This window comes from Cygnus atratus, chromosome 8 (assembly GCF_013377495.2).
Source record: "Cygnus atratus isolate AKBS03 ecotype Queensland, Australia chromosome 8, CAtr_DNAZoo_HiC_assembly, whole genome shotgun sequence".
Taxonomy (NCBI): domain Eukaryota; kingdom Metazoa; phylum Chordata; class Aves; order Anseriformes; family Anatidae; genus Cygnus; species Cygnus atratus.
Genome location: NC_066369.1, coordinates 3,676,054 through 3,820,232, shown reverse-complemented (window position 1 = coordinate 3,820,232; position 144,179 = coordinate 3,676,054). Strand labels below are relative to the sequence as shown.

At 36.7% G+C, this 144,179-nt stretch overlaps 1 protein-coding gene across 6 annotated transcripts; it reads left to right on the top strand.

The window, feature by feature from the left end:
- Positions 1–64,058: 64,058 nt before the first annotated feature.
- On the top strand, positions 64,059–125,303 carry OLFM3 (olfactomedin 3). 6 transcript variants are annotated; one of them, XM_035538043.2, is made up of 9 exons: positions 93,574–93,650; positions 95,949–96,106; positions 98,287–98,373; positions 98,579–98,800; positions 104,058–104,204; positions 106,947–107,102; positions 110,968–111,187; positions 120,621–120,727; positions 122,243–125,302. In XM_035538043.2, exons 4-9 carry the CDS (start codon positions 98,672–98,674, stop codon positions 122,918–122,920), a joined length of 1,437 nt encoding a protein of 478 aa, XP_035393936.1. In that variant the 5' UTR covers positions 93,574–93,650; positions 95,949–96,106; positions 98,287–98,373; positions 98,579–98,671; the 3' UTR covers positions 122,921–125,302. The 6 variants fall into 6 exon arrangements, with proteins under 6 accessions (XP_035393940.1, XP_035393937.1, XP_050568339.1 ...); XM_050712382.1 differs by lacking the exons at positions 93,574–93,650; positions 95,949–96,106 and adding an exon at positions 64,280–64,305; XM_035538045.2 differs by lacking the exon at positions 106,947–107,102 and having other exon boundaries at positions 122,243–125,303.
- The last annotated feature ends 18,876 nt before the right edge of the window (positions 125,304–144,179 follow it).

Sequence of the window (144,179 nt, the reverse complement as noted above, 5' to 3'; positions counted from 1 at the left end):
CATGCCAGTTTCAAGCTGTCTGTTTGATGGGTGCACTCAATTTGGAGTAAAGAAATCTGGTTTGTAAAAGCTGTTCTTGGATCCTAAAGGCTTCTCTGTAGATTTTAAGGATTCTAGACTAAATGTCACAAGAGAAGTGTGACCTATTTTAGTTCAGTTCTGCATTTTCAGTCAGCACAAATGTAAAGTACAAAATAGGCTTCTTATTTATCCTTGCATCTCAACAACTTAGACTTTGTACCCAGAATACAACAGAAAACTTTGCACTATTTGCCTTTAAATCATTTTTATAAATGTTGTTTCACTTTCACAGAAGATGGACTTGAACTTATACACTTCATGTCATACACCTCTACACTTTGAAATAACATGGCTTTCACTTAAAACTTTCTCCATTTCTCCATTTACTCAAAAGAGTAAATGCCATTTACTGCCATTATTTCTACAAAGCATCCAGCAGGAAAATGAGGCCAAATTCACACGTCTCTATCTCTCTCTATATATTTGCATGTGACCTACATATACAAAGCACTTACCCAGTGAACATGTAAGGTCTAGATCCTGTACACACATGGGCTAGTTGTATTAACAGTAATGTCAACAGAAATGGCATACTTAGGCAGTTCTACATTTAGAAGTCTACAGTGCCTGAAACCGAAATTGTAGTCTTCAATCTTCTGAGAAATCAATTTTGCATTAGACCCTAATTCAGAAATATATGGAATAATGCAGATGTTTCTTCACATGGTAAAAGACTGGTTTTCAATTAACTGTTTTTTCGAGCTCCTAGACAAGACTGCATTCCTTAAAATAAGACAATCAAACTATTACTTGTATCTCCACCTGTCATATGATACTGATTTGGCTTTCTATAATCACAGACTGTTTACTGGTTACTTGTACACCAGCAGTAGCAAACTAAAACAAATATGAATACGTATTTTCAAAATGACAGTTGTATCTGCTAAGTACTTTAAAGCTACATATTCGGCTTTAAATCGTTACTGGATGTCTTGAGATTCCTATTTACATCATGTTTCTCAATTCATGTCTGTTGTGCAAGACTCATCAGAAAGTGCTGCCACAAAGAACATGCCACCTCTCCCTTCTATTATTTATAAAGCAAAGCTTAGCTGCTGTAAATCTACTTAGAGATCTGGGTTCTGTAGATTCTAAAACAGTACCCTTGTACTCTCCTCTCCCCCCTCTTTTGATTTTCAAGTGGGAAGAAAAATCAAATCTGTGAGATCTGGTTTAACTAGCCTGCAATTTACTAACTTTGCCCCTTTGGGAGTCACAGGCAGTAACTTATTTAATACAATCTGGATGACTTCTTTCACCTGGTAGGAGAAATCATCACTGCCTCTTTTCACACCCACATGGTCCTAGTTGTTCCTCATATCAGGAGGAAAGGACTGGAAATGTTCTGTTTTGTTGCTGTGTTCTTCTCCAACTTTAAAATTCTTTTTATCCTATCCTGATTTTGTTTTATCAGAGACCTAGACTTGTGAAATAAATACTTACACTAGATAATTTGTTTCAGGAACAGTACTGCTGTTTCCTCCAAACTCTGTCATTTCTCAAAAAGCTAATTGTATCCTATGGCCATAACATAGCTACTCCCTTGTCATTCTTGAGTAACTTGCATATCAGAAACAATATTTTGTTAAGTAATGGCTTACACGCCTGGACAACTCCCAGTGCTCAGCTAATTCTGATTGCATTTGTGACCAACTAAGATTGTGCCTCATGGCAGTTCTTTCAGATCAGCTGACAGTCCTAACCTGTCACTCCAAAGCAACATGTTTGTATGACTATGCTCTAATTACTGATCTTTTTTGTTCAGATAACCACGACTTCCTGATTTGCTAATATATGGAGCACAGCCAATTTACAGCACTTCAAAAGAAATATTCTACCAATTCATCCTATGTCTACTGAAAGTGCAAAAGGGACATTAGCTGACTCAGAAGATACGTTCTTACATGTTTTTACTGAAGAGGCTAACATACAGATCTCCACAGAAGCTGCCTAATCAAAGGCTCTACCTGTCAAGAGGATGACTACTAAGAAGAACAACCTGCAAAAATTACAGGCTAAATTAGTCTTTGAGAATGTCCACAAAAATGAGAGATTAAAACCATATAAACCAAAATTCATCCACATTCTCACCATACCTCTTCATCCTGCTCAGTACATAAAGATTATCCATGGATTTTATTCCTGTTACCTTCAGTTCCCTGTTGCACAGCTGAACTTTATGAGTTTTCCTTAAAGCCATCCCAGTGTAGCTATTGATGTAACACTGTATACAGCCTCTCCTGGAACTAACCGTATATTATTTCAGAACAAAGGGGAGTGGTCCTTTCACTGTCCTGTTTTTTACAGAAGGAGCACATACAGACTTTTAGCAGCCTGATCAAAGCGTACCTATTGATTAAATTAAAATGAAAACAAAAATGTCTGGGTTTTGTTCAGGAAAGTAAATGCCAGCTTATATGCATATTCTCTTTATGCCTCAAAAATAGCATTCTCCTTCATGAGCAGTGCCATTGATTGTTGCTATTAGGGCAAATGTCTAAGAACATTTTGTTCAGTAATTATTGTGGGCTTGAGCACATAGACTATAGAAGAGAAATCTATTTTAAACTCAAAACCCAGTGTGCCCTTCACTGCAGACACGGCTGTGACTAACAGAGATGTCATGCCTATTATCTTTACCAGATGCAGAAGCTCAAAATGAACTATCGAGCTCATTAGAACACACAAAGCAAGGGACAGCATCCAACAGTCATAGCAACAAATTACTGGGATCCAGGCAAACTAGCTAACTACAAATTGAAGTGGAAAAAAAGGGTGAGCATAAGACCTATAGTAATCATTCACAGCAAACCCAAGACTCAAACAAATAGCCTGATTTTTGATGGCCTTGGAAGCATCAGGAAGGAATACACCAAAATGCTAGCATGTTTCAGTGACTAACAGGTGAAAAAAAAATGTTATCAATAATTAGATAAAAATACAAGCAACAGATGTACAGTAGCCAGGGATTTGATTAGAACTTCTACTAAGGAAAAACTTATAGCTAGAAAACATTTCTATAAGAACAATTCCACATCAGAGGTGCTATGTACCTCCTCATCTCAAGCATGTCTGCTGCATTTCTGTGTGTTTAGCAGAGTTCTAACTCTTCTGGCCAGAGAAGATTAACAGACAGAATTGTAGGGGTTGGAAGGGACCTCAAGAGATCATCGGGTCCAACCCAAATAATTAAATAGAATTTTTCCACAGTTTCCCTAGAGCCACTTAACTTCTCAGAGTGAACTCGCTAGTAAGTAGAGAGATTTGCCCTTATTTTTCATTTGCTTAAAACTGTACCCTTACCATTTTGCTGCCTGCACCTCAAAATACCTTGTGATCTGTTATTTACATTGTAAATAAATGTTCAGTGGAATTACATAGCATATACATTGGAATAACAGAATTGAGAACTGGGCTCAGGAACTGAGCATAGAATTTCTTATCAATTTTGCCTTACTCATAAGTCTATTTTCATTTGGTCTTGCTATCTTTATTTCTCTTTTTGGGTCTTGCATCTCACAAAGGATTGTTTGAGGTTTACTGATATAAGGCCCTACTCTCACCATCCTACGGCCTTCTGAACAAGAAAGGTTTATGTTTTGAATGAGGTTGGGTTTCTATCTCTACATTTCTCTCAGCATTCAGAAGTGATGGGTAGGAGTTTTAAGTGTTATAAACCAAAAATCTCAGGTTTTGGTTATACTTGAAAAATAAGAATTTGCTTTATGTAACATAAATATATGCTAAATACATGTTAAAAAATAACATCAAAAAATGTCATTGTTTATTGTTGAGATCTCTTGATCAAGAAGGGGACATCACTGAGATCAAGGGTTCCATTCCATTCCATTAACCTAGTGTCAGAACACACTGGATACAAGCCAGCACTTGCCTTGGAAGGTTTGGATAATCCTTGGAAAACAGAAGGGGAGAAAACTAGAGTTCAAAGGGGCTTTTAGTATGATTTCAAGTCCTTGCTTACTGCAATGAGAAAAGGATAAGCAAAACAAAATCATAGATACTCAAAGTCCTCCATCTTGACACAGCCAAAGACATCATGAGAGGCTGAGAGGAGTATGGAAGTTTCAGCAGTCCAAGGGATAAACTGGACATTTTATTTCAGCATATTTACCAGACTATGAGACTATTACTAATTGTGGCTGGAACTCAAAAACACCTTGAGAAACTGAACAAAATTCTGCTTACATTCTAGGGGAACTTTCTCTTCAGAAGAGTCCAAAGCAGTCTGGAAATCCTATGGGCCTCATTGCTATCCTTGAACAAACAGTACATAAAGCCTTGGTCTGTTATTTCATAAGAGGCTACTCTCTCTCTAGAAACATTTTCAGCGCCCATTCATTAACTTTATCCATAAAGATGAAAATAAATATGCTCATCAGAGCACCAAATTTCATGTAGGCTTGTGAAATTTTTAGCTACTAAAGAAATAGAATCTTCAGCAAGGAAGAATCTTCAGGTTAAGAGGGCTACCAACAGATACGGAGGGTCATCTTCAATGCACAATCAAGTAAGTATCTGTGTTTTTGCTGAAGGTGTCAAATAAAAAAGGCCACATAAAAATAAAGAAAAAGTGTAATAAAAGAAAAACAATTAGGTCTAAGTACAGAGATTGTGTTTCTATCACTAAAGATTTTAAACCTTAGAGTTAGCTTCCTGAGCATGGTAAGACAAAAAGAAAGAAAGAAACTTTTATAGGTAGATATTCATAATCTCCAAAAGAAGAGGGTAAAGGCTAAAATCAATTCTTCATGGAATCATTTCATTTTAAAGTATGCTACAACAATCTGAAAGAGGTCAGCAACGTACAGAGTATGTCTCATTTTTCATGAAAGTGTCTTAACAATAAAGCAGGGAAGCTCTTTATGAGTTATCTCCCTTTGAAAAGACTTGAAAGACGAGCCTGCAAATTGTTAATATAAGGACATCAAATGAAAAGAAAAAAAATCCCATCCACTTTATAGTAGATCAGATATATTTTTATCAGGTTAGGCTATACACTCCAATGAGGCACACTTCTAAGATGCCAGTATACATAATAAGACATTTTTAAGTCACCTAAATGGACATTACTAACTGTTGACCACTGTGTCAAAGAGTAGAGCATAATTTAAAATTGCTAAGTGAATTTATAAAATTAGATATTCATTAAATTATGATCATTTACATTTTTGACAGTCCATAATAGTTTTCAAATTGCTATGAAGGCCTTTTGCATGCCTTCTTACCCTGAGATGGCTACATCCCTGAGGAATTATTAGAACTTGACAGCTCTATATAAAGTTGAAATAATGGGGTTTGGCATCTGAGAGTTCCTTAATCCTCTTCCATCAATACAGTTGCAATAATTGAAAATGTCAGACTAAAATGATTGTAAGCCTCAAACATCTGTCGCTTATAATTATACCAAAAATTGATTGAATTATTACACTATGTTCCATCACAAAACCACAATACTGAAAGCATAATTACTTCAGCACGTCCAACTTTGTTTCACTATAAAGCAAAAAAAAAATAAATAAATCACCCACTCAAGGCTTTCAAGGAAGCCCTGATCAACTATGAGAGGAAAATTACCCTTTTGCACAGAACAGGACAAACCATGGTTTCTAATCCATCAGTCTGTGAAGAATGGCATTGATGCTGTCTCTAAAAACAACAGTTGTATCAGATATTTGTTAAGTAACAGAAGGTAACAATATTTGTTCAAATGTACATGTGCAATCTCACACAGTCTCTTCAGAGCAGTGTGATGTATATATATACACATATGTAGATGCTACACATAACTGTAGGTAGTTGTTGTTTGCAATTTTAAACAATTTTTTTTACTCATACCTTTCCTTGAGGTAATCTAGCATTCCTATAAATTCTCTGGTAACTTCTAAACATATATATATATATATATATATATACACACATTCAAACACATTATATTCAAACACATTATAAAATTATATTCAAACACATTATATTGCTTATGATTGCTATCACTGGATTATTCTTAATGTAAAGGTAATGACTTGTGAAAATTGATGGCAGAATGTAAGGGAGGTCAGCATTATACAATGTTGAACAGTTAAAATCATTTATGTCATGGACTCTGAGTGGGCATTTGGTAATTTCGTACCCAGTAAACAAGCACTGCATTTGATTTCTGATCTCCTCCACAGCCCTAAAACTCACAGTGAGTTGGATGCCAGTAGTGTCAACACTAAAAATAATAAATAATAATAAAACTCAACCACGTATGTATCATCTAAACTACAGGAGTAACAAACCTCCTGTCTGAGAAAACATGTTCTTTTAAAGGTAATTCTTCTAAATTTCTTTGGCTCCCCTGTTTTGGGTTCATACCTCGTTACTTTACATCCCAGGAATTCAGTGTAAATGTGAAAAACAAATATATGCTTTTGCCATGGTGGTTCATTTATCATCTAATAAATTTTACTGATTAAACAGAAAGAAGCAAGCTCTACATTTGACTAATTGGTGTAACTAACAATTAATCTCTGCTGCTTTGTCTAGTACACTGTTCAAATGACCCTGAGATACCTAGATAAAAGACTGCATCTTGGCTAGACACTAAAATAAGCAAAAGACCAATGCTCCCTGGTTAAAATGCCTTGTCTTTTCTAAAACTGAGTAGTCTTGTACACCATCTTTGGAAGTTCATTTACACTGAATAACACACTTAACTCCTTTGTCACCAAACAGATTAATGTTATCAAGAGAACATGAAAATGTCTGTGCTTTTAAATCTCTTAGATGTTGCTTTATGCTCAAGGGTGGAAATCAATTTCTTGTATAATATCTGTGTTGACATTTATTTCTCTGTGATAGTGACAATACCGAACTTCCACCCTCTTCTTGTTCAGGAGTTAACATTTCTGTTTCAGCACTTCAAACAACTACTTTTTTTTACTTTTTTTTTTTTATCATCTCTTGTCTTTCCTTTCTCACCAGACTTCAAATCCTTCTTTTCCACATTCCTCTAGATCACCCTAACTTACTACATCATTTTTCCATTAAAGTATACCCAAATTCTAGCCTCTCCCTCATCTTCTGTCCCTGAGGCTATTCTGAACTCTAGTACAAATGAAATATCCACTTCGACCCATGAGCATTAGATTAATCTTCCAGCATCAAGTCCATGCTACAGGATAGAGCTGCCAGCAAGTTTAAAATAGAAATATCAGAATAAACAGCAATATCAGGAATATCAGAATAAACAGCAGGCAGCATTAACAGAAATCAACAGATATTTTTCACTGACTTTAGTGACACCAGAAAGCCAGGTTCTCAAAGCTCATTGTCACAATTTTGGCCCTGAGAACTTAACTAAACTGGCCTAACTAATAGCATAGTCATCTATTTAATAAGTATCCTAATATTTGTACTTTATTCATTGGAGTATGGTTCCTGAATCCTCAACACAATCAGACAGAGAAGAACACCGACAAGTTGTCTAGTTGATTTCTGTCACAAATTGTTTGTAGGAGACCAACTCAACTCAAGTAAAAAGTGTCATGCCCCAGTCGATCTTACCATTCTTACCATCTTATCTTGAATTCCATACTGAACTTTTTCTCCTACCCAAGGCATTCCAGTTTATCTGGACTTGTTGCACTGTCAGACTCTCTTTGTTTATTAATGAAATTTCTGCTCTTTTGAACTGACACTCCTCAGCATTTGTGTTATTCCTTTCCTTCCGGTTTATGGAGACTAAAGGTTGCTAGGGATTACATCTATCTTGTGCAGTCTGGTCACATTACGATAGTATAACTGCTTAACATAGAGCACACAAGTAAATTGATTAGCTTTTTTGAATTAGGATGATTTTAGTTTAGTTCTGTAAATATTGTTGCTTTTCATATTGCTTTCATAATTTCCCTTATTTTCTTTTTGATTATTTGGTCTATAAATATGGTTTTATTTTATTTTTTTCCATTAAGAATCTACTTTTGTTTGTTTATCTACACTAAAAATGTGATTGTTTTGCAAAAACAACTTACATTTTCAAATCTCTGCTTAGAATTAGTGCTGTTCTTAAATAATTAAGGTCATAACAGAACCATTTAAAAATCTTTGTATCTGAAAAAAATATCTTTTCATTAATTGTCTAATTACTTTTCCTTTGCATTTGGGTATGAAGGCTGAGACACTGGCAGTCTACCAGACTTCTCTATGGATAATTTCCTCTAAATAATGAACTAGAGCTATTTTTACTTCTCCATTTTTATATGCTCTGCTAGCTTCCTTTTTGTTATTGGTACTAGGAAGTAATTTATTGCATTGTTATGGGATAGTCAGCTTCTTCTCATTCTCCTTCTCACTATATAAATATGTCCCTTTCTCTCTCTCTCTCTCTATATATATATTTGTTTACTCATAAAAGTAATACAACAAACTAGTCTAGATATTAAAACAAAGCAAATCCCAATGCACTCTGCTTTTTCATGCACTTTCACTCAACATTTGAAGTGCTATCAAGAGCGTTCTATCACTCAGCCTTTAGTGTTATTGGTCTAAACGAGTGGGGAACAACAAAATACCTCAAGCAAAAAGTAGTAATAGGATCTTCCTCAGTAATTCCAGAACACCTCAGTTAACACCTCCATCTACTACCTTGTGTACTACCTATGCCCTGAAGCCACAGCACAATACTGCTAATGCAGGTTACATCTCATCTTTAGTCACAAGTGAAATGTGATACCTTGAAATTGATTAACAAGCTAATTTGTCTATCTTCCATACAAGCAACTCCAGCTTTTCTTACATATATATAATCCCCTTCATGTTTACAATGATTTCCCTATAAAGACTTAAAAAAAATTTTTCCCTTTTAAAATCCTTTATGAAAGCCCTGCCTTTCTGAAAAGTTTACAAAACCCTTGACATTGGAATGCCAGAAGGTAATCTATCCTTCTAGCTGGCATTATTTATTGGATTTCTTTACTGTTCTATTTGTCATACCTATCCACCATCTTATGTCTTATACCTAATTCCTAAGTGCCTGGGGCAAGGATCATCTATTAACTCTGTCTGTACAACATCTAGTGCAACAGGGTTATGATCTATACCTGAACTGACAAATTAAATAAATAGCCTGTCTTTCCCCTGAGAATCTCAAACACTGGTTTTCAGAACATTTGTAAAGCATGTACTGGAACTGAATAAAGTGACTTGGCTAGTGAGCACAAAAAATATTTTATAAGGACTTTTTTGTCAAACTTAGGAATGCATTGTTTACAGCTGTGGTGATGCTCCTAAATACTGTTTTCTAGAAATCTTTCACTTTTTTTTTCCTCCTCCTTAAACACAAAACTCTGCAAAAAGTGAATATAAAAGTTTAGGTACAGGAATAAGACAGTAGAAATTATGGATTTATAGATACAGCTATCTATCAGTTATAAGACACACAAGCAACATTTATTCATTACTCTCTGGTTCTCATTAACTTCAGCAAGCACTTATACCTTAAAGATTTCCTTAAATCAGAAGGAAACACATCTGAAAGCCACACACATGCACACACATTGGGTTTTTACATTCATAAATAGCTCCAAAGGGAAACCCTTTATCTACTTAAGTCTTCAAAGAGAATACCTGTTTCATAGGTAACTACATGGGTGGGTTCCCTTCCAACTCAGGATACTTTATGATTCTGTGGTTGTGTGCATGTTAAGCAGGTGTACTTTGGCATTCCACCTGTCTGAATGTGCATTACTCCTAACCCTTGAGAATAATATATATGAGAAATTTATTTTAGAAGTGTTTATGATGAAACTGATGAAATTGTACTGCAGTACACATTGTTCACTAATAAGAGTCAAGCAGATTCAGTCAGAAGCCTTAGACCTTATTTGTCCTATGCTTATTTTTCTGTTTTTACTTCTGGAATAGCAGCTAATGATTGTTCTTGATGGATAATGATTGCTGACGGGGAAAGCTCTGCTGGCCTATAGCAAATTGAAAGTAGTAGGAGAGACCTAGACTGCAATATGTCACAGCAGTTACGATACCTGATGTCAGAGAGGAAGCCCTCTGGCTATGGAACACTAGATACAGCACCTAACATTATATGGCTTGATTGTGAGTACCATGATGTAAGCATATATTATGCTTCTCAGGCAAATTGTCCATAACCATACCTCACATATAGCCATGTATATAACTTATTCTCATATACTTGCCATTCAACTGCACCTATTTGCTCTCTTGTGAATCGTTGTCAGTCTGTGGTCAGCTTACCATCATTGGACTTACTTTACAGTGGGACCACAACTATTACATGGTGAACTAGTAACAGCATTTTGCAATCACTTTATACTGATTTCTCACTCACTGCATGGCCAGATGACTTATGCCATCTTGTGAACAGAGGCTATCCAACCATTTTATAATGTTGTCACAGTCCCAGGAAATTTTGCTATTACAGTCAATGGGCATTGATACAGCACAGCTGGGATAGCTAGTGGACCAGGATTTTTCTAAAGCTAAGGTCCTATTTGGAGTTTTCTAATGCTGTGATCAATCAGTAACTTCAAGAGTATTTACTGATTTTATATGCTTAGTTAATTTGCACAGATTAATGTTAGAAACTATACTTAGTATCAAAGCATATCCAGCTATGAGACCAGACTGGGTTGTTCAGGGCTTTAGCCAATCTGGTCTGGAAAACCTCCAAGGATGGAGACAATACAACTTCTCTGGGCAAATTGCTCCATTACTTGACTGCTCTCATAGAATCACAGAATCATTTAGGTTGGAAAAGACCCACAAGATCATCAAGTCCAACCACCCATTTTACATTACAGACACTGTAGGTTATACTGCTGAGGCTGGTTTCCTTTCATAATTATTAAATCACTTATTTGTGATTTTTTTCTTTAGATTTATGTTATGAGGACTGAACTGTGCAAAATGACTCCCTTGCAGTGAATCAAAACTAAGCAGTGTTTTTGTTTCACTGTCCAAACACAAGAAAGGACACTTGTCTGAAGAACTGCATTTGCATTTAAGTACTTCTACCTTAAAAAAGCACCTTCTAGAAGTATTAATTAGGCTAGTATTAAAATACTGTCAAAAATGTGCTTAGTTTAACAACTGCATGCCATTAGAACTCATTTAATGCAAAAAACAGTATAGTTACAGAATCAGGATTGTTTCGTGTTACTGAACACTCTTCATATATAAACAATGGGATTACATTTCATCTTCGTAAAATTTCTCTTATGCAAGAGTATCACAGAAGGCTTCCATGGAGAATTAGATCATTATCCATTGCTTTTGTTAATGTCATATGCTGCTCAGGTTATCAGTTTGATATCAGTTCATCTGACTGACAGGAGTTAAATCAAGCAAGGCTGCTAAGGGGAAAATCAATAGCAAAGAGTACAATGAAAGAAATATTTAAAGCACATAGCTTCAAGGTAGTTAAGTTAACACTAGCTTGAGCTATTTACCAGGTGGTAGCTAGTGGTCTGGCACCACCCAGGCTGTCTAGGTTTAATCTCCTCTGGCTGATAGCCTCTAATGAAAGGAAATCCCGTACCTCAACACGTTGGCTAAGAAAAGTAGGAAAAGCTGCAGGAACTATCATGAGCTTACAGCTTAAAACCACATGATAGAATCAGCTGGATGCTTAAGGAGCCAACCAATTTCTAAGACAGAGGTAAAAAGATTACACTTCAATGAGAAAAAGAAATAATTTAATATTCAATTCGTTGTTTCACTATTATTGTAAAAGATCCATTCCATCCACCAATTAAGTTTCTGGGTTTTTATGATTAAAAAGGTGAGTTTGACCCATTTTATTCAAGTATTGAGAAGGTACTTAAAATGCCTAAAGTAAAAGGTCTTACTCACTCCAAATACAATTGCAATTATTGGATTGAAATGTTCCTTACCAGAAATGCTGTAGATATGAAATCCAGTATCAGTGTGAATAGACTGGGAACACCATAGACCATGAGGTACCACAAAAAATGAGACAGTACTTCAAACTAGCCAGGCTACTTATCGTATCCCAGAGGGACTTCCAATGCACAGAGGCTAATCCACTATTCTAACAGAAAACTATTGGCTTTGGATACTTCTAAAATATTTTGTATATATTAATTTATTCATTTGAAAATCATTAAATCATTAAAAATCATTAAAATATCTCCAAAAGTTTGTCAAGTACTTACCATGGTGATTAATCCTGGCCTAAGGTTCTACTATTCCTATTCTGTACACATAAAGGAAGGTATCTTATACTCTGTAGAAAGACAAAGGCTGAGGTCGAAGAAGTGAAGCTACGCTGCAAGAAGAAATTGGCTATAAGTAACTAGCTATCAGAACGAAATACATTTTTTAAAAACCTATTCTGCAGTACACAGACATGGAATTTTTGTCTTTAAAATGGCAGCAGCTTTGATATTAAAGCTGTCGTTGATTTTAAGCCTTCAGAATTATAGCTGAAAACCTTGTTGGAAACCTTAGTTGACCAACACAAGCACTATGTAAAAGGGCAAATACAAATACTCTCCAATAAGGCAACATACAAGGAGGAACATCAAGTGATATACTCAAGTCATAAGTGTCCAACTAAGAATTTTACAGTCAATATTATACAGCATTTCTCCTTACGCTTCCATGATCCCTCCATTTTATTTTTTCTATTATCATTCAGTATCCTTTCCATTTTCTTTAAGCAAAAACATACTTCAGATCTATAATTTTGATGCGACTGCAAAAAGACTTCTTACACAGAAGTGTTTGCTACAAAATGTGCAAATTCCACTAAGAAAGCTAAGAAGGACTATAGAAGCACTGTATCTCCCCAATGCCCAAACAGTAGAAAACGCAGAATTAAATTCAAATAATCTTGAGCAAAATTAGAGTGCTGCCACATTCCAGCTTAAAAGAAAGCAATATTCAAAAGACAGGGGTATGAATGGCTTCAAGGAGGGTATGGTCTGTAGGAATATGAGGAGAAAGTGAATGAAATAGTTGAAAACCACAGAAGAATACCAAATTATTACACAGAAGAGTACCAAATTATACCAGGAATGCCCAGTTCAAAGTCTTTTATACAAACTAATTCACAGTTCCAAAAATAGCTTTTTCAAGTGCAGTCCACATTGTGGATTCCACATTTGGGAATCACAATACCAGATCTGCTTCTCTTACATCTCACCAGAGAAAGCACTGCATGTTCAGTAAAAAGATTGATAGGACTGTGTATTACCTGGCAGTGACAGCAAATCACCATTTCATACAGTTTCTATCATAACAGACAGATATCATTCAGACTGTTTCCATGTGATATTGAACGCACAAAATACAAACATATATAAAGCTTTAAAACTTTTTTTCTTTAGGAAAAAAAAAAAAAAAGAAGAAAGAAAAGCTGTTTTCCTCTCACTCACCGAACTATTTATCATACACTGAATGAAATATCTGTTTCATATAAATGTACAAACATTTTACAGCAGCTTGCATGCCACATAAGCATCATCTGAACCCAATTATGAAGATCCCAAATATTCTTTTAATAACTGAACAGATGGAAGGTGTTGTATAGTTGGAGGAGGGGTGGCAGTTGAAATCAAGCTTCATCGTTTCTTTCATGATTAAGCTTGAAGAATACCTGCAACAACTAGTACTTAAAGCTTTTCATAATACAGCACTAACTTACTAATACAGTAGGAATTAAGAAAAGGTTTACAGACCCTTTCATTCCAATGAAATGATCTGTAACCTACAATAGCATGTGCTCACCAAGGAACCAATCTCAGTTTGGTGAGGAAACAAAAATGCGACTCCAGGATAGATGGATTGTTATTCTCTGAGTGGCCCAAGCCTGTCCAGTACATTTGTTACATGAAAGTGTTTCCTAATGATAAATTCCTGTTCCTTACACATCTAAAAAAGAGGCAGTGCAAAACCAAATGCAGCTAATCTTTCCCACTGAGCTGTGTAAATAATGACATTGTCCTTGTACTACTAGTGAAGCTAATGGAGCAGAAAAGAAGCTGATTCTTTGCTTCCAAAATTGAGTACATCACCTGGGCAAAGAACATTGACTCATCTGATATTGCTGTTACCTTTTGAAATACCCAGTGGCTAATATAAAAAGGGCAAAGAATGGTTTTATGTAGGACAAAAATGAAATTTCTTCTCTTGACTTACTACACAGTCTAGACAGTGGTTCACAATATGCTGCTCATCTGCCATCCCTAATTCATGCACAGAACTCAATATGTCATCTCCTTTGCTATTCCTCTGCCTTTCAGAAGTAGGAAAGAAGTTGGGTAAATAGACATAAAGATGATAAAATACCTGTCCTCCTAGTTTGGTCTGATGCCTGTCTGGCAATAGTTCTGTATTTGTGCCAGACTACATTGACTGAATGCCCAGTGTGTCCTGTCCATGTCTCATTCCTTTCCTGTCAAAGCACATATGCATCTTTTACTGAGCTTTCACAATGGGAAAGTTCCGTGTACTTTCCTCATCTATCTGATGAACCATTTCACAGTTGCCTTTTGTGAATTTATACTTTTTTCTGAAGTTGATCCTGAATTTATACAAAATGTGAACAGTTCAGATAATTGCATGTATTGTGCTTGCTACCTGAACACTGTAATTATCCTCATGCAAAATTTTCCATTTCTATGTGCTGCACTAAGTAGGTTCACTGCATCCTAGAAAGTAAAAATAAAAGTACCATTGTGTCTAGTGCCAATTCAGTAGTGGTTTACTGAAAGCCAGAATCTGGCTGTTAAAATGAGAAATCATTGATATAATATGGTTCATTGTTTTTCACCTTCAGCTATTTCCCCCCATTAAAATCCCGAGGATCACACCACTTTCTGACATTTCATTTGAAGGCCCATCCTGCCCTGCAGATGTTGAAAGCTCTCAAGCTTCTTCGTACTCAAGATTCAGTCTAAGCAGTATCAGCAAACATTCACCTTTGTGGCTAAGTTGTCAGTATTCATTTACCAAAAAAAAAAAAAAAAAAGAAAGAACACAGACCACAGATGCAAACAGGCTCATGGCCCACTTCCTGTCAATAAATTATTTCTACTGGAAATGATTTAGAAAGAGAAGTTCCACTGGTGACGTTTTGTGTCAAATACCACAAATATACAGCTCCACTTCTATTAGGCAATTGCCTTTTTTCTCTCTTACAAGCCACAGTCATCTAGAACAGTAATTACAGAACAGGACTCAGGCTTTGGCCTTAACACATCTTTCCACTACATTTTTGTTAAAAGCTCACATACTATCACCAATTTATCTACTGATAAAGCCAGATCCAGCTTCCAGATTTCATCTTATACTAATTAATCTTATGAAGATATCTGAAAACATGTCCAGTGCATTCTACATATACCATGGGACTAGCCTGACAATAAAAAAGATTTATACACATATACACACACCGTATGCTTTCCCACTTCTTTTACATATATAAATTTTTGTATAATACTCTTCTTCAACTACTTCATAACTTACAAAGGCATATAGTTTAGGTGGCTTATTAAAGCACCAAATTTAAGCTCCAAATCATTCCCATCTACACTGGAAACAAATTCAAAAGTCCTGAGGGCTTCTCTTCATACTAATAGTTCGCAACACATTTTTCAAATATATTCTCTGACCCTAGTACACTGTCTCTGTCATCCAAGTACAGCACATACTCACCAGAACACATTGTCTCCTTTTTTTGCACAATGGATTTCTGTCTTTTTTTCTCTCAGTCTTGCCTTTGTCTCTTATCTAACTAATATCTGTTTCCTACTGCACTATCCTTCAATGAAACAGAGAGAAGGTAATATCTCATTGCTGGGTATGCTAGGGGTACAACTCTACTATCACGTTAGCTGACACAAGCCCAAATTCCCCAGTTGCCCATATTGCCTAGCAGCTGACTGATCCTCATGAGGGACAGGCAATAAAACACAAACCATCCTAGGTTTTGGATCAGTAGCTAAGTATGTTTGTAACTAAAGGTCTTATAAACATTAACGACAAATCTCAAATTTTACTATGAACTTTATTTATTATTTTATTTTAATTATTTATTTCTTTATTTATTATGAACTTTTTTATTATTATTATGAACTTTATTATATGAACTCAGATGATTTTCACTTTAAAGTATTGTAAAACCTGTAATGACTAGCAGGCTACTCCTTGGTCATCTAAGAACTATTTCCAAAGAAACTAGAATACTCTATAGTGTCAGCCGTAAACCAGAAAAATATATATATTTTTTTATGTTGCTTTTACATGATACAAGATGAAATTATATGAATGAATCTGACAATTGTTCCTAAAGTTCATAAGTTACACTAATCAAAACATCAAAAGCACAGTGTGAGATATGTGTATCTATAGGAAGAAATACAACCATGAATCCCAGCAGAGTGAAACAAGCAGCTATATATGGCTCATTGTAAACTTTTTTTTTTCCCCAGGAATGTTTTGCAGTTCTGAAAAAAAAAATGTGTGTCAGTGAATCATTTTAACTAGGGCCTTTCAGTCTACAATTCAATTGCATGCCACTCTTTGGCGATGTTATATTGGGGTGTAACAAACCTCAAGTGTAATTGATCGTTTTCCATATGATCATGAGACAGTGGGACCTAAGCAATTATTTAGGTTCAGGGATTTATTGAATTTTGAGTGTGTGTAGTCAAACCTTACAGTCTGAGTACCTGCAAGCACTATTTCAACTTAATCAGTCCAGTCAGCCTCATAGTCACTTCTCCCAGTCTTACTGTGAGGTTTTGCATTATTGGATACACCTCACAGCAGATGCTTCCCAGCCAAAAGAAGTATTCAGCATTATTTATTTGATGTAAACCAATTGTTTGACTAGGATGAATTTCTGTTTTTGAAAGATAGTCTTAAGGAACAGAATCTTTTTTGTATTTTAAGTGAATAACACAGTATATCTTTTCCTACTTTGATAATACTTCAGAGCAACCCCGAAGTGAGAATTCTTCATAACAGAGTTGAACAGAGTTGTTGAAGCAAGTGTGAGGAAGTGCTAGAACTTTCATTAAGTTATAACACCAACATCTCACAGAAGCTGAGAAGCAGGAGGGGAAAAAAAAAAAAAAAAAAAAGAAAAAAAACCTACATCAGTTCCACAAAATGAAGAAATTCAGAAAGCAGAGAAACAGTAACTTCTGAAACTCAGAATGACTCATACCTCATCCTCAAAACTGCCTTTGATAAACTTAACTGTTTAACTCTGGAACTCTGAAAATTATTAGCAATACATTCTCACTACCATAAGTTACTTCTGTATTTCTTACAGGACCAAGATCACAATTCTTAAGTCTATTCTTTACCACCCATGGTACCACGTTGTCATCTAAACACCAAAATTCAATACTGTTCCAATTCTAAACATCCCATATTTAGTACATGCTTGGAAAATAGTGAGTACCTAGCAGATACAAATTATCATAATGTGAATTTATATTGGTTAATAAACTGGCTAAGACCTTATTCAAAAGCACTTTTAAGTGAATTAAATGTATACAACTTGTTTTAAAGTTTCTATTTACACAGAAAAAATATCAAATTGTAATAGCTATTTTATTTTAAAAGCATACAAACAACATACCATGCTGTTATTACGGGAATTCTAATTTACACTAGCAAAGGAAAAGGCATTAATTTCACTGTCCACTGGAATTATTTTACAGACAGTTTTCTTTTGAGATCAGGAATACCAAGAAATAATTTGTTAATATTGATTGCTCTGGAGAAAAAAACACATCTACTGCTTTGCTCATTTCAGGAAAGGTTGAAAGATTTTAAAGAGCGGCTTTAGTTACAGTCAAAGGACGTTCACTTGAAACAATGTTTGGAATTAATCTAGTTTTGGCATACAAAAGTCAAGCATTCATTTAAACTAGATTTTTCTAGGATGCTTCTATAATAAGCTGAGAGATTGTCAATCACCTTTACACTGCAATTAAGTTTATTCTATGCTTGGAAGACCTAAATGTGTATCTTTCTTCATCAACAGCAGGGGAAGCCTAAATGAGCAGCTGAGGTCTAACATCTAACCTTTAGATAACTAAACTGAGACAAATCTCAAACAAAGAGACAGATAAGGGGCTGATAATCTTCTGCCAGTCACAAGCACAACTTGTGGCAGCCACTGATGGGTAACGTCTGCAAACCAAAAAATACATAAACATATGGTTTTACTATACTTTGTGGTTGTTCACCACGGGGTTGGGACTGATTAAATTTTGTTTACCTTCAGCTAACTGCCCCATCACTAACCTGGTAATCACTGTTGTTGCCACATCTGGGAGAACCTTCCAGAAGTGTGCAACAGGTGGCAGCAGGCGACCGTTAGGCACCACACCCACAGGAGGCTGCAAGCGCGCCTCAGGCGCCTCGTGGCACTGTGTCCCCCCCCCCCAGCTTTCCTTCTGGACCCTGCTGTCTTCTGCAAGACAGAGAGATCACGCTATAAGCTGTCTTCTCTCCCGGACTGCACTATCTCTTCAGTGAAGATGTGTCACTGTTTAATATATTTGTGACTAGAAGTGCTTTGGTATCTGCGCTCATTTAGTCTCTACCCTACCAGTTTGGTCTCAAACCACAACATACGTTTTCCCTTTAGTGCTCTTACAATAAAATAACTAATATCCGTTATATGAGTGTTGGCTGGTCATCAGTTAACTTTGTTAACAAAAATTAGTTAATCACTGTCTGTTTGAGAAAAGAGAAATGGGAGTTTTGAACTACCATCAGGACTTGCTAAGGTGATCCCTTAGACGGTACCAAGAGTGCCAAACTCAGGCCTTCTCACAGCCTACTTATCCGCTCCTCTCAGATGACTGTTTCAGAACTCCTTGAAGATAGTTTGGAAGACATGGACTTCACTTCTTAACACTACTGGCCCAGGTCAACGGGGGCGACGTACTGTAGAAGACAGGCTAAAGACCAACAGATGCACTTCCTTCCAAAGGAGTAGTTTTCGCTCACTAACCATACGCCACTGCTATGAACCTACATTTCTGGACAATCTCTACAGAGGTGTTTTGAACGATTAGTCTGATTACATTTCTGTGGTACTCTTTAAAATAGCTCTTTAAAATTAGAATTATATGTACAAGGTATACATGATAGGAACATGTACTAGGTAATAGTTAGTAATGCAAAATGGGCTATCACACCAAAAAGATGATACCAGGACTATTGATAGTCCATGTGAGTACTTTACAGTGACATATAACAGAAAGGAAGTTTTGTGTTTTATAAATCCAATGCAAGCAAACACAAACTTCCTTTATTTAAAGATGCTTTTTTTGCATAAATTTGGCTGCATTCCAGCAACACCTTGTATCGCATACATCAATTTAAGCTGATGATTAGTCGTACTAAAATCAGTGCTTTAGCAAGAATTAGGCATTACAGCACAAAATTAGAAGTGCTACATACTGAACTTTTAAAAACAGTCCTTTGGAACTGAAGTTTAACTAAAAATCTAGTTATTATCTAGATAGATTTTGGTAAAAATACACCAACTATTTAGCCAAAGTCTAGATACCAGTAGAGTGCAAAAAAAACCAAACAGACTAATTGCTGTTATTTACTATTGAATCCCAAAGTCCCATGATACACCTAGTAAGAGCTAGGTTAGTTGACTGTGTGCTACCATCTCCATAGTTAGGCAGAAATATTGTACTCTGAATTTCTGATTACAAAAAGTCTATTCTGATCTCTCTGTTGATTGTCTGAATCAGCCTGCACAAACAGAAGTTGATCTGAAAGATGTTTTCTTAAATAAAAAAATTCTCCCCTGCGGTCTTTATCTCCTTCCTCATTGTTCTCCCTTCCTTGTCTTAGTTCAGTTTTGCCCCCCTTTTCTAGATCAAGAGTTCTGTTTTCCCTTCCCAGACACGTTTACATTTGCTCTAACAAATGCTTTGCTTGGATTTTCTCTTCTAAATATTTCATCTACATCTGACTTTTTCCATGTCTATGACAAAACCACTGTAAAAGTCAGCACACAAAGTGTACTTATAATCTTCCCTAAACAAAGAATACAAATGTAGTATTAAAAAAAGTACATTCTCTAAATGCTACTTTATATCTCTGAATAAAAGCTATCAGTATTTATCCTTGACCTTATTTCTTTATGATTCAATAGCTTCTTGTCTATATCTGAATAACATTTGCAATGGTCATTGGGTTGGCTTTCATCAGCATCCCAGTTAACCATCAAAGAGCAACCTAGGTATATAAACAGTGGCCAACTGTCCAGTCAAAGCAAAATTTCTGGTAGCATATCTGACATCACCACAACCAGTATGTCCACCAACCTGGAGGCAAGGACAATATCCACTTCAGCTGAGTGCAATATTCATAATCATATAGATTTGTTAAATTATAGAATTCATTGTTAAACTTCACAAAAGTAGTGTATAAATATAAGCTAAGGAGACACAATCACTTAATTTGCCTAAAGCACATAGCATGAAAGCCGTACAAACTTCTATTCAAATCTGCAAATGGACGTCACCTTCATCTGCACATGATTTCCACGTCTGGATATTTCTCTCCAGAGTATAGCAGTCATACCAAATAATGTGCTGTTTCATCAAATAAAACAAGACTTTCAGAGCTCAGGTCTTCCAAGGTGAAATTGTTAAAACCCTAAAAATACTAGATATGTCAAGGCAAAGCTTGGGTATCTTTTAATTTTTTTTTCTATCTACACCTCTACTCTGCTGCTGATATGTCTTTTTAATTATTTCTTCTGTATTAGTTAGCTAGAAACACATTTTTATATACCTAGTGAAAAAAAGGCTGTAAGTAGAATTCCCACAATCATTTTCTGTCTAAAGAAATGGTGATGCTAAAATCAGGGTCACTTTGACGACACCTTTGGGTCATCCTAATCATCCAGTTGGTTTAAAAACCTAATTGCTTAGAAACAAGCTCACATCCCCTGGAATTTAACATATTCCACTCAGTGAATGCAGAAATACATAGCATATAAAAGGTAGTTTATCTAGACATGAGCAATAAAGATTCTCAGTTTTGTGGGGTACTGAGGATCTGGATTATGGCTGTACCTAGTCATCTAGGAGCTCTATTCTGCATGAGGAGCACTCAGCTGGCTTGTCACTGTTGCTCCACCATCACCCTATCATTACCTAGCAGGTAACCTATGTGTATAAATGTAAATTAACATGTCCTAGGTAACATACATCTCATTAAAGACCCAAATCCTTTTTCTCTTGGTAAAACATTTCCGTACTCATCTCTTTCCAGTTTCCACTGACTTCCTTAACACAGTGTGGCAACAATGGCAGGGACCCTCAAGCTTAGATTGTGGCAACATGGGAACTAGACACATACACTCCAGCCTCTATCAAGAGGCTCCTCAACAATTTCTTCCTAGCAAAAGCAGCTCAATAGACTTGATATATTCAGAGACAGCTCTTGAGTCCTACTGAAGCAAGGCTGGCTTCTGTTCTGTTAGGTCCACAGGTATTACTCTACGTGCTTTCTGTCCTGTCCTTGGGCTGAATAACTACTGTGCAAGCATATCACCCTATGTCAGAGCTTTGCTTATATGTGCTTGCTAGAACGTTTGCTACTTTCAATCTCAAATATTTCAGTCTCTGTGGGGAGGGAGATGCCAAGCTAAATAGAATTTGTGCCCCTTACTTCCAAATTCATCAAGATGTTAAACAGCTGAATTTCAAACAAAAGGAAAGCTGACAAAGATTTCTGATTAACCCATGAAGCCTAACAGAGCATTTACAAATGATATCGTATCACATGCCAGTGGTAACACCTATACTCATACAAAGAACCATAATCAAAACTAACTAAATTCCCCTTTTGCTGCAATTACCTAGAACTGACCAAATGTTCCTCATTTCTTCCAGCTCTTTAAATATATCTGTGCAGATAATCATCGTATACTCCAGAAGTGAGATGCCTGCTGTTCTTACAGCAATTCTTTAAATGTAAAATTCTGCATTCAGACACACAGGCTATGAGACAGAAAAGCACTTACAAACACACTTTAGTGTAAATGATGAGGCAAATCACTAGTTTTGTGGGAAACAAAGTTCAGAGCCTTTTTTAAATGTAATTCAGGAAGACTGATACTTTCCTGTCCCTGGAAATTAGCATAGATATTTCATTGATAGATAGATTGGGTGGCAAGTCTACCTCTCCTCCGCTTGTAACTGCTGTGCACCTATTCATCTTGTACCCTACCTAGCAAATTGCTACAGTTCAGTACGATACTTGCTGTATTCTTCACAGCTGCTGTCTCAAAGACAAATACACAAAATCATTCAACAGTATGGACTATTTTGACCTGTCTGCTGTACTAACTGACCCAGCTAAAAAAGCAGATATGACTGATGAAACGGTATTCATGTAACACTTACCATGGACATAACACACTTACCCTACTACACAAAAATTAGCTAAGAAGTCATTATAAAACTCCATCTGATGAGTACATCAGGTGTGAGCAATCAACCTATATTACCACCAGAGCAAAAGGTGAACTGTCTACTTGCTAGTCATAACTAAAATAACTGAAAGGTCAGTAGTCATCTGTTGGACTCTGCTAGCAATCATTAATCCCATTAGATACTCAGATCAAAGATCAATTTAGTACTGATGGCCAAGAGATTTCCTCAATCAAAGTAATTAAAGGCCAAGGTTTCTAAAAGTACATTTTCTTACAGCTTGGTACGACTTTAATATGAATTGTAGTCTATCAACTTCTAGTCAACCTCACTCCCAATTTCCAGTGACCTGAACAAAATCTTAAGCACTCGGAAGTTGCTCTGTTTTTTCAGTAGTATTATGGGGGCCAAAAATATACTATTCTTTTTGTATTCTATTGATACAATTCTTACCTTACACATAGACTTTTATGGATATTGCTTTCTCACATGACTGAAAAAAGTGGAAGTCTTAGCAACCACATTCACAGTTCAGAATTACACCGGGTAAAATGAACAAAATTAACTTTCTTGTGAGTGCAGCTGACAGCTCTTGACTTCACTTCTTACAACACTGAACTATGATCTGATATCAGAAAGGAACACAGTCATTTGTAATTGATTCCATCATCTCAGATTTGTATGTTAGCTCCATTTCATGGTCAAATGGTAACATTATATGCAACAAATAATCAAAGAATATCAGCAAAGACATCATTCGTTGGCCAGAATAACATAGTGAACATCAGTTTTTATGTAACAATCCAGTGTTAAATCTGACTACACAGAGACATCATTCCTAGATTTAAGAGAAAAAACAAAATTGTTTACCTTCACACATTCAAGACCAAAACCTTAAAAAAAAAAAAAAAAAGGACATAATTCTGTCTCATTTTTAAACTGATTTTTAAAATCTGAATGGTTTTGTCAAGCATGGAGTTTGAGAATTTAACAACAGATTTATATTTTATTTCAGTGCCAGTTTAGGCTAAATTATGACTTCTTAAATGTACAAACAAGTTAGCAAATAGTTCGTTCACTTTCCTTTCCTGCCTTTTCCATTTCCTCCTCCAAGCTTCTTTCATTCTTAGGCAGAGACAAACGCATATTGAGACATAAAAGGATTAATTGGTTACAACAGTACCTGTTTCACTGCATGCACACGGGTTAGATTTCACAGAACATGGCTGAACATAGAGTTAGGAAAACATTAATATTAATACATGACATATCTTGAATATGTAATATTATGGCAATTGTCTGTTCTGGAGATCTGGCAAGACTGAGCATTTCTGGGAAGAGAAAATTGAAAGAATCTACTTAGCATTAGGATTTATTCCTCTATATAACCCAGATCTATTTATCCTAGGAAAACTCTCAGTGGTAACCGTGGTGATGAAAGATGGCTGCTGATGAGTGTCATGACAGCCAAAAAGCTAATGCTACAGACACATCATTCTTCTTGCATAGATAATGTGAGTTGGCAGCTCTGGAAGAATATCTGTTCAACTGCCAAAGAGACATAGCACAAGACAGCCTCCCGATTCATATGCTGAAGTATGTGTCTATTTATTATTGCTCAAACAGAGAAATATTTTCTTGATCTTAAATCATATGATGAGCCATTAAAACATATATATTTCCTATATGTGTTAACATACAGTATATAACATATATGTTCTTATGTATGATATCTGAGAAACTGACGATGGAAAACCATACTTCTCTGAAGTTGAAATTGGGAAAATTACTGATTCCTTTACATCTTCTTTATACAACGTAAGTTGTACTTACTTAAGACAACAACGTGATGTATAAGTATTAGAAGTTTAAGTAGTTGTTCCAAATATGTTCAGTGTATGCTCTCTAGACTTCTATAAATAGCATCTCAGTTCAAAATTACTGAAGCTCTAGTATGCTCTAATAAATGTAAAAATGTCACTCATAGCAATATGTGACTTGAGAAAAGTTCTCTTGCGTCCCAAGCATTCAGGTGAATCATGGATGAAACGCAAAATCCAGTACTCAGAACAAGAAAGCGTCCCAAACAAGCAAATAAAAGAAATTCTGTCAGTTGAAGAAAATAAGCAAGAAGATAGATGGAAAAGTAACAGAAAAGCAAAGGCAGTGCTATAGCACAGAAAAATTGCACATAAATAATGTAGAGATCATAAACTTATTGCTAATTTGGACACTATCTATACCTCTCTCATGTATACCAACAAGTGAGTTTATTCAGTTTGGGGTGTTTTTTCTGTTTGTGTGTGTGTTTTGTTTTGTTTTTAAATAAAACACAGCCCTACTGCAGGTGGCAGCCCACACAGGCAAATATATGCAAAGTCTTTTCTTGGCTATGTATGTAGCTTTTGCACACTTATCAAGTATATATTAAGTACAACTTAATGTATTTTTGCTTCCATGTGAATTATTTCTAATTAATCTTTATCTTCCCAGTTCACAACTACACAAAACAGGAGGTATTATTCCAGGTACAGTTTTACCGTGCTGTACTGGAAAGGGACTGTGACCTCACTGGTATAACTTCCATTCCTTATTTGTGTATTTGAAAATGTCAGTAAAACATTTTATCTGAACATAAAAATAATAATGCCACTGGTATCACTTCTGCACGTGATTGATTAGATGTCAACCCATCAGTCACTGACCTCCTGGTACACAGGCACTGAAGAACATCTCAAAAAGCTTACAACTTGGTTTCATTTATTACTTCCTAAGCTTACAGGAAGGCTGTTTGATTAATTGTTAATAAGTGCTGAATTGCTATCATCAAAACAACAACAACAAAAGATTACAAGAATCAGCGTTAACTCCAAAATATCAAGTGGAAAAGTAAAATTTGTATTCACTGAGCACCAAAAGACAAGTAAAAGTATGACAATAAATAGAAACCATCTCACAGTATAAGCAACATAATTTCCTCACATTGATGAGAAGGCTCAGCTACATAGTAGAGGCTACAGTTGTCTAAAAAAACACAACTGAGATGAGAAACTGCCGCAGTCATTTCAACCTATAATATAATTAAATTATGAACAGCAATATTTTTGTTTTATTTTTTTCCTGGTTTAAAGCAGACTCCATTACACTTAGAGCAGTTGTATTTATGTAGCTGGATTTTTCAGTGGGATTTGTTTTACTGTCATCAATACAAAAATAAATCAAGATTGTATGAATCAAAACAGAAACATGTAAGACCAGAGTCAAGGAGTTACATGAATCACCTGCAAAACATGGAGCTTCCACTTAACATCCCACAGCATGAAACATGAGAGATCACAAAGAGTGCCAAGCTTTTACACAAAGCAATATGAACAGTGTTTACATGTTCTAACAGTTGTTGCTTAATCCATTCTGAAGGAAAGCCTGCAGGCTTCTCCCTGAATGTTAAAGAAAATTCCGTAATTGAAATGTATCATGCTAATATCCTAAAGATTTTAACTGAACAAGTGGTTTATTGGATTGCATACTAGAGGAGACTTAACAGACTTGAGTTCTTGTCTCTGCCCTTCTGATAAGTCCCATTAAAAAAAAATGGTTTTTCTCACTTACAAAGTAAGAAAATTACGATACGTACCTCCTTCCTCACCTACTAATGAGAAGTGCAATATAAAAACTAAGCACAACTTTCCTGTTTATAAATTGACACCTTAACAAAAAAGGCACAATAAAGTTATTTAACACTACAGTAATTTTGACATTTTGTGTCAAAAGCTTATTTACCAACATTAAAACTTACTCTGAAAGAAACCCGGAATACTATGGGACGGTAACTCTCAGGTACCTAACTCTTTCTTAAGCTCCTTATTTATGATATCTTTGTTAAAACCTTCATAGCTCTTGAGCTTTGGGATTTACATTAGATTATATGGACCATTAACTTGATTTTAAATTCTCCTACTCGTTCAGCTATTGATATATCCCCTTCCTGAACAGTGGTGACACTAGCCAGTATCAGTGCCATGAATCCATCTTTCACTTGTTAATTTAGCATATTTCTGTTAGGAACATTTTGACTGAAGTACTCCAGTTGAAACAGCTTCTTTCTTAGTACCATATACACAGAAAATATGCAACTGCCTTCTAAGGAAGATGAAATATTAGATTTTTTTTTTTAAAATTAACAAGCAAGTTGGAAACCATTATGATACACTCCTACAATGATTACTAGACATGTATAAAGCATGGTCCAGACAGGTGAAACAGTTAAAATGCCAGAAAGTAAGTCAGAATAAAACTCATGCTCAGCATAAATCCAGCTGAATTCCATGGAGTTACACCAAGAATTACGTTTTTAACCTGCATTTCCTAAATGCATGAAAATAAGCATTTAGTCATTAGAAACCCAGGTGACCCTTCCAGGAACTATTAGCCCAATGCAGTAGTTCCCTGTGTCAGTATTACTACCAGGCTACCTTGGAGGATAAAACTCCTTTCAGACCAAATTTTCAATTTACTTTTAGTATACAGAGATTAATTACAGGCTCTGACACTGATTTGTAGGATCCTTAAACTGGTCAGTGCTGCCGCCAACGGCACTGGCTTCAGAGTGTAAAATCAGAACATCTTTCACAACATGTATCTGAACCAATATTTTCCCAATATAACTGCAATTCTTTTTATGGTGAGGATATGAAATATGACCCATATGATCTCCCACAATCCTTTCTCCATAACGCATTGTTTTAACAAGCACAAATGATTTATAGTTTGTCACTGTTCTCTAAGGAACAATTAATTTCTCCTGCATGATGCTAAACCATGTGCCACAGACTTTTGAATTTTGAGAACACTGAATTTGTAATAGCTTTTCTAACATCATACTTTAGCAACATATGGCTATAAGTAAAAGCTGTTAAAGTGCTTTCATTTTCACCTGCTTTGTGGAGACTTCTGCTGGGGGCACAAGAGAAGTTCACAAAACCTACATTATGCATTTTTAGTAATCCAAGCTATTTTGATTTTCTGTGCACAGACAAGGATTTAATGGATATGACAAAAATCTCATTCTGAGGAACTCTCAGCCCTCACTGATATGACCAAATTATGAAATGAAGAAAAAATAAAGCAGAACTTCGCAAGACGAGATCTGACATTCTCGCAGTTTTTTCAGATGATTTTTCATAACTCGAAAAACTATTCAATATGTAAATCATAATATTAATATTAATTATTAATATTAATTTGTGTTTTTTTTTATCTTACGCTTCCACATTTAAATTCTCTGTGGATTCTACTGCGCTTGTAAAAGTGTAACATTCCTCATTGCCACATAAGGAGAATTATTACTACTGGTGTGATAAGACAAAACGTGCAAGAATACCTGTAAATTTTCAGAACATGTCTTCCATTATGATATATTTTCAGCAAGGCCCATAGCATCGGATGAGTCTGTGAGCTGCAAGCAATTTAAAGACCACAGATAAAAAGGTTTGTAAATAAGACTGAAGGGGTTTGTAATTAAGCCTTGAGACCATACATTAACAGGAAAAAGGCCTTTAATAACTAATTTTCCCAAGTTGTGCACAGAGAAGCACACCTGAACAGAGTGCTTCACCTCCGAGACATTCATAGAAAAGATCAGTTAGAAAGCAAAAACTTTTTTTATGCAACATGGTGTGAACTACTAACAGCAGTTAGGCTGCAGATCTCATAATGTCTGTGTTTGTAACTTGTGACTCCTGTGAATTAGCTTTTAGTCTCATAAAGCCTCAGCCTAATCTTAAACCCAGGAAAGAGGATTATTTCTGGAACAATAGCTTTATTATGAAAGACCTATAAAACTTCTATATTCTTATGAAATTGAAATGTAAAGGCAGCAGAATACTGTTAGATTTTATTGCAAACTTTAGTATGAATAGATATAAGTTAAAAACAAAAACAACAACAACAACAAAAAAAAAACCATCACTGTGAAATCTTCACGGAACACAATATTATGCTTTCCACAAAATATGACTTCCTGTAATTCATCCCATGGGAATAGAACTTTGTGTATGATACATATATGATAAAATAGATATGAATCACTAACCAACTTGCATCAATAGATTAATTTTGTCTCAAGAGTTCTAGTGGAATTTAAGTTGCATGTGCAACAGTGACTTAAAATGCTAACAGTATAAATGACATCAAAGAAAACCACCACTCTAGCTTAATGACTGAATATCTGCCAAATTCTTTATCAAATCTTATCAGCATTTTTACAGCAGAATGAAGTAAGTATTGGTCTGTTACTTGAAATCTCTGCTGTTAAAATCATTAAAGCATTTTTTCATCAAGTTCTGTAAAGAAGATATCCTTAAATATTAATCATCCCCTAAGTAAATTAAATTTAAGTATCATATTCTATTTCATAATTACATCTTTATAATAGCCAGGAAAATCAAACCCTTAAGCTTCACAGACAGTGATGTACAGTAACAATCCCCACATTTATTCTGATACTCTGGAGTATGTGAGCTGTATGATTCCAGATTCTGGCCTTTTGCTGAAGTCAACATTTATTCTTCATGTACTACCTCTGTGCAATGAAAGCCAGTAATTTCTAGCCATGCTCCAAAGAGGGTAAAAAAAAAGATAACCTTCCTGAAAACAAATTTCTGCAGAAAGCCATTCCTGCTGCACTGACAGGAATAGGCAGGATAGAAAAGACAACTATCATCATAGATTGAATGAGTTGTATATAAAGAATAGCTGTAGCCTATGAGCCTCATAATTACTTAACAGTGAAATTCAACAGAGGAAAAAATTCCTAACTTTGCATCTGACACAGTAGTAAACAAATGATATACTCATTCCATCACATATTTGTCTTTAGACACTGTCTTTAACAGACACTAGTATTGTTATTACTCAATATCATACTCTCTGCCTATCTTTAGATACTGTTGCTTTTCTCATACTTAAACTGTAAGACATTTTCTTTTTTATTTGTACAATACCCAATACAGGAGCATTTTAATATGTGAACAATAATCTGGTTCATTGTTAACTGTAATGGAACAATAAAAGCTGCAGTGTCCATTTATAGACTAGTTAAAAGTTCAACAAAGCTGAAATTCCCTAGAAATATGAAAAACAACTCTGTAATATCAAGTTCTGATGGTTACTGAAAACAAGGCTTCATTATCTTATTTTAACAAACAGCAGGTTCTTGCATATGTGATAGGTTTGGCAGTTTTCATTTAATTCAAGCACAGAGAAACAAATATGTCAACACATTGTAAAAGTGTGAGGAGCACTGCACTCCACACAGAAAAAGAAATCTAACTGAAGAAAACATTTTTAAATCCAAGAACAAAAAAAGCACAGAGAAAGTTCAAACTAAAAGGCCAATGGTGAAATTTTGGAGATGAACTAGGTTAGAAACCAAAGTGTGACTGGGATATGAAAAAAAATTATTTCAGTCATTTTAGAATTTTAAGATACTATATTATCCCCCTGTCCTGTTGTAAATGTAACCTCTTAAATAAAAAACTTTTTCCTTCCTCAGACTCTTACGGTGTACCTTTTCTGTTCTGTATATTGGTGCTTTGCTGAATTTACCTTGTCACCACATCTGATCTTCTTCAAACTATTTATTTATTATTTTTGGGTTGTTTAACCCACTTTACCTTTCTTCTGACCTTTTCATATTAGAAACTGATTCCAATTTTGAAGGCAATTATCCCTTCTGCACATTGTTCTTTGGATGTTTTTTCTATACTCTTCATTAAATGCTCCCTACTGTTCTTTTTTTTTTTCTTTTTTTTTTTTTAAATCTGACAATAAACCTGTATTTTTTCTGCATTGTCTTTAATATATTTCTCATTATATACCTTCTTAACTTGAGCACTGTTTAGACTTCACACTTTCTGTTAATTACCAATTGATATTTCTCTAGATATTTGATTTCTTCATAGTACTGTTTTCTTTTTGTGAGTATAAAGGTTTTATTTGTTTACCACAGAAATCTATCTCTGGATTGGCTCTGGCTGGGATGGAGTTAACTTTCCCCACAGCAGCCCATACAGTGCTGTGCTCTGCGCTTGGAGCTAGAACAGCACCGGTAACCCACCAGTGTTTTGTCTATTGCTGAGCAGTGCTGGCACAGCATCAAGACCCTCCCCAGACTCCACACAGCCAGTAGGCTGGGGGTAGGCAAGAGGTGGGGAGAAGTCATGGCCAGGGCAGCAGACTCAAACCAACCACGGGGTATTCTGTGACATATGATGTCATGCTCAGCAATAAAATCTGGAAAAGGGGAAGGAGAAAGGGAGGGATCTCATTAAGAGAATGTCCTCCTGACACGCTGCTACACATATTGAGTCCCTGCTTCCCCAAACATGGCTGAACATCACTCATTGATGGAAAGTAGAGAAATGCTTTTTCCTTCTCTTTGCACAGCCTTTGCCTGTTTTTTCCTCTTTCTTTTCCCTTTAGCTAATTATTCTTATCTCAACCCATGAGCCTTTTTTCTTCTGTCCTTTATACTTTCTTCCCTTCCTCTCCTTTTGAGGAGGGGGAGTGAGAGAGCGGTTGTGTTGGAGGTTAGCTGTCCATCATGGGTGAAACCACCACACTCTCTTCTAGTAATGTTCTGGTAAGATACAGGGTTAAACCTCACTCAGCTCCCTCTAAATTTTGATGTTCTGAAGGACTTGCATCTTGAAGCTATAAGAGTGAGGTAAATCTGATTTCATCTTGGAACCTGTGATGTTCTGATGCTCTTCTCCACTATAGATAATGTAAAACTAATCAGTGCTAATTAACAATGGATTCATCTAATTTCATCATTACTTTTATCATGAATATAATGGGTTTTCACATCATCTCCTTCCAGAAGTACTAACATTTTAAGTCAGAAGTTCTCAGTGCTGCCTGCATCTGAAAAGCAATCCTTTGACTTTATGAGCATATTCAGCACCATCCATTAGAAAATTTAGTAAACATATCATTATATTATTATTGCCCTTTTGAGGCCTCATGATGCCCTGTGTCAGGAGTTAGGATTTCTTCATACCATTATGATTACAACTTTAATATTACTGCAGCATTCAAGGGCCCTTATCTTGCATAAGCAGAAAAGGAATAATTTTTATTTTGTGTAGGAAATATATGAATTAACTCCTAGCACTGCTCTAGAAATCTTAGCTCATATTTTCTCTTCTGTCACTTGTCACGACAAAAGCAGATTTATCCTAGAGAAGGTCATGACATATTTAGCTAACAAATTGCACATGGTCCAAGTGAACAGGTTTTCTCATATTCAGGAATGCCAAATCAGGTTATGAGTGTGATAAAATATATTAAAGCCCCACAAATTCAGTTTGCTATAAGTCTTCATGCATTTTGTCATCTGGAGTATTTTCTGTCATTCATGTCCTCTCCAGCACCTTGTCTGTTCGTGCCTGCCTGGTAAATGGTGATGGTCATTCAGTGTGGATTTAGAGACACCAGTTACAGCACAATCATAGCAAAAGGAACTCTAAAGATGGCATACACGTGTAAAGCTTTGATGAACTGTCCAACCTACAGGGTAAACATGGCCTTTATCTAATATGCCTGACAGAGAAGCTCAGAAAAAAAGCTGTTTCTCCTCCATTATAACCAGCGTGGCCTACACTGATTTATACATTGAATTAGGAAACTAAATCAAGATGAGCTTTCTACCTCTCTCTTCAGCTTCTTCAGTAACAATTCAAAGAGGTCAAACCATATCTGCAGGGCATGTAGTAAACAGTCTTCTTGAAACTGCCTCTGAAGTTGAACAAAACCAGAAACAAATAAAAAGGAGAGACTGTGCAAAGGTAGTACTTCTGTCTCTGCTAATCTGCTGTAGGTGAAACCCCTGGCTACCTTGGGCTTGGAGAGGCTAACAGTTCAAACTAGGGCTAGTCTCTCAGGGACAAAAAGAAAAGACAGTAACTAGTAACTATGTAACTAGTAACTAGTAGTAACTAGTAACTAGTAACTAGTAACAGTAACTAGTAACTAGTAACTATGTAACTAGTAACTAGTAACTATGAAAATAAAGTTAAGAGGTCACTAAGAGGTCTCTAAGTTTTGGGTTTGTTTTTTTTGAACATAAAGAATTCTGAAGACTTTTCTTCCATCTCTACTTACTATGCCCATAAACTACTATGTTATCTTTATTTTTAATTTGCTCCCAGCAGGGGGAAAAAATGGAAAAAAAAATCTGTCAATAATTCTCTCTGAGTTGTTTCTAGTGTTCTAACAAGATTCACTTGTCTGAGTAGTATAATTGATGATAACAATTATCATAGGTCCATTCAGCTCCTGGCAATTCTTTCTGCTTTGGGAAGTTTACAGATTGTAATCCAATGGTACCAAATGTATCAAAAACAGCCATATAGCAACTTCCCAAAAAAGTGGAACATTTATATACATAGGTAATAAATATAGTTATTACTAAATATGTGTATGATGCTTAAATATTTCCCTGAAGGCATTTAAAAGACATGTAGATGTGGTGCTTAGGGCCATGGTTTAGCAGTAGGCGGTGGTTGGACTTGGTGATCTCAGAGGTCTTTTCCAACCTAAATGCTACAATACTATAATATACTTGGCAGCCAGGAGGGCCAGCTTTATCCTAGGCTTCATCAAGAACAGCATTGTTAACTGGTCAAGGGAAGTGATTGTCCCACTCTTCTCTGTACTGGTGCAACCTCACCTTGAGCACTGTGTGCAGTTTTGGGCGCCACTGTATAAGAAAGATATAAAACTGTTAGAGAGTGTCCAAAGGAGGGCAACAAAGATGGTAAAGGGTCTAGAGGGGAAGACGTATGAGAAGCAGGTGAAGTCACTTGGATTGTTCATCCTGAAGAAGGGGAGACTGAGGGGAGACGTTGTCATGGTCTACAGCTTCTTCATGAGGGGGAGCGGAGGAGCAGGCACTGATCTCTGCTCTTTGGTGACCAGCAATAAAACCCGAGGGAATGACATGGGGCTGTGACAGGGGCAGTTCAGGCTGGATATCAGGAAAAGGTTTTTCACCAAGAGGGTGGTCAGGCACTGGTCATGGCACCGAGCCTGCCAGCATTCAAGAAGCATTTGGACAACGCTTTCAGATACATGATCTGACTTTTATTTATTGGGGCAGTCCTTTGGGGACCCAGGAGTTGGATTCGATGATCCTTGTGAGTCCCTTCCAACTTGGATATTCTATGATTCTGTAATTTACAAGAACTTCAAAGAATTTGCAAATCATTCATATTCTTTGATAGATACATGTGTTTGTACCAGGAATAAAACTAGGAACATAGTTCACAATTTTATAGAACTCTGAAAGTCAACTACATATCATCAAACGACTAGCTTTATCTGTCTTTTCTTGCAATTTCACTACATAAAATTTTACACATCTCGCTGTCAAAGTCATTGCTGGGCTGTTTTCTGTCATTCATTTCTGCTATCAGGTTAAGCAATATAGTTTGGTTTAAATTTTTCAACTTACTACACATTGATTCTTAGATCAGCGGTTCCCGTTAAACTTTCCAAAAAATGGTTGATCTTCATTACAAACAGAAACACTTTTACTGCAAGACATGAAAAGCTTTTCTTCATACAAAAGGCCTGGAATTAGTTGTGTAGCTGTACATACAGGCCCAAGCAAATTCTCAGTATTGAAATACAGCATCAACATACAACATGCTTTAGAAAATGAAAATTTTTAAGCTTAAAGACAAAGTCATCATTTAATTTCCTTGTGAATATTACTCCAAAAAATATCTTGGAGCCCCGTGGAGCTCAACTTTGGAATGCAAACAGGGAATTGAAGCTAAAACTAAGAACCTAGAAGATAATGTTTGTAGGATTTTGAAATATATGTATATGCATACACAGACCTTGCAATACGCTCTAGTAAACCTAGTTAACTCCATCTACAATGAAGGAATGCTCCTGGATTTCATGCTCACATAATATTTTGCATATTTACAATAACTAATGTCATCCTTTCTAATATTTCTGTTGGTTTGGATATAACCCTGTCCTAGTGACTAATGATCCTTGTTTATTTGTACCTTTGTCATTTTTCATCTGGAGTAGAGAAGTTCAACAAATCAAAATCAGGCATGAATAACCCTTAGGAAATTATATCCAAGAAAACTGTCATCCTCTACTGTCACGCAGGCTGCACAATCATGCCAGACATATCCTGATTCTTTTTATCAACTCTACGGTTTTCATGGAACATCGTTTCAAATTCATAGGCTAGTCATGTCTTCAGGTTATTCAGCAGCCTGGAGCATCAATGAATCTGCTGCTTCTGGCTGAAGACTGTGAGAGATCTATCTAACCCTCAGTCACAATAAACACAGCAGGAGACTAAACTTTCTCAGGTGTCACATTAGGATTGTGGTACCAGCTGCTACAAAGCCACATATGATATTGATGATTAGAAAACTCCCCCTCAAACACTGTCTCATATAACACAAAACAGTATGGATACATACAAAAAATCCCTTGCTCCCAAAAGATGAACCAAAATTCAAAACCCCATAAAAACAAACTTTATGTTACAGAAGCTGTTCTCCCCTGGAGAAATACAGTGAGAAAATAAACTACCTGTGGCAGATCTTTATTCCATTGTTTCATCAGTGACTTATGGAAGTGATCCCAAACGTTATAGAGATGAAGCGGCTGGAACTTGAGAAAGAGAAAAATTTGTAAGGAAAGACTCACCTAAGGCAGTGTTCTGTTTCAGATGCCTTGCTCAAAATAGGAAATTATTAACAGAAAATATTAATCTAACTAACCTTTCAGTACGTACAAAAATGAAGTCTGAGTACACAAGAAGTAAATGAATGAATTCAAAAGTGCTTATCAAACTTAATGCAGTGTTTTCTGGTTTCAGACATGAACCTTCTCAGTTTTGTGACTTATCCAGAGATGTTCCTCTCATGCTTCATTCCATCTCCAGATTTCTGACAGAGAGTATTACAAATTTCTGGTTTGTTTCACTTTACAAAGTGCTGTTGAAAACAAAAGACTGTAAAATTACCTGCACTTTCTTAAGCACCCAGGACAGTTTTTCATACAGTTGAATGTAGTCTTCAGGAAATAACAGAGGGACATAACAAACACTGGGAAGCCAGGCTTCAGGGTAACTCACCCCAAGCATCTCAAGTCAAGAAGAGCTAGTTATGAGCCACACTCACCATTTTTTTACAGATGTATATGAAGTGCATTTTTAATATATATGCTATATGAAGTTAGAAAAGAGTTTAAATCTAGTACTATCTATCTGCAGGGAGAAGGTCATTTATCATGGCTAAGTGTTTTGTTTAAGAAATTTGTTTACAATAATTTTAAGTATGATATCCATCAGTAGCTGTTATATTCACCTTTGGTAAAAGATTGTTTAGTGTCTTTCCAGATGAAAACTTTGTCTAGCTATGCCTCTTGGGATCGGTATTTCAAAAGCATTTGTGTATGTCAGGATAAGGGAAATTGTAGTAGCTAACAGAAGAGTTAGAAACTGTTATCATAATTACCAAGTTGATAAATTACAAAAATAAAAATAAAAATGAAATAAAGTACAAATAGCTCAATTTCAAAATAATTTAATTTTCTAATGCATTTTGGCCTTGCTCTGATAAAAGGACAGCTTTGGGGATAGTACTGAACACTGTGAGCATGACAACACAGTTCAGAACAGCCCTGATTGCCCAGCACTATTTATCTTCATGCACTAGGTAGAAGCTGTGTATTTCATACATTATTCACTACTTGCTACAGTCATTAAGCAAGGTCAGTACATGCACATCCCTACCACACAGTGATACAAAAAGATGACATATATTGGGGGAATAAAACAATACAGAAATGTGGGCTGTTCTTCTCTGCATGAATTTCAAAGCCTTGAGTTGCTTTTGAAATTTTTTTCTGTTTGGTTATAACAGATACTCAAATAACAACCTGCAAGTAGCATGTGGATTTAGCACGTGGATCTGACTGGTGACAGTTGCTATTTGTATCCCATACCTGCTTCAGGCAGTTAATAACACAAATAAGCAAATATAACCCAGTTATAAATCAAGATCCACTTACATATCAGGCTTTAGCTTTAAAACATGCTGTGTGTTTATTTATATTTTAATCCACTTTTATCTTATTTTCATCTCCAACGTGCCTTGTTATCGTAGGGCTCATTCTAACCTCAAGCCCTCTTTCCTTATACTCCTGTCAGTTCATATTTATGCATATTCTTCTCTGTGATCACCAGAGCATTTTCTGTTACTTTTCCAAGTTCAAGAGAAATCCAATCTGCCTCTCCCAGTTTGTTTCAAATCCCACCTTCTGACATGGCTAACAGGAATACAATTTTTCTTTTCCTGACACCATACCTCATCTTTGACTTAGGAGGAAAATCGTTAGGGGTGAAAGAACCACCTGATCTCACTGGCAGTTTCAGCATGAGCATTCTGCTACCAAAGCAGACAACTGCCATAATTTTCTATCATAGTTGTGTTGTGATCAGAAATAACAAGAGGAAGATAGCTACTGCATATAAACAACCAACTACATGACACGAATGGAACAAGAAATGCTCCTATTCCCTCACTTCTAACATTAACACATTTGTTGAAGTATCTTTCTGGTACTTCTCTAAGAAATTATAAAACATAAAAGAGGACAGAGTTTCATATGGCTTAACCAGTATATTTAGCACTGACTGTGTGCTGCCATTTAATAAGCCATTTGAGTTTATTCAATGTTTCAAAGGAAGGTTGGAGAGAGACAGAAGTACTACTTAAGCATTCTGCAGACTATACCAGATGGGATTTACATTCAGAAGTTTCTTGGATTGTCACGAGCTATTTCTTAACTGATAGGCAAACTTTTAAAATGAATGAGAGAATAAGTTAGCATGACAGAAACAAGCAAGAAAAATAAAACATCATTCACATTTTAAAATATCCCCAGTACTACTATTCTGCTTTTATAATTCAGAATAGTATTTATTTCACGAAAATGAATAGTGACAGTAAAAGACGAATGTTTTCTTTTATATAATTTTCTGGATAACATCAAAAGAATACTAAACTGCCATGGCATGATGGGCTCCAGCTGATATATAAAATAAGCAAAGAGGTTTGTTTTCAAAGCAACAGACACCGATGTTGTACCAATATTCTACCTTAATCATTTTAGTTCTACTGTGTACAATGACTGATGTAGAACTTTCCCATTTCTTTAATGATCAGGTGCTGGAGCAATAAAGTAACAACAGTTGCTCACTGTGTTGTTTTGTATCCTGAACGGCATATGGAACACACATATAATGGGTCTTTTAGTTTTTTTGTATTCAGTCTTATTCAAAAAAATATTTTTAAAATTCCTCTTGTACTGTTATAATATGCTTGCTCTGCCTAAATGAAGTTGTGGGGATTATTTATTTATTTATTTATTTGTTCTTTACCTTAAACATGGATCATCTTTCCAAAAGACTGGTGGATTAGGCAATCGTATTTTGGTGAATTGAAGTGATACTATTCAAGCAGTAGGCCACTGATTTCTGATTGCCCATAGGGAAGAGAAGAGAGGGAGAAGACGTAAAGGACTGCAGGTTAAAAATGACGATGTCTGCAAAAGTAATTTGTACACTTAGTTCTTCCAATAGTGCTGCAGATATTTTATTAACTTGGGGAAATGGCTTCAGAAAATCTTCACAACTAACCCAGTAAATGGCTTCTGTGTGAAATCATGAACCTCCTCAATGATGAACAATGTGAGAAAGATTGATTGATGAGAATTATGTGAGTGACTGAAGAAGAAAAAAAAAAAAAAAAAAGAAATCAATTAGAAAGGTTATTAGCTTAGTATGGCCTAGTCAAGGACTGATGCAAGGAGGGGGAATTACTAAACAGCATTCTCTTTTATGACTTTTCTTTCATTGAGAGTTCTTTAGAGTACCTATTCCTGTCAGTTACAGGGACTGAAGAAGTCCAATATTAATTCCTAGCAAGCAGGTTCACTGTCTCTCTCACGCACCAGAACCACCTAGGAGGTGGTGAAGACCTCACTTTCTCATTCTAACATTGATTTTTGAGGACAGCACTGATCATAAAGCACCAGATATCATTACTGTGTCACATAAACATCTGACTCCAAACTGTGGTACACCATTCCCTATAATTTCCATTCAACTCTTGAGCCAATTTCTAGTTGTAACAACAAAATCAGGTTTGCTTTTCTGGGATTCAGTCCAACTGGATGTCTAAATAAGCAGTTCGTTTGCATAAAATAAAATGCTTCATAAAATGTAACAAAATCCAGCAGTTTACTATGACTGGCCCTTCCTGATCTGTATATTTGAATATTTGCAATTAAAGAGGCTCAGTTACAAAAAAAAAGATTTCTAAATGCATTACTGACTCCACTGACAGTATTGCAATATTAAAAAAATAAACAAAATACAACACATACATATACAAACACATAGCTAGATACAACACAACACGATAGAGTGGGAAATGTACTTGTTAGAAATACTGTATTATAAGCCAACACATTTGGCCTTGTAATTCCACTGGTTATCACCCTACCTTACTTGCTATTTCAAGGCATTTAACAACTCATATTTGTCACTGACACCATCTTTTAGAGGAATAAAACTGTGATTGTAAAAGGTGCCCCAAGTGAGCAGGCCACTGACTCCAGTAATGTGACTTAGCCCTCAGAGGAAGCAGCAAAAATAGGATATATATCCTTTATCTTATGGCACAATTCACTTTTTGATAAAGTGCTTTTTCTCTTGAGACCAACAAAAATTTGGGAAATTTATAATCAGACTGCAATATGGAAATGCACAATCAGAACATAACTATGCCTGTTTGCATTTGCAACGCAATGAGTTAGTTCCATACCTTGACGTATTAGCCCTAGGAAAGAAAGAGGACTATTCAGCCTGATCTTCTGTGGATTGCCTGTAAGACGTGCCTCACTAAAGTTCACCGTCAGGTAAGCAGTGTGCTCCCAGGGACATGTGTTCCCTCACTGTCCTCCAGCAGGATTATCCGAGGTCATGCTCACTGGAGAAGCAGAATGTTCCACATATCTACAGGCGCTGCACATGACCGTATCTACGGTCACTGAAATAAAGTCACCGTATCGACGGTGACTGAAAACTAATGGATTTTAACTGACAATTGGCTACTGGATGTTGTATTTTATTAAAGAAAAAAGACTGAGAGTACATGAAGGAAAATTTTCCTCTCTACTTTCAAGGTATTTGTAGGTTTGAAGAATTTAGGGGCTAGGTAAAGCAATACAGAATTTGTTGCCTCTTTATGGTTTCATCTTTTTTAGTTATTGGTTGGTAATATTTCTTTCTTTAGGCTAAAATAAGCATTACTTGAAGAAAAAACAGCACACAATGACAAGGAAAAGAACCAAGATGTTTGGCATCGCTGCTATTGAAAGGACAGTGATATAAACCAGAGTGTGAGATAGCCCAGATAGGAAACAGAAAAATTACCAATAATTATGGGGGCAGGTAAGAAAACTAAAAACTGAGAGGAAAAAATAATTCTACAAGGATTATTCATAGGAATTACTGGGGTAAAGAGATAAAAATCCACTTGCTGTACTTAGACATAACATTTGTGTTTATGTGACATCACATAGACAAAAGGTGACATCAAAGCTGTGTTTGCTCTAGATCTCATCTAGCAATCATCAAGCAAACAGAATATAAAATGATCTCATTTTAAATGTGACAGAGCTCATGACACTCCACAGTTTAAAGAAACTTTCAGTTGGATACAGATGAACACGTCTAAGCAGATAAAAATATTCCTACTCCTCTGTGGAACAGCACCTTCTCCTATGTCTTTACCACACCTTTCTATGTAAATATCTTTACGAAGGGCTTTAGGAGAGGTTATAATTAAAACAAAAGCAAGTAGTTACATTTTCACCATCGTACAACGTGATTAAGTAAAATAAATGATTAGCATAAGGCCAGTAATTCATATTTATTAAATAAGAGAACTGCATGGGAGAGGTAATGAAGGAATTGGTAAGAGAAACACAATGAAATTATAGTGCGTTAGATGCTCAGAAAACCATTAACCTGCACGTTAAAACCTCCGTACCTTCAGTACTGCAAGGTACTAAGTAGTACAAGCCCAAATGGAGTACAAATTAAACACTTCATGCTTTAATGAGATAACGGAAATGAATAAGACAGGAAGAAAAATGGCTGTTCTCTCCTTGTGACCTAATGGACAAGGTCCAAAATGCATACTACAATGAAGAGATAGCATTACCAAGTGATTCTAAAGGTCTGAGTTTTCTCCTTTGCCCTCATCACTCAGCTCTTCTGGACAGCCTGTTTGCCAGGGAGGAGAAAGGAAAGGAAATGTATTTTGCTTCAATAGTACAACTCTGTCTGTCTCAGTCCAGGGAATTCATTAACTCCTAAGGTGTCCCCTTAATTCTTTCTTATACTGAATCACTTGGCTACCCCTGCTCTTCCTAGACACTGACATCAACAGAGTATGTACGTTTTTTTAAAGAACTAGAACCTTGTCTAATTCTTCATTAGGAAAGCTTAGACTGTGTGATAATAAAAATTTTCTCGAGGCCTACATTTGCTAGCTATGAAGATAGATGAGGAAAAAGATGCAACAGCACTGCAGCCAAGCCAGAACAGAGGCAGCTGTAATGTAGAAATAAACTAAGCAGGATACAATTAATATTTACTTGCCTTGAATTCATATGCAGGTATTCCAAAATAGTATAAGCATACACTGACACAGTGTATAGCCTATTATAACACAGATAAGCACAATACATAACCACAAGAGGGGTAAGGAACATAGAAACACCAACAGAGTTGGGGAAGAACAGCTTTACCGATTATGGTTCCAGTGTCCCTCCTCAAAGACCCCGGTAGCCTGATCATCTCAACCTCAGTGAGTAGGTCCAAGGATCATATCCATCAGCAGTAAAAAAGTTAAATAAGAATCAACTGCTTTGAAGTGGCAATAATGATTAATAATTGTTAAGAACTAACCACTAGCAATACCTATTGTTAATAAACACCAACATAGTACACCGCTGTTTCAAAGTTTTAGGCTGGCCTGATTTACCAGTCTTCTAAATACTCCCATCACTACAATCTCTTCTTCTCTTATTCTCTAACTTGTATATACTTACATTGACTTGCAACTAAGCAGGTAAGAAAAATACTGCTGCAAAATAAACTGTGAAAATATTGAAGTTGCAGGTTTGGAAATAGACTTTTATGTCATCAAGTGTTACAAGTTTGCATTTCTAGAATTTAAAAGGAAAATACTGATGTCTTTACCTAGCAGTTCTGTCAAATCTTAAGCTACCAGTAGACCTGTACTGAGTTCTGTTCTTCTACCTACAACGTGTCATCAACTGAATGTGTAATGCAGTACAACAGAGTCTCTTCTACTGTGGGACTCCACACACCATCCACAGTCCAGAACCACAGTGTCATGCATCCCACTAGTGTCTGTGCTCAGAAGGGCTTGGCTGGAAAACACACCTCCTCCCCATCAAACAATTCTCTCTCCTTCCTCAGGCATTTCAAAATCACAGTCCAGGACATTTCTCGCTCCTTTCACACCTCCCCCCAAAAAGACAAGTCTAAAGCACTGGATTTACAATATTCAGACTGTTCTTCACCACAGGTATTGCCTCATGGCTTGGCAAAAAGTGGAGATGTTATATAATAGTGCATTTTGTGTCAGGAAATTACCAACACTATTGTGGGAACAGATTTTTTTTATTTTTACCAGACAGGTCCAAGGAATTTGAAGAGGAAAAAAATTACATATAAATCTTAATTTAATCTCTAAAGGTCAGGTTAAGCCTATGGATATAGGGTATCTGCTGCTCTACACCAGCATTAAAATGTATTTACTATGAGGGAAAAGGGGAGTGAATGTGCAACTGTGGCAACAAAGAGGAGCTTCCCTGCAGAATGAAGTTAGGCACCAGACTTGCTCTGTACGACAGCACCAGTTTACACTTGTTGTAAAGACTCTAAAAATAATCAGCAAGGATTGTCCCTTCCTGCTGCTAGCCTCTCCATCTGATGGGAACATTCCCTTAATGCACAGCAGGCAGAAAGCTTTCTATAGCAATCACTCAGTTTGCTGCCGTGGTAGCAAAAAAGAGAAAGGGCAAGTTGGCTTGGTTTCTCTTATTACTCCTGTGTTGGGCTACACAGTATGGCTACTTGTGGCTCCCACAGAGTGTTCTGACAAGCACAGCCTCTGGGTACCTCCAGCACAGTGAAGGACGAACGTATGAAGTAGTAAAGAAGTTCAAGGAAGTGTGGTTTTAAAAAAATTACGTCGTTGCTTATGCCCTGTTTCCTGTGCAGCCTGTATGTGATTGTGATACAGTTTACCTTTCTGTACAAATATTTCAGTGACAACATTATGAGTAAGAGTCATTAGAAGCAGAGAGAATAAATGAATAAAATTAATTACTGAAAAAGCAAATGCAAGAAAGAATTTCAGTAGAGATAAAGCAGAGTTTTGCTTATCGATGCTTTTTTCTTCTAGGTGCAGGGCGTTGCTATATCACTTGATTCATTTTGAAATGGCTCCCAAAACATGGAAGAAAAAATTTGAAAAGCTTTACACCGGAAGTGTAATGAACTAGTTGAACAGGTGATATTTATTTCTTGCATCTGCTCTTCTCTAAAATGTTTCTTGCATGTAATGCACTCAGTGCTATTTGCAGAATGTTATATTTTATTTTTGATAAACCTGTAAAGAAACTGTTAATCCTAATACCAATATCTAGTCCACTAGTATCTGCATTTTATATTCCTTTAGAATTAGTCTTTGTATTTGAAGCAGAGGAAAAACTGTTAAAGAGAATGTATATTTCCTGCTTTCAGAGGTAGTCCTCCCCTTGCAAGGAAGCAGCAGTAAAACAACAAAACCAAATTCAAATAGGCAATAAGGAAATGTAGTTCCAATTAAAATTGTATCAGAGTAGCATTGCGAGAGAGTGAGATAGCTTTGACAGCCCAAGGATACAGGAGGTCGGCTAATACATAATTAATTTGTTAATCTTCCATGGTATTTCATTGAAATGTGTTATTTTCTCAAATACATCCAAAAGGATGACAAGCTGTCTTTTTCAGTGGTTTTATGTGCATGTGCTCTGCATTGCATGCTTTAATTATAAATACAATAAGATGTTGATGTTTTGACCACTTTTTAACATCTCTCCTAGCGTTCTGGGATTTGCCAATATGTTGTTTAGTAGCAAATTTATGATCAATCAGAATGCTCAATCAGAAGAATCTAAAAATACCAAATGGTGCTTCTATCTTCACAACGACTTCTCAGAAGTAATTCAGTGTGATTCTTTATGTTTGATGCTACAGATATTTTCAATGTTTGGGGTTTAATTCAAAGTTCAGGGGAAGAATGCAAGCAACAAATTTTGTTACATATCTGTCTTTTAGTTTTTGCTAATCATACAATAAAATGTGTTCAATATGAGCCTTAAAATATAGTTAGATAATTCCTTAGAACAGTGGAATGTTAAACTATTTTGTATATTGAACACAGTAAGGGAATCACCACAAAGTGAGACAAAGGTTTTATGAAGAACACTTCAATAAATCTATGCACTTTTGGACTTTTTTGCTATCTTGTGTGATGCTTTGTTGCCTTCTATCTCCCAAATACTTTCTGAGAAAATAATAATCATCAAGATGCATTTTAAAATTGAATCAAAATCTTCTATTTCCAGGCTGTAAAATGGCGGAAAAAGACAAACATAATTTGAACTCTTCAGATGAAAAGTACTTTCATCTGTGTAAAACATTTAAAAGAATGAGAAGGTTATAACATTTTCTATTAAATACCTTGTCTTTGAGATCTGTATATATCTGTTATTTGACTGGGTGTTTAAAAACAAGACTATCCAACAGAACCAGGTTTTATTTCTAATTAGAGCACATAGTTAACTGAAACAGATTCAAAAGATACACTAATACCAACATTTTAAAAATAAATTTAAAATGGCTTCTTTTGTGCAAGGAAAGTACCTTGCGGAAATGAAGGTTATGTTTCATTTGTCTTCTACAGCTTCTGAGAGGAGCTGTATTATAAAATGTTTTTTATCGAAGTTGCAAATGGTAAAACACGTATTTAAATGAAATGACACTCCAGCTCAGAAGGCTCTTGGTCTGCGTGTGCTATCAAAAGAAAAATTATGCCACAAATACAGGGGCTACTGAATACTGTGGGCAGTACTAATAGAAAGTACTTGATGCTGACCTTGAACAAATAAAAATATCAAGTGCTGCACATCTATGCTGACTAGTGGGATGATGTTGACCTACATTAACATTTGATTACATTTTGGCACTGATTTTAAGCTGAGCCAAGGTAACATCCAGTCATTACTAATTTATTTATTGTTCCTGTTTAAAATAGAGTAATCCAGGTGAAAATCAGTTGAGGGAAGAAGAAATGAAACAAACAACCGAATGTACTTAAATTAGGCTTTAGAGGTATGTTGAATATTCATCATGGAGTATTTATTTATAATAGCACATTTTTCTATTCCTAGCTGCTGTGACCTTTCATTATACAAGCTGTGAAAGTTACATAAGGTCTTTATTAAAATCCTTACCAAGTAGCTCTTTTCAATACTCCCTATAATACTAGAAAGCTGGAGGTAGCACAAATTATTTCAAAGACCCATATATAGAATTTAAGGATCACTTACTAAATTATCTCCTCCTAAGTTATGACATTCTGAAGTATCTTAACTAGTTTAGTAAATTACCAAAAGACTTCATCCCTAGCATAACAATTACATTATTGCTAGACGCTCAGGAAAGTGAAAAGCTTCAGGAAGCCAGAAGTCGACATCATCAGAAGCAAAAGCAGGTATTTAAGCAAAAGGGGGATTCTAGAGGACATAATCTGGCTGTTGTCATACTCTAAGCCTAATGGTTTCTTTAACCATCATTCCAGTGTCAACAGCGGGAAATGGTGACTTTTCTTCCTCTTCCTCACTGACCTTACTATCCAACACTCATTATTCCAGTCTCAGAAAGCAGAGAGGAGACTCTAGGAGCGAACTAAATATTAGTGACTAGGGAAAGTATATCCACTAGACAGAATTATAACCCAAAACCCTACAATACTCAACACTTCGCTTCAACAGCCAATTATCGGCTCCCATGCTCTTTTAGAATGGATTTAGCCCCACAAGTGTTGAAACCATTTTTGTCCTGCTACATCTAGGCCTGATTATTTAGGAATTATACAGCTGCACTACCAGAGGGAGAACTTTATCTTTAAAGACACCTTGTAAGCTTTTTAGACCCTATGTACAGAAGAAAAAGAAATAAATGTTTATAGTGAGAAACTATGCTTTGCAAATGGAAAAGAGAGTTTGAAAATAACTTATTACATCCATAAATATATGATGAAATACAAAACTAAAGCTTAATAAAGCTTGTGTGGTTGATGAAGAATACTATTACACTACTATAATACTATTACACTACTATAAATAAACAAATTGATATAAATGGATAGGATTTTTTCTTTTTTTTTTTTTTAATCTAAAATACATTTCATTTGCATATGAACATAATTTAGAATGGAAACAGAAGAAATGAAGAACTACCTTTGATACTCAGTTCAGTCTTCGTTAATGAAAGAGGAAATAAGGCAGGATAGAAGAGGAGAAGATGGGAGAAAAGAGGAAAAGAATGGTTTTATTATGTGATAATAAATTTTACCCGTTTTAAACACAATAATTTTAGCTGATATCCTTTGCATTAAAATATAGGCAGACACATTGCTTGGAGCCCTGTGATCAACTTTGAAATGATGTGGTAGAATGCTGGGGTGAAATATGTATCTAAACCAATGCTTGAAGGGAGCAAATTCAATTCCCCTGTAAGGACAGATCTGTTACTTAGAAAACTTTCTTTAAAAGCCCTAGAAAGAACAAAACAATTGTTCCTAAATTACTGTATTATAAAATCAGCATTTCAATATGAAGAATACAGCACTTTACAAAATGTAACAATATCTCAAAGCTTGTTCTTTTTTTTAATCTAGTCTTGAAATTCATAATGAAGCTGTTCCTTTTCTCTTTTCATGGCTACAGAAACATTTGTGAGCCACACTTTATGTTCTTGCAAGGGTGCTAGGAACCTTTTTCAGTTGTCCTTTCTAGTGATGATGCCACATGAAAAGTAAATTTTAACAGTCCCCTAATTAAATTTGAACTAGGTTGTGGAACACTAAACAACTCTAATAAATCAGTTTTACCTCTTATCAGACTGTAGACTATTTCTTCCAAATAGACTTTTAAAGAAAATGACCTCATCTTTAGCAGGTATTCCCTTCTCTCAAATTTACCACAGCTGCTATATTTGCTCAGCAATGTCAGTGGGGCTAAGCCAGAGATAAAAATGGTAGGCAATGGCAAGGGAAAAAGATTGACTATGCTATATAACTCTCAAATGCTCACGCAGCTACAAGATGTAAGTTTTAAGAGACTTTTCTGTAGCAATGAAAAGTCTCTAATATAAATGAAATATATCTGATTTTTCTTGTGCATTCCAACTGAAAATCATTCTAAGAGTAGTAACTTAAACTTCTACAAATAATTTCTAGAAATTGCTAGCTTCTAGAAATAACTTATTTGGAAACATACGGGAAAGTAAGAGTGGCTAAATATATCTGTTTCAGCACAACTTTAAATGTCATATTATTTATCCCAAACTCATTCAACTCCTTTATTCCTCAGCAAAGTTAAAGGATAAGAGTGGAAGGAACCATGTCTTAAAAATACAGTGGGGCCTTCAAATGCTGTTTGGTTAAAATGACATCCTCACAATACAGGCTGGGAAATAGTGGTAATACAGAACTTCTAAATGTGGGCAAAAACTGTCAGGAAACCATAGTCAAAGCAGTTTCAGTTCGCTGTCAAAATGAAGGAATTTACCAAGTATCCATTTATCCTGGGTCTGAACTGGTATATTGTGCCCTATTTGGAACATCATGCTTTAAGATGTATAGCTACATACGTATATATACATAATCCAAAATGAAATGCAAAATCATCACTGTAAAAGTTGGATGATGACAATCATCAGAAAAACTGTAAGCAACAAAGACACAGGGTAATCAATATAGAATCATCTGCATCACATAGAAAAGGTTCTACACCTTGAAAGCACAGAATAAATGTCACCTGGATAAGAGAAAGTACTTATTCTGGAAAGCAGGGACTTTGGAAAGCATTTGCGGTTCATGATGAATAATCAGCTGTATAAACCATCATGCCCTGGGCCAAATGGATTAACACAGTTCTACTATCCACAAATAGAAAATAATAATAAAATAAATTATAGTTTTAAAAAAGACACTTAGGTAGGAACAGGGAAGTCTTACTCCTCTACTACAAGCATGTGTGTACATGTTTGTACATCAAGAGAAGTGTATGTAAGAGAAGAGACACTTACAGGGGAGATGACAATTTAACACAATTCCTATCTCCAAAAAAGACCAAAAAGTCCAAAATTGCATTTCCCCATAATTTAATTTTATTTTATAAATGTTAATAGGAGAGTATGAAGAAAGACCTGTATTCAGAGTTGGTTCTAGTCCAATTTACTATAAATCAATATTGTAAACGAAAGTATAGTCTTGCTGTATGCAAAATCCTACTATACATTCTTCCAAAAGGCACATAAGGGAAGGAATAAAATTGCTTTATTGAGCAGAAAGATTCAAAGGCTTAACAACTAGCTAATGGTAATCATCCCAGGATTTTCAAATGCAAGGTCAAATCCAAATTTAGCTTTTTATCTTTTTCATAATCTCTAATTTCTAAGTATTCCAGTCCCACTTTGGTAAACCACAAAACTTAAAAGCACTGGATTCATATCAGTACCAATACAACCCAATTTGACAGAAAAGCAGGAATTGAATAAACAATAACAAGAAACATTGAAGATTTCTATTATTTGGGTCTACATCTACCTTTCCACTCAAGTCCTCTGAGTTGAAGCACAGGATGTTGGCACTGGTTCCCTAGGGAGGCAAAGCAATGTGCCTCATTCCTACTTTCAGTAACATCCCATAGAAGACCCATTTGCATGCTTTTTGCCAGCTGTTTTTACCAACAGTCAAAGGTTGTTGTTTTTTTTCCTCTCCACATCAGAACAGTAATTTTTTTCATCATCCTCCACAAAATGGGGCATGAGCACATCTGGCAGCTTTTTAGGGTATTTACTGTATTTTCAGATAATTACAAAGCTCACTTAGTCTTCACATTCTCTACTTGTAGCACACTATAGTTACATTCTTTCGTCTTTACCACAGCACTGGCATTGTTACAGGGAGCTGGTTCAGAGCCTGCAGCCGAAGTATTTTGTGAGTCTTCCAACCAGGCCCTCAGACTGTGCCTATGCCTAAATTTGTGGGCACTGGACTTGATAGTCCTTCTAGTTCCTATGTTCCCGCTAAGTACAAAGAAATGACATATGACTTTATCCCCATCTTCTTTTATTGTTTGTTTGTTTTCTGCTATATTTCTTACTTTACTTCTTCCTTTCAATGATCAACAATTCTTTTAATAATTGTAAATGATGATGGGAGAAAAGGAGGACTTTGAAACAATTAACACCTCAAAAAGTTTCCCAGCTGAGATATCAGAAGCTTCAAGGGAAATACACTCTATTCCCTGTGAAGCATTCCAACTGACACAGAATACAGTACCCATCCATTAAAAAATAATCAGGAGACTTCATTCCTACTAATCTGCCAGTCTTTTCAAAATAAAATGCAACATATGGTAACATACAGCAAACAGAAAATCACCTAATACCACTTCAACATCATTCATGAAAGATGAGTAGCACGTGACAAGAATGGCAAACATACTATATAGAAATTGTACTTGGATGAGGGAGTGGTTTGAAATTAACAACAGCACAGGAAGCCATGTTACACTATATATTTGGAAAACGTTGCAGTTTTGGGAAAGCATGGAAAAAATCAGGATGCACTAAAACATCCACTTTAATAGGTATTGCAACTTCTACTAGTAAGACAAGCTTCCATTTAAAACTGAGAAACAGGCAAAACATTTAAAACTTTGCAACATACACTGAAGAAAATGTCAACCAAAGAATACATCTATTCCTGTCCAGGTCTGAAATGTTTCTGTTTATCATGCTAAAAAGAAGCTTGATTTAGAAAAAATACAGATATAACTGGATTCATTGTTTATTACAATGTAAGTGATGTTACGTGTAGGGAATTTAAGCTTGTTACACAGATTCAGACAGCTGCTAAGACCTATTAAGTATGGGCATACACCAAGCCTGCCAGTTGAAAAAAGAACAGATTTGAGAACTACTTTTTGTGAGTAATAATCTTAATTTATAGGCCTGGATGAATATTACACTTAAAAAAGTAAAGCCTTTTGTCTGCAGCTGTTCATCATCTCTCAGCACATAGCTAACAGCACAGAACATTAAATTTCTCAGCTGATTATGGAAGAGGAATATTCTAAGCATCTATGAATTTTTTCTCACTTTAAAAGAAATACAAATATGCCAGATAATATAAACAAGAGTGGAAAGTGATTCAGAATTCATTAATAAAGGCTATGCTCTCTCTCTTTCACATACACACAAACACACAACAGAAGAAATTCCTGCAAAATTGACAGTAATGAATAGTAAATTTTCAGAGGTATCTGCAGTCCTCCTTAGACTAACTGGGTGAAAGGGTAAATAAGTGTCAAATTTATTTCAGTATTAGTGAAATAAGTGTAACAGTACCTAAGTTAACAGAGGCAGAATGTGAAATAGTTCTCTATTCTTGCAAAATTACTTATATGTCCATATATTTTTAGCTGCATTCAAACCTGACAGATTAGAGTGCACTTTTAAGTCAATATTTAAATTATACATAAGATATATTGCAGTCTCTTCCATATTTCAACCTGAAAATGTTACTACCTGAATCACTTCTCTTTAGCTATTATTATTACATTCTCATTGTATGTGCACTCATGATCTTTCAGATGTAATACTTCCTTGCACATGAGAAGAACATCTCTATTATTATTTTTTCATAAGAGTATACTGAGTTATATACTGAGTATAAGTTATCTTAGAGCTTTCTGATTTGTGGACTTCTGATTAAAATTACTCTTGCACTTCGGTCAATAGTTTTAATGACCATAAGCTTTAATTTTTCCCTTCTATGCTTTGGACTTTTTTTTTCCTGCACAGGAAAAAGTTGGGGACTAAGAGGTGCAAAACGATTAAGTTTAAATAATTGTTTTTATAAAATACTGTTAATGTTTCTGGAAGTATGACAAAGGGGATTTTCTGCATAATGAAGTTACTCAATTAAAAACAAGTCAATGTGTTGGATTAGCAAGGTGTTGGGAAAAGACTGAAACAGTTACCTAGCAATTGATCAAGGAGCCTTGTCTTATAGAACAATACTAGCATAAAAATAGCTCATAAATCTGAAAGGCTGATTACTAAAACTGTTGTGGGAGCTTTATTTTTCAGAAGAATATTGAATTAATGAGAAATAATACAAAGGGGGAGTTTAATTATTCTGAATAGAATAATTTTTGAACCTAGCCTCACAGGACAGGTATAATTATGTAGGTTATATATCAGAAATGACTTTTATGCATATTTCATTAAAAGCCACATTTTTTTCATGAAGGATAGTAAGCAATAAGCCCTGTTCAGACAGAACTCTCTCTATAGTGCCTTAAATGAAAGATATTTCCTTTGTGGTTATGTAGCCGTTAAGATGGACGGTCAATAAACAAAAAACAGACTTGTTTATAGGTTATTGTTTTCACTAAATAATGAAATTGTTTTGTTTCTCTCTCTCCATGCCCCCACCATCCTTTTGAATATACAGCAATTAGATATTAGGCATTGTTGTGTGTATCTAAACAATGAGATTTTAGTTCTGAATTGATTTGTAAGATTTTTGGATTGTTTTTACAAATGCAAATGAAACAACAATACAGCAACAATTGAATTATAGATCAAAACCATTGAATTTTCTTCATTGGCACACACTTCGCTGTTTTCAGACAGGAAACATTTTTATATCCCCTTTTAGTGTTTCTCTACTTTAATTTTTAACTCAATTTCATCATAAAAAATTATTTGCCAGATTTAAACATGTAAATGCTTTCACTGGAATGTATACAGTCTTTTTATCATTGTTGCCACCTTCTCTAAGCTGGAAGACTGAGATTTTTTTTCCACTTAAAAGAAATGGTGGAAATGTTTGGTCCATTGAGCATCAGAAAAAAAAATATTACAATTTAAATTACAATTTTCTGCTTAGAATTAAAATGCTAATGTGCATAGTACAGGATCAGAGAATTTATCAGGTACTGTCCTACATAATACTAAAACTTGGATCTCTCAGCTCAGTAATGGACTGAGTAGTCCTAGTTTATCCAACACATTCAACTAGTGAACTGAACGTGCCTTCATCACGTGCCTTCAGAACTGTAAGTCTATGTTTTGATTTACTATACTACCATGTTCACTTAAGAGTACAAAATAATTGCTTACAATATTTACATTTAGGAGAAATAAATTCCTGGATATTCCCGTACTGATGCATTCACATACACTCAAACCTACATATAAATAACAATAAAGACAAAACTGTTCTTGTTAAATTATGAAGAACCAATGTCTATCATATTTTGGTGTGGGCCTTGACTCTGGTACTTTTATGTCTGAAATGTTTGATGGAGCTCCTGAAGTATTCCTCCAAAGTTCAAATTACATCTACATTAATTCCATGGCTATTTTTGTAGCTGAAAGTTTTTTCTCTTCAACAAGCACTAGTTTCAAGAAAAGGTAGTTAGGGTTAAATTGTTGGCCAAACAGGAAGAAAGAAAGACAACATGCAAGGGATATGGTTTAACTAAGCAGAAACACTGTTAGTTAATTCATCAGGGAACTACTCATCACTGCCTCATACAGCAAAGGTCGTGGATTATTACTTGACTGTTTCCCTTGGCTAAAGAATTGTCATTGGTTCCTTTACCCACTGCTAAGACTGCACAGTCCTCTGACTTCAGTTCCTCCTTCAGTGTGATAACTCTACTTCTCTTCTTTAACGCCATGTTCTATGGCTTATTAATGCTCCAGATCCCTTCTGACCGAGCTCGGAGAGCCTGATAAACAGACATTTTGAACTATCTTCCTACCAGACAAGATGGTGCTTTGGTTGGTCTGAAGTTGCCAACCTACACTAAACTGGACATGAGGGTAAAAGCTTCCTATTCCCCAAAGAGGCTAACACAACACTTACAGCTGACAAAAAAAAACGGACAACCTCTAAATCAAAAAGTGGAAGGGTGGAAGCTACACCCTTCTCTCAAGATGGAGAAACAAGCTTTGTACATATTCCACCTTGTGTGCAGAAACTTACTCCCTATATTATCAACCCATTATTCTGCTTCCTCACTCAGACAACTCAGAGGAAAAAAGTAGAAGGAATGTTCCTTATCTACCCCTTAGATCAATGACTTTTATTTCTTCTTCCTAACCCTGCAAGTGCATGCTAAAGTATTTCTAGATCTGAAAGCGTAAAAGCCCCTGGGTAGGTTCCCAAGCAAGAGAGGACATGCCTTCCAAAGGACCCCGGCACCCTCCCGACAAGAGCAGGCTATAGACAGTCAAAGGTGGGGCTGATGCAACCAAGGGGCACTGGAATCACCACCTTCTCCTGACTAATTTTTTTCCCCATAGGAATTCATAATATTTAGCAAATCCCACACTAGCATAGCCCTGTGGTGATTCATATACAACACAGCTAGAAAAGGCAAGAAATCTGAACTGCTTTATAGTTTCAAGCAAATTCAGAAGGTAAAATTTGGCTCCCTTAGGGCCATTAAACATCTACAAAAGAGCAAGTATATGAATTCTCATGTCTGCTAATGCAAAGATCCTAATGCTATATACTTAAGCTTATGAGTACCTTTTGTGCTTAACTTTCCGTTTTGTTCATGATTATAAGCTTCTTCTAGCTTAGTTTTCATATGCTGTCTCTATTTAGGGTATTTAATCTGACATAAAAATTACTTCCTAGTCTGTACAAGACAACATGCCACACTTAGAGAGCAGAGCAAATACAAATAAGGAGCTTTCATTTAATCTTTTATTTAATTTGCAGTGATCTAAACCACTGTGATTTGAAGGAGTACCAAACCACCAACAACATATACAATTGGAAGAAGAGTGCAGAGACCACTACAACTAGATCGTGCCTGACTTTGCACACATAAAAACTGTGAATGGACAGTACACAGTATGGACAGTTTATCACAAGACTGATAGGAAATGAACATTTTTCCAGCAATTATCCCTCTGAAATTAATAGGAAAATAATAATAATAATAATAGTAAAAATAATAATAATAGTGCCCAGGATCTGTGCATACCACTGTTTCTCACTTGCTAAAAACTATCCTCAACTCCTTGTAAACAGACTCAGTCTCATTGTTCCCAATTTACTAACTTTATAACTGTTAGTCTGAGCTTAGGAAAGAATCCAGAAGACAAGAGTGCATTAGCTATTATGTAAACCAGCTTGGCACCACACGTAAAAAGCAAGATTTGAGTAAACTTACACCTGAGACTACATCTTCGACAGTTTAGCTCGCATATATTTTCTGAGGCTATTTTATGATAGTAATACAGGGGATGTGTGTTCATGCAGAGCAACTGCTTCCTTCTCCAAGACATCTTGAACAGCTTTTGTACCCTAAGAGACAGCCTTTACACAATTCTGACTACGGCTTATATTTTTTTTATCACTCAAACCTTTTGCTTCAGTCACATTCCCTCTTTTTACACCATTCACAGTCCCACCCCTTCTCGTACCTTAATTCTACTTCCACTGCTACATATAAAATTAATAACACTTAATAACACTTCAGAAAAAAAAGCAAGACTATTAAAAAACTTTTAGCATGATTTCTGCAGAGTTTTTATTGAAAGAGGGTAGTCTCAAGTAGTTTTTAATTTTTAGAATAATGTTAATGTATTTCAAATAATTTTCTAGATCTATGTAGGCAAAACATTTTCTCAGTTTAGAAGACTGAATAATAAAATCAAGAGCCTCTACTTCATTGTTTTCAAACAATTAAAATACGTTGAATGCCCACCAATTTCATCTAGGTGAAGACATTTTTTTTGTGAAATTATGTTTCAGAATATACCTAACCACATTCCTACAGAATCTAACTAAGGAAAAAAAGCCTATATTCTAGCCCAGTCAGGCTACTGTTTCAAAAGTACTGTTACTCCACTATCTGAAGCATAATTCAAAAGTGTCTAAACGCAACTGAATATTATATTGTAATATAGTTAGAATATTTATATAGTTATAGATTTATAGTTATAGATTTTTTCTTCAAAAAGCATCACTTCTTTTTCTCTGGACAATAATTTATAAGTATTTGATGTTCTATTAAGCATAAGCCTTATACCTTAACAGCATAAGTCCTATGTTCCTTGGCAGGTGGGACCAGCATCTCCTCAACTAAAGATTCAGGGTTATCTTAACCCTTGTCATACTTACTAGAAGTTTATTTCTCTGTAACCATTATGTGTCTCCTCTGTAATTTATAGCACTGAGATATTTTAAAAATCTAATATATACCCATAGAAAATATTCTATTAACACATCAAGGACTTCAGTAACTTTCCAAATAACTAATTCACTTACAGAATTCTAAGACATTATAAATTTATAAGCTTTTATCATTCTCTTCCTGACTCATCTCACAGTTCTGCCCAATCAGGAATTTTTCCTCTTTCCCTATTATGCCTAATTGCATATATGTATCAAAAGTCTATGCACAAAAACTGACTATAAGAATTAGGACAGTTTTAACCATTTGTATAACGTAAACAGAATTTCCATTACAATGGGGTTTATAAGCAAAATATTCAGTAATATTGATCTAGACAGTGCCAAGAACCTATTTGATTGTAAGCATCTCAGCATTTTTGAGTGAAAGGTATAATGGAATCTAACTGAAAGCTTGCAGTGGTCCACACTGTTGCGGTTTTTTTTGGCCAAATGATTTAACCAAAACTGTGAATAGACTTAAGCAGTTCCTAGTCTATAGGCAATTGTTGTTTTTTTTTTTCTTCATGTTATTCTTCTAATGCTACATTAATATTCTGAACTGTAGCATTTATTTCGTAACAGGCTCAAACATGAGAAAGCAAATATTTGCTTTTAAGTATAAGGAAAATTGAAGCTATTATTTAAATAAAGCTTTCCTTTCCCTCCAGTCTTCCTTAATTAGTTAAGAAATTATTACACTTGTATAAAAACAGGAACACTGATTTTTCTCTTGTACAACCTAAATGCTGTCAAAGCTACCATAATAGTTTACTCTTGACTTTTACAGAAGACTCACCTAAACTCACACTCCATATTAACTACAGAAATCAATTGGCTGGGAAAACAATATGTAATATATATCTTAAAAGCATTATTAAAATTAAAAACGTCACTAAAAAATTAAGGAATTAAAAGGAAGTGCCTAGTAATAGAAAGTCCATGAGAGCTACTTGTAAAACATCTTCCCAAACTCAATAATAGTACAAAATTGTACCTGTTTGCTGAAATGTAGTTTTGAATGAAATGTTTTGTATAAATTTTGATTTCAGAAAGAAACAAATGTCAATTCTCTATGAAATTGAAATTCCAAAAGTTTCAGCTTGTTCTCTTTAAACGTAAATATTTATTCTATAGCGATAGTTGCAATGCAGTAACTTACAAAGAGAGAGAGATTCATAACTCTCAATTGCCTTTTCTTCACAAAACTTCTATGAGGTCACTGACAGATCAAAAATTCTTGTTACAAAAAAAAATCATTATGTCTCCCATTTCTAAGATTCATTTTTAATAATGATTGCAAATACTGAGGCTAGAAACAGTGCGATTTACAAAGAGGATATTAAAGTGATACATAAATGCCCACATTGCTTTCAAGATGCAGTTGGACAGGGTACTACATAATCTCATTTAGAGTCCCTTTTCCCATGAAAGGCTGGCCAATCCATTTAGTTCTAAATAAAGCACATTTTCCAATATTCAGCAACCGTTAAAAGCCTCACTTCTTGCATGTTCACCTTTGGAGGTCTGGCCAAAATTCACCATAGCTGAAAAATTCACACATCGTTCTAGATTTTGTCTTCAGTATCCCATTATTCCTGTTTCTGCAAGGCTGATATGAACACTAATATGCAAAGCCTCTCAATGCCCTGTCTGTATCAGAAAAAAAGTTTGTTTGTTTGTTTGTTTTACCTGACAGTTTGTCTTAAACAGTTATCATATGCTTTCATTGATCTTATTCAGGGGTTGATAGTAAGGCAACTACACCACACTTGATCTGGCATGTCACAAAAAAACTGGCCTAATTCAAAGCACACAGGCATTGCTCTTAAAAAGTCACACACAGACATTTGTTTGGTCACGACATATGTATTTTGCATGGCTTTTCATGAGCTTTGCATAATCCTCAGGCCCTGATTCTGATATGCACAAGTGCAAACATGAAACCCTTGTTTTAATGTTTTAACTGCTGTGGTCCTGAATTGCAATCCTGTGGTTTTATATGTTTTCCTCTTCCCAGTACAGTTGTATCCTAGGAATAAACTGATATAATTCCATGATTAATTCCTACCTGCTGTGACAGTGCCCCCTCAGGGTAAAGATGATATTTCTACATTAACAGACAGGAAGCTTCCAGTGCGATTGACCTTAAAGACATTGACAAATTAATTACTTTGTGAGTCAATATGGCATGGCAGCTTAAAGATATGAGCAGATACCCAGTCGACTAACATGCATGCTGCCATCTGCTGAATATGACAGCAAGGGATTTGTACTACTCTGAAAGACAAGTAGTGTACAGCCTTCCAAGAAATATGCTACCAAACCCCTCATTCACAGCTTATTTAACAAGTCAAATAAAGACAGTCTTCTGGTTCTGTAAGAGAACTGGTAGTATCTTAGCATTTTTTGACGTATATGTTTAAAATGGAAAAGGAAACTATCTTAGAGTATTCATTAAAACTTTGGTTTTGAGCTCACAGCTTAACAGCTAGAGCTAGGGTATATTCAAAAAGCTCATGAGATTTATGGGAACACTCATGCAGTGCAGATGTGAGCAAAGGAGTTCATAGTTTATGCACCTCACTTGCCAAGCCTCAGTGTCACCCTGATTTAAAAAGCTGTCCTCTGGCTTGACTTTAAAAAAAATAAAATAAATTATTATGAGAAAGCTTGTTACCATTTTTACAGACTACCTTTTTTTCGTGAAAAAAGGAGATACCTGATATCACCAATTTTTTTTCTTTCCATAATCTTTTTTCTTTTTGATTTTCAATGAAACCACATCAAATTAGAAAACTTAGAAAACTGAGTGATTTGTACACTATTATTCCTGTAAATAATATTATATCACAAACTGGCCCCAAACTATTTATACATAAAATTATATATGGGTATAACTGTTTAAAGCTATATAACATACATTATATTGATCCATAAAAATATACTCTGACTGAAATTGAAATGAACGGAATCATTTAATTTGTTCCTCTGTTCTTGCTGTGAAACTGGGTAGGAGTAAAATCAAAACAAAACTAGAAACAACAGTAAAGTATTTGGGGTAACACTGGATGAATGTAACATATCTATAACAAACAAAAAAGAAAAAGTTATGGTCTCCTAAATTTTATATTGTAATAAGAAAACAGAAAACAAATTACATCGTATATTGTGGGATTCTGAATTTGCTGAGCTGTTAAGACAACCCAGTACATCTGTCAGTGAGCACAGCAAACACTGCCTTGAGACTTGCCTGGCACCAGTTTGGAGATCTCTTCATTCGTGACAAAGTGTATAAGCTGGGTAACCTCACAGATGAAGAATAGTAGATACCATTTGATAACTACCAGGAAACACATCAACTCACTTTATAAAGAGACTTGCATTAGAACCTGACAAATGTTGTACGAAGTAAACTGAAAGACCTTTTTTTAAATATTTCTCTTCCTTCTCTTCCTCACATTTATCTTTAAAAAGCTGTCTTCCTTCTTAAACTGATCTCAAAGAGAACACCAATATATACCTTTCCTACATCAGTATTCAAAATCAAGCTCTACAGAAGCACCAGGGGAATGCCAGTAAGCATCAGCTTACACAATGATTTTTTTCCAGATCAGTTACATTCTAGCATTCAGCTGGAATTAAAATATCTAATACATGTCAACTAAAAAATTATCATTACAGCACCTGAGTTTATGTCATCAGCTATAACAAGCATCCTTGGCTATATGGGACAGAACCACAAATACTGCAATAGTACCACAGAGAGCTCTGTACTGCTACATTCTTTTTAAAACAGAAACTGATTAAAAATCAAAGCAATGGCATACTGTATTACAGAAAAAACACATATTAAGCTCATTTGTCTTTGTGGCACGTCCTATGCAAACTATTCTTTCTCCAGTCCAGCAGAAATCTCTGCACTGAAGAGATACATAGGACACTAGATGCACTGACTCTTCATTTGGGGGAAAAATATCAGGTGTGAAGATAACACACATAACCTTAAAACAGATCAGAACATAAAATTCATCTGAATGTTTGCACTATAATTTATAATTATGACTGAATCTTTCTTCTAAGTATGTGTGCTTTTAAATAATTACAACAAAGCCTGGTACTGCAATTGAACTTTGGTCAATACATATATATATACATGTATATATATATATATATATGATGGTAAAATCTACACAGGCAAATTTAATGATTTACAGTAGTCCAGAATTCTGTCCCATACCTGCAATGTCTCTGTATTTCATTTAACATCTACGTACTCTTCACTAAACTCAATGAATTAGTACTTTACTGAATCCTCTACTCACCTGAGTTTACAACACTTTAAGCAATCTGTTTCTATAATGTTTATTACAAATGTAGTCACCTATCACAGAAGTTTAGCTTCTGCGTCAATAGTAATTTAATTTTGTTTTCATCTTTATTTCACATTCATCTCTTTGAATCAAAATCTTTTCTTTAATGTAAGATGTAATAATGCTCTCCAAGGACATTTCAGCTTCATTAAAGTCAACAGGGTCAGTGTTTAATCCCTCTCTTCCCAATTTCCTAAACTTTTCATCCTTATCATAAACATAGAGAATGCCTGAAATTCCAAATTTGGACTACCTTCCTGACTTAGTGGAATATTCAACACCCACAAAATAATCAGTGAGAGTATAAGATAGATAGATTTTATAAAATATTTTCTTTTCCAGAAAAACCTTTAATAGCACTGCAATTAAAACCAGCTTTCAGACATGACCTGCCATAAATAATTTTAGGAGTATCTTTATAGATATGTGTATGTATGCTGTCTTTTATCATAGTTCCAGTCAGTACTTTTGAGCTGTCAAATTCAGATTGCAGAACTTGGAGCATACTTATATATAATTCAGTACCTACCCCCAATTTATCAACTTCAGTTTCCAGTGTACCCAAGTGAACAAGTATCTGTCTTTATTCCAACTGCTAGCAATGCTTCTTGCAATACGGTGTCAAAAAGAAGATGTTATAACTCTAGCCACACACTGAGAATATCCTTCACTGTCTAGACAAGCTGTATTCAGCTTGCCACCATTTTGCTAATGCGCTGTCATTGATGCCTGCAGGAAAGCTTTTGATATCTCTTTTCTTCTTTCTCAAGACTGAGTATTTTACCCTGACTGCAACTGTCTCCGTACAAAGAATTCAAGAAGAAATGCCATACAGATAGAATTTAATAGGTTTTAAGGGTATGATTAAAAGCTTTGTTAGAAGGAAATCCTCAGAATGAGGTATTCCCTTGCCACTATAGGAGACACAGCAAAAACAAAACCTTCTCATATTAGCTTGAATTTTGTTTAATTTTTCAGATGTTTTAACAAACTCAAATATTACAGGTAGCAAATTGCTAGTAATTTTCACTAGTCTGATTGCAGTCTTTTCTGACTCAGAAATTACTTGTCAGGTTGCAGGAGGATGAACAAGTTAGTCTATTAGGTAGTTTCTTTTTCTCTGTAACGGACTGTTAAAATCAAGCAGAATAGAATTGGGTCACTTTGTCATCCTTATGTATCCCTTTAAAACACATTTTGGTGCTTTTGCATGTACCAAACAAATGATTAGTTTCCATAACAGGTGAAAGTATCTGAAGAGCTCAGGAGATCTGATGTCTCACTTTTTTTCGGGGACCTTGGGAACCTTTTGTTTTATTTTTAACTTGTACTCTTCAATATTTTACTGATTTCAGACAGATGTTCCAAGCAGCATGAGGAAGTGGACAAACATAGAGCTTTACTGAAGCTCCTCAGAAAGTTTGCATGCCATGACTAATAGTTCATACATTTTGCCAATTTCATCTACGATAAACTAGGGGGAAAAAGGAAGGAAGGAAGGAAGGAAGGAAGGAAGGAAGGAAGGAAGGAAGGAAGGAAGGGAAGAGGAAAAAGTGTAGAGGAAGAAAGAGAAGGGAAAATTAGAGAATTAGTCACTGACATACTCTAGTAAAATTCTAAATACCTTTATATCTGCCTTTGTGGTTTTAGAATCCATGTGTGGGTTTTTTTGTTGTTGTTGGTTTGGTTTCTTTTTTTTGTTCTTGTTTCTTTGTAAGAAATGGGCTATTTTGAAAACACCATTCACTTCATCCTTTGGAGAACTTTCAGAGTTTTGGTGCTTTGGTACTGTTACTTTACCTTTACTTGAAGCCACATATATGCAGCTATCCCCTTAATATGCTCTTATCCTTATTTCATAGAGAATAGAAATGGCTGAAACCAGTCTCCTTTCTGTATCTTTCTGTATTTTCTTTATAGATGGAAACTCTATAATAGACTCTGTATCAGAGGGTATTATCTTTCCATTGTAGGCATTGGAATTTCAATAGAAACTCATTCATAAATTCTGCAGGTTTTGTTATTATTATTTTGATCCACACTTCGCAGATCTACCTTGCATGGAAATTTAAGACCATATCTTTGAAAAAGACAATGATGACTGAAAGAAGTCTTCTCTGAGTCATCTTACCATAAAACATACATTTTGAGTCACTCACAAAAGCAAACCTGATTATTTTTATCCTGGAAGAAATTCAGGACGCAGAAAGATAATAAATCACTGTAGTGAAAACTGGCATCCTTGATCCAATTATTATGCCACTGATATACAATCCTTCCAGATAGCATGTGGGCAGAACAGATTCTGTTACACGTGTCTTTCAGCAGTGGTATTAACTCCTGAAGACATAAGACACCAATCTTGTAGACTTGGAAACTGGTTAGAAAACAGTGCCATTTTCATACTCATCCTAATGAGCACTTAACCAAAACATTCTCCTGGACTTGAGAACTCACCAACATATTGTACCTAAAAACATCCTTAAATAATATTTTGCATTGCTGTTTTATTTTTATAGTGACGTTTTTCTTCTTTCTTTAAGAATATTTTTGATCCTATTTTCTTTGTTAAGATTACACAGCACCTGAAAATCCATGACAGCATTGGCTTTTCTGTGGTAACTGCTGAAAAAGTACAAAGGGAAAATGTAGACCGCAGAGAAGTTAACATCTAATCAAGACCAAAACCAAACCAAACCAAACCAAACCAACCAACCGACAACAACAATAAACACATGCCAACAGTAAAGCTGATACATTTTGCCATGCAAAACTGGAAAACTCATTTGTATCTCACAATAGAAGTGACAGATCTGTCTTATTAGTTTCCCTGAATCAGATTCCCTTCTCTCCTCTTTAATCCTAATACAAAGCCTGATACAAAGGGAGCTTCTTTTCATTTCACTTCCTACAACCCCAGCCGATAAAACCAAATCAAACCAAAACAACGGGGATGCAGCCAAATAATCCTCTACCTACTTACTGTTTCTACTGCCTGCACACAGGAGCTCAGTCCCCAGTTAGCAGCTGTTTCTTCCTCTCCTTTCATGGGAAGATGAAAAGGAAGCCTCCTGCAAGTTCCTAAAGAGAGAGGAATGGTGCTCCAACCACCTTGTAATAGGAAAATACGGAAACTTTTTCTTCCCAATCAGCCCCAAGTAGTAAAAATGTGCCAATCCCTCAGAAAAGATGACATCTTACAGTTCCAAGTTTATTTCCACTCTGTGAGTACTTAAATTACCCTCAGGTTAGTTTTGGTGAAGAGAAGGATGTCTGCTACCACTGAATACTAGAAATGCTGTACATGTTTAAATAAAAGCTAGTAAATCTTACACCGTATCCAGGACCCAGGGCTCTTTCAAATAGAACAGCAAACACTGTTAAGTTCACAACAGCATTTAGAATTGCTGCTATAGGATAGAGCTGTGAGGAAAGAATGAAGAAATGTTTCCTGGTCCTCAATTACTAGGATAAAGTGAGCAGGGAGACTCACTTTTTCTGATGATCAGCTAGGCTTAAGTTCTCTAGCCAAATCAGATTTTTAAAAAACATGACCTCAGTATTATACGTATATAAAACAGATACTTAAAATTAACTAATACCAATAACAGTTGTAGGAGAGAAGTCCTTGAGAAAGCAAAGAACTGAACACTACCAAGGCCTTGGGGGTACCCAACTTTGCTGTGCTCATTTCTTCAGGTGGATTGCTACCAAGGGCGCTGCAGCTGCCTTCAGGCCTTTAGAAGCCACCTCAGACAGCCTGTGGGTGAAACTGAGCGAGAGATCGGTCAGTTGCACTCCAGCTCCACCTCAGGCATGCCCCAGCCTATTTGAGAACTAATAACGTATGAAATCTAAGATTATGCTGACTATAGGTCGTGAACTTGAGTGCTGCGAGGAAAAATAATTAAAATTGTAACATATTTTACCAGTGCTTACAGGACAGTGCTGTTACAAGCATTGACTTAGATTTGGGCTTCACTCAGCTGTGTGGCGGCAACCTGAGGAAGGCAGCTCGCAGCCTTGGCTGCTCCCCTTCCTGCAGCTGTGGAAGAGGGACCGCGCAGAGGGACCACTGTGTGTGGGCAGGAGGAGCACCCCCAGAGCCCAGCGTGCACGCTAGCGTTGCCTGACCACACCGGCAGCCAGTACTCCAACGAGTACATCGAGCAGTGCCTGCCGGGGGGGGGGGCACAGTAACGGCCGCGGGTGCGCAGGAGCCACCCCGCGAGAGGGCGCGTCAGGGCCGGCGGGCAGCGGGCGGGCGGCAGCCATGATGTCGCATCCGCGCCACCGCCTCCCGGGCCCGAAGTTTGGCGGAGGGGCGGGCCGGGGCGGGCTGAAGGCGGGCCGGGGCAGGGCAGCAGACCCGCTCCGGCACCACGGGCAGCGCCGTCCTCGCCCGTCCGCGGAATGAGCGTCCCCCGGGCGGCTGCCGCTGCCGCCTCCACTCGGGCTCCAGCGGGAGGCGCGGTGCCCGCGGTGGGAGCGGCGTGAGGGAGCGGCTCGGCGAGGCGAGGCGGCCCCGGCGCCAGGATGCGGGCGCCCGGCAGCGTCCCCAGGCTCCTGCTGCTGTCCCTGCTGGCCGCCCTCCACCCTTCCCAGGTAGGAGCCGGCCGGGTGCCGCGGCTGACGGGGCTCAGCGGGCCGGGGCGGGGGGGATCGCGGCAGAAGTAGCGGCCCCGGGCTCCCCGGCTCCCTCCCGCGCGGTCCGGCCCCGCAGCCGGGCTCCCCCGGAGCTCCCCGCTCTCGGGAGCGTTCAGCTTGCCAGATGCCGAGTCCGATGTCGAAGCCACGGCGAAAAGGCATTGGTGTGCTTGAGCTGCGCGACCCGGCTGGCCAGGGCGATTCTAGGTGAAATCGCTGAAGAGCAGAACCGTGCTGCGCCGCTTAATTGCTGCGATGAGCAAAATCCGGCAGGCCTGCGGTGTCTGTAGTGCTGCGTGAACTTACAACTTGCCATCCGCCTCTTGGTGTCATGCCATCTTGTAACCGTGAGCATCGTAAAAAAGTAACGAGAGGAAGAAAATCCTATAGCACTGCAGGCATCACCCCCAGCAGTCCGTTCCATGTTGCCACGATTTGTAATCTGTGCGGGTGAATGTCACCTCAATGGTACCACTTAGGTACCAGACAGCAATATGGAACAGTATTTGGCTCTTCTGACAGTTTGTTTTTCCTTTTAAATAAATGAATTAATCATATAAAATATGCACAGAATTTCCAACAGTATGAAAAGGGTATTCCTCTTAAAAAAATGTGAAGACAGAACTTAATAAGCAATTTAGTGAAAAACGTATTTACAGCTGCAGTAATCATAAGATATGGTGACAACATAAAAGAAGAAAAAGGAGATGATATAGGATTAATAACATTAGCTAATAATGAATTATATCCATATGTTACTAAATAGCATCTATTTGACAGCATCGGCTATCTCTGTGTTCTGCAAAGAGACTCATCAGGCAGTGAACAGGAGTTCCACATCTGTGTGAACTGGAGCACATGGCCACATTATAATCACAGGTTTCCACAGTCGTTTCTCCATCTTCTGGTACACTTAGATCTGTTGCAGGCAAAGAGACTGCCTGAAGGCAGGATAAACACAATTTGTATCACTGTCTATCCACAGAAGAGTAAAACCACTAATGAAGCAAATGAGCTTCAGCTGGCAGAATTCTGCTTAGTTTAGGTGTCAGAGATGCCCCATAATAACACTGGAAAGAAATGTTCCATCGTAGGTGTCTATTACCATCTAGCACTGAAAAGCAAGATGAGCCACTGGAATGGAACTGCATAAATTATCTTTGAAACTTTGCTTCTAGTCCTTTTTGCTGTGGCATACTGTGCAGAGGGCAGAAAAATGGCCTTTTAGTCATTGCTGTATGTGACATTTTCAGGGATATTAAAATGTTCATTGCAGGCCCTTTTAACTTTGTGAAGAGGTCATGAGCCAGAAGCTCTAAAGTCCTTAAGAATATGTAAAAACAAAAGCCCTTAATCCAAGTCTGCTGTTTATCAGAGATAAATTGGGTTTTCAGAAATTAAAACAGGAGAACAAATGGTTATTCATATCCTTGATTAAGATACTACTCCACATTAAGCATATGAAAAGGTGCTACATAGCAGATAATAGTTGAGTTTTGTTGACATTTCTGTGAAAAATGATGTAAGCAAAATGAATACAAGGTCTGTGGTTTTGTTTGTTTGTTTTCAGCAAATAAATACAAGTTATGATTGAAATCACTTTAACAATGGAAGTAGTGCTCAGTTATTTAGCTTACTTTATGCTAAATGGAATAACAATTTTCTGCCCTGCAGGTTTGGAAGCAAATATATCGTGTGAAATTAGTCATAGGAAACGAGATGATCAGTTCCTTCTTTTACAAAAAATTGTGCAACATGCTCATGAGTAGACACACAACTTTTTACATGCCCTTGACACACACACACAAATGAAAATATATCATGCCAGATGTTCCAAAGCATGCCTCAGTACATTCCTATTCATGTCCTGCATAATTAATATCCAAGTAACTTCTGTAACTGATCTATTACTTTTAAGAATTCCCAGGAAAAAAAAAAAAGCTTTGATATAGCACTGGCTATCACTGACTTTTAAGACTGTTGTCCACAGTCACTCTTACTATGACAGGGCTTTTATGCTAAACTTATTACGTTATCTACTCATTGTAAAGTATTTAAGTATCGCCATCTTATGGTAATATATGCTAAAAATATGTATAATTTATTCTTAATTTTCTGGCACATTAAAATTTTATTTCAATCACAGTAATTTATTGCCCATGTTGTATTTTTTTTTCTTTTTGTCTGCTAAGCTTGATGTAGAATATTGACCTGCTCTGGAAATTAGCCTTTAACAAATGGAAGACAGCTCACTACTGATTAATTTTAAATACTCTTAATGCTAATTGTAGAATATCAATTTTAAGACACTTATTAAAATGTCACATCTGTTAATTTGATTCTAATTTTGCTCTGTATTTATACTGAAAAATACAAGGAAATATAATTATTCATTATAATGTGTTTCAGTAAAGTTTTATTTCCAGCAGGATGATTAGATATTCAGCAGGAAGCCAACTATGTAAAAAGACTTGGAATATAAAATCTTTCCTTTTTCCTACACTCAAAAGCAGTATCTTGAAAGAATGAACTAAGTACTAGGAAATTTCTAAGAGTTACTGCTAGATGGCATCTCTGTGCTGCTTTTCTGCAAGCCTGGAGTTTTCTGAAATGACCTTCATAGTATACAAAGTGGACTTCTTTTGTAAGTGTTATTTTGCTGGCCATATCGTTTCATCGCTATAACCAAATAACCACAGCAGTATAACCAAGTGAGCATTTTAGAGTAATGTAATGTTGCACCAAATAGAGAACAAGCTCAGCAGGTTGCCAAGTCTAGATGGTGTTTTTTAAGTTTGATTTTTGAAGATTTAAACAGATCTGAAAAATATGTATTTTTCCATGCAGTTAATAAAATTTATGCCTTTAGCTTTTATAATGGTTGTATGTCCTACACCTGGTGGGTTTCTATTCTTTGAACTTTGCCAAAAGAAGTGTTTCAAAGGAAGACTGGTGGGTCCAATCCCAAACAGGAGCTATGTATAGTATCATTAAGGACAGTTGCAAAAAACATCTGTTGTCTATGTTCATTGCTTGGGATAATAGGATCTTTGGGAGCATTAACATAAAAAAAAATGAAAGCAAATTTGAAAAGTTAACTATTTTTGAGTGCACCCATAACTTTCACATTTTGATCTTTGGAATAGCCATGTTTCTAGATTTCAAAAATCCACAATTTTCACACATCAGCAGACTACACAATTAGCTGCTAAAATCCTTCTATTTCCCAGAGACCAACAGAACTTTTCTGTAGGAAGAGCGCATTACTTTAATGCTGCTTCAGAGTATAAGCTAATTCATCTTTACTGAGAGACTGTATAACAAGGATATTATGTAAAAACAAGGGTTACCATAATACGCAATTTTTGTTGGAAATACTGAGTCATAGTACTATAATACACCGCAAAATTGTGTGGAAATCTCATTACCTTTTTGGAAATTACTTGACACTGTTTTCCACAGTACTAGTCATTAGTCAATATGAAAATCGTATATAATTATTTAACCTACGGGATTTAAGAATGCTCTAAATAAAAAATTGCTGAATATGGTCAACTCTTGCCTTAACATTTCTGAGCAATGTGATTCAAAACCCAGTGAAGAACAGTCCAGAGCTGTCTGTGTCTTATGTCTTCTCCCAGGTGTAATTCCAGTTATGTTACTCTCAGTCTAGTAACTTCAGTCAATGGGTAACAGGCTGCAGAAATGCAGTTTAATAGCTATTGAAACAATACCCAGCTATAGCTCTAAAAATGTGTTTCTAGTTGCCTACAGATTGAGCAATTATAAATTTCCAGTTCAAATCCTTGCAATTCTTAAGAGACCTATTAAGAAATGAACAGGAAGTCCTCAGAGAGGCTCCAGTTTACTTTGGGCACTGAAATACCCTTTTTCAATACTTTAGTATGACACAAATGCTTCAGGGCATCACTTCGGCATTCTTACTGGATCTTCACTGAAAACCAGGTAAAATTTAAAACTCCTTGTGTAAATCTTTTCAGCAAAAGCATTTTGAAGACCATCTTTCACAAGAACATCAATCTGTTGTACTGCTTCACTTCACAGGGCAGTAGATTTCTTGTCTAAGATGAAATTGAGAAAAGTGAGGACTTTGTGTGCCTGGGTTTAAATACAGAACTCTTTCCACAAAGGAGAATGCCAGCATCCAGGAACAGATAGATAGCTTTACAGATGGAAAAACATTCAAGAGTTAGATGTTTTTATGTACTTCAAGAATGCCCAAAGAAGATCAAAGAGCTTATGTTGTACTTGTTTAGCATAATGAGGTCATATGTACTACTTTCCACATGGTCAGCTAATAAATGTGCACTTGGTGCACCTGCAGAACAACAATTTACTGTTCACCTGATCTGACCGTCATTTTTCAAATAGGTCTTTTTCAAAATATGACAGCTCCAAATCTGCCTCCTTCAGCTTTTTTTACTGACTTTTTATTTTTCTAAGAGATAATGATCTTAATGTGTTCACAAGGGGATCTCTTAAGAACCCTTGAAGTGCACAGCATCAATCTTCATATACTTAGTCTTGGCATTAATTATGTTTTTGGTGAGTTTGCTAAGAAGAAAAAATGGATGATAAATATCTTAGCCATTCCTTTATTCAGTCAACTGGGAAATTTTCCTAATACTAGAAAGAAATAAATTTTCTAGAGGACATAAGTCCTCTTACTTCAGTACTAAATTATCTTTACCACCAATTCAGAAAGTTGATTCTTCTGTTCATCATATTTGCTCTGGGACACACTGCCTATTAACTGCAAAGTATGGCACATCTTATCCAAGAAGTAAGAATATTAGTAAAACAAAAGTGCGAAGGTGTATTGTGTTGACAATACAATTCTGCGTAGAACTCTTATTCAGAAACTGATAAAAAGTTGCAACTTTGACAATTCTGATTATGACACATTATCTATTTATCTGAAGGACACCCATCCACCACTGATGGCCACTTGATACCTTTCACAGGCTGAGATAAAGGAGATAAAATTAATTCATGATGAAGGAATCCAGCATGACAAGTTAAGTGAGCATTTGCCTCTGGGAATTTAAAAATCACATTACAATGTCTGGGTGATGGTGAAGCCCAGGACAATTCTTAAATTATTTCTTAAAGTTGAGCACAGTGTTGAGAGATGTATCTGAGAAAAAAGGAGAGTGAACTCAGATGTTACCTGTTATGTCAGAGCATAGAGAAATCAGAGGCACTTCACTCCGGGCACAGACTGCAGCTTCAGTTATTTTCATTAGTGGTTCCAATCTTAAAGGTAATTCCACTCCTATCAGCAGCATAATTTACCAGATCACTTGAAACTATTTCAAAAATATTACTATTTTTAGTGTCTTTGTTTTATTCCTGTCATTAAAGGTGTTTAAGGTCTAACCTTGCTTTATCTGGAATTAGAGGATTCATGTCTCTGCCTGAAAGAACAGACACCAGAATACTAAATTATAAGGCACTTTGTAACTGTGTCCTGCTTTTATTACTCACTTCTCAGTATTTTTAAACTTGTTTTTTGGCAAACTGGACTACTGGCCAGCAGATAACTTGTTTAATATGCAAATAAAACAGGCATGTAACCTTATTTACAGTAACACAGATTATTTTATCCCTGTTGGGAGCAGGACTAAAAGATTCTTTATAAACAGGGAAACACCGTGTGTTGTATGTACTGGACAAAGGAAATCATTACCATTTGTCTAGCTAGCTCTGTGTAGACTAAAACTAAATGACCCATAGTCTTCATTTTTACTGACCATCTTCTAGAAATAGTTTCCTAATATGTTTTCTCACAATATGAGTGATTCATATTAATGAACTCAACATACCACAAAACTTCCATACTTAAAGAAGGGGACACTGAACACAAAATGTTGGTGATATAAGCAGTTAACATTAAGGACAGAACTCTGTGTTAATGATGGCTACAAGGGTATACACAGCAATTTGATTCCTTAAAGTTTCATTGTGGTATCACACATACTATATGCTTTTCCATACCATCCTATACCGTCTTCAATTTCATGACAGAAGCTGACTTATCACAAAAGCAAAATAAACAGCCAGGCGTATTTGTCATAAGTCACTAAACAATCATAACTTGGAACTTCAGTTATAGCCAAAAGTAGGCTGCATAGGAAATACCAGGCCTGCAGATATGGAATTTTGTAAACTCTTACCTAGCTGCTTCCGTATGTACTTTTTTTTTCTCCACAGAAAAGAAAAATGTAATATGCAATTATTCACAAAATATCCACTATTTATTAAAACTTCTTCCTCAAGAAAAATTAAAATAATTTTAACATTCTGACCCCCCTTCTGAGCCTTTCTCACTTAAATTAAACCACTTAAAGCAGCCCCAGATAACACAAATGTAATTTTTTCATCCTTCAGTTCCCTCAAGAACAAAGTCATCTGTCTGCTGCACTGCCATCTAACCAAACAAATCTTTGCAACTGTGGAATGCAGATTTAATCTTTTTATTTATTACCTCACTGAAAAACATATCTTCATCAGCAGAACCATAGCTTAAGCAAATGCTGGAAGCAAGTAGCCCGCTTCACTCCCGTGGTTTGGGGAAATACTGTTAACATACTCCTGAAGCTGTTAAGTAACTCATAAGGGAAGGGGAACGGGTAGAACAAGTGGAAAAGACTCCGTTCAGAAGGCTGCAGCTTCGTGAACTCTATTATTAAGTGCCTATTACTACACTGTAAATAATGTTCAACTATTGGTGCATGTTCTTAAAAAATGCAGTTTATAGATACTTTAATGAACCCATTGTTTTTTGTTGTTGTTTTTGTTTGTTTGTTTTAGAACTCCTGCTTTAGGAAAATACTATAAAATGTGTTTCAATGCATTGCTTTCAAGGTGATAACTAAGCATTTAAATCATTTTCCACATACAAAATTGTAAATGCTATTTGAGTTTGGACATTAATTTTAAAATTGGTTTTATAGAAATAAAACTTCAATGTATTTAGAATATATTACTACATCATTATTTACTCAAATTAAACTGGTTTGTGCAAGTCCCAGCCTCAGTACTGCAATTATTTTTTTCTTATTCATTTGTCCATATAGCCTTTTACATAGTATTCTAACAAATCCACCTTCTAATAAGATTCTGAGCATTTTCAATATACAGTATTGAGACTTTTCCAAGAAAACACAAAGTAAAGAGTGTAGCTGTAACACTGAGATACTTTACCAAGAAACAAACAATACACAGAATACAGACTGCAATTCCAACAACTCCATTAGCTTTCTTAGATTAGATGTAATTTTGTAGTGAAATTTACCTGCTTTTCAACATGTGAGCTAATTTGCTTTCATTTTTGGCTGGTCTGGGTCCAAGTGAACCAGGTCTATTCCCCCTGAACTGAATAGGCGTTTCATTGTTCTTATTTCGTAGAAGTAAAGACAGCCCATTAGTTGTAGCTTAGTGGCAGATCATTATTTTCAAAGTATCTATTGTTAACCCATCACTGAATCCAAGTTCTTAAGAGCTGAAGTTCCCCAGCAACACCACACTGCTAATTGCCCCAGGCCCAGCATCACCCCCTGCTCCATCCCTGTTCCACCTCTACTTCACCAAACTCATCAAACCTTTCATTGTCCATTTTAATGCACTAAATCAACACAGCACTACCCTTTTTAGAAGTGAGATATGGTCTTCTATTTCACTATTCTCAACTTTTTAATATTTCTGAAGATACACGGGAACATACTTATGACATTCATTCTGTTTGCATGGTCATAAAATTTCCAGAGGCTATGGCATGTGAGCTTGGCAGAGAAATTACAAAGAAATTGTCTTAAAGGCAAAATCTCTCTTACATATCATAATTTACTAAGCCATTTAATGCTGGAGGGTGTTTTTTCCTCATTTTTTTGTTTCGTTCTTTGCTTTTCTTCTTTTGTTGCATATTAGCAAGAGCTGGCTAATTCTTCAACCTTTTCATTGCAAGAGTACATATATATAGTGCTTGTACTAAACATGACCACAGATCCTGCTGCCTTTTAGTTTTCACAGTAAAGGTCCTTTCAGCTCCATGCCCTGAAGTATCTTAACTTCAAGCGTGATATGAATTATCATATAGATGAAGGTATGAAAAATTTAGGCAAGTGTTTTGCCTTTATAATGAGATTTCAGATCAATATTATTTGCTGTCATCGCAGGTATTTATAGGCACTTTCATGAAGAATACAGAGATGCATATCAGGCAGAGTAACAAACAAGATCCTTCTCAAGCATAAAGTAGGGAACTTTTCATATTTAATAGGTAATTCAGATCAGGAGAAATCAACTACCAATTAAGTCTAGTGTCCTGTTACAAAAGTCACATAACCTTGACAAAAAGCTACAACTAAATTCATAAAGAAAAACCAGTTATTAAGTAATAATCACATTAGTCTATCATTAAGATTACTGCAGAAATGAATGGCAAAAAAAAAGGTTAACAAAATTGGAACTGCTAAGTTCTGACATTCCTGGAGAACCATGACCTCGTGGATTATTTACAATACGTCCTGCACAAATAATCCTCAAACTGACAACAAATTGAGAGCTTTTTGGAAACACCTTATTCAGAGAAAAGATTTCTGCAAAATAGATTTGAGTCTGACACCTCAACTTAGCCAAGGAATTATTTTAAAATATAAGTTTCATTGTTCAAAGAATTTTCAAAATTGTGGTTGTTGGCTTCAAGGTAAAATTACATTTCCTATGGAATCATCATAATTCAACAGACTTTTCTTTTGAATTACCCTTCATAATACACACATTGATTTACTTTTTAAATCAGTATCTATTATTCAGATACACAAAAAACCTTGTTCAAAGTGTCAGTTACAATGTTATATTCACTTTTTTCAGTTTGGGCATTGTTGCTATTCTGGTAACTGATTTATATTGAACAGCAGTTACTTAATGTGCTTTCAGGAATGAACTTAGCAAGATGGGTAAAGGACTGTGCAGACCAATAACTTTACTTTTGTGCATGTCACTAGGAAATAGTTTGTGGAATTCTGCACTGGGCAAAAAGAAACCCCTGCAGATGTCTCTGATACAGACACTGTACAAGAAGCGACTAGGCAATACTGAGAGCCTTGAACTTTCGGGGAAAATGAAAGAAGGATCTTGATGTAATACTGGCAGTAGCTGTAGTATTCAGATTTGCTAAGCTTTAGATTTGACAAGTCAGAAAGCTACACTAATGATAAGGTTCACCTCTGTTGTGTATACAGAAGAAAAAATTACCGGATGCTACTGGTATTCAGATTATATTCACAGGTGACTGTCAAAAATAGAATAAATTGCTCTTGCTTATAGCTCTCTTCCATTTAGAAATGAGATTTATTTAGGAGTATGCAGTTGAAACAATCTCTGTATGTTTATTTCTAAACAATTTTGAATGATTCATTCAACTTTGAAAACTCCCTTCCATTTTTTACTAACATTCCTATAAAATCTTGAGCTAAAAAAAAAAAAAGATCTTAGATTTCTTACTGAACATTCTGACTCATTCAATAGAAGATAATTCTGACACACACCAGAAGTAGTAAATCAGTATTAAGACTTGGAATCCGTCTCCTGGCTAGTATCTGAGGGATAAACCTAGTTCCTTTTTAATACCCACAGGTATGATGTTTAACATGCCTTTAAGCAGCTACACTTACTTTAAATTCAATCTGGTGCTCCATCAAAAAAAAATATTTCCTTTTTATTTGTGAGGGTGATCAAATACTGGAACAGGCTGTCCAGGAAGGCTGTGGAGTCACCATCCTTGAAGCTACTCAAAACCTGACTGGACAGAGCCCTGAGCAACCTGCTCTAGCTAGCCATGCTCTAGACAACATCCAGAGGTGCCTTCCTAACTCAGCAAGGCTTTGATTCCTGTGAGAGGCTGGATGCCGCAGAAATAAAGATGTAAGGTTAAGCAGGTTAAGTTTCTGAGTTCATCTCCGTACAGTGGAAATGAACAACCAGTTAATGTTTTCTCAAATGCATCCACAAATCAGTTTCCAAATGAATGCAACAGTAGTGGTAGATATTAAAAATAAAAATAAAAAGTAATACTACTAATAAAATAAAGATAAAATCCTGATATGACCTAACTGCTCAATTCTTCTGTTAAATAGAAACAAAGTCATTTATTTTCTCTTTGGGGATTTTCCTGAAGCACATGCAATTAAGTATTGTCTAATGCTTACTTTCTCATTAGTATTCTTGGACATAAATCATTTGTACTGTGTGATTTGACTGTCTTAATAGACCTTAACTCTTAAGCACTGATGTTATCTTTTCACTTGCTAATTATTTTCCCTCCCTCCAGAAATTAGTCTCTTAGGCAATATTTTTCTTGTTAAAATATCATTGTTTTCTTATCCATTGTGATGTATTTCAGTTAAGGTTCTGAAGACTTGCCATATCATCTCATCTTTGGTTTCCCAAACATCCATAGTTTTTAGGAAAGTAAACTACTACTACAAGTGATATCTTTCTTTTCTATTTTTTTCTTCTTCCTCTGTGCAAAATATGCTATTATTAGTTAATTTCATACCAAAGCCCTTAGTTTTCTCCCTTCTTCACCTTCCAGAACGTTAAGTGTTATACTCCTTGTTTGCAATCTTGGAATGTTTTCTGACCAGCTGTGTTGCTTATAAACCCTCTTAGCTGCTAAGCATTTGCTTCTGCCATAACCAGTTGCCTTCAAAGGATGGCCTCATTTTCCAGGAATCTTTTTGATCTTTTTCAGTTTTGGGAGACTCTTAAGCATTTTGTTAAGTTTTGACAAATTCCTCCACTTGTCTCCAAGTCACTTCATGTGCTTAATTTTTTTTATTATTTTTTTTTAATAAAAATTAAAACCAAATCTTCTGAGCTACAAGTAAGTGTAACTAAGAAAGACATCCCAAGATGTCAAGAATTCATATGGATTCTGGTTCACGCACCATACGTGTCTAATTTTACTTTAAAAGGCCAAAACAGAGTGATCTGATAACTTGTTCAGTGGACTGGAAGGATATTCAGCTGTCTTTGCAAGGGCATGTATCCAAACTCTGAAACTGTTACTCCAATTAATATCAGTTAAACTAAAATGTCTCATGACAGGCGGGGTATTGCTGCCCTCAATGTATATATTTGTTGCTGTGAGGGGGCCATGCTTTAACACAAGCCTGCTTAAAATAGCATTGACTATAAGAGGAGGAACTTATGATCAGCATACCTACCACCATCCATTTAAACATGAGCTTAACAAATGTCTTAAATAATCACCCTTATTATTTTAAATAATGTTTAGGGTTCCACCAAAGGATCCTGAAAGAGTTTTTGCGGATTCTGCATGTTTTCCAGTATTCTTATATCAAAACATTTTTAAACTGCACCGCTGATTCTGAAGTGAGAATCTGCATGATAAGTATAGTTTCTGGTAAATTTGCCTTACAAAATCTGCTTTCTGCAAGTGGAAATACCTCAAGATAACAAAGAGTGCCTCCAGACTGAAGAGCAGATACATGCTAGGGTGTACCTGGAGGCTTGACTTATTCATTGATCAGTCAGAGACCTGGCCTGTGAGCAGTGGGACATCTTTGCAGCTCCCCTCAGGTTTGTCGCCCACTGAAACCAAGGTCCAGGGGCAGCCTGGTGAAATGCCCATAACTGGTGTAATGTGGCATTGTAGCCATAGCCCATACCCAAGGCTAACAGCTTGCAAGCACTCTCAAAAACCCAAGCTTAGGAAGTCAGCTTAGTAGACAAATGCATTCAAATACTTTTTTGCTACTTCAGTTGTCACATGGCACATGGAATTTTTTTCTTCTGAAGCATGTTGTTGGAACATGCCTGCATTATAAATGCTGAATGCATGAGATATCTGACTACCCTATAGGGTAGACTACAAAATCAATCTTAAATAGCAGACTGTGATGCAGTGATAGCTGGTGATGGGAAGAAGGATGGCAGGTGTAAGTTAGCAGAATGTTCTAAACAGTGGGCACACTGTGAAAAAGGCACTAAGTACACTGAACAGTGGAAAGAATAGTCCTGGGCAGGGATGATAACAGGAAACTCAAATGATATAGTGTGAGATTAAAGTAAATAATTCTGCTGGAAACACTGAAAATTTAAGTATCTGAAAAAACATATCTTCAGGACTGTTTTGTCTTTCATAAAGGTACTCACCTATTAATAAAAGAGCATATTAAAAATAGGTCTTTACAGTACCAAAGTAAATTGGAACTGGGATTTATTTAATTTAAAAATACATTACTGTTTGGCCAGCAAATAGCCACAGCAGCAAAGCTAGGTTCATTTCTCACTTCCAAATCAATCAATCATGAGTTAGAATATGTTACTGTGTCTATTACTAGTCAGCCGGCCCATGCCCATCAAAGATAATCTCCTATTGGACGAGCACATCAGTGCAAGATGCCTATGAAAGAAAATGAGGATGAAAAAGATGAAGTGATTCAATGTTTTCCTTTCCTAATGCAGTGTCCATGGTAGATAGGAAGAAAACCAGAAATAAAATATTCCACAAATACTCATTCTGGTTTTAAACAAGCATAGCTTAAAAATATTTGTGCTCCTTTTTAAGCAAGCAAAATTAATGACAGAGGAGAACATTACGTGAATATTGTAAAATATTTTTGAAAATGAGTTTATAATTTGTACTTGCATGTGTACAGTTTTGCCTACTTGTTAAAGAAATATCAATACATTTTATGGCTTATCAATCCAGAGTAACTCAAACTTTAGTATTCAGATTTGTGAATTATTCATAGAAGCTACACACCAGGAACTATTTATGGAAATGTTGCTGAAAATAGTACTCTAAGTTTAGACTGACTCTAGTTAAAAAGGAAGCTAATTTTGTTAAATTGTTTAGATCACAGTATCTGCTCAACCTTTATATTGAGTATATAGTGCAGTCTATTTTTAACTATGCTGGCAGTGTGTTTCTCAGCACTTCTCAGAAGAGTATGATACAACAACATTTCTACTACTGCAATTTTTATTTCCCAGTTATTCATACTCAGGTATTGAATATGAATACCCAATATTCCCTACTATTGTTTATAGCAAAACCACCCAAAGTTTGTGTGGAACCAATTACATCTCTCTCATTCCACTATCTAATGTGTCAAAATCAGAATCTGTAAGTATCACTTAAGTAACACTTACAAAGCAATATCTGTTTTACTCACTGCTGGAAAGGGAAATGTATTCTTCTGAAGTTCTTGCTAAAAAGTAATTCCATACAATTATGGCAGACAGTAGAGAAAATAGGCAAGGGGTCTCTGACTTGTTGCATAGACTCAAGGATAAAAAGGGAAAGAAAAGGTACAGTCACTGAAACCTTGCAGGAAAATACCAAGTACTATTCAGTGGCAGGGAAGAGTGAAAGAGCAAGGGGTGATTGCTTTTTCTTCAAAATATATCTGAGAAGTGTGTCAGAAAACAAACAAAGCAAGGAACAAGCTACAATGTATTTGAAATAGAATCTTACACAGTATGATTTACAGCTGCTCCCAAGTTCTTATCATTCTCTTAGCCATCACTTTAAAGTAGCTTGCAACAAGGAAGAAATTGTTCGTTCCTACTACTTTTATACTTTCATGCAACACTAGACTTTGAAGTCATTTATTCATACCTTTAAATAATGTGCACAATTACATAAATACGTTTACAAGGATAAGTGGAAATAATTAGCTGCTTAGATTTAAAATTATTTTTTCACTTTTATTTGCTTATTTTTTCTTCTGTAATTACGTAGATCTTTGAAAGATGTGTCTATACAGATAGGTGGATATTCATGAATAGAAGGAACAAAGTCTCATTAGGTGTTGTCATAAATGAGAACACTAATACTATATTAAGATGAGATAGCATTTTCTTTGCTGCTATCAAGACATGAAATAGCATTTCTAAGTCTTAGTATTCTCTCACATTGCACTGACTTAAGCAAATATTAAGGGGATGGTCCACCAATATTCACAAAAAAATATATATATAATTCTTACTTATTTTATATCTTACTCATTTTGTTTATTTTCAAGACAATTTTTCTATTAGATTTTCATTAAAATATGTATACATATAATTTCAAAGTTGTGAGCTTCAGTACTCGCAGAAAAGCAAGAACGCAATCTCTGTTTTCTTGTCCATCTGGGAAACAAATACTGTACCATGGGCCTACTATATAATATATAGTTATATATTACTATTATATTTAATATTATTATATAACTATTATATAGGATATGTAAGTGAATATATAATTATGAATGGATACAGTGTATCGATTTGCCTTAAACTCAATCTTTAAACTAAAAGAACTTGAAGCAAATCTTTAATCATGTTCCTGGGAGATGCTAAGCCATCCTCTTTTGTGTCTGTCCTTTTTTTTTTTTTTTTTCCTCCTGAGGAAATCATACAGTAGGCAGAATAAACTACAGATAACTTCCATATGTGAAAGCGTAAAGAAGACTGTTATTTTGGGATCCATGGGGGGTGCATATAGCACAATTTCAAAGTCATAAGTTTTCTTATTCTGTAGCTACAAAAGGCATGTGTTAGAGTTAAGTTAGTCTGAGGTACAGTTGAAAAGCATTAGAACACCTAGGCCAATGTTTCTGCTCAAGGATCGATATAGTTGCAAACAGTACCTGCACTGCAGCAGGCAAATAGAGGCAAAGACTAGGGATTGACTTATGACCACAGAACATCTGAGAAGCATCTGATTCTAAAACTTCTGTCTACCCAAGGGAGGCAGAGGCCTGAGCTGTTTTACAGCTTTTATTTATTTATGCTGCAAAGTTATAAAGACATTGTATCAGAAAACTACAATCGCACTGCACTCCAAAGCAAGTCCTTGGGGGGAAAAGAATGATTTTATTTTCCTATTTCAGAGCTCTTTTTCTTTTAGTGCCTGAAAAAATAAAACTTTCTGAAAGTTTCTCAAACTTCAGATTGCTTAGTTATTTTTGCTCTGGGATTTCTGAAGATTCAAAAGGGGGGTTGGGGGGGGAAGCCCTCTTACACTGAGAACTGTAAAAGCCAACATATGAGTGCTGTAGGAAAGGAAGAATGGAAATGAATTTCTTCATTAATACCAGACAAAGTGACTGTGCCCAAAGCGGAGGAGCCAGGCACAGCAGATCAATACAGATAGCATATTGCTTGGATCATTCTGTGACTTTGGATATTTCCAAGAACAGACCAGAATTTTACTAAGGATGCCAGAAGTTGTAACCCTTCTGATAAGCCCTTTTGCTTTGGTAATTCAGGTTGTGTGTGGTACAAAAGAATAACAGATTTATCTACTCTCTGGCCTCTACTTCTGACTGGAAGATGCTCCAGCCCAAAAGCACTGTTAGCAGTCAGGCAGGCAGAATTGTATCAGTTGAGGGTCTGACCCTAACCAACCTCTGCCATAATTTTGTGGTGCTATCAAGTCCTAAGGTGATCCTGCCATCCCCTAGCCAGTAATTACTGGTTATACCTGGGATGACACCTACACATCACTAAAAAGCTCAGGGAATGATATAGAATCTGACCACCATTTAACCTCCCAGCCCCCATTTCCCTCCTTCCCTCCTCCTCGCTAAAGTAATACTACACTGAAATAAAACGATGTTCTGGGAGGCATTTCTGTCACCGTAGCTCCTCAGAGAGGTCAGGGTCAGTCAGGAGCTGGACCCATTCTAGCACTAAAGAGCAGTCTGACTGTTTCATATGCAGCAAAATTCTCAATCGTCTTTTCTTTTCTGCTTGAAAGATCTTTAACAAAGAAAACAATGCTACCACTTACTCCCTAATCACCATTTGCTAAATAAAACTGCAACGTAAGTATTTCATTCCGGTAAGACCTTAGTATTTAAAAAAATACCCACACGTTCTGACAAACAGCTGTCCATTATTACAGGTTGCTCTGAGCTGACCAGACACGTATAAAGATTTTCTTCCCCTAGACAGTAAACAGAATTGTTATGCTTTGGAAAGGATAAATCACCCAGAGTGTTTTCATTCTGTGTATCTGGTGAGCCAACAAGCAAAAGCAATGTCCAAGAGAACAAAATTCTAACATCCCATAAACGGGTGTGTAAACAAAGTAGTATTCTGATGACAGCTCTCAGGTTTGCTCCTAGATAGCTAAAGACACAACAGGGCTCTATTTTTAAAGAAGGCAGATGAACTTACATAATCTGCATTCATTTGATACTCAGAGGCACCACTGGTGATCACCCTAAGGTAAGCTCAGAGTTGCATTTCATACACAGAAAAGCTTACAATGCTAAGCTCATTGATACTGAAGATTTTGCTCATCCTTTTTTTCTGTCAGTTATCATGCAGGCACTGTTTCAGTATCTGCTAACACTAGGACTGAAAATCTATGAAATACAAATATGGTAGTTTTGAATTCATATCTTTTTTTTTTTCCTCAGCTCAATTTTCAAAGACTATTTGGAGAACAGTGCAATAGCAGGATGAGAAAAATGGAATGGTATCTTTTGTCTCTGTACACAGTGACAGACAACACCATTTCTCCTACTATGCACACTTGCAGTCAAGAAAGTACATTTAGCGAGAGACAATATGGAGCAAAATCCTCAATCCTTAAATGAATAAGAGTTTAGAGATTTAGCTCTCCATAACAATTGTTTCACATTATTAATATATGACTGCCTTTACCACATTTAACAATAAGGTAATCTTGTCACTTAGTGCCTAGTATTTGCATAATTTAGAAACAAAGCGCATTTAGGTGATGTCTCACACATGCACATATATTCTTCATACATTGTGAAGTAGCATATAGACATGCTACTGAGAGTCACACAGAGCATATATTTTTATCATGTTTGGCATACCCCTTCTATTCCAAACCTACAGCTTATGGGCTAGATTTCATCACAGGAGTACTCAAGTACAACCAACAAACTTTACATTTAGTTCTACTACTACTGCAGTCACTCCAGTGCTTCAGGAATTTAACTGTAGTTCCATACCCATAACAAGAATACATTGTCACAATGTTCATATCATATAGGAGGCTTTTAGAACTGCCTTTTTTTTTTTTTTGGGGGGGGGGGCTAGGCTGGACTGACCATTTTAAAATACTATGACATCCTTAGGTTAAAGTTGATATTTAAATTAAAATTATTATTACTACCAAAGAGAAATTAAGGAGCAATTTGAAAGTGAAAGTCAATGAAATGATGAGTTCAGTCAGACTTATTCTGGACTTAAATGCTTAATGTCTTTCTGTGAATTAAAATTTCACTGAACAAAGAACCTGAGATTGGATAACCTACAACTAACCCCTATGTGGTAGCTCTGTGGAGTCCCCTTGAGGAACTCCCATGGCACCGAGGAGGTTGGCTGATTAACTGGGCTGCTGGGCCAGCTTCCACCTCCCTGGAGTTTCCACACCATGCCTATCATGAAATCCTACCGTAAAATTAGTCTGTTTTTTACTGACTGAACCTGAAAAGTTGAAAGTGCAGTAGAATTATTTTCCAAGTGACACAAATTGATCCCTTATCCTTAATGAAAATTGTGTTCCAAACTGTTCAAGCTTTTCTAGTGTGTAGGGTACAATTCATTTCCGGATGATCTAAGAGCACTCTTCCTGTCTTTATAAGATTAAGCCTTTAGAAACTATATAGGTCATCTATATCTAAATTACACTGTCAGGATGCAGTTCTTAATGAGCATTACGTTGTTTTACTATTACATGAACAGCACAAAGGAAGAAATGTTTCCCCCTTTCCTTTCAATGACATTAATTATAGCTATTAGTGATATGAAAATTTATTATTCTTGTCACACTGGCTCATTTGCAGTGGCAGGGATCTTGGGGAGAGAAAAGGCAAAGCTATATCTGTTCTTGTATCCCTCCCTGCTCTGTAATTCCGTATAGCTCTCTGTGGGAAGAACAGGACTCATTCTTCCTTATTTTCTTCAGCAGGCACATAGCTGATTTCATAATATAAGGCTGAGTTTGTAATGCTTGTGGTGTTTACCAAAATAAGGAAGAGAATACTGTTAACATGTTTGATTTCAGATGAGAGTTTTCAGGAACTTTCCTTTATCAACTGGAGGAAGAAGGGAATCATCCAGAGCTGTTTGGTTTTGAGTGTTTCTTCCTGTTTCTATTCTTACTCCATCTCCGACAACTAAAGGAATAATATAGAAAAAATATTTGTAAAGGGAAACATGAGGAATCCTTCCTTTGTTCACTCTGACACTTCTTTGGCATTTATTTTATCTCAGTTTGGCAAAATCACAATGCAGCTGTTTGGAAGTGTTATTTAGTCCATTATGAACTCTGCATGAAGTATTTTTAGAATTGATTTTGTTGAGCCTTCTCTGTTTTAGTAATTTCTAATTCATATGAGTTACATGAATCTGAGAGCTCCATTAACCTTCATTATGCCATCTCTGCAGTTCATAGCCTGAGCACACATGCAAACACAAAGAAAAGATGAACACAAACCAGACAGTCTTAAAGGGATAAAAATGTAACAATTGGTTTGACGAGAACCTAAGAGGCATGGCTAAGTTACATATACTAAGATAACACAGTTCTTCTATTTGACTTTTTGATGTACATTTTCTCATAAACTCTGAGCCCTGCATCATCCTAGAAATACAACTGAAATGAATTATCTTTGAGTGTTTTACGCTGACAGAGGCTGTCGTAAGACCTTTTTCCTTAAATTGGAAATGAGCAAATCTGCCTCAAACTAACAAAGACTTCAGGCCATGCAGCTCTTTCTTTTTGCTCTGAAGTCTCTGAAATCACCTTATGGAATTTATCATCTAAGAGTTACAGAGTTGTCACTTATAACTATGCATTGGGGTATGTGATGGAATGTGCCACTGGGAATGAGCAGATCTAAAAGCTGGTGCTATGGAAGAGAGAGGAAAAACAGTGATGCAGTCAGTGCTGTAAATTATGTGTGGCATGAAGTTCACAAACTTTATTCTGAACACACAACTGGCATACCCTACGCTCCCTTTAGGCTTTAAGTTACTTCCAGTTCATTATTTTCTTTGTTAGTGTTGCCTTAATTATAAAAGAAGATATACCATATTTATACTTAAACTTTATACTATGATTCTATTTTAAATACAGTAATGACTTTCCATTTGTTTCCCACAACAGCTTCTTAGAGTACTTATATTTCAATTGATAGGATGCTACTTGTATTAAAACAACCTCAGCCACTCTCACAGATGCATCCTCCCTCTTACGGCACTGTGCAAGGTCTAGGGCAAGAAGTTGGGGTGTTGCTGCCCTCTGGAAGTGCTCTTCTCACCTGCGCAGCACAGGACATGTGTGCCTAGAAAGGTCTACCTCAGTGCTTCTGTTTCAGGAACACACTAAACAGAAGTACACATCTTTGAAACCAATGTTATTTGATTATGTGATGTTGAAATACCAATGTATTAAGTGATGATAATAATGCCCTATACTTTTAGAAATTCATATCGTGTTTTACAAAACTCTTTGGAAAGTTCCATACACAGTTTCCTCAATTCTAAGTATTCTTTTCAGTTCCTGTGAGTAACCTGTAATTTATGTTTATGAGCAGAGGCAGAATTTGTATTTCACATTCTTGAGCATATTCTGTTAATTAGAAGATATCAATGACTGTATCACAAGCAGGAAAAAAAATGCCGCAATAATAGTCAGTGGCTCCATATGGTGAAATAAGAGGTTTTCTGCCATAATTTGATTCCTGAAATACAGTCAACTTGTAGCAGGAAACTCTCTCCAGTTTTTCATTGGAGTCAAAGAGGTTTCACTGGGTACTGGTTGTAGGAAATGTTATTCACATTTAAATTTCTTTATGCTTTAGTAAAACAAAATGAGACTTGGGTAGTTTTTGCATGGAATAAAAAACTTCAAAAAGCAACACTGTACACAAGATTTTTTAGTGACACATACACACTCCTTTACTATTGATAAGGAACTCAGAAGAAACAGTAACACTGTTCCTTTTCCTTCTAAACTGTATTTTAGCACTAGAACCCGGCTTTTGCGCTGCAGTTTCCTAAAGATTACAGCTTTTTCACGAACCATTGACACATATCCAATGAAAGACCAGAGCAGGAGGACTAACATAATAATAAATCACTTGCACTACTGAAGTCTTGGTGTTGCCAGGAGAACCTGCTTGTCATAACATAAATCAGAGCTGACTGAAGCACACAACACCAACAAATGATCATCTTAGAGGTCCAGGAAGACTGAGCAAAAGAGTCACATTATTATAGCCTAGAGACCTCTTCATGCAGAGACAGCCTTTCTCAGCCAGCTCAGGACAGCTTGAGAGTCCCAAAGCATCCAAACAAACCAGAAGGTGTCTGTTTCTTAAATTATGTCAGCCCTAGTTCTTACTCTTCTGTTTCATTCTCCCTCAATGTGAAAGGGTTCAATTTTCAGCTACAGTAGTTTTCTTTTCGTAGATTGATAATATATTACCTAGTGGGAATATTATGCCAGACTGAGGAAAAATCTTATTAAAAAGGGTCACTATAATAACGAATAAAGAATATTACCTCATTTGGCTTTCCATAATTACATTCCACCAATTGCTCTAAGCCCATACACCTACTGTCTCTCTTGTTTCTTTACCCTGACTGCTTCTAGCCGAAAAGAGGGAATTATCCATTAAATCTCAGGTTATTCTGTTACTGCATACATTTCCTTCCATTTTAATTTGCTATTTTATTGGGATAGCTCTGTTTTCCTTCTTCCCTATTTTTCATGTAATCTTGTAAGTCTTTGCCTACGTAGTATTTTTTTTTCTCTTTTACAATAGATTGCAGACTGTGTTCCAGACCCGGAAGGCTAAAATTGAAGTACAAATACAGATTGTGAATTGTCTTAGATTCTTCAAAATTACTGAAGACTGACTTTGTGCATTAATGTAACTGTCCATACAGAATGCTGGAAGGCTTTTATCCTAATAGTTACATTCACAATGCATGAAACAGTATACCGTGTTACAGTTGCACTGCAGTTCATATGCCTTTGGCATAACTAATGGCTGTAAGTAATATGGGGTTTATCATCTGTCCTTCAACATCTGATAAGCCATATTCTCCTTCAGGGATGCTTTTCTTTTCCAAAACACTGATATTTACCACTGTCAATCCTTTCAGTTTCTGTTTCATTTGTAAAGGGTCTGTGTGGTCATTTTAGCCAATTTTCTCCAGATTATCTCATTGCTGGGTAATATGTTTAATTATCTTCTCTCCAATTATCAAATATTTAAAATTTTAAGTCCATGGGTAGACTGCAGGGCCACTTTTCTCTCTTCTTCTGTTTAGCAAGCTCCTGAAGAATTGTTTTGTCTAATGAAGCAGTACTTGCACTTTGTGCTCTGAAACAATGTTATTTCCAATTCATTACATAAGGAGAAATGAGGCATCTTGTGAAGTAAGCATTAGACTGTGAAGTCAGAAAGTCTGCATTGCTAAGACAGATTGGTCTTTGGGGAAATTGGATATTTCCACCCTACTAAAAAGCCATTATAATTACATTCTTGTGACTGCCAAGCAAGCTGCACTAGAGACTCCATTCATTCCCTCTTAAATGCATACTTAATGCATCTGACTTCTAATACCTCACTTCTAAGTCAAATCAAGAGATCCAGCCATTCCTGTGATGAATCTATTTGATCTCCTGATCCCCAGCATTCACTCCTATATTGGTGTCATTTGGCTCTGGCATGCTTACCAAGTCCAGGACAATATAAACTTGCAGCAACACAGGAACAAAGTCTTCTGAATTAAACGCTAATTCCTCAAAGGCACAAAGTACAAAAAGAAAGAATAAAAACAATAACTGGCTTTCTTTAACATATTTCTTTAACATATTAGCAATTAATTCAAAGGTAGCATTCCAAAATGTTTGTTTTTATATCAAACTTCACAGAATCACAGAATCGTCTAGGTTGGAAGAGACCTCCAAGATCATCTAGTCCAACCTCTGTCCTAACACTAACAAGACCTCCACTAAACCATATCACTAAGGACTACATCTAAACGTCTTTTAAAGACCTCCAGGGATGGCGACTCAACCACTTCCCTGGGCAGCCCATTCCAATGCCTAACAACCCTTTCAGTAAAGAAGTTCTTCCTAATAGCCAACCTAAACCTCCCCTGGTGCAACTTTAGCCCATTCCCCCTCGTCCTGTCAGCAGGCACGTGGGTGAATAGACCAATCCCCACCTCTCTACAGCCTCCTTTAAGGTACCTATAGAGAGCGATGAGGTCGCCCCTGAGCCTCCTCTTCTCCAGGCTAAACAACCCCAGCTCCCTCAGCCGCTCCTCGTAAGACTTGTTCTCCAGACCCCACACCAGCCTCATTGCCCTTCTCTGGGCTCTCTCGAGCACCTCCATGTGCTTCTTGTAGCGAGGGGCCCAAAACTGAACACAGTACTCGAGGTGCGGCCTCACCAGAGCCGAGTACAGGGGTACAATCACCTCCCTAGACCTGCTGGCCACACTGCTTCTTATACAAGCCAGGATGCTGTTGGCCTTCTTGGCCACCTGAGCACACTGCTGGCTCATATTCAGCTGCCTATCCACCAGTAAACTTGTAAGTAACTTGTTTAACAAGATCTCCACTGATTGTTCTGAATAAACCTAACGCCACATTCCATATGATCAACTATCACTTGAGTATTTGCCACACAATCTGGTATTTCACCCTACTAGTTTTTGACAATCTCCACTAGTTTTTCTCCTCTTGTTGCTAGTTTTTTTTTGGTTGTTTTGTATTCTAATAACTGTAACTCTTCATCCATTTTCACATCTATGCATATGGCATTTACCTGCATCACTTTATTCTTACAGTTCCCCTTGCCTGGAAAAAAATCAAGTAGAACAGATTTGCTTTTGTGTCACCATGATAACACAGCTTTTCTTGTTTAGTGATCCATAAGAGATTTGTTTTTACATATTTTTTAAATGATCTGTGTATCTTCGCAAATTATATTTATACTGCTCCTGAAATTCCATTTTTCTGTGCTCCTCTATTAATTTGATATACAGTCCTTATTTAATTACTATCTCTATTTGCATAATAGAAATCATTTATCCAGTCCCAATAAAGCGTACTTCTGTTTCAATGCATTTTCAAATGGCAGAGCTTTGTCCTTCTATGTGCTCTAATGTTTCTGTAGTGTTTGCAAAGTAACTATTACCTGATGAGATTTTTTTTTTCTAACTTCACATTGTTGGAGAATATTGCTGAGGAGATAAATGATGGAATGGTTTAAGTAAAAACACAGAGGTGGCTATACTATTGTGGTATAGTTTTAGCTATTCTTTATAAAGTATAGATGCACATAGTGACCATGTAGTGATTATCCTTTTCTTAAAGCAACTCTTACAGGTTGGTACGGTTGATACGTATGGTATTTAGAGAACAGCACCTGATTTATGTTTCCTGAACACAGTGCTCCAAGACTTTATAGACTGTCATATATGTATTTTTAAGATCATAATTTTTATTTTTTAACCTCTAATCACTATGAAATTCTGCTGGCTGTCACACTGGGTGACAGTTCTCTGAAGAATTCTCTTTAATCCTTCAGACAGCAAAAAGAAATATGATATTTTTACTTGTGCTAAACTAGCTGAGCAAAGTTACTCTGTGTTCTGCAGTAGGGGATCTCAACTTCTCAATCTCTTCTATTAAGAAGCAACATTCATCACAGGGTCATGGAAGTAACACAGTCTTCCTTCTGATTCTGCCTTTAAATATTAAGCTGATGATTCCTTTGTAAACATGTACTGTAATTTCAAAGCAGCCTATTTTCCAAATATCACTGTTTAAAGTCACTTGCATTTTGTGACTTCAGAGAAAGTACTTGAAGCCCACCAAAGTCATGAGTAAGGAACAGCACTGAGCATCACTCTGGCTTCCATGTTGTAGCAGTACTGTTGCTGTAGCCATCACAGCGTAATAAGCACAACAGAGTTTGTGAGGAAATCTGGTGTTCCCACTCTTTGATATCACAAAGGGGAAAAAAAAGTATTCAAAGAGTTCTTGGGAACACAAGTTCAGTTTCAAGTCCAAAGTAGCAAGAACCACTCCAAAAATTTAAAAAACAGTTGAGAAGTTTGAAGACTGCTCTTGCTTCTGAGGCAACTTCTGCTACTGCTTCATCTACTCACTGAAAAAAACTTGACTGCTTCTCCTAATTGTATCATCTAATAAAGAATATAATTAATCTAATTAATTAATCTAATTAATATAATTAATCTAATAAAGAATATTGCTCATCTAATAAAGAATATAATAATTTTCTAATGAACGTTACCAGCACTTAATCTAAGCCTCTGCATACCACCTACTTGGATTCCTCAAAATTGTTCTCATCAAACCAACTTGAAAGTCACAACAGTTATTCAAATGACCTGGTGCAATACTGAGATACTCAATATTTTGAAAAATTATTTGGTTAAATGCAAAAAAAAAAATCAGAAGTTAAACCTTTTAAACAAATCCAATAGTTTAGATATAATAGCTTTTTTAAAAAAGATTGTTCAATCTTTTTTCTTTTTTTTTTTTTTCCCTGAGATTTTCAGAAACTAAGAACAACATTACAGTTCTTATGTTTAAATACAGATACATCATCAAAGGTAGCTACTACTTCATTCTGGAGAACAGCAGCACCAACAGAGGCTATTACTGATATAGCTCAGGCTACCCAAAGCTCTTTTTACCTTTTGGGGAGGCTCAGGAACTCCATTTGTTACATTTACGATGCTGATGTTTGTCCACCTCCAGCAGATAGTATTATAGCCATTCAACAGCTTACAGAGCTGAACAGCTTTGGGCTGTACCAATTCAGAATATTTTTAATTCATCATACTACAGATGTAAAAATGTGCACGGTGCTAACTTTATCTACTGAGTTTCCTTTTAACTCATCTCATGGGATAACTCATCTGCATCCTGAGCACGCTGAACAACAAATCAAAAATCTCACTGTCCAGAGGCACAGCTTAACAAAGTAATTAAGTAATTCATCCAAGCCAAAAGAACTGTCATGTATCTCTTGTGCAAATCATGCAAGTCACGCTTTGCCTTTAAACTGACTGTGATTATTTGACTATAATGAGCAAAAGCCATTTGCAAAGTGACTGTCATTTAATTAAGTTACTCCAGAGCTAAAATTTAGCACATTTTAAAACTCCATTTAAATTCTTCCATGAAAATCTGGCATAAATTCAAGCTGGGTTTTGCTGAAGTGCTTTTCAGGAAATGACTTTTATTATCTATAAAACATGCATGTTGTAGTAAAAGAAACAGAGCTCCTAATGGAGATAATTTATAAAAATATTAATAACAGCCTTCAGCCTGAAATGGTCACCCACTGCATCAAATTTGCAGAACTTTGCTAAATAGTCTAAAATGGAGAAACTGCAACAGCTAGGTACTTGTTTATTTTATTACTATCTACAAAGCCAATTTCTTTAAAATTACGTACTGTCTATGCATTGTGCAACTTTTCTTGTTATTACTGACTGCTCCCTTAAGTAATGCTTTAATATTTCTACTTTCCTTGCTCCTTTTACCCCTTCCTTCCCCTAACTGCAAGAAACCTTGTGAGAAGTAAGTACACAGGCAGCAAAAGTTTTCCTAGAGCAAGCATGTTTTCAAGTTGGAGAAAGTACTTTCACCTTTTTTTTCCCCCCTACATTAAGTTTCATTAAAGAAAAAACCCTACTTCTTGCGAATGGTCCCATGACATTCATCTAGCGTGAAAATGATGAACATCATCATCCCAAAGCACTAGCTGAGGTGGCTTCCATCTGTCCTTATTTGCAACAGACTGAATATGGGTTATATTCATAAGAAAACCAATGAACAATAATTTGCTAGTCCATCAAAAGTGAAAAGTCAATAAAAAAAGAAGCATCTGTGAAATGTAGTTTCTTCAGGTTCCCACTTCCCACTCAACCTCTGCAATATTTTCTTCAGCTTCTTCCTATTTCTGTCAAACCATCTCTTTTTATAGAGATTTTAAATTATTTTATTATAGTTATAAATCTAAAAGTGATTTCCAGAACTAACAATGATGGACATGACTGCTTTCTTATTGCTATTTAATTGCTTTAACAACACCAGCACTTTGACAAATTGGCTAAGACGTATCATTTTTTTTTCCAGTTTCATTTTAATAGTCTTTACATTTATTGTTTAACCTCTTGGTACCTTTAAAAAGTGATTCTGTATATGGTAATGTATTCGATGCCAGAAAATTTAAACCTTGGCTTGGAATGTAGTAATGCAAGACAAAAGCTCAGAACAGAATTTTTGCTTGGTCAGGACAGACTATTGTAAAATACAGAAAAGAACTGTATAGTTGTAATCATTTCTACATTATGCTTATTATATTGCAGAATGGCAAGTCAGACCCCTTTACTGGAAGAGTACCTTACCCACAAATTGCAATATACACAGGGTTTTGGGTTTCCTTAAAACAGAGTATAAATATCTATTTCCTCTTTGTATCCATCCTTCTTTGCAGTTAAACTATTTTCATAGTCTGAATGTTTGTAATCCTGTAGTACATAGGATTATAGAAGCTTTAAACATTTGTCATTTTGATCCCCTAGCCACCACACTCCTGCCTTTGAGAAAGCAGTGCCAGCTCCCTGTAATCACTGACTGCCAAACATGGCAAGCACACATCGACTTGAAGAAGGTTCAGTTATATCAGCCACTTTCACAGGGATGGACTGCTGTTCTTAGAAAATACCTTCTCTCTGTTTTCTGACATGCAGATGAATTCAGAGCCATCCAAAACACTGAATTTACTAAATTATAACAAATTCACTCATTTTCATGGCTCAAGCCCTACTCCAAGTTTATATGATCTACCTGCACAGTGAATTTCAGCCTCTGAATACCTGAGCAGAGCCAAGTTCCTTTTTAAATTTACCTTCTGTGAAAGCCAGCTACCTCAGCTGCCAGCGTCACTGAGGCTTTGTTCAGCAGAATAACATGTATTTTGAGAATGGGAAAAATTACAAGTGGTTAGAAGCCTTAAGCAAGAGGATTACCGGAGGAGGGATTATGCATAAATCCTTATATGCAGCCATAGCGGTTTTCAAAAGAATTAAACTGCAGTACAGTGTTGAGCCCAAGCAACACCAGGTCCAGGAGCATATCACATTGCACCCAGTCATTCTGTGGCTGCTCATGACAAGAGGAGGGACCTCAAGATTTTCCAAAGCATGCAGATTCTCAGCTTTTGCTGGGGGAAAGGACTCTGCACAATCTTTCATCATTCTCGACTAGGTAGATGTTAGTCCTCACTTCTAGCAATTCACACCATCAACTAAGCCCACTGCAGACACACTGCTTTGTTACTCTGTGCACTCGGGAATTGCTAACTACACAACACAATGGAATAGGTGAGAAAAAAAATGAAAATGCTCTCTAAGAACAATGTCTTTCTTCATTCAAAGGGACTAAGAGCATCCTGAAAAATAAACAAACAGATAACAAAGGCCACTTTAGAAAGAATGTCACCTCAAGAGCACTAGTAAGGATAGAACAGACTTCTCTTAAGCCCTCCCTTCACAATCCTCCCGTCAGTGGAGATGCCTGACCAGAGTAACTACCATGTATGTATGCAACGACAAGGCTGGTGTAAGAATGTTCTCCAAAAAGGCCACATGCCTCTCAATCCACTCTTGCAAAGAACCTGGACATTACTACTTACAAGTCACACTGCAGAGCCAGAGGTTTTTGTTGAACAAAAATGGAGTTAGATGAAGCAGCTCGTGATTCCTCAGGGTTTCTAAATTCAGAGAACTGGAATTGAACTGACAGGGCAACGATGTGCTTTCACAGAGCTGAAGGTGGACTAAGAACTTTAATTACTATTCAAATTTTGAGAATTTGGGTTTATACACACATTAGCCTCACTTGAATAATTAGTAGTGCTCAGGAACATGACTAATGCACTGACTTTTTTTTTTTTTTTTTGAAATCCACATATTGCTGAGTCACCACCAGAATACATCACATGAAGAAAAAGAAAGTACATGCTACAGAAGAACACCACTGTACCATGGGAAGCTGTGACTTCCACGCATGAGCTTACTTTCTAAACCTAACCTGTCAAAGTGCTAACTTGGAGTGGCTTAAGATTCCTGACTGTGCTCTGCTTCAAAGGAAACTATTTAAGAAATCTGAGATGTGACTGTGCAATCACTTTGATCTCTATCTACACAAAATGCAGTTTTAGGCAAAGCTTTTATACAGAAGTTATATATTTTCATACCAAATAAAACTGTTTTTGTAGCATTTACCCATGAATACGACTTTGAATTCTAAGAAATGTTTGGGAGGCTACCATATGTTTTTACACACATTTATAAGATGATATGAGGGTTAAGTGACTGCTACTGAATTAGCTATTTCCTCTTTCTTACAATCACTGTTCCTTTTCCTCCATCCAGGATATAATTAGACATTTTTATGCATTTATGTGTGTGTTCCCACATTTATGACTCTCAGAACATTTGCTTTGTTGATATTCCTAATACTGATGTTAATTACTTTTATTGTACAGAGTTTATCGTACTTCAACGTGACAACATAAAGTAGGGCTGTATTCTCATTTATATTAGACTCTATTTAAACCATATGAAAATCTAACAGGAACTCAAAGTAAATTAAATATCATAGACTAGAAAAGCCTTATACTTCTTATTTAATACCAATAAATTGGGGCATTCATATACTATCCTTAATAATACCTTTTACACTGCAAATAATTTATGATATAATTGAATAGTACCAAGCTGGCATACAAGTAACACAGCTGACAACACTGAAATTGTTAGATTTACACAGTTCCATATAAGATAAAAATATGGCACATGCAGTCATTCTGTATAAATAATTTAGCTTTCACTCTAAGATAATTTGGCTCCAAAAAGAGAAAGTTACTATGCCAGTGAAATAATAATAATAATAAATCACAGTAACATGTTTTAAAAGAATAGTGCTTAGATTTTAGAAGCATTATTACTTTCTAGCTCTTGTTCATAAGACTATTTCTTAGCAGCGTATCAAGAACTGGAAATATTAAATTGCACTTTTTTTTTCTTTAAAACAGAGCTTACATGAAACATAGGAAATACAACAAAAACTTATGATCTAACTAGATGAGAACAACTCTTCAGTTTTTCTACGGTTTCTGAAAAAGTCTTTGTATATATGATTGCAAGTATGTTTCTCACATAAATTTTCTAATATTTGCATGCAATTTTTTAATTTCCCCAAACATTTATGGTGAAATAGAGCTAAAATTATTTCAAGGTTTCTGTTCTTTAACAGAAAGGTTTTTTAAAGCATTCCTACAATTCTAATAAGAACACAAATAAAATATAGTTCCAGTAAGCATTTCCATTGTTTAGGGAAAACGATGTTTTCATTGTTCCCACAGATGGGTTCCCTTGCAGTACCACTCTGAAGCAACTATTTGACAAATGGGTACATGACATAAGAAATATTGCCTATGCTGACACTGCACAAGTCAAGTCCATGTCTAGGGAAAAGGTGTAGCCTATGTAAACAAACCCTAGTCTAGCAGCAGCATAGGACACAGCTTCTAAATACTTAAGGTCCTAGAAAGGCATTTTTGCAGCTTTCCAGTGTAAGCTACACTAACACCAATCCCTGGGTTAGGGTTGCTTTAGCAGACTCGCATCTCTCTACGGTCTGCAATCACGTCACTGCACCGCAGTGCAAATGTGCTTTAAAGCCCTTATGCACTTACAGCAGATCTAACTTCAGCACCATGGGGAATCCAGATATCACCTACATGGTAATTTGCAATTATAGAACCAGACAAGAATACTAGAGGAGTATCTCCTGGTATGCTACCTTTAAAGACATATCTAGCAGCAATACTGTGAATCACACATCAGCAGGTTTTCACTTCAGCAGGCAGACTAGTTGGAAGAAAATAAAATTCTAAAATATGTTAATGATTATTCTGTATGTAATGAATATAATGAATGTACACAAAAGCCAAGCAGCATATCATCTGTTAGGAACAATCATGTGCCCCCAAACAAACAGCATTCTTTGTGGGAGCTGACAATACACGGGATTAAGGATAATCAGCAGTAATTACTCATCTGGACTTCGGAAAAGTTACTGTCTTTGCAATGTAGTTTGTCAGAGGTTAAAACAGTCAGGAAGGGACAGAGTATGGTCTTTTGTGGATCAGAAAATGTTTAAAAGAAAAACAAAAATATAAACAGCTGCAGCCCAATGTGGTACAAATGTAACACGACCGTTCAAGGAAACGTGTTGGAACTGACGGTATTCATGTCCTTATTAAACCTCTAAAGAACACGGGAACAAAAAAGGTGATAAAACTGGTGAACAGCAGAATCTTTTGGTGTTAGTCAGATCTAGAGAGAATGCTGAAGTGCTTCAGAAGAACCCATATGAGAAAATTATACAACATAGAGAAATGATAAACAATTCAGCTCTGAAGTAAAAAAAAAAAAAAAAAAAAGGAATTACTTGTGAAATTGACAGGCTGGCAATTAATTGCAAGAGTTCAGCAAAGAGACTGGCTCTTGATGTCATTCAGAATGAATGGAGATACAGGAAAGGGGAAGAAATTTATAGGATATTCATTTTTTCAGAGGTAAAAGTAACCACTGAAATTATTGAATAAATATAAATAGTATGTATAAATATAGGGACATGATAATATGTCTACATAACTATGGTGTGCACATGTTAATACACCATAAGGACTTTACTGTAGTTTCTCTTATGCATTTGGTATCTTGGATTATCAGGCACTTAGAATGAGCGTCCTACCATTTGCTCAATGCCCAGCCTCTGACAAGTTGCTTTAACAGTTTTAACACAGCAAAGTTTGTAAATACCTTTACACAATGGGGAGACTCTTGAGAGCAGATCTTTCTTATTCCTTCATCCAGTAGTCTTAATGATTTCTCATGGACCATTAAGTTTTCCTGTTGAAGAAAACTGTCTCAGATGTTTTCTCTCCATTTTTAGGACCTGGATATTGTAATTTGAATTCTGCACCTATAATTATATTAGAGAGAAAAATTCTTATTATGTTTCTGTCTACACTTCTTCATGATACTACATTGAATGCTACCTTGGCTGACTGATATCATGGCCCTGGACAATTGCACTTGACTGAAATTCACTCCCTTCTAATCTTATGTAGAACTTTAAAGGTGTTAAAGGTCCAACATTGCTGCTATTCTAGTCTTCAACATTCTGAGGACATGGCATTCGCATATCTACTCTATAGCCTTAGCTTTCTGTATTTGTGATTTACATTTTATGTAACTACACCCTAAAATGGCAAAGAGAAAAAAAAAATAAAGTCAATGCTGAAGGTTGAGTTCAGTGATGTTCCATTACATTTTCTGTCTCTTTCTTGCTGCTCTAAGAAAATGTTATGCTTGATCCTTCAAGTCATGTTAAAAAGATCTTATGTGTACTTCTACCGTACTACTTTGCACAGCAACCTCATGCTCGGGGGGAAAAACGGAGCCTGAACACAAGCCCATCTGCTCCATGGGACAAAACCCAACTTTGAGCCACAAAGTATCTCCGTAGGTACAGGAACTCTATTTTGAGCACTCAAACACCTCCACTCGCTCTGCCCTTCATCGTGCCAAGGTAACGCCTGACCAGCCTCTCAGTCTCGTTGATGATTTTTTTTTCTTTTCTACTAAGTAACCAAAAGATGTTCTGGCTATTAGAAGTAGATCAAGGTTAGACTTACCAAAAATGCATTTTTCATTGGAAAACAACAGATTGGAATTAAACACAGCATTTCTTAAATTTGCAGTCTAACCACAACTTTTGGTAAGTATACTTTTCACAAAGGACATAATTAAACCGCGGAACTCCATATCAGTAAATGATGTGCCACCCCAAGTTACAGATGAGTTAAAAAGTGATGAGAAATTCATGGAGGAAAGCTTCCTGGAAAGGCCGCTGAACACAGTTACAACCTCAGGCCCTGTAAGCACCACACTTTGCTGGAAGGCTACAGCAAGGAAAGTATTGCAGTATGTTTGCTCTCTTACGCTCCTCTATTAAACATCTGCTGCTGGCTGTTGCTAAAAAAAAAAAGGAACTATATGAATCAAGGAGACTGATCCAGTGCAACTCTTTTTTTTTTTACTGGGATTTTGTTTTTTTCAAAGTGAGAAAAAGAATCACAATGCTTTCTTATTCGAACATCGGCATCATCAGCTATCGACTCATAATCTGAAAGCAATTTGAATTCTTTGGAGAAAATGGCCTTTGTACGTTATTTTGTCCCAAATGTTTTGCCAAAATACGTGAAATAAGTCAAAATGCACACAAGTGTGTGCATTCAACATGGATCAGGTAATTAAAACTACAACAAGTTTAACATTTTAACTTATCCTTTTCAGATAGATCTTTTACTTTCATGTCTATATATGCATATGGAAATAAGCAAAAAGCTTATTTTTTTGCGTAGAATCTGCATATAAGCAAATAAACTCATTCTTTCAGTTTTCAAGTGCACCTCTTCAGTGAATTAGGTGTGTTTTTGTTTTGAGTACCTGAAACATTTTGCAGCTCACCTTACTGTGTGACTCCCAGAAAATATTTAACATCGGGATGCGAAGAATTTCTCTGTGTATTCTGTTGCTGAATCTTTGTGCCTGAAAACCCCTTATAAGATTACATAATAGCCCTCCATGTGGTTTTCTGTTTCTTTTTTAAAAACTAGTTTTCCATGTGTCTTTGTTAAACAACAGGGATTGAAATCATTCTAAATGAATGTTGGAAGAGAAAAGTTTAGCCTGAATTCGGCGTACAAGATCTGAGAATCTGAAAAATTGTTTGCAGGACTATAGCAAGTTTAAGTTTACATGTAAACTATAAGTTTATACTTATAGTAAGTATAGTAAGTTTGCATTTGTGATGGCACACTGCTCTAAAAATGCATCCCTTTCAATTTCATTACAGGTTTCCTTCACACAAACTTTAGAAGTTCTTTAAGAAAAATATACTCCTTTGGACACAAATTCAGAAACAAACTAAATCCATAATTGCCTCTGGAAGCACACACAGTAGTCCATCTCTGCAAATTTTTAAGCAAGTTCTCTCTAAAATAATTTCCATTAGAAATCCCTGCTCAGCATTTCTTCTGTTTAAAATAACTCTTAAAAAGAAAAAAAAAAAGGAAAGTGCAATGATTTCTGCACTCTTTTTTTTTTCCCCCACACTTATTAAGTTTCTGAAAAAGATTAATTGCTACTGAACCTGGAGGTCAGTCTACAGCACTAGAGAACATCAGATTTAACAGCAGATTAGAGCCAAAAGAAGCCTCCAAATACTATATGAGCAACCCACAACTTATTTTCTGTTCCTAACCAAACAACAGTGAAGACATACTGAGTCTGCCGGCCCTGTAATGCAAAAATTTTCAGTATAAAAACATGCACAGTAACGAAAACACTGAGAAATATGAACCTACATACTATTTCAGTGCGCTTTTTGTAAACAACAAGTATCTTAACAAGCCTTGCAAATTATAAAGTTGCTGATATTTGTAATTTATGTGAGATCAACAAATTAAGGGGTATTTGGGGAGGTTTCTGAGAATGCCTGCCTTTGTGTTTTCATGGGCAGGCTTGCAGCTCTCACCCTTCACCTATCCCCTGGGACAAGTATAATTCCTGTATTATCTTTTGAAATATACCTGAGCATATTTCTACCAAAACAGTGATGGGGAGTGGGGAGGGTTTTGTTTGTTTGTTTGTTGTTTTTTTGTTTTTGTTTGGTTTTGGTTTTGTGATTGTGCTTTTGCATTTCAGACAGGAAGACTAAATGTACTGTTTTAGTCCATTCTGCAAGGACTAAACTAATTAAGTGCTAATCGACTTTCCAGCACCTATAAAGAGGTAATTCACCCATTCCATCTCCCACTGTAAACTGCAATGGCTATTAGCATTTAAAGGACTGCCAAGTCCTATAATAAGTGTTATAGTCATAAATAGTGAATAAATACTGATAAGCATTTTTAGTAAGAGCAAAGACAGAGACCAAATAAAGATAAGAGTGTTCTTAACGGATGATTTAATCTGGGTACCTTGCTCTCCTTCCCAGCTGAGGCTGTCATGTGCTGCAGTCACGCCTCTCACCGCCAGCCTGCACTGGGATGATAATCAGTCACTATGAAAACTCATTAGCTCCACAGCAATGAGCCCTCCACTGCTGAAGCTTGGTGCTGTTCTTAGCACCGTGGCAATGATCTCTAACTGGATGTCCCAAACTCTCCCATCTCTGGTAGGACTAAATACCACCAGACTATCCACTTCAGATACTCTAGTAAGTAGCTGTGATGTGTTGCAATCCATCTGAATGCTGAGCTAGTATGTAAGTGCCAGCAAAAGCTTTACTCTGGTGCCTCTTTGTGAATCTTTTTAGAGTACTAATCTTCCTATCATCACTTAATGCATGCTTCTTTTTGGGCATCATAAATCTGCACATTGGTGAGCATGTTGTGGTCTTACTATGAAAGAAAAGATTTTAAAATAGCATCCTTAAATATTTAAGAACAAATGCCTTCATCTTGAGGGTGAAATGCTAAAAATAGTGCAGCAATGCCATTTCTTTTGCTTCAATATTTTGCCTGTTTACTGCTCCAGAAAAAAAATGTACTGCATTATTAAGGAAAACAGGTATCAGAATATTTATTTTTAATTTTTGTCTGATTAGTGCTATACATAAGCTATTGACTACAATATTCAGGGAGCCCGATTCTTTCTTATTTTTTCTTTATTGGAGCATGGTTAAGCAAATAAATAGCTGTTAAAATAAAATTGGTACTAGGAAACTGGGTATCAGAACTTTAGAAAGGTAATTGTACAAATAAAAATATCAGCTTGTATGTTTGATGCTCATATACAGCAGCCTCTGTTAATTAAGACCTACAGAAAAGCTGTGATTAGCTATTAATGTGTAAAAATTAAAATGTAAAAATTAAAAAAAAAAGTGTAAAAATTTAAAGTAATAGTTTAGCTGGACAACAAGGAACACTATCCTAGTTATAAGTTATTTGTAAGGTAAACTAGAACACATTTTTTCTAAATGGTTAGTAAAACGATTTTATTATAACTGCAGTCAGATGTTTGCATAAGTGTGTCATGTAAAAGATATATTTAACTGTTTGTACAGTAGAGCACAATATACAGAACTTAATTTTTCAGTTGTAAATAAAAATGCATTAACTAATCAACATTTAATTAATTGAATATATGCACACAGGAAAAGCATTACTACAGAAAGTCACCACATTTAGACTTTAAATATCGCTCCTTTAAATTTAATTATATTGTAAGAAACAATTCTTTTAAGTTTTAGAGCATCAAGGTGAGAAGACAAGGAAAAGCTCCGTTTTGTTTTCTATAAATGTAGTTTATGCCCACTGACTTACAATACAGTTTGCTAGTTCTTGTGGCAGTGTTATATTATAAGAAATAAAGTTCCCTATCTAATTTAAATCCAAGTTTAAAGTTGCAATTGAGTGGCTAAGAGGTGCACGCTTGTTGTTGTAACATGTAGGCATATATATATTTACACGCTAATATATGATTATATATATTGTCATTTTCAAATTCCAAGTAGTGTAAACTGCCATGCCTCCCTTGGCTTCAACAGAACACTGATGTTACAAATGCCTCCTAAGTATTATTTTAGTAATGATCTTCAGACTCAAAAGTTGGAGTTATATGCACATTTTGGGTTTCAAGAGGGCTAGCAGGAGTGCCTGGAGAGCTGGGGACACAAGCATAAAAACCCCATTATCTGAGCTTGGCAACATCCGCCAAGTGGAAAAAATACTATCTTCAATCAGGTGGGGTGTTGTTATAAAACTAGCACCACAAATCTGCTGCCTTTTTCTAAACTTCAGCTTCTAGCTGAAACTTTATGGCCCAGGTGCTCAGTGATGCTGTGGTCATCACTACCTGGTTTTTAATTGGCAGCTGTCAATTAAAGTTAGCTGTCAAGTTACTGTCATCCCCTGGCAGCTTCTCCAGTGAACGGTGCCGCGCAAGCAGTTCTCCAGAAGTTCTCTCCTATACACAGCTCAAAATTTGCACATCTTGCACGAGGGAAAAAGAGCAAAACCTCCCCATCTTTATTAACATTTTCTCCTCCCCTTGCTGGAAGAAATGTATGGTGAGGTGGGGTCAGGGGAAAGACCCCCCTCTTCAGCAACGTTTCACTCCCAGGACCAAAATCACAAGACAAACTGACAAATATTGTTATATTTAAGCACTGATACTGAATGTATGTATTTCCATTTGCCCAATTACTAGTAACAGTGGAGGCAGCTATAGCAGCTTTATCAGAATGTGAGTGCAAGTGAAAAAAGTAAATCTTTTTGAGGTAAGTAAAGTGACTGTAGCTCAGTAGTCTGCCAAGACAGATTAATATGGGTCTTTGTAGAGACTCTTGTTTTCCCCAGATTTCCAAGAACTAGAATGATTTGTCATCACTGCTGCTGTTCACCACTCATTATTTCTTTTCTCATTTGTTGACTAAGGCCTGTCAGCAGTAAGCCTGCATTTGGAGAGTAGATTCAGTAGCTTTCAAAAGGTTTTGATGCATTCTAGCTCTTTCCGTGTGGCACAGCAGTTTCTGCTTGAGATAGGCATTAAATGACAAAGAAAAAAAAAAAGAGAAAAAAAAGCTAAGTGCACCTACCCACACACACTTATTTTTCTCTGTAATTATTCATGTTACCCATCCTGGTTAACAAAGGTACCTCAGTGGCATGCACACAGGTAACAAAGAATACCGGAAAAAAACTTAGCCCATACTGGGGCTGCTGTCTCAGCACTCACTTCTGCACGGGCAGCCCATCACAACGCACTCATATTATGCCTGAAGGTCTTTCACTGTTAAAAATATTTTCCCAAATATCTACTTCGTGTTTTTTTTTTTTTTAAATCAAGATATATGTTAGGTGCCATAAGAAAATATCAGCCAAATTAATCAATAAATATTCTTTTCTCAGACAAAACACAGAGATATACATTGTTAGCATATACAAATACCTTTGACAACACAGCATGGACTGTAATTGCTTTACTATAGACCACGCATGATCCTGCTATCGCATCCATTCTCCACTGCAGAGAACTCCATCCACTTGAATGCAGTAAAATCAGTTGCTATCAATCTAAAAATAGCAGATATCACAAATATCACAGTTTATTCATAAACTATACAGAGTATTTCTGTTCTGTAGGAATTATAATTGCAAGCTTTAGGCTCCTGAACTTCAACAAGAACTTGCTCTTGTATGGGCACACTGTCTGGGCAGCCGTTCTACAGAGAGGCATGGAAACTTGTGAACAGAGCTTACACTTCACAAGGGTCACCAGCTTTAAGAAGTTTCAGTTGTTCTAGCTTGCAATTTTAGTAGCTGCTCAAATCTAATTCAAATAATCTCTTCAGTTGTAAGTTTGTTTTGTTTTTATTGTTCTCTATGTGTGTTGTGGTTTAGCCCGGCTGGCAGCCAAACACCACACAGCCGTTCGCTCACCCTCCCCCCTCCCTCTCCGGGATGGGGGAGAGAAACGGGAAAGTGAAGCCTGTGAGTTGAGATAAGGACAGTTTATTAAGACAGGGAAAATAATAACAATAATAATAATAATAATAATAATAATAGTAATAATGTGTACAAAGTGATGCACAATGCAATTGCTCACCACCCGCTGACCGATGCCCAGCCTATCCCCGAGCAGCCGGCCCCCCCACCCCGGCTAGCCACCCCTATATATTGTTCAGCATGACGTCAGATGGTATGGAATACCCCTTTGGCCACTTTGGGTCAGCTGTCCTGGGTCTGTCCCCTCCCAGCTCCTGCTGCACCCCCAGCCTGCTCGCTAGCAGGACAGAGCGAGAAGCTGAAAAGTCCTTGGCTTGGTGTAAGCATTGCTCTACAACAATTAAAACATCAGCATGTTATCAGCGCTCTTCTCATCCTAATCCAAAACATAGCACCCTGCCAGCTACTAGGAGGAAAATTAACTCTGTCCTACGTGAAACCAGGACAATGTGTTAAACTAGATCACCTGTGCCCTAAAAATTAAGGCTACAAGAACACAACAATAGTGGTACAATTTAGCACTGACCTCTGGATATGCCTTTCTATCAAACCCAAGTTTGACTGTCCTCTATTTAGTCATCTACGTTATGATACCTTATTCTTCCTTGCAAAAGAAGGGAACAATACAGTTCTGATTTGTTTTAGATAACTCCATAGTAAAAGAGGTCACTGCTCTCTTCAATGACTTCTTCAAAATAGACATTGTGGGGGACAAAAAGTCTATGCTCTTCTCTAACATTGTGCTGATACTTAGAAAAATATTGCTACCTTTCCTTCTAACCTCAGTCTACAGAGATACTGTACCTTTTCTGAGGCAAGGAACTATACAACTTACTCCTCACTAAGCATCAATATCAAAACTTGCCAATTTTAACAATCACTCTTTGTGCTGACACTGAGTACAATTTCATACTAAAATTAATTTATTCCAACTTTATCCAGACCAAAAATATTTCCGTGCCATCCATTAGCAACTGCACTGTAAAATTCAGTAGTCAATATTGTATTATTAGAAAAGAATAATGCATAATATTAGCTTGAAATTACAGCCTGAAAACAGTCAAAATATTTCTGGTGCCAATTAATTTTCATTCCCTCACCTGAATTTGTTCAGTCATCTAATTACATTGCTTTGTCTCATTCTGATGCTGTGTTTTTCTATAAATCCCATTAAGCAGATAGATACCTACTCTCGCAAGGTATCACATGAGCTTTAAAGGCAGCGTAGCGTTGGCCTGCTCTGAAAGGAAATACAGTTTTTTGCTTTGCTCTTCTTGGTGGTGGTGGTTGCTGAAAAAGAACAGGTTCAGAATTTCTAGAATTCTGTGCCACTAAAGGACAGCGCGATGTCTTTACTTCCCTATGCCATGCCTGCCATCAGCCCCCATCATCTAAACTAACCTAGTACTTCTCAGTACTGCCCATCTTCCCTTTGGTGTATGTGTAGCTGAAGTCAACCAAGAAGAGTTTTCTGTGTGCTGCATCTTTAAGAGCAAACCTGCTAACACACCTCCAGAACCGCTTCCCAGCCAATTCCCTGTTGCGTGAGTCACACAGACTGTGCTTTCTCTTTGGGATTTTTTATTTGTTCTCTTCTGCCTTTGTTGTTTCCATTAGTCTAAAGTAAAAGTCATTCAAGCTGAAAGGACATATTTGTTCTCTGTTAATGAAAAACCTTACCATCCCTCTGTGAAGAATTACATCAACCACTTGTGCTGAATCACTAACAGGAAACTGCTCTCGCCCACACTGGAAACAATGGTCATAGACTCTTCTGCAGATGTGAGACATGGCAAAACTGTGCAAAATCACCAGCCTAATTAGTTAAGAGAATAATGAGTGATGACTAGGAGGAACCTCACTGCAAATATATAATGCAAAAATAAAGAAAAATAGGTGGTGTTTTCAAACAACAATGAAATCAGTTCTGTTCCCTTTATTTTTATTGTTGTTGTTGTGTTACAGACTCAGATTAGCCCCAAGGAAGGATGGCAAGTTTATAGTTCAGCCCAAGATCCTGATGGCCGTTGCATTTGTACTGTTGTTGCACCTGAACAAAACCTATGTTCAAGAGATGCCAAGAGCAGACAACTTAGACAGCTGCTAGAGAAGGTAAGACTTCCCAATGAATTTCTCCTTTTGATCACTGAACTCCCCCTGGAAATCCACTCCTGTCTCTCTAAGTTTAATATATAATGGTGTCCTGAAGTGTTATCTACAAAAATATTCCTACAAGGTATATCCCCTACCTGTGTTTTCACCACTTAACGTAATTTGTCTGTTTTCCTTATAGCACACCACTGTCAACCCAAGCCACTTACCTAGCAAACTGAAGTTGCATCTTCTCTTGCTCATTCCCCAAACCCTTCCTTACACACATACAGGACTGACTTCCCCTGTGTCAAAACAGTTACAAATCCCACCTTAAACTTCCTCGTTGTTGTGGTATTTAAACTACAGCTCCTGCTTCAAAGATACAAGTCTCTTGAAGGTCATTCCTTGTCTCTTATCAGCAAATAATGAGATACAGACATGACAGCACCATCAAAGCAGACTGTACAGATGAGAAACAGTTCTAAGTTATTTTTGTTATTTCCTCAGTTAATACTATTTATTTCATTCTCTGGTGCTGCAAATTTTGTCTAAACAACCCAATTCTTATTCCCGGTATTATCCACTATTGTTTATATATTAAAACTGGTAAAGTGTTATTTCGTATGAACTGAAAAAACACTGCAACCATGAAAACACAAACTATTATTCTGCATTCCCTATGTAGGTAACCAAGTTTATAGTTACTGTGTAACAGCTAGTAGTTCATAACCTGAGAGACTGAGACAGAGCATTTGAACAGCAACAGCAGAGAGCAACATAAAATGTAGACCTAAAAAAATATGCATTTTTCAGCATACAATTTTCAGTATTTTTCCAGCTATAGAAAAATCACACCAATGCTAAATCCTGCAGATGTTCCCTCCATAAACCTCCGTGAACTTCAGCAGGGACTTAATTTCAGTATTTGACGGAGTCCATAGCATGACATGTAACTAAGTAGTTTTAGAAACTTCTCAAGAACAATCCCTTTCTCAGAAGAAAGTTGAAATGTAAAGGAGATGGGAGGACAGGCAGGCATGTTTGCTCCTGGTACCCATCTTCAGTTATTTCTCCTTGCCCTCTCCTCCACAGAATATATTAACAGGTTTTAATGAGCTATTTTTCCATCTCAGGGTCCCAAGGAAATAAATAAGAATTTTTCCAAGCTAAATACATCGGTGAGGGTACACATCTAGATACATCTAGAGGGTCTCCTAGAATGGGGTTCACACCACCTTCATATTGTTCCAAAACTGATAAAAATCCCAACCAAACTCAATTAGTTGGCTTTCCACTTACCATCCATGACAGGAGATAGGAACAATCAGAATCCAGGATAAGACCTAATTGGCAGTCATAGCTGACACGTTTACTGAAACAGTCAGTAACTTTTAAGCCTAATTAATGTTTTTCATCTTTAACAACATGCCTGCCCTCTGACTCACCATTCCTACAGGTTTCATGGTACTCAGCAGACGCAGCTTTAGAACAGGTACAAAATGTTGCATCAGAAGTCACAGAGAAAAACCTGTGGCTTTGTGTGTCAACAAAAATACCTACAGACCTGTGGACCATGTGTGTCACCACAAAACCGAAGGACTACTTCCTTGCTTTCAACAGTTAGAAAGCAAAGAAGAAATAAAAACATTACTTTTTTCACTTAAAAATACTTCTAGGAACTGCCAATGGCAACTGTCCAAAAGCTGATTTGTACTATTTTAAGAGTATATTTTTCTGAATCCCCGCAGTCCGTAGGTTACAACATAATAATTTCAAATACAAATATCAGTTTAAATTTTACATGTTCTTGCAGACAACAGGAGTACTGGTACTTTTGTGGTTTATTAGGAAGGTCGATTTCTTTTTGAGACAAAACTTCAATATAGCACCTAATATTATTTTTTTCCATAGTCCACTTTTTTTCCTGTTTTAGTGGACAGAACACTTACTGAAAAATAATAACTGCATTTGCAAAATGTATCATGTTTATGACTGGGAAAAGCATTGCTTTTATAATAGGTACTGTTAAATAATATATAATTAACTCCAGATGAAAAGTCCTTGCCTCATTTTAGTGAAAGTGCTAAATGAGGCCACTTGCTGTAGTACAGTTTCCTGAACATTCACTTATTTATAAAAAAATGTTTTTCTACTATTAAGACAATTGGCTAAACTTTCTAATTTTATACTTGTAAAACCAAAAGCAAATCCCAATTTAATGATGGTCCCATCCCAGCTTATCTCTGGACAGTCTCATGTATTCCTTATAGTGAATTATTATACCAATGCCTACTAGCTATGAAAATCACACTCTTTGTAACTACCCAGAAATTTTCTGCTAATCTTAGTCCTGTTCCTCAAGTGGAGGCGGAAACACATGCTGCATGGAACATCCTGAAGAACAGGCAGCATCTACTACAAAAGACAAAGTAGACTCTAACACTTAACAGCATTTTTCCAGCCCATCAAAAATGGTGCTGAAAGGATCCCCCTCTCTACCTCAAAGAAACTATCCAAATACTCTGTGGCTCTTAAGATCTCACTCCTGCTAGCCCTCTGTTAGCCCTGTTCCCCGATTTTTGTACTGTCATGCAGTTATGGAATTTAAAACCTATACTGTGGTATAAATGACTCACAACTAAAGCCTTGACATAAGCACATTTTATTGCCTGACATTTAACTATCTAAGCAGGAGAAAAAAAAGAAAAAGAAGGAAAAAAGCAACAAAAAGTGCATTTAGAGAGTGTTCTTCTTCAACAGGTTCAGAATATGTCCCAATCTATTGAAGTTTTAAATCTACGGACTCAGAGGGATTTCCAGTATGTTTTAAAAATGGAAACACAAATGAAAGGGCTGAAGGCCAAGTTTCGGCAAATTGAAGATGATCGGAAGACATTAATGACAAAGCATTTTCAAGTAGGTTTTATTTTAACAATAACTTTGAAAGCCTGCTGGAAGTAATGTACTAAGCAGCAATGCATGGACTGCTAAGATCTCAGCTTGAAATGTTCATACAAGAGCAACATTAAAATGAAAATCATAATAAGTTTTCCTTTATGATAATAATCTTTTGCTCTGTTCAATTTAATTGTACTAGGAAGTAACCATTAATTAAGATATTGGAGATATGTCACTAGAAACAGATTCCTGTTTTTCCTGTATCAATGTGCATGTCATACTGAGAAATTTATATTCATTCAAGCTCCAGTGATAAATGGGGAGATCCAATTGAATTAATAGCAAGCAACTAGAAAGTTCTGCACTTTTACTGCTGCCTGACATTCACTGAAGTTGAAGGGAAGAAAGCCTATAATAAATCAGGTTGTTGTAATTTTTATCCAGTAGAATTAAGGTCTAATTTCATGTCTGAAGGTTTGCTATTCTGAGTTTGGGATAGGGGAGGAGGGCAATCATTCCCAGTCGTATCTGTATGATTAAAAAAAGACTTCTAAGGAATTTTAATGACAAGAAAAAACCACAAGCCAATCTTTTTGTGAGGAAGGAGGGTTGCAAAGATTACAAAACAGCTTTGTGTATTCTGAGAAAAAAAAAAACACCTATATGAAGTACTTTTAAGGAGAAAAATTTACAACATAGTTAAGTTCTTCAAATATCAAGTGTGATAAATGGTATTTCAGGTTGCAAGACAGCAAGATAGGATCTAGAAAATACATTCCAAAGATTACATTAACAAACTTTATATTTAAACCCTTCATGAAACACAAAATGGACATACTTTTCTAATCAGCATTAAAGTTACATACCTAAACAATTACATAGCTAATTTATTTTCCAGAGACACTGAATATCCTGGACTTAATGGTATCAGGAATTAAGTACATTAGTGATCTGACTACCAAACATTATTCTTTGTTATCACTCTTCATATTGGAGGCTGAACACATACTTCCAGTTCCAGTAATTTTCAGGTAGTAAAGCTCCGCCATTTTTCCTTTTATCACTCATTGCTACAACACATTTCTATAATGCCATTATATATTATTTATCCTCATAATAGTTTTTCTTGAACAAAATATCAGAATTTGACTGTCTGATATGTGATGTCAAAGGTAGCAGACTTCTGCAGTATTCTAACCTTTTAAATATTCAGTATTTATATTGGTCAGTCATTTAACCTCAGTTTGATAGTTTGCCAGGAGCATAAAACAGATTTCCAGCCAATCAAATGATAGAGTAATTTAGAAGGTCAACATCACACAATATGCTGCTGGCTTTCTGAAATTCATCCTACTAAAATTCCAGTGCTTTATCTTACCTGAGACACAGAAACTTATTCTTGATATAACATAACCCCTCACACCAGCAGGCACAAAGCACCAGAATATGCCTACCACCCATTCATGTTGCAGTACAATTTAGTTCCTATGCCACTCATCGTAGCAACAAGTTAGGAGTGTCAGCAAACACTATGGTTTTGTTTTTGTTTTCTTTTGTTTTTCATTAAAACACCAAAAACATCTTTATATCATTTACTGAAGTAAGATGTTTTATGCTATCGTTCCATGTTTCTGAGAGCCAAATAGTACAAATTTGATCAAGGTCACACTTGAGAGTATGGTCATATTTCTGTCAAATCAGCATTCACGCCAGGCAAAAGATATCTGGTCCCCCCAGAAAAGTTACAGCAGTTTGCTCAAATGATACCTCATCTGACATAAATTCTGTCAGGAATAAGCTACCTCCACTAATTCTCCTAAATGCATCATCTTGCTGAGTTTTGTTTTTCCATCCATGGTTTACCCATGATTTTTGACTGCTTACCACCCCTAGAACCAAAGCCTAAGTTCATAATTTCAAAATTAAATATAAACTTTGGCTTCTGGAGCTCTGCATTCCACATCACAAAACCTAGTCTCATTGTAATCAAGAAAGACATGACTATTTGTTTTTTACAGATATATTAGGCTCAAGCTGAATTTTTAATAAGGACAGTCAAATAAAAAATAGTTTTAACTGTAGACAAAAACTCTTCATTTCTTCCTGTCCACCTCAATAATTCTGCTAATATTCTATAATTGGAAGACCCCTTGAGAACAGAGCCAAAGATAGAAAGAAAACTCCTGATGGTCTCTAATCCGTTTATAACAACATATGTCTTTGTAATTTAAAATGCCACTTTCTAGATATTAAGATAACCTGCATGCAAATTATTCTTCCCAACTCCACATATAGGTCTTTATTTTGAGCAAATAGTAATACCAATATGAAAACAATTGTTAAAACTACGTGGATGAGCTGGGTACTGAAGAGATGTAGAACTCTCAAGCTGTTCTAGAACACGTTTGAGAGGTAAAAACTCAGAGGCAGATCTTCAAGCAGATCTAATGCCAACCCTATCAGCTTCTTTCACATCTCCTCAGTAGAAAAGCATTCTGTTTGACATTATGTTATTTATTTTGAAAATGTTTTACCATGTTTATTGCATCCATTTGTACAAGTGATGTAACAAACTGTATGTATCTCCGTGCATCTCATTGACTATGCTAACTTCTGACCACATTTGCTTCTGCACCTCTTCCCTGTGCTTGGGCATCCATTTAGTTCTCTTCTGCTTTCCCTTTTAATCTGCTGACTACTGCATCTATTCCTTCAGGACTCCATTTTCTAATCCCTTCAATAATCTCTCCCTGTGTGTCCTCATCCATTCTCAGTCTCTATTATCACCTAATCCTAATACCTAACAAGTCTCTATTTCCACCCTTTTTCTTGTTTTGTCCAGGCTTGCATCTCCTCATGCCTCTGGCATTTGCTTACAGAAGTCCTGCTCTTTTCTCAAAATATAAACAGATATGCAAATCAAGGGCAAATCTGCATGCTTTTCATAGAGCAAAACCTTTTGATTGCAAGGATTCTTTGAGGTTATCTACAGAAGAAAAATACAAAGAAAAAAAAAGAAAAAAAATAACCTCAATCTAGACTAATTTAGTAAAGATTAAATTTAGTGCATTTAAAAGAATTATTACAAAAACAAAATATAAGTGGCCATTATAAGTTACAAAGAGAAACTCTCAATGTACATGACAAAAGTCTGAGAAAGGGGCAACCAAAAATTCCCAAGTGGAGCCTTGCTTTCCTTAATCAATATTTAGGAACAGGATTGGCAACACAATACCAACTGCACATAGCAATAAAATGATTTGCTACAGTCCAGAACAAAGAATACCTGAGGAAGTTCAAAGGCACCTAGTGATGTAGAAGGACTGCAAGTACAAAACAGTTTAAGAACCATGGGTTTTTCACTTCAGAAGAAAGAGGTATATATCACTGTGTCCAGATCAGAACTAAACAGGGTCGAACAGACATTTAGGAAAAAATGAACTCAGTATTTCTAAGGAGTGAAATAAAAATGAACAGCTTGCCCACTATAGAACAGGTGTGATGTTTTTGACTATCACCAGGTGTTCAGGTCTAATCACCTTTTCTCAAGAAAGATACAGTCCATGGGGGGTTTATATCCTCTGGATGGAAAATCAGACCCTCAACAGGTCTGGTTCAGATCACCTGAAGGTAATCGTGTACCTCAGTAGAAATAAACTATTGTCTCACACATTTTATCTACTGCTTACTGCCATTAATTCTGAGATTTCTAAGACTTTCACAATACACTGAAATAATAGCTCTAACTATCTATCTTAGCTCTATCTAATCAATAGTCATTTTCAAGTCATTTTAATAATCAGGCATAAATATTACATAAAAGGGAATAAGAAGATTGAATTCCTTTAAACTGCTCTAATACGCATTTGATTACCTTTAACAGGAGTTGAAAGAAAAGATGGATGAGCTCCTGCCACTGATCCCAGTTCTGGAACAATACAAAACTGATGCCAAACTAATCATCCAGTTCAAGGAAGAAATTAGGAATCTGTCTACTGTCCTCACTGGGATTCAGGAAGAAATTGGTGCTTATGACTATGAGGAGCTACACCAGCGGGTGCTCAGTTTAGAAACCAGGCTTCGAGACTGCATGAAAAAGCTCAGTAAGTTTACAATTTCATGTCAGATTTGATCCCACAGCTGTACATTTTTGGTTTTCTCTATAGAAAGATGAAGTTTTCTTTTTAGATGAAAGACTGAACTATATTTAGGACAAATTAAGAAAATATTTAGGAAAAATTTCTTCACCAAAAGGGTTGTGAAGCATTGGAACACGCTGGCCAGGGAAGTAGTTGAGTCACCATCCCTGGAGGTATTCAAAAAATGTGTAGATGTGGTGCTTACTGGCATGGTTTAATGGTGGACTAGGTGCTAGGTAGCAGGTTAGACTAGATGATCTTAGAGGGCTTTTCCAACCTAAACGACTATGATTCCATATTCTGATCTGTGCTACCCTAAAAAATGTCAAGAGTAACTCCTCTTAAGGTTAGTCGTACCCCTCAAAATTTGCACCAGCGTATTTTAGATAACTATCTACTCTACTTTATATAAAAGGAATTGAGATGGAAAATTATAAAAGACAGCAACTTTAAATCTAAGAGACTTACAACTCATTGGAGAGCTACAAAGGTTCTTTCTAAAAAGTTCAGACAGGCATTTCTATTTCAGTCATCTTTGGTTCGTCGGTGTGAAAAAAGTTTAGTCAGAAGTAGACTGGAATCAGTTTGGCACTGTCCATATAATCATGATACAAATCTTGCTATGACATCTGAGGGGCCACTCCAATTGCACTGTCTTTAGACCTGTAATACCAGCATTAAGACAGATGTGCCACTTTCCAATTTGGAACACAACAAAATTAGCATTATATCTAATTTAGTGGAGTAGAGCATGATTTTTTTTTTAGAAAACGCAGCAAAAATCCATCATGAGCACTGCACTAGATTTACATCAGGCAGCCTCCATCATTCTTACATCCAGCCTTGCTCACATTGCTGGCTTTTGTTAGAAAAAGTTGATGTTCAGCATCTCCAAAAATCAGCACTAGCTCAGTATTAGCTACCAAAACTAGAAGTTTGAAGTATCATTAAGTGTCAGCCTTAACTTCAATTACCCAAAGAGGGTAATTGGTACCTACCTACTTTGCAGCCACGATGCAAAGTCTGCCCTCAGAGTCCGTCCATGCATTCTGAGAAACCTGACTGGATCACTATGGAAATCTTGGTCTCTATAGCCAACAATCCACCCCCTCTATGAGAAATAAATGCTTTGTAAGTCAAGAAGGAGAATAAATAAAATAGAAACTCCCAGGTTCAATCCTGTGATCAGCATCTCAGTTATCAGGTGGGGGATGTTTACTTTTGAAGGCTATGCATGATGTTATTAATTTGATAGGCAGTGCTATTTTTGTGAGGCAATGGAACGAGAAAAATCTAGGTTAGGTTACCCTCTTAAATTATTTATTTTCAGTTTCTTTGTTTTACACTAGAAATAACACAGTGATGATGGGCTAAGTACATGGAAGACTTCTTCAAACAGAAACTTCTTATAATTCTATTTTCCCCTCAGTACACATATTATTGCACATTACTGCATTGGCAGAAGGCAGTCAAGAGAAAGTGACTGCATTACAATACTGCAACAAACAAGCAAATTCATATAAACAGTATTTTCTGATAGTGAGTGTTCCAGTAAGTTTATTAGGCAACAAAAGACCATCATCACATCTTTAACAAGAGTTTCATTTTTCCTTGATTTTATGGTGTATTCTTTTAAAAATGATTAGTGAAATGACTAGAGTAGAGGATGCATTTTTAAATATCATTGGGATATTCATTTGACCAGGGGTATTCATATGAAGGATCTCTTCTCCTTTTCTCAACTTATTTCCTATTTCCCTAATTTTTAGCCATGCTTCCCCTCCTATCTACCCTGAATTCCTGTAGCACACTCCATTTCTCTTGATGTAATAGTGCAGAAAAGTTATATATATTAAAACTATGAGTAGATAGAAAATATTTTTATGAAATAGATTATTGAGTACATCCATGCCAGCAATGCATTCCAGATAAACATAACCTGTTCCTAATACATGGATGGCTCCCTGGACATCCTTTCTCCTTTAAATTCTCTGAAGCATTTGTAGTGGTTCTAGCCAAGAGGGAGTTAACCGTTTTCCTAGCATCCTGCATGCTGCTGTGATTAGGATTTGTGACTAGAGCAGTGTTGATAACACCAATGTTTAGCTAGTGCTGAGCACTACTTGCACAACATCAAGGCTTTCTCTTCTTCCTACTACAGAGAGTAGGTAGGGGGTGGGCAAGAGGCTGGGAGGGAGCACAGCTGGGACAGCTGACTCAGGTTGGCCAAAGGTTTATTCCTTGCCATGTCACAACATGCTCGGCAATAAAAATGGAAAGGTTGCTTTCCAAGGTAGCCACAACTCAGAATGTCTGGGCACCAGTCTGCTTGTGGTGACTGATTGCCTTTGCAATTTATTTTTTTTTTTTTTCTTTTTTTTGGCACTTCCAGTTCTCACCCCTGTTGCACTGGGAGGTAGGGAAGTAAGCGAGTGGCAGTGTCAGGGTCAACCCACTGCAGTCCCATAACAAACTACATTTTCCAAAACCCCAAGACAGGTGCAATTTGAGGTAACAATAATGTAAAATGGTGTCATCTAGGAGGTCTACTATCAATCTGGTATTTTCATATTAAAGTTACAACTCCTTTACATATTTTAAAATTCAAATGCAGGGCTTCTGACTCTTTATTATAAGTGGTTTGGTCTTTTCAAGCACAAATACAGACTTATTCATCCTTATTCTTTGGGCTTAGATGCTTAAATGACTATCCTTGCACACCCTTAGAATTAGTCTAAGAACAGCTTAAGTTAGGATCTCTGAGAGCAACTCCTGACAAATGGTAGTGTGAGCCCAGATCAGCAAGCACAAAGGAAAAAAGCTCTCATGCCTCCCACCTCTCCCAGCCATATTTACCATGCTGGAGATGACCCAGCTGTGACTGCCCATGCCAATCTGATGGCCTATGGCAGCAGAAGGCAGACTGGCCCCAATGTGCCACAGGATCTGCCTTAAACCTTCACAGATTTTCTTGTGTTTCACAATATAATTATCTAACCAGTGTGTGTAATAGCTATTTTCCATTCTTGTCCCTAGCAGGTGTTTTTCAGCATTATAATGCATTATTTATACTGTCCTGGCCACTTAAAAAAGAGATCTTCCATCTGCACTGGCAACACTTTCAATGCTCATTAGCATACAGTAAGCAGTTGTCTCCCTTTCACTGAGATGTAATGATTACCATAGCAGTTGTGTTGACTGAAATTTGCTCCTTCTCTTTGGAATAAGAGAAAATTCAGACTAAAGCTGCTGAGAAATTTAGCCATAAAACTTTAAAAGAGTGCATGCAATCAAACATCTAGAGACAGTGCATATGATTGCGCACACCATAAGTTCACATACACTTATGCATGTACAGGTCTGTCACTGGCAGCCATGTACGTGCTTGTGTAAGACAATGCAGCTTGCACAGTAAGTCTGGGACCCTTCGATTCTTGTCATAATCTGTTTAGTGCAATGAATAAAATGACATAGCTAGCATTCATAGAAGCCAATATTCTGCCAAATATTGCTTATGAAATAAGTGGTTCAAGTAGATACACATTGGATTCATTCACATATATATCTTATAACAAAATCCAAACAAGATTTTACATTAATATTTTTGGTTAAAACTTCAAAAGTACAATATTCCATTTATCCAAAGAAATGCTGTTAAATCAGTAGCAGAAGATGTATTAGTGCAGGCATAAGATTACTTTCTATTGCAAGGGTACTTGCACTTCCAAGGCATCCGCCCCAGTGGGATTTGGAGAGCTTTACGAATGTCATTTAGTACAAATCCGTGCAATGGAGAGATGTATCATTATCACCCTCTTGTAGATGGAGAAACAAGTCAGGAAGGAAAAGTGACTTTGCCAAAGATTACCTAGCAAGTCATTGCACACACGCAGTAGGAATCCAGAGTTTCCTCTCAGCAAGCTCTAATAATGAGACTGTAGAGCTTCCTGGATTTATATTATGTATGACAACAGACATGCACCAATTAAGTAAGAACTAATTCTACTTTGTGAGGGAAAGAAATGTTACAACAAATTCGATCATAAGCTGGAGAGTGAAAGAAATAAAGCACTTGGAATTGGTTTGTGCAACCACTGAAAAAAAATACTCACTTCATTTTCCCCTCTTTATTACCTGCAATAAGTAGAATAATAATGCTTATGAACACTTCAGGAGGATGTTTTGGTTGCTTTGATTTTATTTCCCTTTCAAGACCTGCTATAAATCATACACTCACTTGGTATATGTAGCAGCTACCAATATTCATTTGCATCACAGCAGCTAGGAATATCAACTATCTTTCCTACCTATCTCCAAAATAGCTTCTGTCCAATTGGTTTTCACAACCTTCTCCTGGTATTTGCTCACTTTGGAACAGCCTTCCAGATGCTTTCTGCCCCACAGATGCTTCCAGCCTACAGAAGCAGTACATCCACTTTTTTTTTTTAAATGGCCAATTCATGCTCAACTTCTTCCCTAATATAAATAAATACACAAAATCACAAGCAGAGTTACTGAAGTCCATGGTGCAAAACTGTTACAAAGAGAGGCCATAAACACCCAGACTGTGCATGACATTATGTTCCTTGTACAGTCCCATTTAGGATGGATAAATTCTCAGAGGTTTGATTTTCCAATTACTACAATGAGTTATCATTAGGACTTCCTTAGATAGTCAGCTGCTTCTTTCAAAGTCAAGGGAAAGAGACCAACGTTGCTTCTAAAAATCTCACTCTATGTAACACCATCTGAACCTTTTAGTGGTGAGAAAAATGCCTAGAAATATCACTTTTTTTCCTATTTATTCTCTATGTTCCTGAACTTCCTGACATTTGCTAGAAACACAAAACCTTTCTTTCATTAGATATCTATTGAGCATCGTAAGAAAGAGCTCCCTTTTTTATTTTTACTGAAAGAATGAAACAGCACCAAAATTTTCTCTATACAGATAATTTTGTGCCCATTAATTCAGCTCTTTTTATTTTAGTTTGGTGGTGTGTTCCCCTCCCAATTAAGCCAATATTATGGCTCAAAAAATGTATTGCAGGTGCTCTCAGTTACTCTGCCTCAAAATTTCCTTTTCATTTGATGAGACCCAGACAAGCTCTAACTGAAAAACTCAACGGAAGTCACATCAGGCTAACCTCTGCCACACTGAACGTGAGAAGCTCACCTACCATCTCACCTACCAGCAACTTCCCATTGCCAGGCAGCAAGGCACAGGGGCTTGAGACAGCGATATAAAATTTGACACCCCATGTCATACAGCAGGGAAGCTATACCTTTGCAGTCACATTTTCCAAGAACAGCAGGGGTACTGTGAATACAAATCCTAGGGCAGAAAAGTATTCTTATCTCTTCAAAGATGCACCAAGGACTAGAGAAACCTACCAAAATGGTAACAAAGCTTGAGGCTGACAGACCCACTCAACAGTTCCCATTTCCCAGGCAGGAATCCTCTGATAAAGATGTTCTGAGAATAAAACCCAAGGGGTCCAAAGAGTCACCAGGGTACTGAGGCAGCTGGGAATCCCCAGGTTGTCTAAGACAATCCCGAACAGGTTTAACAGATGCTAGCTCAGAAGTGCTTCCCATTTCATATGATGTTTTCCTATGTTCTGTTTTCCTACCTACAAACCAAGATAAAGAAAAGTCTCAATGGGAAACTCTTTGGAGTTCGGGGGGTTTGGTTTGTCTGTATGTTTGTTTTTAATTTCAGACTCCTAGACATGCCATGCCACAGAAGTTTTATGTAAATAATACTGCTTTTTCAGTATACTAGCATCACCACACCCTAGCAAGAAACTTCGGCATGCAAGATCAATTTTAATATAGCTACATGAACAATTATAAGGTTCATATTGCAAGTATAGGCTGGGATTAAATCAACACATTTCACATTTAGGTAGATGAGAAGAAGCTGTTTCCAATTCTGGTGGAGGAAAGAGGAAATTTTCTTGCACTAATACAAACTTGGAAGTATTTACAACCACACAGAAAACACCTTGCTTTGTCAGTGAACTCTTAAAGACTGTATTGAGCTTTATTCCTGAAAGAGCTCTCATTCATTTCCTTTCTGTATCAAATTAAAGACTGGGCTTGGGCAAGCTATAAAGGAATTATCTTCATAAAGTCAGTAACACTAATTATATCAGTGTTAAACTGCATTTTATAGCATCATGTCATCAAAATGCTGTGTTATTCATCTGCAATAACTTATTTAACTGTAGTAGTAAGTCAATAATACTTCAGCAGACAGCACACTTGCTATTTCAGAATGAGCAAAACCACAAATGATTTTGGCAACGTTTTACAGTTCTTCTGTAACAAATGGGTAAACACATTAGAAAGTAAGGCTCCAAAAGACAGAACAGGAGAAAAGAATGATACCATTCTCTTGAGGAATGAGAGCTCAGCTTTACTGTTTTCTTAATTGCATTCACCCGATTCTTTTACATTCCAATCATATACTGGAAGCAGCACCATGTTAGATAACTGTCTAAAGCTTTGACAGAATAAAGTGTGAAATGAATTTCAAATGGATTTCAATGGGAGGGGAGGAAAATTGGGCCTCGATTGCATTTCCTAGTTATAGTGTAAGCCTATTGTCTCACATTTGCCTTCTGATCATCAGCCAGCATAGGTTCACTGTATTCAAGACCAGTATTTAGCACGTCAGTTGATTTGGGGAATACTTGCGGTAATTTATTTCCATAAAAGTTGCTTGTACAGCCTTAAACAGTTCAAAACAACATAAGCTGATTTATCAAGTTGATCGTTCAGCTGAGACATGATTTGGGGCGGGTCCAGTTCTTTCAAGCAGCTCTTTGCAAGCTCAAAGACCTCCCTGGTGTCTGGTTCCAGTCTGCATGTGTCTGGAAGCAATGGGTTGAGATCTGACTGCTCAGAACAAAAGACTGATGACACCTATGTACTTGACTCCAAATATTTTTCAAACGAACTGAAGAGTGAGGTTGTGAAATAAGCTTCAGTTAGAGTAAGGGTGAGGGTGGGCAAGTGCAAACAGCGTTTCCCCATTTTTAAAGCCACGTTAACAAATTTATGAAGAGGCTGTCTGCAATAGCAGGGTATAGACTTACATGAGCTAAACGTTGGAGGAGGCTTCATGTATTAAGCCCTTGTGCCTAAATTTCTCCAAGCTGCAAGGCAGCTGTTGTGACAGGACAGTGGTGGGCACTGAGCTCTGCTGCTTCCTTCCTCCTGCCCACGCTACCTGTCAGTAGGCCAACAGACCTCAGGTACCGCTGAGATTTATAGCGGAAAACTGCTGATGGGATGAAAAGGATCAGTATAACGGGACTGGTTTGCCATAGATGGAAAGAGTACTTGTACCATAACTTAGTTCTGAATAGCTGTTCCATCAAGATATATCACAAATAGGCAGATGTCTGAGCGTGTTTAATGAACAAGGAAAAGAAAAGATGGGACAGACTATAGGGCAGGAGAATAAAAACATCCTCATGCCTTTTACAAGATGTTCTGTTTCAGTATGCTGAAAAGAGGAGCTTTGTCACTTTTTCACTCAGCTGCCTCTCAGCTACCTAGCAAATCTCCTAGCGGTCTTCCTTTCTTCATATCACTACATGCTATCTGGGAATAAAAATTTAATCACATGAATATACCCCAGATTCACACTACCAATCATTTAGCCACTGAAGTACAATGTCATCTCTTTTTCATGTTGAACAGTTGCTCAATCCATTCTGAAAGACCATTCTCTAAAAGCATCTGAATCCTGCCACACAGGAAAGCTGCTCAGTTCATACAGTTAAACCAAATCAGGACTGAGGAGTTTTATTGAGTTAATGATGACACAAAATTAACCGGCAATCAGTGAACTATATGTTCAGGATCAATATAAGTGATAAAACAGATGAGCAATAGCAGACACTTAAACATTAATAAACCGACAAATTTCTCAACACCCTTCTCTAGCTCGTGTCAAAAAGCTCCAGCCACACGCACGCACCACAGGCAGAGCTATGTGTGCATCCCCTACAATGGCCAGCATGGGCTGCGAGCCCACTGCCTGCTCGTACACCTCTCCTGCCAGACAGGTGGGCACATGCTGCTCCCCACAATCTGCCACACACAGCTGAGAAAGCCTGCCAGAGTGCACAGACACAGGGACACAGGCACAGGCGTACTCCCGCAGGACGCTCACAGCACTCGCTGAGGTGACTGCTCCGCTGGGCCTCAGCAAAACTCATGGTTTTGCAGCTGCCTGCACCAAACCGGATGGATGACTGCTGCCAAACTGCCTTTGCATTACTGTTTGCTCCACCTTCCTCCCCAAGCTCCACATAGCTGCCCTCACAGAGAGATTTGCAATTCTGGCTCGTGTTGCGGTCTCCTATGCGTGTGCCAGAGGTGGGCTCCCTGCACCGCATGCCTCTGCCACGGGCTGCTCAACTGCTGTCAGTTTGGACCCTGAATTTCATGGCCCAGTTTTGGTTTGCTGCGCGTGTTTATTTATTTAGTAAAAAAAATGGTGGGTTTCAGAGTTCCAAATTCTTTGCATATGTTCCGCTACTCATGTCCGTACAGTATTTTAAAGCTACCCAATTAGTGTACCCATCTAACTCATACATTCACTCATGCTACACTTGTATTTTGATAATCTTAAAACTACAAATTCAAGAGTGATGCCTTTTTTTCTTAATTTCTTTCTATTCACTATTAGTTTTCTGATAATTTTCTTTGAAATTATTTCAGTCCCATCCAAAGGTTTGAGTTTACCTAATGCCCATTTCTGAGACAATTTACTTATGTACCACTTAAAAATAAAAAAAGAACTTGACCACTATAAGATACAGCCCTCCACTTTCCACGCTAATTGCAGTTCATCACTGTAGAAAAACAGCACTTGGCACACAAACTAGTGGTGTTACTATCTACAGAAAATTCCTGAATAAAAATTATGTAATATGTTTTCTACAATTGGTTATCAAAAGATTCTTTAAAATAGGAAACTCCAAAGTATCATGATCAATGGAAAACAAACATCCATTAATCCTAACTTTTCACTGAACTTTCTGAAGACAAAAATAAGGCGGTTTTTGTGTCTTTTCATTTATTATTAAATGTTATTCACTTCAGCTGGGAAGATACTTTACTATGTTGTATTTTTCATGTCCTGAAAATGTGACTGTGCTTTAAAATATATAAAAACAAAAACAAACATTTTTCTTAACTTATTTATACTGTCGTTCAATAGAGAAAAGTTCATACAGTGAAGATGACAATCCATCCTCAACCTAATCCTGAATCCCTGGGAGCCACTATTTAGTTTTGAGCAATTGGTCTCGTGCTCTGTCTTATGTCAAGGAAAGTTGTGTAATTATTTGCATTAATGGATTTGTTTTTCTAATTTCAGCATGTGGCAAATTGATGAAAATTACAGGCCCCATTACAGTCAAGATATCCGGAACCCGATTTGGAGCCTGGATGACAGATCCATTAGCATCAGAGAAAAACAACCGAGTACGTTAAGGCGCTGAAATATCTTTGGGTTCTTTTACAGATTTACTTGCTTGATTTAAATCTTTAAAAAGAGATTTTCCGTCTAGGAAATGTCCAAAGAGAGAAGATAACTGAGCACATTTGTGCCCTTTCGTTACATTGTTTAGGGATAAAATCCATCTGAAATGGCTACACTTTTTTTTTCTCTCTCTCTATCATTTTATTGACCTTGGCTCTTTAAGAACCTAAGTAATTTAACAGAAACATCAATATTTTCACCAGTGAGCATAACCCATAACACACGACAGTCAAAAATCACAGGATTAAGCCCCAAATAAGTGGTCTTCAGACCACTGGCCTCCTCAGATGCAAGCTATGTTATTGTTTCAATCTGTGATAGGATCCCAAATGGACACATCTTTATAGAGGTGCTCCCTTCCTCAAAGGGCTTTTGAAGTCAAAACAGTAGGTTTCATTCCTGTGAGATCCAAAAGGTTAATCTTTTGAACAACAACAACAAAAACCACAGCCGATAGGAAAGGCAGCATACAAATGGTAATAACTAAAGATTCACATGCAGCTCTCTCCTACCCACCGTGTCCACGCCATTTTGCTGCTGCCTCCAGCAGTCTCGGTTGCCTCTGGGAGAGCAGCAGACACTGCTCAGTGCTGTCTGAGCAGTCTCTCCTGCCACCTCAGCACCCGCGGAGCTGCTCCATAGTCCTCAGCACAGGCCCTCTCCATGCTCCCCCAGTGCCACCCTCTCAGAGCAGCACGCAGGCTGCCCCATGCACACCATGTAAAGCAGCAAACCATATTCCTTGCAGGATCTCAGCTAGCAGGAAGATGGGGAGCTGTGCTGGTGTCCATGCAAATAGTGTGTTAACAGGGCTTTTGAAATCTGCGCAAAAATGTCTGCAGAAATTGCTCTGCTCTTTTGTTAGTCAGGATCTGATTTTTCCTCTGAGAGGAACTAACTGGAGAAAAGACAAAATACATGAAGGGAAAAATGGGGGATACAGAATGTTAAATAAAAAGTGAATTTGTGTTCTTTTGTTTTAAGGGAAAAAATGGTTCCCAAACTTTACTGGTTTCATTGCTATTACATTTGGTTTTGTGCACCATTTTTCACTGGTCAAAGATTCAACTGAGGAAAATTCAGCCAAGTGTATTTCTAAGCATAAAACCAAGCATAGTTCACGTGCCCTTTCCACCTCTCTCCTTAATTATTGGTCTCTGAGAATATCTTCAGCAAGTCCCATATAGCAGAGACCCAGACATTAAATAACTGCAGGCACTGCAGCTGTAACAGTCTTCCTAAGAGTTCACTTGTATAGGTAAGTTTTGATTTAGAAATTCAAGAGTTCCTCAATGTCTTTTTAACAGGAAGGTGGACACTATTGTACTTTGATAGTTTGCTGCACACCCAAAACCTTTTTCTGTCTTTTTTGGCAATGTATCCATCATGCCATATCATGATCATGTGCCACAGACTGTGTTCCAGGTGTTCACTTCCAAACTTTCTTTTCTTTCCAGGTCTGGTACATGGACAGTTACACTAACAATAAAATTGTCCGCGAATATAAATCAATTGCAGACTTCGTCAGTGGGGCTGAATCACGGACATACAACCTTCCATTCAAATGGGCAGGAACCAACCACGTTGTCTACAATGGCTCCCTCTATTTCAACAAGTATCAGAGCAACATCATCATCAAATACAGCTTTGACACTGGGCGGGTGCTTGCACAGCGTAGCCTTGAGTATGCCGGCTTTCACAATGTCTACCCTTACACCTGGGGTGGCTTTTCTGATATTGACCTGATGGCAGATGAGATTGGGCTATGGGCTGTGTATGCCACCAACCAGAATGCAGGCAACATTGTCATCAGCCAGCTAAACCAAGACACGCTGGAGGTGCTGAAGAGCTGGAGCACAGGATACCCAAAGAGAAGCGCTGGAGAATCCTTCATGATCTGTGGCACCTTGTATGTTACTAACTCTCACCTAACAGGAGCCAAGGTCTACTACTCTTACTCCACCAAAACCTCCACTTACGAATACACAGACATTCCTTTCCATAATCAGTATTTTCATATATCCATGCTTGACTACAATGCAAGGGATAGAGCTCTCTATGCCTGGAATAACGGACATCAAGTCCTGTTTAATGTCACCCTTTTCCACGTCATTAAGACTGAAGATGACACATAATTCTCTTTCCCTTTCCTTTCCCTCACTTCCCACCCTCAAAGCAGTGTCATTTGTGATAAATTCTAAAGCCTTCATCTCTCTCTATTCCTTTTAATTTACATTTCCTTTTTCCATTAAGGAAAAGCAACATTTTGTACTACACAATGCATTTCAAATATGGCTGAGCCTGTCAAAAATTACCTGTTGGACATAAAAGCATCTTAACTCATGATTCTACAAGGTCTTGATGGACCTTATTGTGAAAGCACTAAAAAGGATTTAAGTGACTAAAGACAGTTTTAAAAAGATTATGATCTGCCTTATTGTAGAGTCAGAGACTAATGGTGGCTTAAATGCATGAATATCTTTTTTTTTTTTTTACCTCATTTTTGATTTTAATCTATTGTTCAACATCAGGAAACATTTTGGTAGCAGACATTGCACACTGTATTTTTTTTTTATTATTATTCTAAAGGAAAGATTTAGGAATTTAATTTACATGAACATGGAGTATGACTCATTTTGCCATCAATCAATTTCAGATGTGGTGCTGTATAGTATGTTTTTAAATCTCTTGCAAACATTTTATCAACAGTATGTATTTCTACCATTGTAACCACCATTGTGCAATTGTATCTCTTCACTTCTGTGAAAGTAAACTAAGTACTATTTTTTATAAAATATATTGAAGCTTAATTGCAGTTCTGGCTATGGGTCAGTTGAAAGTGGTAAATCTGAGAAAAGGTTGTTATTTCTCAGAAAGACAGATCAATAGTTTCTCAGGTGCATGATCCCTATTCCCAGCTTTGCTTGGTAGATCCCTTCTTACTCACCATTGGTGCTTACTGGCAAATTTGCAGTTTTGAAGCCTCACACCAATCCCAGCTTTACAACTGTTCACCCTGTCCAATTTTTACCACCCTGCAAGCTCTGTCTTTTTCTCCTGCTCTTCCCTCCCACTATTTTCTTTCCTTTATGCTCACTCCCTGGTCTGGGCCTTGGAAAACTGAACCTGACAGTGGGCTGCTGCCGATGCCCCCGGCCTGGGGGTGGGAGCACGTACCACACTCGCACTGTTCTAGGGCAGCGCAGAACAGTGCTAGAAGACAAATTACTTTCCTTCATCTGCCCATCTTCGTATTCATAATAGAAGAACATTTATCTGTTGATGAAGGATTTTTTGGGATGACAGTAATTAGGAAGAAAATACAAAGGAAAAGGCTCGAGTGATCAGTGTGACACCTGATAGCTTCCAGAAATACTTGTTTCTTAAAGGTATTAGCTGTAACCATAAGTAATGATACTACTGCTAGCAAAACCCAAACATCTCTGCAAAAAGTTGGCGTCAGTGCTGTGGCTGCTTTCTGGCAAGGGAGAGTAATGTGGCGGCTATGTGGCTTGCTGCACTCTCTCATTAGAAGTTGAAAGGTAGGGGTATTTTATTGAGGAAGAAAGAAAGAAGCTTGCCCCATATTTCATTGGAAATTTGGGGGGTGGGGGAGGTATTCTGTTGAGGAAAAAGAATGAGGTGCTATTTACCTATTTTGACATGTACAGAAAGAAACTAACATTAATAAAATGTCTATACTAGTTCTTAAACTGAGCTGTCACATAAGGCAGAGAGACGGGTATCTGAAAGCATGAAAAGCTTTGTTCCACACAAAACCTGAGATTCTCCTTTTTTCCTCTTTTAAACCCTTTGAAACTGGACTCATAGAAAAGCAAAAACACATACAAAAGTGTTCCTGTTTAAGAAGAAAAAAAATTAAATGCACTGATATTTTTGCCAGATCTATTTTGAAGCCATTTGATTTGTTGATTTTTCCAATATACCAGCTGAGACCACCTTAAGTCTAATCAATGTTTTCATTATTATAAATATATATTGTATATACACTAACAAGTCTGCTTTACAATATAAGCCCATGTGGAGCTGAATAACAAATTGCCTTGTTTTTCATACTGGTTGCAAAACAAAAAAACACCTGTGAGGTTTCAAGAACTGATAAAGCAGGGGAACAACAACAAGTGCATTACAACAAGACCAGAGAAAAGTTACTCTCCTACCTTGCTAAAACAATCGCTGTTATCCTTTAAAATCACTCACAGTGGAGACAGAGCCCAGGTAAACAGACAGGTTAAACCCCTGAGCTCCTGTACCCACTTGCTGGTGCCACACTTTCCTGTCTTGACAACGAGCCTTCTTCTGCAACATGTGAAAGCGTACATGACTGCTGATTTAAAAGGCATTTTATATCATACAGGAATGTTTTATCAAACTGAAATATCTTCAGATTTTTAATCAAAAGCCCTAAAACAAACACTAACCTTTCTTCCTCATAGAGTAACTTCAACAACACAGATTTTGAAAATACAGTGCTCCCAAGACATTTAGGTAGAAATTAACATTCCTTTCAAACATTAATAAACACATCTGAAAAAAAAATGTCACTACCATATTTGCTTATGAAATTTTCACAAAGTGTAATTATCATACATACATTAGTACAAGTTGATAATGTTTCTTACAGTAGGATTAATCTCATTTAGTTAGCAATTTAAACAGCAACATGTCTACACTCCTATCAGTCAAAGGAAGGAAAGAGATGACTGAAGGGTGCTGGATATGGGAAAGAAAAGCACCTCTGAAGGGCTATTTGTCTTACCGATGAAACTACTGCACTAAAGCATAGATATCGTACCTAGAGAAATCCTGCCCTTCTAAATTAGTAACAGTGGACTGGATTCCACTAACTTTGAACACGAAATAACAGCTTACACAGCATCAACACAACAAAACCCGGTGGCATGCTACCAGGGAAGTAGCACTGCTTCCTGCTAGGAAGCACTCATTTTTCTGTGAATCTGCATTGATCCGAATGTCTCTTCCACACAGGAAATTCCAAAGTCATATTCCGCAAAGGCTGCAAACACCATGCCTTAATATGTGCAAATTTAAGTGTTACAAACTCTCCTTTCATAACTGAGCAGCACAAGCAGAAAATCTTTGTAATACAGCAGAAACCTACATATCAAAGTAAACTTTTATTCATATAATTGAAGCATAGTCTGTTTGTTGGAGGTACTGATACTTTAGAAAAAAAAAAACTCTCTTTAAACATTGGAAAGTTAGTTGTAGAGCCTATTTTACTAACTTAGTGACAAATCACAGCTTCCTGCTTCAAGGGATAAGCATGTAAAAGGACCATGTCCTTTCTGCACCTCAAACACAATCCTTACACTTGGCAGAGCCATGTGGCTGGTAGCGGGGACGCCTGAGGTGCCCCATGCATGCCTCTCCCAAGGAGCCTGAGGACTGCGAATGATGCATACTGCCAGGCCCACAGCTTCCTCCCTGCAACGGGCTAACCATTCCCCATGACAAAACGGCTACAACAACTCTCCACAGAGAAGGCTCCCTAAACAGTAATCATCTCTTATAGTCCCTTGTGGCAGCTCGTCCCAGCAAGTAACTATCAAGTCTATAGTTACGCAGGCAGGCTGCTCAGCTGCTCCTATCTGTCACAGTGCGTTAAGCACAGCACTGGCAGTGACCCTGGAGCCTACTTACCACTCTCATCACTACTAGCAAAAGATGATATTTAATTTAAAACAATAATAATAAAATAAAAACTTATAACTGAGAATATTTCTAGACAGCTCGGGGCACTAGCTGTCACTCAGCTCAGGAGGCTGGATCCACAGCAAAAGACAACAGGATTGTTTCAAACCACAGCATGAATAAATCCCTTACCTGGTAATTTGTTATAATACCCAAGTGCTTAGAAAACAGGAGGGCTAGACATGAACAAACCATTCACAGCAAATTATTCAGCTAGTAAGTTTTGTCCTTTTCTAGTTCAAGAATTTCCAGGGAACAGTTTTGATTTGTACTGATTTCTGTGCTAGTCAAAATCTTTCTGGAAATCCTTTGGATGGGAACATATCTTCCTATAAATCACCTAAGCGCTCCCTGCAGCAAGTCTTACTCTACACTCTTGCAGTTCAGGAAGCAATGCTAAGCATCTGGGCATATTTTTCACAATAGGCTGATGCAGCTGAGCTGCATCTCGGCTGCCCGTGCTGCCGCAGGCACTGCCCCCTGCCCTGCCACACCCTGCAGGAGCTGCCTTCCACCAGAAGCTCACAAAGGGCTTTAGGCATGCACAGCAACTTCCACACGCCATACAGCTTAGCCTGAAACCTCTGCCTCACTAAGAACAGAGAATCCTATCAACAAAAAGAAAAGAAAAGCCCATTCTCTAAGCTGAGCTTTCCTCAGCAATTCTCCCACATGTGACCACATACATGTGCATCAATATGCAAGCAAATAACCTAACTATAAATTTATCCTTGAATTGTTCATTAATAAAGTTATTCTCCCCCACAGATTATGCAAAGCTCATTATTACAGGGTTTTTTACATTCAGTTACTGGGAAACAGGAGACAGTTACCCAACACCATGTTCCAGAGACTATCCACAAACAAAAGTTTTGTGCAGTATGGCTCCTGCTGGAGATTTAGGAAGGAGACATACTGTGTTGATTAGATAGATGCAACCGCAGATTCACAAAAATGAGACGTGCAGTTTTCTCCACACTGCAAACAGACCATCCATCTGATCAGACTAGGGACACAAGGGATATATCCTTGCTGCAGTGGCCAGCTCTTATCCAAGTCAGTAGGGATTATTCATAAATGTAGGGACTGGCCCCAGATATCAAAATATGTATTCCCCCTGAAACAGCATGTGGAAGAAATATTTGCTCTTAAAATATAAATCATGTTTATTGATCTCCATATCAATAGGGATTGCAGAAGCTTATAATAAAAGTGTTCAACTTCTTAAAGACTCAGGATGATGTCTGTCTATCACTGAGATTGAAGGAGGGGGGAAAATCACCTTTAGAAGTTTCTGCTAGACTCATACGCACAGCTTGCCAGCTGAGCAGTAGCAGCGGAGCCTGTGGAGTCTGCCTGTATCTATTCCACCAGACCACTTGATTAAAATTACACTGCAGGAACCTTTCGGCCATCAAAGTGAAGCAAAGCTTCTTCAGGATTTTTTCTTCCCAAAATGGCAGTCTTAAGCACAGGCTACCACAAATGAAGGTAACATTTAGATCAGCTGCATCCCACCCCCCAACTTTGCATCCACTGTACAGAAATGCCATTTTCCTTGGGAACCGTGTAGCGGAGCACTTACACACTGGCTAGCAATGGATGAGTTTCCCTTCTGCAGATGCACAGGGCTGAGCCCAGGGCTGCTTGGATAGGTGCAGTCAATCTGCAGTCGCTCATTCCTACGCCAAGGCAATGCAGTCTGCGTGTACATGGAGAAGAACTCTTCTGCCCCAGGGATCTGATCGCTTTGAGTTTGGAAGCATAAGGAAAATGGAATTTTGCGTACATAGGAGTCAACTGCTATACATCCTTTATGTAAAGATATACATGTAGTTCAAAAGATGACAGCATGAAAAACAACTGGAGACAAAAATGACTATACAGCAAGTTGTTTTAAAGTAAAGTAATTTGAAAGAAATGTACCATACTGTATTACTGAATTGTGTCGCTCCTTTGATTTTCTTCAGCTTCTTAAAGTCATTCTTTTAATTTCCCTCACACAACATCAGCCACATGCACAAACCACTCCAGCTTATTTTTCTTTGTAGTTTTCTCTTCTGTTTGTTCTATTCTAATCTTCTTGATCTTCACTTAAACCTCCCCAACCCCTCTCATCTTGCAGTGTGAATTTTAATGAAGGGTTATTTAGATAGAACTCCAACTGTACAAAAGGTTTATAGCACAACAAGCTTCATCTGGAGAAGGCCTAAATTTATGTTCCCAGTTATGTAAAGTTTAGATCTACTGTGCCCATAAAAGTGCCTACAAGCAGTACTGATTGTATATCATGGGCTGCTGTAAAGAAATAATTTTAAACAGATTCAAGATAGCTTTCTTCCCTTTTATTTATTTCTAAGGAAATATTTTGTTTCATGTCTGCAATGGTGAGAAATTAAATTAGAATCATCTTTCACCAGAGCAGGCTAAACCTCCTTTTCTCCCTTCTGGATCACACCCTCAAGGTGGTCAGCAACACTTCCATCTCCAGGACATCAGGCGTCACTGTAATTGAGTGTGCATCCTGTCAAAGACACTTATGCCTTTCGCGTTAAGCTCCAACTCTGTGTCACAGCATGCAGACAGGCCATTTATTTAGCCTTCCCTCATCTGGGTAAACTGGGATTATTGTCACCTTGAAGGACATAACAGACTAATGGTTTCTCAGAATTTCAAGAGACAAGTGCCTTTTAAAGTGCACAGAAGAACAGCTTTAACTCATTCCTACAGCTCTTGAGCACAGCAGGCATTTCTTAGCCACCTCCTCAGGACTGTAAGGCAATACAGAGACAATAATTAACCAAGCTTCCCACACCTTCAGGGAGGAAAGAACATTTTTACAAATCTCATTCTCCAGACTGAGCAGTTTGGACAGAGAGCAGTTCAGCCTAAGCTGAACTAATCTTAGACTAAACCTAATAATGTTTCTAAGCTTAAGCTAAACCTAATAAGGTTTCTTTAGCTCACCAAGATTGATGTTAGATTTCCTGTATCTCAAGTCAGCATACCATTCATCTGAAGAATCAAATATCTCTGCCCAAGCTCAGTTCCTGCACTTACACTGATTTTTAATGGCTTTTTCTATGTTTTCAGCCTTGCAAAAATGTCTTTGCACACCAGCAAGGTGATATTTTTAACTCGACACTTTCAGTCTCAGCAGCATGTATTGCACAGGCAGCCAGTTAGCTCATGACTACCATGTGCCCGCCATTAATAACAGGCTCTAAGTGATTTCTGAAGAAAGAATACCATTTCTATAAGGAGGTTTTTGTTTCCATTCATGGGGAAGAAATCCAAAGGGTGCAATATGTGACTACTTTGATGCTGCCTTTACTTTGCATACCTGCAACGGCCTGTCTTTCCTATAGACTGAATTACAGCAACTCCAGCGCTGCTGGACTTTACCAGCTTCCATCGCTCGTGACAAGGATTAACCACAGCCCAGGGCATTTTATCCATCCAAGAAGCTCGCACAGTGACAGTGTCAGGGATGGGTATAACCTAGCTCACAGCCCTTACTGGAGTCCTGCACTGACCCACAATGCTGTGCATATGTTTTGGGAAAGAACAGTGGGAACCTACATGTATTTTAGGCTCTTATATGTCTAGACTAGCGCCCTCCAGTTCAGAGCACAAACCTCACCACCAAAGTATATATAAAAGCATCTGTTCACCAGGCTAAACAAGAAAGAAAGCATGACAGTTTGTATATGCTTTTACACTGATGTGAGAGCTGAAGTAGGACTTGGGAGATTCACAAGCCTCATCCTGGCCGTAAGCCCAGCCATGAATTTCACTCTGAAAGACTAAATTGCACTTTTATGGCAAATGTTAATATGCTGTTATTCTAATAGCATGGCAATATCATGATATGGAGCAGAAAAATGATACCATATGCAGCACATTCCCCAGTCTGAAAGGCAATAAACATTGCAAAGTATAACGTTAAATAAATGAAATGATCCCAGTACACTTTTTCACAATACATCATCTACCTTAATAGCACTCAGTTACAGCTATTCAGTACAACATACTAAGTAAACACAAACTCTGTTGATTTTATTAGTGTTTACTGAATGTCAATATGCATGGCATATGCCTAGATAATTATGAAACTGAATATTTATGTACCGTATGAAAATGGGTATTTACTATGTCATTAGACTGGCTCACAAAATATAGAAAATCATAATTATGAGCATGGAACACTGCTTATTCAACAACATTAAAACTGTGAGAAAACAGATATGGGAATGGAAGTATTTTACGCCACAGAGTAAGGCGATCCTTATGTTAAAGACAAATTATAAATCAGTGTGTACATCTGAAATACATCTGAATGACAGAGCTACATAAATTTCTATTTCATGGTTTTCCTTCCAAGTTGCAAATAAAGAAGGACAGAACTGATTTTATATATAGTATAGAAGCAGATGTAATCATAGATACATGACTGTGCCTGAATTCTATGTAGTATTTAAGAGCAAGCCTGGAGAGAATATAGCATCTTGGGGTAATTACTTATGCACCAACTGAAGCAAAACCAACCAGAAGCAGAAAAAAGTCTAAGAACACCCAACATGAGAAAACTAACTCCTTCCTAGTTGGACTCCCAGAACCCAAGATGATTTCGCTACCTGGAATAACATTTCTCATGCCCTGCAGGGACCGCAGCCTTCCACAGTGGGACAGCCGCAGACCCCAGTGCCCTGGCAGCTGCCACTGTTCAGTGCGCCCAGCTGGATATTTATCCAGGGGAAGCTGTAAAGCTTTCAGCACATGTTCCTGAGGAGCTATCGTGTTCCTCCTTTGCTTGCCTGAATAATCAAAGGAACATTTTTAATAAAGTCAAGCAAACTGTACAGCATAACAAGCTTTAGAAGAAAGCACTTAGCATAAGCAGTTTTGTCTGACAGAATAAATCCTGCTTGCCAAAGTGTCATGCCACTGCCTAACTAGTCCACTTGGTCACACAGCCTCACAAACTGGGCATTTCTCGACATGTTTGCCACCTGGCCTCCCAGAAATTAGGTGAGGGAGATGAGAGATTTATTACAGAAATTTTGATAAACAAGTAGACAGCTACAGCAGGCCTAGTAAAGTTAATCAAGCTTTCTCTCCCTCTTTTTTTTTTTTTTCAACTATATCCTAATTTGTATTCTTTTGGGTTACCTTGCTCATCTGCAGCTAAATAGGGTTTCCTCTGGCCTGCCAAATTACCCATTTAAATTAGCATACGTTTACATATATTGACGTAGAAATTGGCTCTACTGTCATGCTTGGATATGATCTGTCTGAATCCACCTCTCAATAGGATCAGGTCACTTATTGTTTGCTGACACTGCTAGGTTCACTCCTAAGAAGTTCCTCAGCCCTTTTACAAAGTGTTTCGCTACATTACAGAAAAGGGTCCTTAGGAGTTCAAGTAATTAGATATAAGGAAGTATGAGTTTGGTAAACACTATTTTCCATTTCTATTCCTACAAAAACAATACTCTGCAGTAACTTTAAAGTGGAAACATTAAGGAAAAACTTCTAAAGAAATAACATTTTAAAATCAGTATGAGTTATAAAATAATTGAGGAGATTTCTCACCCAGTGATGTTAACTATGTGTGAACTGGCATAAATAGCACTTTCAGTTTTGCTTCAATCCCAAACGATGGGACTGAACGAGGAGCCCATACTAGAATCTCTTTTGGAGAAGTGTAATGGTCTGTGAAATAGGAAAGGTCAGATTAGGTGGTGCATTATTCATTATAGCCTTAAACTCTGACTGCATGAATCTGACATATTTACATCTGAAGCATTTATCAGCTCTTTTGGGTGCATTCTTCCATTTAGATTTATAAAGACTGAATAAACACACAGCAATGCTTCAAGAAACATAGAAAGGTTAACGTTAAAGACATTGTCCCATTGCTTCACATACTCTTGTGTGCTTATTGAATTATTGATCTAGACAGTCACATGGATTTATGAAATCTGTTATGAAACCCTTTATGACTTTGTGCTATACAAAAGTAGACAATACTATTCTTAAACAATGGTTACTTTGGGCTGTCTTTTGATAATACATATAACATACCAATATTTAATCATCTTTTCGTGGAAAGGACAATTTGTTAAAAATAACTTTGAGGATTTATTAGAAAGAGTATTTCGCTTGGAAAAATTGTAGAGTGATTTGCTTTATCCTTGAATGCTACAGATTTGGCATGAATCAAGACTGCAATCACGAGTTTCTACAAAGAAAGAACAGTTTTACATTTCCTTTTCAGTAGTAGAAAAAACAGTTAAAGAGCTTCCCATGTTCATCTCTCTGCCTGTTTCCATGTCTCTGCCGCAGCTCACAGCCTGCCTGAGCTGATACAACTGTTTGTGGGGTATACTATAAAATGGCTAAATGGAATAATCTAGGGTGAAGAAGTCCAAAAAAGGGGATGTAGGTAGACAACTATACATATTGATACACACACTGGAAAAAATAGCCACAAGCATCTCATGAGGTAAAAGAATATGATACTCTTGGATTTGAATTAGAAATGAAGTTAAACAGAAAAGATGTAGTATGCACTACAATTTTGGAACATGATTACAAACTGAATAGTGAATTGTAACAAAATGTAGAGCCTTCCAGACCTCTACCTCAGCTACAGCAAAAGTTAAAATTGCACTTAGAATATAAATGTTAAAGCAACAAAACCAAAAGCACCTACTACAAAACAGCAGGATGCAGCAAAGTGGCATTCCTATTTTTGGAGATATTTAAGATGAAGTTTAAAAACTGCCTTGGTTAAAAGAAAAGAATGTTACACTAGCTACATAGATGATTATGGTGAGCTAGTTTTATCGCAGTGGTAGACTTCATCTGATAGTGCATTTCCTACAGAAGAAACACTGACAGTTGGGCTAAGGGGGCCAGAGGGATGCAGATTTCTGTGTTGCTGATTAGGGAAGCTGCTACATTTGTAGAGAACTGATTTAAGACAGTAGTTTTCATCCTAGGTGAATGTATTTGCAGTAGAAGTCCTCTCCAGATTTTGCAGCAAGTTCACTTTGATAGCATCAGACCCTGTCTTCCAGCCAGCTGCAGCTGGAAAGTTACAGATTTGGCTGAGTAAACCCTTTTGGGTAAGTAGAGAAGCATTACAGGGATTGTCCAAATTACACCAATCCCCCACATTGGGGTTTCTCCTGGCCCGCTCTGCCCTGCCAAGATGCCTATCCAACATGAAACACAAGCCTCAGGAATACAGAGGGGATTCAAGCTGTTTCAGTATGGCTTAAAGAAACCCAAATAGTTTGGAAAAATACAAGCCAGATGATCTTGACAGATGTTATCTGGTGGCTAGCATGACCTTTACTTCTATGTAATTATGAGTCCAGAACTGGCTGTTTATTCACATCAGTGAATACTGTATGTATGTACAGATTATGCTTGTAAATATCAACCATCTTAACTATAAGATGGTATTTTTATTTTACAAGTATACAAGAGTTAGAAACCTCCATATTTCTATCTAATTTCATCAGAGAGAAGTCCAATTATTTTCACTGTACATTTTTGCTTTTCACCCTTGAAGGTACAATCACAGTCCTGTGAACATATTTCCTTTATCTACTCATCTTCCAAGTCGGTATATTAAAACACCATGGGCAGAAATATTTCTAAAAGTATGCAACAACAGCAGCATCATCTTCCTGAGTGTAAGTTATCATCTTTCTAAAAAAGCAATCTTTGCTTCAGAAAGTATTTTCTTTATTAATTGATCCAAGCCCATCACTCTAACTTCAGTAGAAAAGGCTGAAATACCTTTGAAACTCCTTTACAATTACATGGAGTGTAATTCAGCAGATAACCATAAGTTTACACAAAACATCTCTACAAAAAGTCACTTTATTAGACAATTTTCTGGCTCAGTAAACCATCCTCTGGAATCTCCAAACCAGTACTAAGTAACTGATAGCTGCTATTTCTCCAACTCAGCTGACAGAGATAGCTATTACCACATTAATATTCCAACAATTTTTCTCAATTTTACAAAATCCATCCAACAATATTACAGCAGGACTGTCTGAGATCCTATCCTAGCATTCAGCTACAATACCCAGAGGTACTAAAATGGTTTTCTAAGGCTAATAATTCCTTACAGACACAGAAGATGCTAGAGTGTTTCAAATGTGTTGTTCACAACCACTGTGAATTTTGGGGGGAAGAAGATGGTGTAACAAGTTCATAGATACCATGTGGTAGTATAAACCTATCCAACTGGTCAGATTTACAGCTAATTTTATACCTGCATTATCACACCTGGCTAGAGCAGCTGCAGCAAATCTGTCACTCATGGAAAGCGAAAGGCATTCATTCTCAGGATCACTGCTGATAACAAATATAGATTGTGAAGAGAAGGCTCAGACCATATGAGGATGAATGCCCAGTAGCTGACACTTGCTCCATGGTTCTTTACAATTGACCAGCTGTGGGTAATTACATTCTGCTTTACTGGGACTATCAAGCAAATTCAAAGAGTGTATTAAACAGAGTCAGTAATGAGATAGGACAGACACCTCAAAGCCCTAAGAAAAATAAGCCTACATTTCACTTTTATGAGTTTTGTATGCAGCTTCTATCAAGGCCTGTATTTAAGTGCAATAATACTTTGATGGGACTTGTTTTCTGTGCTTTAGAGCAGGATCTGTTTTGTACATTTAAAATGTCTAAATGCTAATAAAATCTCTTTGGGAAAGAAAATTCCCACTAGAATTTACATATTAAATTAAGCCTTTCTACTGAGAGTATTTTTAAATCCCACTAAATCCTACTTCCACTCATTCATCAGCAGCTCTGTGCATAAATAAAAAGAATGCTATAAGGGATTATGTTTGTGAAAGAACTAGCAGCTATCATTCTTGGCTCATTCTTTAACAACAAAATAATGATGATTCTTAAAGAATTAGTTTTAATCTCCCTAAATCAGGAGGATACGGACAATACTACTTTAATCACATAAGTACCTTGAAGAACTTCTATTAAGATTAAATCGTGAGAAAAACTCCCAGAGATGAGCACTTTTCTTATTGTAACTTGTAATGTTAGTAGTAGAATGGTCAGGAATACAAGATAAGGGATTATATCAGATCTGCCTTAATATACTCCGAACATTAGTGAAAATGAAAGACTTCAATAGAAGTATAGAAAGGTGAATGAGAAGAACTTGTATAGTTTTAAAGTGTATGAATTTATTGAACAGATTTCATCTGAAACAGCTTTTTTTTTTTTTAACGGAGAAGAAATATATTAGATATAGAATGTTTCAATTGCTTTAAAAACAAATCCAGGTCAAACATGAGAACACTTTCACCCCAAACATTTTTGTATAGAGATTTCACTTGTAGAATAATATGATGCTTTTGAATAACATGTTGCTTCTGAACCACCAGTGCAAAGCTAACATATTTCACTTCATGTAAATGAGAGAGATTTACTATGCCATTAGGTACAAAAGGAGGTTCTTAACTTTATGAAGCATGTCATTCATCCAAAAATTGGACTGTTTGGCAGGAATTAGATGCAACACAAACAGCATGTTGAGAATTTCACAGGTTGGGAACTGGTAGATACAAATCACTAAGTGGCAGGGAGCCACCTTTCCAACCAGAAAAGCCACCGACTTAAAACTCTTCCATCCAAGTAAACAACAGGGTCCGTTTCTGGACCACCAGTAACAAACTGTTGGCATCCATTCTTACTACCCCTTTGCTAGCATTTTCTTCCTGGAGGTCTTATCCTGCTCACGTCACTGGTATGGCTCTTCAGGGACCACACGTGCATGGGTTATCGCACCTCTGTCTCTGCTCCTCACCAAATGAGCTTGGTAATAGCTCACACTAAGAGAAAGCAAGTCCTTTAGAGGCACCACATGGGTGCCTTGAAAGTATCTTTCCACAAGTGTCTCTGAGCCCATGCATACTACTATAATACTTCAGCCTTAATTACTACATTCATAGCATCCCCAAGGGTTAAAAGGAAGAGTATGCCTGGACCAGGCATACTTACCTGTCCTTAGCCAGCCAAATCTTCACTCATTCAACTCAGGATAGATCCTGAACCACTAAAATATTCTTTGTTTCCTGAAGAAGAAAGAAATTATTGAGTTTTCCTCCTCACCTTTCAAAATCACACAGGGCAAGCTCAGTATTCAGGTGTCATTGAGTTTACATATATTATGAAATATTGATTTCTTTCACTAAAATATTGAAATTGGTAATATACGTTCATGGAAATAGCTCACAGAATGTCAAGTGCATTCAGAGTTATTCTCAGAGAAAAGTTGATTTACCTCACCTAGAACAATTATTTCTCATTTAGTCATTTTCTAGTCTGATACAGGCTTCAGTACTTCAGCTGCTAATTACATGCTACACACATTGAAGACTTTAGAGGTTCTAGAAATAACATGTTATTTCGGTGCTATTCTTTCTTCTCTCTAAGGATACTTGCTCATCTTATTGAGCCTAGTAAATATTCTGTTCAGTAACAATACTGAAAGAGCATTTTGTTTCCAATAACTCAGTGATGGTGGCTGAACAAGTAGTGTATCTTTGTTGCATGAATAAAGATAGGCATTTGGAGCCAAATACATTTCTTGTTCACAGAGAGGCATGCTAAAAAAAAAACAACTTATCATATAACTCTAGCATAAGTCATTGGCTTTCTGAAGAATTCCATTAAGACATTTTCTACGTTGATTTTCCAATAGTTTAAAATCACCTATCAAAGTGAAACTGCAAATGAACATTTAAAAATATGAAATGACATTTTAACAGCTTCTTCCTACGTACAACAGCAATTTTAAATGTTCTTTATATGACTATATTTGTGTTCAGACAAGCTTTCTCAAGTTTCTTAACATTTGTCAGCAAAAAGTATTTTCAATTAATATTTTCAGGGCTTTTTGTTTTTAAAACAGTATTGATAAGAGAAGTTTTTTTGTTTGTTTGTTTGTTTTTTGCTTTTATGGAATTCAGATTACACAAGATAGGAAATTACAATGAAAGAGTGTACATCATACCATCCAGGTACACCATATACAATAATAAGTCAGATTATTCAACCAACATAAAGACATCAGATCTGAATTTAAACCTACACTGTTTGTTTACCCCAGAAAACATAATTTAATGGTACGTGCTATTGGAGCTAAAACCCTGAAAGAAATGGAGCCTTAGTCTCTAAAATACTAAACGAGAAATAAAACAGAAATGTGCCAGTGTGTGCTTCCAAGAGCAGCCCTCCCCTTCCTAAGCTTACAGTAGCCTTATACTATCCTAGATAGACCTGCTTTTAGACCGTTTCCTCTAACAATTTTCAAATTCATAAAACTACTAAAAAAAATGTGCAGCAGCTGATAACACGATTAGGTGACAAGATACAGCAAACTATAATTTACAGGCTACTTCAAAGGAGGTCAGTGAAGAACAGGATATAGCAAAGACGACGATCTGCTTTTGCAAATGTAAGCTGTACTTCCCAGCCCTGCACCCATGCCTAATACATAATAAATCAAAAACTTACACTGCCCTCAGTAGGAAAACTGCAGAAAATCACAATATTCTGATTACTTTGCACCATATGTGTTGCCAAATAGTGCCAAGAACACCTTTGATTTAGACCTGAAGGGACCACATGCTGGTTCTGGATGAGTTCTTTTCTTGCCATACCCCAGCAGATGTTACATAGCACAGGACTCAAATGTGTGAGGAATTACCACCTGAACAGAACAGCTCCTGGAGATGTATCACAGTTAAAAAGAAATACCAAAATTAAATGGCTACCATCTTTTCTGAATTGAAGCATTTATCTCCTTCCTTCTACCTACTCCAGTTTCTGCCAGGAACTAATTCAGACTCTCACAACTACTGGATAAATGTTGGATACGTAGGATGATAAATATGTCATTCAAGACTTTCTCAACTATTTAAGCAGCAAGGAAATACACCTTAGAGCTAAAGGAAGAATCATAGACAGAAACACAAGAACCTGAATTTCCACACCTTAAAGAGCATTGATCATTGGGACAAGACAAATACATTAAATGTGCACTGTAAGGTCAATTTTATTCATAAAATGAGAAGCCTAGTGAATGTTAACTAACACTGAAGTCCATTCATTTGCTTCAGTTGAGTGTAAAACCATCAGTTATGAATACTTTATGCTTTTCATTAATATGGCTAATTTGCTCTACAAAGTGTCTGGTTACATGAAATGTCTTTATCAAAAAAAATAGCTAAACTGTAATTGACAGTATTTTTGACCATGACTGCAGCAAATGTAATACTTCTTTTCCCCCCAGGACTTACACTCCTATCAGTGTTTATAATCCTTCCTTCCTAAAGCTGTGACATTTTTCTCTTCTGTCCTTTATACAGCAATTCTGATGGACACACATTGCATTGGCAGTATGACCATATATAAATTTAAATTATCACAGCATGAAGAAAAAATAATGTATTAAGAGTAGTCAGTAAAAAAAACCCTGCACCCTACAGTATCTGTTCTTTTCGCTGCTTGTTTTTTTCCTTCTTTGAACTAGAAGAGTCAGTAGCTGCATACAATTAAAATACTTGGCTTTCTTTAGAAGATTACATACAAATTATCTTCAAAAGTCAGTGTCATGGTCATTTTTCATCTAGAAAAAAAAGGGGAAATTTGCAATACGTACGTAAGTAGGTACAGAGAGACAAGCTGTATTCTTTTATTTTCCTTCCATGAAATACTAAATATTATTGAAAAATAAGTATTACTTAGATATTTAATATCTGGTGGAAGAAAATGACTGTATTGAACAAATTGCAAAGAGGAATATTTAGTAGCGTTTACTTTGATTCCTTTTAATCTAACTATTACGGAGTTGCATGTCAAACAAAAGCAGAACAAATCCAGACTCCATCAATGTTTGGTCTAACAAAATCCATTTCCAATTAACTGGATTTTCCTGCACTTGAGTGCCAGAACTAATTTGTGGTTTTTTGCAACTGCAAAGTACCTTTCCGGCACTTCTGTGCTTTGATAACTGAGTGCATGATGGAGCCTTAGGCAGTTTAATATTCACTTCTCTGCAAGAAGATGAAAAAGAGGATGAGTATCTACCTTAGCTTTAGCAACCATGAAGAATGGTTTACAGTCATGTCTTCATGAAGCAAATGCAAGATATCAGGCAGGGTGACCCTCTGATCTCAATTCCTTAATTACCTTCAGTCAGCTCTGATTCCTGTTGTTTTCCTAACTGATAGTTGACCTCTCCAGGGCAGGTTCCCTCACACAATGAGTAGTATACATATATGCTAAACATTACCAGCTGGAGCTTCCTTGTCATCATAGGGAAGAAAGGAGTAAGATGAAGAGAAAATAAATACTGCCTTCATTTCTGATCCTTAGCTCCCCTTTACACCCAGAACCTGATGACTACAAAAGGCAAGACAGGACAGATAAATCAATGAAGAATAGCCATCCACATATGTGCACCATACCTCCTCCCAGAGAAGCTGCCTCTTGCTCCTCCTTTCATGTGAAAACAGTGGATGATGCACAGCTTTGTATCATTATCACTTCACTCATATTTCAGAAAATCAATAAGGACCCTGACAGACTCTTTGTTCCCTACTCCCCTACAGCTAACCTAACCATTGATTTTCAGGCACCAGAGTAGGTCTGTCAATCTCTCTGCACATCTCTGGTTGTACGTGATAAAGGAAATTTTTATAGACAGTGAAAGATTTTGGAATGCCTCATCAAATGGTGTGAAGATGTTGAAAGTACATGTAAAGTACAGTACATTGTTAAGCGTGGATCAAAAACAAATGTGGTGAACTTCCAAAATGCCTATGTATTTTCTGGGAATTTAAATTATATTCACATTTCATAACTGTGACTGCAGCTGGTGTACACTTATTAACTTTGGGATATACTGCATAGATCAACTTCAGTCTACTGAAACAGACCTGTTACAGAACCACACTTGACTTTTGAAATCTGCATCCAGTGGAACATCTAATTTTTGGCGATAGAGGTTGAACTCCAGAGAACACATTATGTCAGATGCATAAATGATGGTAATTAGCACAGGTCCATAAATGTCAAAGGAGCAGCATCACTATAGTGTCACTCCCCCAAGTTCCTGAGCTTTTGTTTAATTCAGTATGTAATCAAATGCTCAAAAAAAACAATGTTGCTAAATATCAGCTTCCAAAATGCAAATTCTAACAAAAAAAATAATACCTACTGAATGTACCATAACTTTCTAAAGTTTGTGAGTGCAAAAATTGGCCTGCTATTCATTTTTTGTTAGAATGTTCTCAACTGAAGACAGAAGCATTCACGTTTCTATATCAATCCTTTCAATATGATCCCCTTAGAAGAAGTGAAGACCACATTCAGGCATTCAGCTGGTTCACTAATTAAAACAGTTAAACAGTTCATTAGCTTTTCCTTGGAGGGGGGGAATATTAGCATTAAGAATGTAAAGAACATTTCTAAAGGGTGAGACATCTGCAGCCATTGTTATCAAACAGCAGAAAACTCAAGTTAGGGCTTTCTCAATTTTTCCCATTTGTGCCTCTAATAAATATGCACACATACCAACGATTATTGTTTTAGCAGCATTCAGTGTCTCCTCTGTGCCTGCTATAACACAAAATACCCAGCTCATTCTTAGTCAATGTTTATTCATTTCCTCACAGTTTGCATAGCTGAATGAAATGCTAGTTCCAAGCAGAATGAGAATTGTTCCCAACGTGCGGACCAACATTTTTCCCTAAGTAAAAAGAAAAGGAGAATCTTTAACAAGGTACTACAGAGACATCTTGTCCCTAGTGTATTGCCCATAAGACTACTTCACTTCTAAAATCTGCCCATTTAGCACATACACAGGCATCAAATATTTCATCGCTCATGTTCTTTGTTCATTATACAGGTTTAAGAGTCCAAACTGACTCTGAGCTTGTAAGGGCAGTCCTACTGATTAGACCACAAGCATACAAAGCACAGGCTCCCTCAGGATGCAGGACTGCAGGTAAACACGGTTGTGCTTCTCTACAATTCCCTTCAGTTTTCTCAGTCTGGAAAATCATAGGCTGACAACATGTTAAAGGACTAGAATGGTAAGTCCAAGGTCCAAATTGAAGACAGGGATACGACCAATGTTGCAGCATACACTGATTCTTAGGTTAGCAACATACATGAATTTAGAGCAAAAAAAGCTTTGATGTGTTTCACATGTTCATACACAGAATACTAACAACCCTGTGCAGCATTCCATTAAAATCTGTCCTATTATTGATATACCATAGACAGAGATAATGCAAACGATTTACAAGTAAAATTTTTTGAACTTTGTTTCCTTCCATGCTCCATTGTGAGAGTTTCTATTTGTTTGGCAGATTTTCTGTACATTTAAAGAAAAATTCAATTGCAATCAACGTTATCTTCCCAATATCAAGTCAACTTTTTTTTTTTTTTTTTTTTTTTTTTTTTTTGGCTATAAGCAAAAACTGAAGACTTACTAAAATTCAGGGACAAGGTGCAGCCCCCATAGCTCTGTCAAGAATAATGCCAAACCAAACTAGTTTCCTTGCATGTCAGGGTAAGACACCTAGATATGGGGGGGTGGAAGGGGCCACTGGAGATGATGCATCTTGGTTTCAGTCAGGCGCAATATTTTCACAGTATTCTCATAAGCAAGCTAAGAAAACATGCAGTAAAAAATGAGACTACTGTAGAACAGGTACACAACTGACTGAATAACTGGACTTGAAAATCAGTTGTCAGCAGTACATTGTCAAACTGGAAGGAAGCCTTAAGTGAGATTTCTTGGAGGTCTGCTTCTGCCCAGTACTAGTCCATATTTTCCAGTAATGTCTTGACTGAAAGGATGGCAAGTATGCTCATCAAATCTGCAGAAGATACAAAATTAGATTATCAGTGGTTTAAGGAATAGCATTCTAGTACAAAAAAAATCTTGGAAAGGTAAAGAAATTGTATGAAATATATGCAGTATAATGCGATAAGTATGAGTATAAAGTACTATTTTTGGTGTCCTGTGAAAGTACAGGATAGAGATAACAGTTTATCTGAAAAAAAAAAAAGGGTGTTATCCTTGACCTCCAGCTGAAAATGAAATTAAAACTCTCCTGATGTGGAAATAAAAAACAATTGTACTAATATGCATGTTAGTACATGCCATATACAAGTAGACACATTGGACATATATACATGAAATAAATCTTCAGAGCTCTGGAAATTCATAACATCAGCTTTAATCCTGTAGCTGATCTATGGCACTCCATTCAGAAAAAATGAAAAACGATTGGAAAAGCCCAGGGAAGATCCCATACAGTGTAACGCTGATATGGTTTTATTGGCATTTTCTTTCCTAGTGGGGTGTGTGTAAGAACAGACAGATTAAGAAATATCTTACTAAATAAATAATCTCCACAGCAGAAATAATGTTAATAGCAGTAGCTCCAGAGCTGGTTTATTTTTTTACCAAGTGGTATATCAAGAGGAAGTCTGTAATGCATGAAACAAATGGGATTCATTTTTTCCTAAAATTAGAACCACAGCTGTATTTTAGAATAAGTAAAAGACAATTTCTATTGTTTAATAGATTTCATGTTGACTGTGCTACAATTTTCAAACACCTTTTTTTCTGATACTAAAAAAATTATCGGAACATTCAAGAAACATCAACTGTTAAATTGACAATTTAAGTTTTTTAGAGCCAATAACTAAGTGCTCCTTAACCTCCCCTCCCCCCCTTTTTTATGGTTTATTTTGCATAAAATCCAATCTTATTCGGTTTTCTTGAGTGCCCAGAAAGCGATATCCTGGTAAGAACATTGTTGAAAACAGTAATTGAGTGAATCAGCTATGAATCTTACCCCTGTGCTGGTCTAGCAAATACATGGCATTACAGAATAATTGTCTTCTCTTTGCAGTTACACCAAGAGCAATATTTCACAGTTGAGGCAAAAATACAAGGTAAAAAAAAAAAAGTAGTCTATTTTTCTGCACTATTTGCAGAAGAGCTCAAGCCATGCTCTACAAGCTTTTAACAATTTTGCCTCCAATTTTGTACATTTACTAACAAGCAATTTCAAATCAAATCAGGCAGAAAGTTTAGGCCTGGGGTACCAGTTCAAAACTGATGGGATTTTTGTTACACAACACTTTCAATTACTTATCCTTTTGAATTTGTAAGTACAAAATACTTTTTCATTTCAGGAGCAGATTTAGATGCAAATTGCCAACTACAATTCCTGTGTTGTTTTTTTCTTCTTTTTGTTTAAAGTACAAAGAATTTTTAAATAGTCAAGTGACTATCTTATGGTAGGTGTATTTCAAAAACTAGTAAAATAACATTTAAATATGAACATTAACAATTTATGCTATAATATGCTGTAGTGTATTTCATAGCTAAAGTTCTTGATCAAGCACTTTTAAAAATTAGCAAGATGCTGAAACCTTGTGACCACATAATTAGCCTTGGTGAGTGAAACAATGATTCCCATTTATCTCTCTTTCTATATTAGTTTGCATTAAGATAATGGGTTATTGTGTTTCCGTACTTAAGCTGTTGCAGTTATTTACAAAGAAGGC

Excerpts from the sequence above, each read along its gene's own strand:
- OLFM3 (XM_050712382.1), top strand. The coding sequence starts at position 98,672 with ATGAGCCCTCCACTGCTGAAGCTTGGTGCTGTTCTTAGCACCGTGGCA. Across the intron at positions 98,801-104,057 it reads TATCCACTTCAGATACTCTA|ACTCAGATTAGCCCCAAGGA; the intron begins GTAAGTAGCTGT and ends GTTGTGTTACAG. Across the intron at positions 111,188-120,620 it reads AGACTGCATGAAAAAGCTCA|CATGTGGCAAATTGATGAAA; the intron begins GTAAGTTTACAA and ends TTCTAATTTCAG.